This window comes from Sorghum bicolor, chromosome 6 (genome assembly GCF_000003195.3).
Source record: "Sorghum bicolor cultivar BTx623 chromosome 6, Sorghum_bicolor_NCBIv3, whole genome shotgun sequence".
Taxonomy (NCBI): Eukaryota; Viridiplantae; Streptophyta; class Magnoliopsida; order Poales; family Poaceae; genus Sorghum; species Sorghum bicolor.
The window spans coordinates 1,084,074-1,207,637 of record NC_012875.2 but is presented as its reverse complement, the minus strand read 5'-3'; the positions used below and the strand labels follow the sequence as shown (position 1 = coordinate 1,207,637).

The window sequence follows — 123,564 nt, the reverse complement described above, 5'->3', positions numbered from 1 at the left end:
ATATCCTACATCTCAAATGAATAAAAAATTAAAGAATCTTCTTTTCTGTTTTTTGATAACTTTTATGGTAGAGATCAGGAAACAAATTTGAAGCAATGTATAATACAATTTCAACTATTATATCAAATAGTGTGTGTAACCCAGATTATTTCTACATTGTTCATCACGCATGACTTTGTTAGTGTATTTTTAGGTTTTAGTTTATTTACTTGTTTTTCTTCTAACCACACTGGTTATTACCTTGTGGTATACTTCTCAAGGATCAGAAGACATACACCATGGTAGTGGTGGTGGTGGACTGGGTATGATTCGCCAAAATTGCTTGCTAAGGTTATCAGTTTTGTCATATTTTAAAGATACATATATATGGTTATATGGGTGGTTGCTCCACATAAGATTTGCGTATCTACAACAACAAGGCTAAGGAGAGAAATGGAATATATTTATATGTGGGTTTCGGCTAAGGTATGTTTTTTTTCCATTTCCATGATTAATTTATTCTTAGTTCAAAAATAATTCTAGGTAAATAAAAAAAAGAATTCCCAAAATGTGGAAAACCCCTAGAGTGGGATTAGGCCATGATGAATCCAGCTATAATATTTGAAGCTCATCACAAACTTATGTTAAGTTATGGCCAAAGGATTTTGCTGAGACGAAAATGAAAAAATGCCATAGAAAAAAATATGGAGGATCCTACAAAACCACCAATCGACATCTAAACATGCTGCTTTAAATGTTTTCACGATTCAAACATTTTATGTGAATGCTATGAATGCAAGGCTTCGAACATAAGCCTATGTCAAATTAAAATAAATCTTAGAAAATCATTTTTGTTACCAAATTGTTTTCGTACATATATACTAAACTGAGAAAAATTAGAAAATATAAATAGCATATTTTATTGATATTATATGTGCACAATCGAGAAATGTGCTTTCCTCAACTCATATCAAGTGAAATTATTATGGTCTTTCTAGAGTTGTGTGATATAGGCCATGAGGTTCTCTCCCATAGAGTATCTTCATCAAACACTTAGAATCGAGATTGAGCATATTGTTGGCATAAAAAATAGAGTCAGGAATCATCCATATTTGAAGAATGTGGTGGTGGCAGACTCCATTTCAATAGCTAGCATCCCTGACGACAGTTAACTATTCTTCAATTGTCGATTGTGTTATTTATATAAATGTAGCCCATTATGGAGAGGACACGATCACATAAAGCCCACTTTGAGATAGTTGGCATCTGCTCTTCAAGAGGTGATGCCAACTATTTGATTACATACAGCGGCAGGGGGCGCCAAGCCATGCTGTGTTATTAGGTCATGAAGGTGGCTCGGGGCGGGCTGATGTTCCGTTACGGTGGCGCGCCTGAGACTCTTCTCAGGTGCCAGTCTGGGGTGCCCACCGGTGTATGATAAGAACATGAAAGCGATGTCTAAATAATGTGTCCAATCTTTCACGGTAAAAAATTTCAAGAATAAGATATTTATCAAGCAGCCTTTTCAGACAATAAATAATGTCCTGTAACTATAATCCTCCGACTAACGTGAGCAGCAGCAAGGCAAATCTGCATCAAGCTAATAGAATATCCAAAGAAATCAAAGTTCACCTTCAGCTATGACACCAAGCTATTGGTTGAGATTAATTTAATGGACAACACCAAAAAATACAACATCAGTATCACATAATTCAATGTCTGAATAATTAGCCCAATCTTTCATACTTCAAAATTTCAGCAGTAAAATATTTATCAAGCAGCCTTTCCACACAATAAATAATGTCCAGTAACTAAAATCCTCCGACTAACGTGAGCAGCAGCAAGGCAAATCAGCATAAGCCAATAGAATATCAAAAAAAAAAAAATCAGGTGTTGACCTCCTACAACTGTGACACCAGGCTATTGGTTGAGATTCAGAGCGGCCTCTTGAATGCCCTGCGGGGGATTTTACGCTTGGTTGAGATTCAGGCTATTAGTTTAGTGCATCCGATCTTGTCCCAAGGACATACGCCATTATATAATGAAAGAACTAGTTGCATGGGTTGTTAATTAACTAACATGGTGAGTGAGCAGTCTGCACGTCGTGGCCAATTTTCTTCTTTTTTTCGTCATGAGAGGGCAATATATATATATGCATCTTGTTGATGCAAGCTAACACTTGGGTTTTAGTCTCTGCTAGTTTGGTAATCCATCGTACCCAGATCGAGGCCACTCACACAATACAATGGTACACATCAGCGAGGACAGTAGGGAGTTGCTCCAAGCCCACGTCGAGCTATGGAACCAGACCTACAGCTTTATGAAGTCGGTGGCACTCGCCGTTGCTTTGGACCTCCACATCGCTGATGCCATCCACCGCCGTGGTGGCGCCGCCACCCTCTCCCAGATACTTGGAGAGATTGGTGTCCGCCCATGTAAGCTTCCTGGCCTCCATCGCATAATGCGCGTTCTCACCGTCTCAGGAACCTTCACCATCATCCAGCCATCAGCGGAAACCATGTCATCAGAGTCAGACGGGCGTGAGCCTGTCTATAAGCTGACAACAGCGTCCAGCCTCCTCGTCAGCAGCGAGAGCTCGGCGGCAGCGAGCTTGTCTCCTATGCTAAACCATGTGCTTAGCCCCTTCCGTGACTCGCCGCTCAGCATGGGGCTCGCTGCGTGGTTCCGGCATGATGAAGATGAACAGGCGCCTGGCATGTGCCCGTTCACCCTGATGTACGGCACAACCTTGTGGGAGGTGTGCAGGCGCGACGACGCAATCAACGCGTTGTTCAACAATGCCATGGCCGCAGACAGCAACTTCTTGATGCAGATTCTCTTGAAGGAGTTCAGCGAGGTCTTCCATGGGATAGACTCGCTGGTCGACGTCGCCGGCGGGGTTGGGGGAGCCACCATGGCCATTGCGGCGGCATTTCCGTGTTTGAAGTGTACCGTGCTGGACCTCCCTCACGTTGTTGCCAAGGCTCCTTCTAGTTCTATTGGCAACGTGCAGTTTGTTGGGGGTGACATGTTTGAGAGCATTCCACCAGCAAATGTTGTCCTCCTCAAGGTATGTCTAGTCATCTAGTTATATTTATATATAGCGTTTTTTTACACGCGCGTGTAGTTACTCTCATCTATATATCTCTAGATTTAAGGTGTATATGACTAGACGAAATGTATATAGACAAAGTATATGATCATACTAGACCATCAAGAGTGATATGTATGTTAAGTATGCATGCATACATAGAGTATATGGTTATACTTATTGTATATAATATAGTAGTGACATTTTAGTAATATATTTAAAATATAATTTTTTTGAAAAATTTTCGCGTGGTAAGATCTAGAGTATCCTAATATGAGTATATAAACATACTCAAACCGATAAATAAGTATAAATACAAACATAATGTAGTTTATTGAAGATGAGAGTAACTACACGTACGTGTACAAAGGAATTTCCATATATATATATATATATATATATATATATATATATATATATATATATATATATATGGTTTTGAGTTTTGGCCGGTCTAACAGTTAATATAAGATATAAGTTCAAAGTGTTGCTAGACTTAAGGTGTCATAAATTTTTCAAAATCTAGAGACTGTTGAGACTTGAGAGTGGAAGTTGGCAATAAGGAAGGGTTGATTTCAGATCAAAATTTTCATAGGATAGACGAAATGGAGCTTCTAAATCATGTTAGAACTAATAGGCACACACTTAGCTTCTAAATATATATGTCAAAGGGCCGGGGCTTACTATTTGACTGAAATAACAACATATCGGAAGGACAAATGTTTAATTTGTTCTTGTGAAACAATCAAGACATAATGCTCAACAACTGGCTTATTATTGCTTTTTACAGTGGATTTTGCATGACTGGAGCAATGATGAGTGTATCAAGATATTGATGAATTGCAAGCAAGCTATCCCTTCTAGAGATGCAGGAGGAAAGATAATAATCATTGATGTTGTGGTTGGGTCTGATTCATCAGACACCAAGCTTCTGGAGACGCAAGTAATCTATGATCTCCATCTCATGAAAATTGGTGGGGTTGAACGAGATGAGCAAGAGTGGAAGAAAATATTCCTCGAAGCTGGATTTAATGACTACAAGATTATACCGATTTTAGGCCTCCGATCGATCATTGAGCTATATCCATGAATGCCCAGCAAATAAGTCTGCTAGAGAAATAAAAGCATATGGCACGTTGAGTGTTCTAGTGACTTCAATTTGTGTTGTTGTTGGGATTGGTGAAATTTCAGTTTGACCCTTTCTGAATGTTACAGTTTAAATTCAAGCAATTTCCCTTTATGTTTAGCCTGATAGTGAGCACATATCACACCCTGGCACCCTGCTAATAAAGAGCATGACCAATTGTTCAGTTATATACCATGAATTTGTTGCTTTGGATTCTCTGTATTTGTTTTGAGGGCTACGTAATGGGGTCTGTCCTATTTTTCATGGTGTTTGACTCAGAGTCACAGGACCGGGAGACATGATCATGAAAAATATTGTCACAACAGTATATATACTTTATTTGAATATATTCTATAAATATATTAAAGAAACTATTAGTAACTGAACTTCATTTCAAAAACTTGGCCAAAGCCAAAAAAATAGTACTTGTTTGTGATTAGAAGACTGTTCGCATCTTGTTTTTTTTTTTTCAAATTCATACTAAAAACTATAACACAATTTTACTTGCCAGAGGAGTTTAACCTTTTCATCCAGCATAACAATTCACAATCATTGTCGAAAAGATATTTACTATTTCACGGTACGATCACGTGCAGCTTCATTCTTCCTATCGAGGACTATCCTACGTATAATGTGCAGAACTTTAAAGCTAAGTCAAAGATTGGTAACATAAAAAAGTCAATGTTTTATAAAAATAGGTGCAAGTATGAAATTAATTAGCAAACTGAGATTATGAGACTTAACCCAACGGGACATCTATTTCTAGGCCCTCGAAGAGCTTGGTCACTTTGAGATTGCAAAAGATAGCCTCACTCTGCAAAATTTTTGGTAAACATATCACAGCTTCATGAATTCACATCCAGAAAAAGCCATAGATTTTTGGCCTATTTGTTAGACCTCCACCACTTAAAAAAGTGAATTTGGATATGGGATTCACCTAGATTCCTTGTTGATCTGATATTCGCTAAAGCATTTGGTATAGTTCCACATCCTTCTCTATCTAACATCCACTAGGACCCCATGTGTCAAAGCTCTCCATCTCTCTCTTCACCCTACCATGCAGCACAGCAGGGCAAAAAGCAGGCAAAGCTTGGGGACCAATGTCGCGTGATGCTCGACGTCCTCATATATAGGTGGCCTGGCATGGCCACAAAAGCCCTGGCCCTAGTCAAGGGGTGCGGCCATGGCAACCTAGCTGGGCATGGTACTGACTGGTGTCTGTGGCCCTAACTGGCGGGAGCAGCCTTGGGCAAGGTGGACACAGCCCTAGCCGGCATGCTTGTGAGCACGACAATGCTGCCTTGCGGCGGGGCGGATGGGCGGCTAGGCGTGGATGCTCTGTGGGTTCTTCACGATAGACATCGGGAGGAAAAAGCGACGGAAGGAAAAAAGAATCAAACCATTTTTTCTGTGTAGCATGCGGTATGGTGCGTAATTTTCTTTACCTCTACCAAACTTGGATTTGGTGGAGTACCCCCCTGAGCTGCTCCACCAATTTGGTGAATCTCGGGATATATCCACCATTTTAACGGAGTAGATCCATGGCAGAGCTACCGGATCCAAAATCATTTGGCTACAATGTCGGATCTAGATCTAGTTTTTGTCCAATCTGGAGCTTGTGGAGCTCTACCAAATAGCCCCTTAGTAAAAATATTTGTAGATTTCATGGAGCTCCTCAACAGGTGTTCCAAAAACACTTGCATTGTTTTGTATCATCTCATGGGATTAGAGAAAATTACCTACCACTGCCACTATACACGCAACGATTCAATTTTTATTCTTCATCTACCTCCTCCCTTTCCATGCCATTGTAACCATTGCCGCCAATGCCTCTCACTACTACACTAAGACCTTTCACAGCCACGTCGTAACCCCCATTGTAGTCCAATTTTGGCCTCGGCTATAAGCTGTTAGCAGTGATGGTCATAGCCCTCACCGTCAGCATCTAAGACTGACTGCGGTGTACACTACACCGCCATATTGGCTTATGATCCATCCATGATAAGTTCCTTACTTTCATTGTATCGGAGCACGGCCTGGCTATGTGGGTATAGACTAACACCACCGCATTAGCAAGTCTAGAAGGTAGCACCTGAAGTGGTCAGGTGGTGGGAGCATCTCACTGGTGGTGATATGGTGGTGGATATTGGACAACATGTCGAACATCTGGCCGCACTGTGACTCGGTAGGGCTCAGGCCTAGACTGCGCCGGATGTAACAGGCCAGAACCTCGAGATCTGCTCTCAAGAGTCCTGGTGGAGGCGGCGACGCCAAATGCTTGTTGCCCACCGGTGCAGTCATGTGAAGTGCAATCGGCGACATAGGCTAGGGTCTCAAAGTTGAGGACCTAGCCCAGGGTGAAGGTGCTAGTCATGACGGCGAACTAACTGTGGAAACAGACGCACGACAGAAGTTGTTACCCAAGTTTTTTCTCTCTCGAACAAGTAGATTTAATAAATGCCATTTTAATATTTATAATGGCAGATTTGGATAATATTGTAGAAAAAATGGATCTAACGGTTATGGCTAGCTAGATCTTTTAATTTGATGGCCATGTGTTCCTGATTAATGTGGTAATTTCAAGTATTTATCTTTTGTCTAGCGCATCTGGTAAGGATTAATGTGGTAGGTTCGGGCCTTCATTTTTTTATTTGAATCAGGCTGTGGGCCTCCAGTAATAAGATACATATTGTCAGGTTTTTGACAGCCAATCAACATTTGTTTTTAGGATAAGACAAGTGTCATATTCATAGAGATTGGCCTTCTCTAGCCAAGCACAATCTTAATCTGTTGCTTTGAATTATCAAGCGGCAGATTCCATTTGAACAACAACCTTGGCACTTCCATTATTCTGGTGGATCTGATTTTGTTTTTTATATAGAAGTAGATCATAGAGAGAATAAGATCTGATTAAGGCCGCTTAAAGTATTGTAAGTCAACGGCCTAAATGAATGCATGAGCTGCGCGATGCTATGTGAATTCATAAACTATTGTGTGCAAAATCCTCATGGCCTCATCCATCGGAACTGTTAACCCTCAAATTTAATTGGGTTGGTAGTACTGTCTATAATAATGTTGTTCTTTTCCATATTTGATATCCTACATCTCAAATGGATAAAACATTAAAGGATCTTCTTTTCTGTTTTTTGATAACTTTTATGGTTGAGATCGGGAAACAAATTTGAAGCAATGCATAATGCAATTTCAACTATTATATCAAATAGTGTGTGTAAGCCAGATTATTTCTACATTGTTCATCACGCATGACTTTGTTAGTATATTTTTAGTTTTTAGTTTTATTTACTTGTTTTTCTTCTAACCACACTGGTTATTACCTTGTGGTCTACTTCTCAAGGATCACAAGACATACACCATGGCAGTGGTGGTGGTGGATTGGGTATGATTCGCCAAAATTGCTTGCTAAGGTTATCAATTTTGTCATATTTTAAAGATACATATATATATGGTTATATGGGTGGTACCTCCACATAAGATTTGCGTATCTACAACACGAAGGCTAAAGAGAGAACTGGAATATATTTATATGTGGGTTTCGGCTAAGGTATGTGTTGATGCAAAACTGATCTGCAAACACAAAGGGCTAATACCCGATTCAAACGTTAAGGCGTGCCAGCCGATTTGACCTTACTATCGGCAAAGGTGATAACTCGAATACTTTAGTCCTGACAACAGCGATGCGCCCGGATGTCACGGCTAAGAGGTACTCACACGGAACTCGAGAATACGCCGAGCTTAAGTCGACGAATTCCTAAGAACTCGTAATAAAAGAGAAAAAGTATGACGAAGTCGTCGAAAAATAGATGCTGGAATATGAGTAAAAACGTGTGTTTGATTGATTGATAGATTCCTCATTACAAGGCCCTAGGGTCTATATTTATACCCTGCTCAAAGAGCTATAACCAGACACGATTAGAATTCGAATTCCAAATTACACGGAATCCGTATACAAAACGATGTAAATAGTTAAGGAAATAACAAAACTATCCCTCGTGACAAACCGAAACTCCTCCACATAACGACCGGCAGCTTCCGGACTCCCTCTTTGCATCATCGGCAGACCCTTTGCCATAGTCATCGGCAGACTTTCTTATCTAGCCATCGGCACAATATCACTGCCTGTAGACTTAGTCACGTTCAACTTCTCCCTCATCGGCAACCATCCTCATCGGCAACTCACTTTGTAAATATCGTACTGCCACCTTATCCTGCCATCTTAGACACGTGCCCAAAAACGATGTCAACACATGCCCCCCAGTTTCGGAGTATAAAACTATTAATGCTCCGAAATTCTCTGCAGTAATGATGTCTTTTCCCGCAATTAATGCTCCTAATCTGGTAACCGACAACCTCAATCTGAACAACTCTGATCCTATTCCTCCGCAGATTCCTCGAAATCCCCAACTTCCTAAACGGGCATTTTTTCTCAGCCGTACATCGGCAACAATACCGTTACAAAGATCTGCCGATATTCTGACCAGGATATTCGCACAAACGGTTACTTCCCCTCTATCCGCTCATCGGCAATATGACCGTTATAGAATATTGCCGATGGACCGACCAGGAGATCTCGCACAGTAAAATATCTTCAGATAATGACCGCTTCCCGTCAAATCACCTGCACAATCCCTGGATTACCGTGCGAACAGTTACCATATCCACCTGAGTACCCTCGGATTTCTCGGATGCGGCAAAGAGATAAGTCGGATTTGCCCTTGCCCATTTTATCCTATAAATAGTTCCTTCTTGGGTACTCCTTCCCCATCACACCATTCTACTACCCAACTTTACTTTTCCAGCGGCGGCGCCACCAAAAACTCCCAAGGTCTCCGACAAGTACTCCTCTTCATCAACTCCGGCGCCTTCAAACGCTTCCTTTGCAGCAAGATGGCTGTCGGCTTCGTCGTCCCTGAGGTCAAATCTCCACCCCGTCTTCTGTATTTTTCTTCATATCTCTGTTCACTCGCAATTCATTTTACTGAATATCTTCCTTTTCTTTCCTCTTTGTATTTCCTTTTACGCCCAAAATTACTAGGAATTGTCCAACAAAATTGTCATCCCCACCGATCAACCACACCTTCAATGCCTCGGCCCTCTACGGGACCCAGATCCAACTGACCTTGTCAACGCAGAAACCAACAGGATCCCCTTCAGAGCCGAAAATTTTTCCTTAGATCTGTGGAAAGACACCTTCCGCTCTTGGCCCAGCCCAACTGCAGGGTGGAAAGACTGGTTCTTGAGGGTCAGCAACTCTAATGAAGTTCAGTGGGGTGAAAGGAAGCTAGCCCAATGCATTAGATTGTCCATTGCCGATATTCATAGGAACGAGTCACTGCTGATAGCTGCATCCTACTTTTGGTCAGACACCCTCAATGCTTTTGCCTTTGGCCACGACCCTGCTTCTCCTACTCTTGCCGATGTAGCCATGCTTACTGGCCTAGATATATCTTCTGCCGATAGCACCCACTTTTTTGATACTGCCCCTAGTGCCAAAGTGGAGACTCGCGCTATCGGCGGTTGGTCGGGGTATATTCAGAAGTACCGTGGGAAAGGATCTGTCACCATAAAGGAACAAACCACCTTTCTGAACATGTGGTTGGACAAGTTTGTATTCTGTGGTCGATCGGCAGGACCGACTTCTGTCTACCTATCGGCAGCAGAAAGACTGGCTAACGGTGGCCGATTCCCTCTCGGCCGATACTTGCTTGGCGCTGCTTACCACCTTCTCCATCAAGTAGCCCAGAAACTTCTGCTCGGCCAATCCACTGGCAACTTGGGAGGCCCCTGGTGGTTTGTCAACATGTGGCTCAATCTGCATCTGCACAAGCGTCTCAACTTCAACCTGTTCACACAGCGTTTCCCAAGAGATATAGCTGAAAACCATGTATTGGTTGAAGAGGAATCGGCAACACACGCCCCCTTGAACTTTGGCGAAGCTGTCATAGTTCTGCCTGGTTCAGGGGGTAACCCAGATCAGATCGGCCGATTCTTCCAGACTCTGTATGAGGGTTTGGCCAGAGACGAACGACCATGGCTGGCTTATGACGACCCAGATAGCATGCTCCCTCTGACCTTCAATCCATTTGATGAAGCTCTCGACAGGGACAATGAGGTGATGATGGCAATTGTGACTCCTAGAATCATTCCAGTGAATTTCTTTGGTAGCACAAAAACCTCCCCTCAGACTTATGAATTTTACAATCCATCGGCATTAGCTCGCCAGTTAGCTTTCGGCCAGTTGCCGATTGCACTTCCTTATGCCGATGTGATAAAACCCAGAGAAACTATCAACAACCTTCTTGAGTGGACTCGAGTAGCCCAACTACCACCAAACGCCGATACAGATGTAGATCTGTCAGAATGGGTTCCGGCTGCTTTTATCACTCAGGCATACAAGTTATGGTGGGCAGAATGGAAAGAGCATCTATTCTTCAGATCGGCCCTTTCATACCGCGGCATGATCGACTCCGAATACGAAGTTCCCGATGACACTGTAAGCATCTTATACCGATGTTCTATTTTCTCAATATCACTTCCATCGGTAGCTCACCCTTATGTTCCTTTTGCAGGTTGACAACATCCCTCCATCGGTTAGCAGGAGTGGCAAGCCGATTGACTTGTTTCCATCAGGCCCGATTTCCTCAATCGGCTACAATGCTCCCACTCTGGCTTCCATCGTGCATCGGGGTGTGCGCCTCAGGAAAGTCACCACCAGGAGAACCCAGACATCACCAACGGTAGCTGCTCCCACTCTGGCGCGGGCTTTCAAGGCAATTTGTCAAATCTTTTCCTTTTGCGCTGACTATCTTTATATCGGCTTTATTTATACTTATAAACCCTTGTTCGTTATTGCAGCAAACCAGTGCATCGGCAAAGGTCACACGCCAAGGTGCCGATGCCCCCCAGTCCAGTCAGCCAAAGAGAAAGGGCACCACAGGTGCTAAGACTGGAACAAAGCGCTAGAAGGTAGCAACTCCCCCTCCTCCTCCGGTGTCTCCAACTCCGGTGGAGTCTTCTCCTTCTTCTCCAGAAGCCCAGCCACAGCAAGCACCGTCTCCCCAACCTATGCAGGAAGCACCACAGATAGAAGAACCCCAGCAGGAAGGACCTCAAACAGAAGGTACATCAGCTGATGTGGGTGAACAAATAACTGGCCCGGTGGGTCCAATTATACCATCGGCGGTTCTCCCGATTCAGACAACCATTGTTCCTCCTCCAGGTAACATACTTTAACAATACCGCTGCCGATGAACTTATTCTCATTTAGTCTCATAACTCCTCTTGTCTTCTTTCAGTTGATATCGTTCCATCGGCAATCTCAGCCGATCAACCTGTAGTTCCATCGGCATCTTTGGCCGATCAGCCTGCAGCTCCGTCAGCACTTCTCAGTCAAAGAAAAGAGATCGCCTTGAAGCAAGTAAGTCACCGTTTACCGTTAGCATTATCTGCCGATTCTCTGAATATGAGCTAACTTTGCTTTCCCTCCCAGGAACAAGATTCTCCCGACAGCCTGTTCTCCTTCGCCATCGATCTCTCTGAAGAAGAAGGTGAAGAAGCAAGCTCTTCTCAGACAGTCGGTATTACATCGGTAGAGATCAGGGTCAGACTGGAAGAATTGCCAGCTCTCCTTCACCAGGACACAGCGCAATTGGTTGATGATTCCGACCCTACCAAGACCCTGTTCAGAACTCTCAGAGGCCAAATCCCAGCCGATGTTGAAGAAATCCTGTTCCAAGCCGCTCATCTGGAGAGTCGCCAGCTGCAGTACCAAAGAGCTTCTCGGCGTCTTGCCGATAGAGCCGCTCAGACTCAACTCTCCGATGAAATGAGGAAAGAGAAGCTTTTGACCGACGAGAAGCACAAGAACATCGGTATCCTGAGATCTTCTGGAGACGCACTGAAGCAGAAGATATCCGATCTATCGGCAAGAAGAGAGTCCCTGTTGGCGGAGCTCAAGGAAGTAGAGAACGCCCTGTCCCAAGCCCAACAGGAAGAGAGCCAACTGCCAGAGACTATCAGGCTTCTTGAGCACGAGCGAAACGCTCATGGTCGCAAGGCACTTCAACTGAAGAAGAAGCTGAAGCCGATAGAAGGTTCTGCTGATGATGACATCAAGGAGATAGAAGCAGCCAACCAAATTCGTCTACGCGCTATATCGGCAATCCAGGCGCTGCTCAACACATAGAGTTTCCATCGGCATTATATCTGTGCTTTCCCGCTTCCTCAACTTTTAGTCTAGCCGATAGGACTGTTATCGGCACCTAAACTTTTGAAACACCAAGTCTTGTCCACAATCATTTGGATCCAGCCGATAGGAGTGTTATCGGCACCTAAACTTCTATGCATCAACCCATATACTGGGGTAGTACTTCTTTAAATATTTGCCGTTTAATGCTCTGGGAAATTCAACTCCTTCGAGGGTTTCTAAAATGTAGGCATTACCAGGAGCCGATCGACTTATCCGATAAGGACCTTCCCAATTAGGAGACCACTTTCCAAACTTCGAACTTTTAGTCCCAATTGGTAAAATCAATTTCCATACCAAATCCCCATCGGCAAACTCTTTAACCTTCACTTTCTTATCATACCATCTAGCAACTCTCTTCTTATTTTCTTCTATACTCATTAAAGCTTTTAACCGATGCCCTGCTAGATCATCCAATTCATCGGTCATCAGAGTGGCATAATCGTCGGCAGTTAATTGATCTTGAAAAGATAATTGCCTAGATCCAGCCTTAATTTCCCAAGGCAACACCGCATCATGTCCATACACCAATTGATAGGGTGATACCTTGGTTGATCCATGACAAGCCATCCGATAAGACCACAATGCTTCATTTAATAATGTATGCCACCGCTTAGGATTTTCTTCAATCTTTCGCTTAATAAGCTTGATAATTCCTTTGTTAGACGCTTCGGCCTGCCCATTGGCTTGAGCATAATAAGGAGAAAAATTCAACACTTTAATCCCCATACCGATTGCGAATTCATCGAACTCCCCCGATGTGAACATAGTGCCCTGATCGGTAGTAATCGTTTGGGGAATCCCAAATCGGTAAATAATATGGTCCTTCACAAAATCAATCATATTGGCCGATGTGACTTTCTTCAAAGGAATAGCTTCAACCCACTTAGTGAAATAATCAGTGGCAACTTGAATGAACTTATGCCCTTTGCTAGATGGTGGATAAATCTGGCCGATCAGATCGATGGCCCATCCCCGGAACGGCCAAGGCTTTATTATAGGATTCATAGCCGATGCGGGTGCTCTCTGGATATTACCAAATTTTTGACAACCTTGACATCCCTTGAAATATTTAAAACAATCCTCAAGTATGGTCGGCAAAAAATATCCATTCCTTCGAATCATCCACTTCATCTTAAAAGCTGACTGATGCGCTCCACACACTCCTTCATGGATTTCCCCCATCAAACTCCTAGCTTCATCATCACCCAAGCATCGGAGAAGAATTCCGTCGATAGTTCGATAATACAATTCATCTTCAAGAAGCACATACTTGGTTGCTTGAAATCGAACCCGCCTCTTAACTTTTTTGGATGGATCTTTTAGATAATCAATAATCTCTTTCCTCCAATCATCGGCACTGATTACCGATATTGCATTAATCATTGGCTGATATCCCGATGCGTGCTGAGCTAACCGATTGGCGTCTTCATTATGCAACCGGGGAACATGCTCTAATCGGAAATCCTTGAATTCCTTTAACAGTTGCATACTTCTCTCGAAATAAGTTATGAGAACTTCACTTCGGCATTCATAGCTCCCAGCCAATTGATTTATAACCAACATAGAATCCCCGAAGATTTCAACAGCATCAGCACGAACTTCTCTTAACAACTCCAACCCCTTGATCAGAGCCCGATACTCAGCCTGATTATTTGTCGATGTGGTAACAATCGGCAAGGAAAACTCATACTTCCTCCCCTTAGGGGAAATTAATACAATGCCGATTCCTGCCCCCCGGTCACAGGTAGATCCATCAAAGAAGAGCGTCCAGGGTACAATTTCCAAGATTTCCACTATACCGCAATGCTGAGTCACAAAATCGGCCATAATCTGCCCTTTGACTGCCTTAGCCAATTCGTAACGCAAATCGAACTCCGACAGCGCTAAAATCCATTTACCGATCCTACCACTCATAATCGACATAGATAGCATGTACCGGACCACGTCATCTTTGCAAACAACAGTGCATTCAGCCGATAACAGGTAATGTCTCAGCTTGATACATGAAAAATATAAGCACAGGCATAGTTTCTCAATGGCCGAATACCTGGTTTCAGCATCAATCAACCTCGTACTCAAGTAATAAATTACCCTTTCTTTCCCTTCAAATTCTTGGACTAAAGCTGAACCGATAACTGATCCATCGGCAGACAAATACAATCTGAAGGGCTTTCCTTGTTGAGGTGGAACTAGAACTGGAGGATTTACTAGATACTTCTTGATCTCATCCAAAGCCAACTGCTGCTCTTCTCCCCAAATAAACTCTTGATCGGCTTTCAATTTAAGAAGAGGGCTGAAAGCACGAATCTTACCAGACAGATTAGATATAAATCTCCTGATAAAATTTACCTTGCCGATCAAGGACTGGAGTTCGGTCTTGTTGGTAGGGGCCACTATTTTATTGATGGCATCAATGGATCTTCGACTAATTTCAATACCCCTTTGATGTACCATGAAACCAAGAAACTGCCCTGCCGATACACCAAATGCACACTTGTTGGGATTCATCTTCAATCCATGCTTCCTTGTGCACTCTAACACTTTCTGTAAATCGGCAAGATGCTTTGAGAAATCTCCAGATTTGACCACTACATCATCAATATAAATCTCTACGAGCTTGCCGATGAACTCATGAAATATAAAATTCATAGCCCTTTGATAAGTAGCGCCAGCATTCTTCAACCCAAAAGTCATGACTATCCATTCAAATAACCCAACATGACCAGGACATCTGAATGCGGTTTTTGGAATATCCTCCTTTGCCATGAATATTTGATTGTATCCTGCATTACCATCCATGAAGCTGATGACCCGATGACCAGCCACAGCATCAACCAGTAGATCAGCGACAGGCATTGGACATCCATCCATCGGCGTAGCTTTATTGAGATTCCTGAAATCAACGCACACCCGAAGCTTCCCGTTTTTCTTGTAAACCGGAACAACATTGGAAATCCATTCGGCATACCGACACTGCCGAATAAACTTAGCCTCAATGAGTTTGGTGATTTCGGCCTTAATATCAGGTAGAATGTTAGGATTACATCGTCGAGCCGGTTGCTGATGTGGCCGAAATCCAGACTTGATGGGTAACCGATGTTCAACAATTGATCGGTCTAAACCAGGCATCTCGGTGTAATCCCAAGCAAAGCAATCTTTATATTCCTTTAACAAATCAGTTAATTGTTGCTTATGGTCAGGATCTAATTTAGCACTAATAAAAGTAGGTCTAGGCTTATCACCACTACCTATATCATCGGCCGATGTGAACCCCTGGCCCAATTTTCCATCATCGGCGAATCTATCCATTAAAAACCGTCGTCAGAACCGACTGCTTGGATCGGTGGAATCTCGTAATCGGCAACTTTGAGAAAATCTTTCTCCCAAACCTCCCCTGAAATGCACCTAGTCCTTTCATAGGTATCCGCCTCTGCCGATGCAATAACATAAGAAGAATCTCCTGGGACAATCTCAATCTTGTCACCTACCCACTGAACCAAGCATTGGTGCATTGTAGATGGGATGCAACAATTGGCATGAATCCAATCTCTTCCCAACAATAAATTGTAAGCACCCTTTCCGCTGATCACGAAGAAAGTTGTCGGCAATGTTTTGCTACCGATGGTCAACTCCACACATATCGCCCCCTTGACTGGAGACACGTTTCCTTCAAAATCCTTGAGCATCATATCGGTCTTGGTCAAATCCTCATCTCCTTTCCCAAGCTTCCAATACACTGCGTACGGCATAATATTAATAGCAGCCCCACCATCAACTAGGATTTTGGTCATTGGCTGCCCATCAACCCTTCCTTTGACGAACAGAGCTTTGAGATGCTGTCTCTCGTTATCGGTAGGTTTCTCAAAGATAGCCGTCATCGGATCCAGAGCCAGCTGAGCTATCTGATCAGAAAATTCCAACTCATCATTACTGGATGGTGCAAGAAACTCCATCGGCAACATAAAGACCATGTTGACTCCTGCCGATGGACCTTCCCTCTTAGTTTCTGATGACTGCTGACTTCCAGAGTTCTCGCCCTTGCTTAGCTCCTCTTGCCTTTCACGCTGCAATCTCTTTTTCTGTGTCTTGGTTAATCCTTCAGGACACCATGGAGGAAGTAGCTTTTGCCTTGTTGCCGGGCGTCGGTTCTCCCTTGACTCCATACGATGCGTGTTAGCATCTCTGCAAAATATGAACTCATCGGGAACCCGTGCATTAGCCATCTCCTCGAGCTCTTCCTGGTTCCTGGGAAAATACTGGACACGGTCACCAAGCCTATCGTGAACGCTAAGCCTGCCCCCAGCCGATCATGAACTGACGCCCTTCCTCTGATTGGCCCATTAAATTGCCAATCATCATCATAATAACGCCGATCGGTTCTATCGTACCGATCATAACCGTTGCACTCAGGGCAGTCTCTGACAGTAGGAAGCTTGATATTTTCCTCCCAACAATGGATGAAGAACGGACAATTCCAATGATCTCTGTGCCGATTCCACTCCTGTCGGCGTCTTTCTTCTTCCCGTCGATAATCTTCCTGCTGGCGCCGATACCGATCTTCCCGTTGTTGCCAATTTTCTCGAGGCCTTCTATGAGTTATGACGATACCAGACCGAGGAGGCCTTCCTGAACTAGTTCCTTCCTGGACCAAGCCCTTACTTCTTGCATCGGCAGTAGTAACTTGATGCTGAGGATCTACCGATGCACTCTTCTCAGCTGTCTCCGATGTTAAGACCTTAGCCTTCCCCTTAGCATCCAACATGTTTGTCGGGAAAGGATGTTGGTCTATCTTCATCGGCTTCTGGGCTTTGGAACTGTCAAACTTGATTCTCCCAGACTCTATAGCCGATTGCAGCTGCTGTCTGAATACTTTGCATTCGTTGGTGTCATGGGAAGTTGCATTATGCCACTTGCAATATCTCATCCTCTTCAACTCTTCTGCCGATGGGATCACATGATTAGGTGACAGTTTGATCTGACCTTCCTGAAGTAGAAAGTCAAATATCCTATCGGCCTTAGCGGTGTCAAAAGCAAACTTCTCTGGTTCCTTCTGCCAAAAAGGACAAGACATCGGCTTCTTGTTTTTTACCCACTCTGCCAAGCCGATTACTGGTTCTTCATCAGAATCTGAGCTTGTTGCTTCATCGACAAATGACACTTTCTTATTCCATGCTCTTTTGGGCTCGAAAGGCTTGATGTCTTGATCAGAAATCCTCTGCACCAAATGACTTAAACTTTCGAACTCCTGAGAGGCATACTTATCCCTGATATGTGGCAACAAACCCTGGAAAGCCAAATCGGCTAGCTGCCGATCATCCAGCACCAAGCTATAGCATTTATTCTTGACCTCTCGTATCCTCTGCACAAAACCCTCAACCGACTCATCATTACGTTGTCTCAACTTGACCAAGTCGGTGATCTTCTTCTCGTGAACCCCCGAAAAGAAGTATTTGTGGAATTGTTTCTCCAGATCGTCCCAAGTAATTACTGAGTTGGGAGGTAATGATATGAACCAGGTAAAGGCCGATCCAGACAATGACGAAGAAAATAGACGAACCCTCAATTCGTCCCTGTTACCAGCCTCTCCACATTGAATGATGAACCTGTTGACATGCTCCATGGTTGACGTGTCGTCCTGCCCGGAAAACTTTGTAAAATCCGGTACCTTGTACCGATGTGGAAGCGGGATCAAATCATACGCAGGAGGATACGGTGTCCGATAAGAGTACGTGTTGACTTTGGGTTTTATCCCAAATTGTTCCCTCATTACTTCAGCAATCTTATCGGCCCAATATGCATCGGCATCTTGCCGATGAGGCGGCTGCGGATCTGGCACTTGGTGGCGAACCTCCACGTGTCTGTTCGGGACGTGATCTGCACGGAACATTGGATTGATCACCTGCCCTCCAATCTGCGGACCACCAAACTGCTGTCCACCGATTGGCTGTCCTCCGAGTTGCTGTCCCCCGAGTTGCTGTCCGAAATTCATTGGCTGATTGGGAATCCCCTGACCTTGGAACCCAGGATAGACCTGCCCTTGCTGGAACCCTGTAGTCTGGTAACTCTGCTGGGGTGATTGTGGAAAGACTTGCCGTCCAAGCCATCCATTATTAGCGTTCATCGGCATAGGTGCTGCCGATGATTGGTAATTGGGTACCATCATTGAATTGACATACCCTGACTGGGCCATAGACCTCTGTTGCACCAGCATTGACTCTGCCGATGCATTAGGCATCTGGAACATTGAATCTTGAGGATTTCCAGTGTGAGGCCTTGCAGTAGTAGTCGTAGTGTACCGAGGACTTTGGTTCACCGGCGCATTGGAGGGCGCCGATGTCATAGGAGTCTTGCCCCTCATGTCAGTTATTTGTGATGGTCCTGGTGTCAACTCTGGAGGCATACCGTAACCCCACCAGTTAGGAGGGAGAGTCAACCCTGACATTGCCGATGCCAACATATCCGTTGTCAGTTTATGTTGCCCAATTGAAGTCTGTGGGTTGGTTATCATCGGCATAGATAGTGCACCAGTAGCTCCCGATGTATTCGGAGGGACGACAGATTGTGCACTTGCAGCCGTCAAAGTATCTGATGGAGCCGTGACCTCTGGTGTCGTTGGCTGATGGTGAGAGGGGCCCACATAATTTGGTGGGATTTGTCCTTCCTTGAAAGTTCTTGCCACGGCATTGAAAACCGTATTAGACATTACACCAGCTTGGTTGATCAAAGCTCGGTTGATAGCATTGTCAACCATATCTTGAAGCTTGCCAGGATTGGCGTCGAAGGTAACCTGCCGTGGTGCCGGCAGTGCGTCTTTCTGGACCACTTCGCCGCTCCTGTTTATACTGAAAGACCTCAGGCATTGCTGCTTGAACTCTTCCATGGCTTGGGCAATAGCTTGCTTCTGCTCATCCTTAAGATTGGCCTCCGTCACGGGGATGACGTTCTCCTGATCGAGGTCAGAGATCGACATATTGATCTTGATCTTGAATCTGGTCCCACTGGGCGTGCCAAAAGATGTGTTGATGCAAAACTGATCTGCAAACACAAAGGGCTAATACCCGATTCAAACGTTAAGGCGTGCCAGCCGATTTGACCTTACTATCGGCAAAGGTGATAACTCGAATACTTTAGTCCTGACAACAGCGATGCGTCCGGATGTCACGGCTAAGAGGTACTCACACGGAACTCGAGAATACGCCGAGCTTAAATCGACGAATTCCTAAGAACTCGTAATAAAAGAGAAAAAGTATGACGAAGTCGTCGAAAAATAGATGCTGGAATATGAGTAAAAACGTGTGTTTGATTGATTGATAGATTCCTCATTACAAGGCCCTAGGGTCTATATTTATACCCTGCTCAAAGAGCTATAACCAGACACGATTAGAATTCGAATTCCAAATTACACGGAATCCGTATACAAAACGATGTAAATAGTTAAGGAAATAACAAAACTATCCCTCGTGACAAACCGAAACTCCTCCACATAACGACCGGCAGCTTCCGGACTCCCTCTTTGCATCATCGGCAGACCCTTTGCCATAGTCATCGGCAGACTTTCTTATCTAGCCATCGGCACAATATCACTGCCTGTAGACTTAGTCACGTTCAACTTCTCCCTCATCGGCAACCATCCTCATCGGCAACTCACTTTGTAAATATCGTACTGCCACCTTATCCTGCCATCTTAGACACGTGCCCAAAAACGATGTCAACAGTATGTTTTTTTATTTTCATGATTTATTGTTAGTTCAAAAAAATTCTAGATAAATAAAAAAATCATATTCATACTATAAAGAATTACCAAAATGTGGAAAAACCCTAGAGTGGGATTAGGCCCTGATGAATCCAGCTATAATATTTGAAGCTCATCACAAACTTATGTTAAGCTATGACCAAAGGATTTTGCTGAGACGAAAATGAAAAAAATGTCATAGAAAAAATCTAGTGGATCCTAGAAAACCACCAATCGACATCTAAACATGCTTTAAATGTTTTCACGATTCAAACACTTTATGTGATTGCTATGAATGCAAGGCTTCAAACATAAGCCTATGTCAAATTAAAATAAATCTTAGAAAATCATTTTTGGTTACCAAATTGTTTTCGTACATATATACGAAACAGAAAATTTAGAAAATATAAATAGCATACATTATTGATATTATATGTTCACAAGCGAGAAATGTGCTTTCCTCAACTCATATCAAGTGAAATTATTCTGTTCTGGTCCAAACAGATCTTTCTAGAGTTGTTTGATATAGGCCATGAGGTTCTCTCCCATAGAGTATCTTCATCAATCATTTAGAATCGAGATTGAACATATTGTTGGCATAAAAAATATTGTGAGGAATCATCCATATTTGAAGAATGAGGTGGTGACATCCCTGACAGTTAACTATTCTTCAATTGTTGATTGTGTTATTTATATAAATGTCCATTATGGAGAGGACACGATCACATAAAGGCTGCTTTGAGATAGTTGGCATCTGCTCTTCAAGAGGTGATGCCAACTATTTGATTACATACAGGGGCAGGGGGCGCCTAGCCATGCCGTGTTATTAGGTCATGAAGGCAACTCAGGGCGGGCTGATGTTCCGTTCTGTCACCTGGAACGGTGGCGCGCCTGAGACTCTTCTCAGGTGCCAGTCTGGGGTGCCCACAGGTGTACGATAAGAACATGAAAGCGATGTCCAAATAATGTGTCCAATCTTTTACAGTAAAAAATTTCAGAAATAAGATATTTATCAAGCAGCCTTTTCAGACAATAAATAATGTCCTGTAACTATAATCCTCCGACTAATGTGAGCAGCAGCAAGGCAAATCTGCATCAAGCTAATAGAATATCCAAAGATATCAAAGTTCACCACCTTCAGCTATGACACCAAGCTATTGGTTGAGATTAATTTAATGGACAACACCAAAAAGTACAACATCAGTATCACATAATTCAATGTCTGAATAATTAGCCCAATCTTTCATACTTCAAAATTTCAGCAGTAAAATATTTATCAAGCAGCCTTTCCACACAATAAATAATGTCCAGTAACTAAAATCCTCCGACTAACGTGAGCAGCAGCAAGGCAAATCAGCATAAGCCAATAGAATAACGGAAAAAAATCAGATGTTGACCTCCTACAACTGTGACACCAGGCTATTGGTTGAGATTCAGATCGGCCTCTTGAATACCCTGCGGGGGATTTTACGCTTGGTTGAGATTCAGGCTATTAGTTTAGTGCATCCGATCTTGTCGCAAGGACATACGCCATTATATAATGAAACGAGCTAGTTGCATGCGTTGTTAATTAACTAACATGGTGAGCGAGCAGTCTGCACGTCGTGGCCGATTTTCTTCTTTTTTTCGTCATGAGAGGGCAATGATATATATATATATATATATACATCTTGTTGATGCAAGCTAACACTTGGGTTTTAGTCTCTGCTAGTTTGGTAATTCATCGTACCCAGATTGAGGCCACTCACACAATACAATGGTACTCATCAGCGAGGACAGTAGGGAGTTGCTCCAAGCCCACGTCGAGCTATGGAACCAGACCTACAGCTTTATGAAGTCGGTGGCACTCGCCGTTGCTTTGGACCTCCACATCGCTGATGCCATCCACCGCCGTGGTGGCGCCGCCACCCTCTCCCAGATACTTGGAGAGATTGGTGTCCGCCCATGTAAGCTTCCTGGCCTCCATCGCATAATGCGCGTTCTCACCGTCTCAGGAACCTTCACCATCGTCCAGCCATCAGCGGAAACCATGTCATCAGAGTCAGACGGGCGTGAGCCTGTCTATAAGCTGACAACAGCGTCCAGCCTCCTCGTCAGCAGCGAGAGCTCGGCGACAGCGAGCTTGTCTCCTATGCTAAACCATGTGCTTAGCCCCTTCCGTGACTCGCCGCTCAGCATGGGGCTCACTGCGTGGTTCCGGCATGATGAAGATGAACAGGCGCCTGGCATGTGCCCGTTCACCTTGATGTACGGCACAACCTTGTGGGAGGTGTGCAGGCGCGACGACGCAATCAACGCGTTGTTCAACAATGCCATGGCCGCAGACAGCAACTTCCTCATGCAGATTCTCTTGAAGGAGTTCAGCGAGGTCTTCCTTGGGATAGACTCGCTGGTCGACGTCGCCGGCGGGGTTGGGGGAGCCACCATGGCCATTGCGGCGGCATTTCCGTGTTTGAAGTGTACCGTGCTGGACCTCCCTCACGTTGTTGCCAAGGCTCCTTCTAGTTCTATTGGCAACGTGCAGTTTGTTGGGGGTGACATGTTTGAGAGCATTCCACCAGCAAATGTTGTCCTCCTCAAGGTATGTCTAGTCGTCTAGTTATATATATATGTTCCTTTTCTACTATCTTGTACGCCTATTAAATTGGTTTTGAGTTTTGGCCGGCCTAACAGTTAATATAAGATATAAGTTTAAAGTGTTGCTAGACTTAAGGTGTCATAAATTTTTCAAAATCTAGAGACGGTTGAGACTTGAGAGTGGAAGTTGGCAATAAGGACGGGTTGATTTCAGATCAAAATTTTCATAGGATAGACGAAATGGAGCTTCTAAATCATGTTAGAACTAAGAGGCACACACTTAGCTTCTAAATATATATGTCAAAGGGCCGGGGCTTACTATTTTGACTGAAATAACAACATATCGGAAGGACAAATGTTTAATTTGTTCTTGCGAAACAATCAAGATATAATGCTCAACAACTGGCTTATTATTGCTTTTTTACAGTGGATTTTACATGACTGGAGCAATGATGAGTGTATCAAGATATTGAAGAATTGCAAGCAAGCTATCCCTTCTAGAGATGCAGGAGGAAAGATAATAATCATTGATGTTGTGGTTGGGTCTGATTCATCAGACACCAAGCTTCTGGAGACGCAAGTAATCTATGATCTCCATCTCATGAAAATTGGTGGGGTTGAACGAGATGAGCAAGAGTGGAAGAAAATATTCCTCGAAGCTGGATTTAAGGACTACAAGATTATGCCGATTTTAGGCCTCCGATCGATCATTGAGCTATATCCATGAATGCCCAGCAAATAAGTCTGCTAGAGAAATAAAAGCATATGGCACGTTGAGTGTTCTAGTGACTTCAATTTATGTTGTTGTTGGGATTGGTGAAATTTCAGTTTGACCCTTTCTGAATGTTACAGTTTAAATTCAAGCAATTTCCCTTTTATGTTTAGCCTGATAGTGAGCACATATCACACCCTGGCACCCTGCTAATAAAGAGCATGACCAATTGTTCAGTTATATACCATGAATTTGTTGCTTTGGATTCTCTGTATTTGTTTTGAGGGCTACGTAATGGGGTCTGTCCTATTTTTCATGGTGTTTGACTCAGTCACAGGATCGGGAGACATTATCATGAAAAATATTGTCACAATAGTATACTTTATTTGAAAATATTTTATAAATATATTATAGAAACTATTAGTAACTGAACTTCATTTCAAAAACTTGGCCAAAGCCAAAAATAGTACTTGTTTGTGATTAGAAGACTGTTCGCATCTTCTTCTTTTTTCAAATTCATACTAAAAACTATAACACAATTTTACTTGCCAGAGGAGTTTAACCTTTTCATCCAGCATAACAATTCAATTCACGATCATTGTCGAAAAGATATTTACTATTTCACGGTACGATCACGTGCAGCTTCATTCTTCCTATCGAGGACTATCCTACGTATAATGTGCAGAACTTTAAAGCTAAGTCAAAGATTGGTAACATAAAAAAGTCAATGTTTTATAAAAATAGGTGCAAGTATGAAATTAATTAGCAAACTGAGATTATGAGACTTAACCCAACGGGACATCTATTTCTAGGCCCTCGAAGAGCTTGGTCACTTTGAGATTACAAAAGATAGCCTCACTCTGCAAATTTTTTGGTAAACATCACAGCTTCATGAAATCCACATCCAGAAAAAAACATAGATTTAGGGTCTATTTGTTAGACCTCCACCACTTAAAAATGTGAATTTGGATATGGGATTCACCTAGATTCCTTGTTATCTGATATTCGCTAAAGCATTTGGTATAGTTCCACATCCCTCTCTATCTAACATCCACTAGGACCCCATGTGTCAAAGCTCTCCATCTCTTTCTTCACCCTACCATGCAGCACAGCAGGGCAAAAAGCAAGCAAAGCTTGGGACCGGTGTCGCGTGATGCTCGACGTCCTCAATAGGTGGCCAGGCATGGCCACAACAGCCCTAGACCGGTGTCCGTGGCCCCGACTGGCGGGAGCAGCCTTGGGCAAGGTGGACACAGCCCTAGCCGGCAGGCTTGTGAGCACGACAATGCTACCTGCGGCGGGGCGGATGGGTGGCAAGGCGTGGATGCTCGGTTGTTGAATATTATGTGGGCTTTTAGCCCATATTCTATTTGATGATTAATTCAAGAGCCCATAATAAATGCTATAATGAAACCGGTTTAATACCGGATTGATTGTTGACCATGTGTTAACTCAACTTAAAAAGGCGGCCTGTGATAGCTCCTACAGAGAAGTTGAGGAAGGGAATCACACGCGCGCGCGCCACCGCCGCCGAGCCGTGCCGAGAGGATGAGACGAGACAAGACGTGACATAACGCGCGCGTGAGTACATTTTGCCTGGTGAATAAGGAAAGGGAGGAGAATCGGGATCTGACCATTGTCTGGTTAAAGGCAATTAACCGTCGTGCGTGCGTGCGTGTCGTGTCGTGTCGAGACGAGACGTGACGTGACCCGCACATGATTACATTTTACCTGGTGAATAAGGAAAGGGAGGAGAATCGAGATCTAACCGTTGTCTGGTTAAAGACAATTAACTGTCATTGATTATAATTAAACCAGACGTTTCCTCTCTGGCCTATATATTTCTTTCCCATATCATTCTTTCCCTCTGTGAGACACAAGTCCTCTCTTCTCATCTCTTCCCTGTCGAGTTGCTCTGGTTCATCCCCGTCCCGAACCTCTGCGCGCACAGAGATCGGGGGAGCAGGCCTCCCGAACCCGATGCCTTGTATCGAGACACCTGCTTGGGTGTGCGGGCAATTAGGTTTTTGGGGAGCGTCTTCTGCGACTGCTCGGATCGACGAGATCGGCTTCTTCCTGCTACATCGGATCGGCGAGATCGGCTACTTCCTGCTACCTCAGATTGTCTTCTTCCAGGTGGACGTTCATGGAACTGCACTGCGAACATCTTCCTACATCGACTGTGGCCTGCTACTTCAAGCAACGTACTATGTTGACTAGTGCGAATGGAGCCGCCGGTGCCTTCAGCACTAGTCTCTCCTCTGGGTACAATTCTAAACGATTGTATTTTATTTTCAGTATGTCTACAGTATTTGCAATGTTTATCTCTAATCTGAGTAGCGATAAAATTGCACACGTGCACATATATGCCACCTTTTTCTTATGCGTATTTTTCTGGATTAAATCAAACATTAAAATGTCTAAATTACTAACATTGGTGGGTCCTTCACGATAGAGCTCTGGAGGAAAAAGCGACGGAAGGAAAAAAGAATCAAACCATTTTTTCTGTGTAGCATGTGGTATGGTGCGTAATTTTCTTTAACTCTACCAAACTTGGATTTGGTGGAGTACCCCCTGAGCTGCTCCACCAATTTGGTGAATCTTGGGACAGATCCACCATTTTGACAAAGTAGAGATCCATGGCAGAGCTACCAGATCCAAAATCATTTGGCTACAAATGTTGGATCTAGATATAGTTTTAGTCAATCTGGAGCTTGTGGAGCTCTACCAAATAGCCCCTTAGTAAAAAATATTTGTAGATTTCATGGAGCTCCTCAAGAGGTGTTCCAAAAACACTTGCATTGTTTGGTATCACCTCATGGGATTAGAGAAAATTACCTACCACTATCACTATACACGCACTGGTTCAATTCTTATTCTCCAATCTACCTCCTCCCTTTTCCATGCCATTGTACCCATTGCCGCCAATGCCTCTCACTACTACACTAAGACCTTTCACAGCCACGTCGTAACCCATTGTAGTCCAATTTTCGCCTCGGCTATAAGCTGTCAGCAGTGATGGTCATAGCCCTCACCATCAGCATCTAAGACTGACTGCAGTGTACACTACACCGCCATATTGGCTTATGATCTGTCCATGATAAGGTCCTTACTTTCATCGCACTGGAGCATGGCCTGGCTGTGTGGGTATAGACTAACACCACCGCATTAGCAAGTCTGGAAGGTAGCACCCGAAGTGGTTGGGTGGCGGGAGCATCTCACCAGTGGTGATATGGTGGTGGATATTGTACATGTAGAACATCTGGCAGAACTGTGACTCGGTGGGGCTCAGGCCTAGACTGCGACGGATGTAATAGGCCAGAACCTCGAGATCTGCTCTCAAGAGTCCTGGTGGAGACGGTGACGCTGGACGCTTGATGCCCATCAGTGCAGCCATGTGAAGTGCAATTGGCGACATAGGCCAGGGTCCCAAAGTTGAGGACCTGGCCCAGGGTGAAGGTGCTAGTCATGATGGTAAACTAATTGTGGAAATAGACGCTGCCGTCTGGTTGGCGCTGTTCGCTCCTGTGACAAGGCAGGTGGCTCCATCCACTGTAGAGCAAGAATCGCACCTGACGCTGCCCCTTACCTAGCGTGCTAGGTGTCGTGGAGACGAAACTGTGAAAAGCATGTTGTTCGAGTCCGTGTTAGAGGATGGATCTCTGGTGGTTTGGGTGGACTGAAGAAAACAAGAATCATGCAGAAAAGATGCAACGGTATATCCTAGTTTGGGCCAATTTGGCCCCAATGTCCAGTAGTTGATGAACCTTATTATACTCAAAAGCACCCAAAATCTTGGGCATTATAATAATGTGTAAATGAAGAAGACGTTTTGTATGGTGTTAGCTCGGTGCTAATTCTAAGGGCCTCGTTGCGGGAGCAGTCTCCCCCTTGTCGAAGAGGAAGGAGACGACAGGATGGCGGTGAATGAGCTCGCGAAGCCCCTCCAGGGTGTCTACTCCTCTTTTGGTGCCAAACAGAGAAGGATGGAAAGGAGTCTGGCGAATCATCGCCCTTGGTTCTCTCAGTTTGCTCTTGTTGTTGTTCTCCTTGGGTTCGCCCTTCTCTTTGGGTTCACCGTCTTTCCCCTCTCCTAGGTGCAACCAAACCTGTTGTATATGTATAGTGAGATAGGTAGGGTAAAATACGGTTTGAGGGTTCTAGTCTATGGTCTACGTGCGCTGGAGTCTAGGAGGGGCTTGCAGCGGTGCGCTGTGGACAGTGTGGGTAATTTTTAGAACATAGAATAGATTTTATGAATATCATCATCAATAATGATTATGGTTTACCAAAAAGATGATTGTATAGATAATTTAGAAAAATGGTCATGTGTATTATTTTATTTGACATTATTGATACACTGGTTACTAAATTAACTATGTGATGGGTACTGCCGATGATATATTTTATTAATATATTAATTTAGTGGCCTCACATGATACTTTATTAATAAACCAACTAAATGTCGCCCGGGCTAATAATGTTTTATTAACCAACCAAAAGTTGTTACCGTCCATTGATTTTGTCCGCACGGCAGAAGTTGTTACCCAAGTTTTTTCTCTCTCGAATAAGTAGATTTAATAAATGCCATTTTTAATATGTATAATGGCAGATTTGGATAATATTGTAGAAAAAACTAGATCTAACGGTTATGGCTAGCTAGATCTTTTAATTTGATGGCCATGTGTTTCTGATTAATGTGGTAATTTCAAATATTTATCTTTTGTCTAGCGCATCTGGTAAGAATTAATGTCGTGGCTTCGGGCCTCCATTTTTTTATTTGAATCAGGCTACGGGCCTCCAATAGTAAGATACATACTGTGAGGTTTTTGACAGCCAATCAACTTTTGTTTTTTAGATAAGACAAGGGTCATATTCATAAAGATTGGCCTTCTCTAGCCAAGCACAATCTTCATCCTCTGAAGTGAGCATATTTGTTGGCATATAAAAGTTGGGTCACCAATAATCTATTGCTTTGAATTATCACGTGGCAGATTCGATTTGAACAACAACCTTGGCACTTCCATTATTCTGCGTGGATCTGATTTTGTTATTTATATAGAAGTAGATCATAGAGAGAATATGATCTGATCAAGGCCGCTTAGAGTATTGTAAGTCAACGGCCTAAATGAATGCATGAGCCGCGCGATGCTATGTGAATTCGTAAACTATCGTGTGCAAAATCCTCATGGCCTCATCCATCGGAACTGTTAACCCTCAAATTTAATTGGGTTGGTAGTACTGTCTATAATAATGTTCTTCTTTTCCATATTTGATATCCTACATCTCAAATGGATAAAACATTAAAGGATCTTCTTTTCTGTTTTTTGATAACTTTTATGGTTGAGGTCAGGAAACAAATTTGAAGCAATGTATAATGCAATTTCAACTATTATATCAAATAGTGTGTGTAAGCCAGATTATTTCTACATCGTTCATCACGCATGACTTTGTTAGTATATTTTTAGTTTTTAGTTTTATTTACTTGTTTTTCTTCTAACCACACTGGTTATTACCTTGTGGTCTACTTTCAAGGATCACAAGACATACACCATGGCAGTGGTGGTGGTGGTGGATTGGGCATGATTCGCCAAAATTGCTTGCTAAGGTTATCAGTTTGGTCATATTTTAAAGATACACATATATGGTTATATGGGTGGTTGCTCCACATAATTGCGTATCTACAACAAGAAGGCTAAGGAGAGAACTGGAATATATTTATATGTGGGTTTCGGCTAAGGTATGTTTTTTATTTTCAAGATTTATTCTTAGTTCAAAAATAACTCTAGGTAAATAAAAAAAATCATATTCATACTATAAAGAATTCCCAAAATGTGGAAAAACCCTAGAATGGGATTAGGCCCTGATGAATCCAGCTATAATATTTGAAGCTCATCACAAACTTATGTTAAGTTATGACCAAAGGATTTTGCTGAGACGAAAACGAAAAAATGTCATAGAAAAAATCTGGAAGATCCTAGAAAACCACCAATCGACATCTAGACATGCTTTAAATGTTTTCACGATTCAAACACTTTATGTGATTGCTATGAATGCAAGGCTTCAAACATAAGCCTATGTCAAATTAAAATGAATCTTAGAAAATCATTTTTGTTACCAAATTGTTTTCGTACATATATACTAAACTGAGAAAAAATTAGAAAATATAAATAGCATACTTTATTGATATGATATGTTCACAAGCGAAAAAAGTTCTTTCCTCAACTCATATCAAGTGAAATTATTCTGTTCTGGTCCAAACAGATCTTTCTAGAGTTGTTTGATATAGGCCATCAGGTTCTCTCCCATAGAGTATCTTCATCAATCACTTAGAATCGAGATTGAGCATATTGTTGGCATAAAAAATAGAGTCAGGAATCATCCATATTTGAAGAATGAGGTGGTGGCAGACTCCATTTCAATAGCTAGCATCCCTGACAGTTAACTATTCTTCAATTGTTGATTGTGTTATTTATATAAATGTAGCCCATTATGGAGAGGACACGATCACATAAAGGCTGCTTTGAGATAGTTGGCATCTACTCTTCAAGAGGTGATGCCAACTATTTCAAGAGGTGTAGCCCATTTTAGTTTAGTGCATCCGATCTTGTGGCAAGGACATACACCATTATATAATGAAACAAGCGTTGTTTAACAATGCCATGGCCGCAGACAGCAACTTCCTGATGCAGATTCTCTTGAAGTAGTTCAGTGAGGTCTTCCATGGGATAGACTCGCTGGTCGACGTCGCCGGCAGGGTTGGGGGAGCCACCATGGCCAGTGCGGCGGCATTTCCGTGTTTGAGGTGTACCGTGCTGGACCTCCCTCACGTTGTTGCCAAGGCTCCTTCTAGGTCTATTGGCAACGTGCAGTTTGTTGGGGGTGACATGTTTGAGAGCATTCCACCAGCAAATGTTGTCCTTCTCAAGGTATGTCTAGTCATCTAGTTATATATATATATATATATATATATATATATATATATGTTCCTTTTCTACTATCTTGTGCGCCTATCAAATTGGTTTTGAGTTTTGGCCGGCCTAAGAGTTAATATAAGATATAAGTTTAAAGTGTTGCTAGACTTAAGGTGTCATAGATTTTTCAAAATCTAGAGACGGTTGAGACTTGAGAGTGGAAGTTGGCAATAAGGACGGGTTGATTTCAGATCAAAATTTTCATTGGATAGACGAAATGGAGCTTCTAAATCATGTTAGAACTAATAGGCACACACTTAGCTTCTAAATATATATGTCAAAGGGCCGGGGCTTACTATTTTGACTGAAATAACAACATATCGGAAGGACAAATGTTTAATTTGTTCTTGTGAATCAATCAAGACATAATGCTCAACAACTGGCTTATTATTGCTTTTTTACAGTGGATTTTACATGACTGGAGCAATGATGAGTGTATCAAGATATTGAAGAATTGCAAGCAAGCTATCCCTTCTAGAGATGCAGGAGGAAAGATAATAATCATTGATGTTGTGGTTGGGTCTGATTCATCAGACACCAAGCTTCTGGAGACGCAAGTAATCTATGATCTCCATCTCATGAAAATTGGTGGGGTTGAACGAGATGAGCAAGAGTGGAAGAAAATATTCCTCGAAGCTGGATTTAAGGACTACAAGATTATGCCGATTTTAGGCCTCCGATCGATCATTGAGCTATATCCATGAATGCCCAGCAAATAAGTCTGCTACTGATTGAAATAAAAGTATGTGGCATGTTGAAGGTTGTAGTAGTGACTACAATTTATGTTGTTGGGATTGGTGAAATTTCAGTTTGACCCTGTCTGAATGTTACTGTTTAAAATCAAGCAATTTCCTATTTATGTTTAGCCTGATAGTGAGCACATATATATCAGTATATCACACCCTGGCACCCTGCTAAAGAGCATGGCCAATTGTTCAGTTATACACCATGAATTCGATTGTTGTTTTGAGGGTTGCGTAATGGGTCGGTTCTATTTTTTTCACGGTGTTTGATTCAGAAACACACTAGTAAAGCAGGCGCGGCTTTCCGTGCGCTCCATGGAGCCCTCATGATGAATTTGGCCAGTATAGCAAGTAGATATCATTGTCAAGAGTATACCCCAGCCGCTGTGACAACCATATAACAAGATTGTGTTTTGAGCAAACATATTGTCAAAATGGGCTTGGTAAAGTATTTGCTATTTCTAGTGACGTTAGTATATTAGTATTTATGTATCAGAATGTGGTAAATGTTGTCATAAGACCGCACAATATATGAAAAGACAGTGCTGACAATTCAGTCAACAAAACAATAAACAGGTGAGCGTGATCTCATTTTGGGTTCCAGCCTTCCAGGTCAAGGAATGATTTCATTTTAACAAGCTCTTCGTCCGCCTAAGGGGCTTTGAAGCCGCAACAACGCCTCAGGAACACCGGTCACCATTTCAGTCACAAAGAACGGCGGTATGCCTTCGAGTCCAAGCTGCACACAATGCCACAAATGCTTTAAGGCCTTGTTTAGATACCTTCACTACTGGAAACAGCAACACTGCCGAGGGTTTTCCGTTTTGCCGAGGGCCAGATCTCGGGCACTCGCAAAGGCAATCTTTGCCGAGAGCCGGCCCTCGGCAACGAGGGAGCCTCGGCAAACGCTTCTTCGCCGAGGGCCGGGCCCTCGGTAAAGACGGGGCGCTCGGCGGCGTGGGCCCAGGATAACGGCGGCTCTGGGCGTTAGGCTTTGCCGAGGGTCCAGCGTTAAGCCCTCGGCAAAGCGCTGCCGGAGGCCAGCCTTTGCCGAGGGCCCACCTGCCTGCCCTCGGCAATGCCACTCTTTGCCGAGGGTCGGCCCTCGGCAAAATTTTTTTTTATTTTTTTGATCCAGTTTTTTTCTTTCTGTGGCACACCTACACTATTTTGAACTACATGCCAAAGTTTGGTTCATTTTGAAATAACTTTGGTATATTTTTTGGATTTTTTGAATTTGTTGAATTTCTCGATAAATTTCAAATTTAAACTACAGGTGCATTAAATAATATTATTTAATTATTTCAATCTTGACATTCATGATTGTTAGTGCATTTCCATGCCGTATGCAGAAAGCCACATGAAATATCGAACGTTTACCCCTCGAAACATGTCAACCAAGTTGCGAGAAAATGTTTTTTAAATATATAAAATGAAAACAAACTTAGAAAATCACGAAACTTGGCGACATAACATGCTATCACATATGGAGGCTATGATAAAAATTTCAAAAAATTCTGAGTCTGTGGTAACGTCCGGTGCACAAAACCCAAACATCTTACATGTGATCACACTTGTGGTTACGTTAGGATTAGGACGACCTATCCTCACGTATTAGACAGTAGGAATAAAGCCAGAATTGAGGCTTCCGTTGCATAGGCACACCTGAGGGAGGAGGTGGCAAACTTCACTACACAGGACTACAAGCCCAATCTTCCGAGCAATCACAACTCACTTCCACGTTACAATGTCGACGAAAATGAATCGACTCTCAGTCTTTTCCATGGACAACTCGGTAGCGCAAGTGCATCCACCGTGAAGGTGTTTGATCAAAGATGGCAAGCAGGCGGCCATGACATGACACACCCTCGGCCTACGCGAGACGCCCTTCCCTCACTGGTGAGGCAGAGTTGTCAGGGGCAGCCGGCGCAGGACACCGCAGGAGGGGGAGACCTTCGACGAGGAGTACCAGCCAGGGGCGTAGGAGGCCACGGAGTCCCACCCTAGACCCCGTGGCACCGACGCTGGAGGAGGAGTACCAGGAGGACGAGGACGAGGACGAGGGCCAGGACGAGGAGCAGGGCGCGGCGCCCGAGGACGAGGGAGGCGTGGCGTCGGGTGTCTACCAGCGAGGTCCCGCGAAGCTCCCTCCATACCCACTACCTCAGAGCCGGGCACTGCTTCACCCTATACCGCCCAAGTAAGTAAATCTAAATGATATCACAACTACCTCATATGATAGTTTTGAAATTGAAAGAGAAACTGATAATTTTATTTTTCTAACTGGTGCAGGTCTTGGGATCTGGTGTCGGGTACTCCCGTGCGCACTCCCCCGATCATCTTGGGTACCCTGTGCCGGAAGTACTTCCCCGGCCTCGTGGAGTTGGCGTCGGGGGCCCGTGAGCCGGCCACCACCTGGGACAGGTACGCTTTAGGGGTGGACGACACGTACCGCAACCCCCAGGAGCGGATACTGGCCGAGTTTTGGGTAAGTTCCTTTCGCACAACAGTAATTAATCCATTACATTAAAATCTATTTTTTTTTTAAATAATGATTGGATGTATTATCTTTTGTGCAGAGGTACTTCAGGGTGGAGGACGAAGACGTGGCCCTGGCTGAGTCTGTGGCGCACGCCTCCTGTAGGAAGTATGTCACCGACATGCACCACGAGGCGCGCGTCCAGGCAGTCATATACTTCTACGCGTCGGCGCGTAGTATGACTATCACGAAGGCTCAGGCACGGACGATGACGATGACCCAGGAGCAGTACCTGGAGGTAGATGAATAACATTCAGATTGTCTCTTTTTTGAATTTAATATATTCAATTACATCTTCATATCTGTCAAACACTCATTGTCTTGTAGGTGATTCCCTGGTGGTGTCGGGCGCATGCCGATGCCTGGGTCGCGATCGTGGCTAGGTGGTTCACGCAGGACTACCTAGACAGGCACGAGTTTCAGCGGACACTGTGTCTGCAAAGACCAGCGGCCACTCACCACCAAGGCAGCAAGAGCCTCCCCGACTTCAAAAAATCATATGTAAATGATTTGTCTTCTATTTAGTTTCGCGTTTAATGTATGCTTGATTGCTCACCCTCTGTCGTTGTTCTCGTAGGAGGCTGTGCACCCGGACGACGAGGTGTCCATGTTCACGGCTTGGGCTGCGTCTCACCAGACTGCAGGCCAACGGACCTAGGACGCAGCTGCCCCTCGCGAGGAGTACTCCAACCCCAACGTGTACGCTAAGGTCCAGGAGTACACGTCGGCGGTACGGGAGCGGCACGGGCCAGAGTACGACGTCCGCACCGAGCCACTAGATGCCGAGGCCGTCATGAGGCTTGGTGGCGGTAGGAAGCACGGTCGGGCCTAGATCGCAAACGCCGCCATCGACCCCAACACCACCCCCACTCTCAGCCACCTCAGAGCACAGAGCACGAGCTCCAGCCAGCCCATCCGCGCACGGCCGACTCCGACAGTGAGCATGTTAGCTTTGCTCCAGGTAATTCTAGGTTCACTCATAGTAAATTAATATTCTCGCAACTGAATTACATTTGCATTACTGAAACATTGGAGTGTAATCTTGCAGGCCGACAACGTCTAGAAGATGGAGCAGATCACGGCCCTCACTGCTCAGCTGGAGGCTGAGCGTCTCGCGCGAGAGGCCCAGGACCAGAGGATGGCCGAGATGATGAGGGTTCTGGCCGCTCTGGGGCAGCATACAGGTGTGGACGTCACGATGTTAGCTCCAGTGTCTCAGCTGCCGCCGCCGTTTAGTTCTCCTCTAAGTGTCAAAGTTAACTTCTTTGTAACTGTATTCCAGGAATAATTACTGCAATCTCACATAAACATCTAACTGTTTATGTAGCCTCAGTCGACAGCGGGATCCAATAACCCGCCTCATACGTCACCGGACCCTGGAGCCTTCGACACACCACCCTCGACGCAGAGGCCGCCTCATACGTCACCGGACCCTGGAGCCTTCGACACACCACCCTCGACGCAGAGGCAGGACGGTTGGGGAGGATGGTGAGTTCTCGCAGCCCTACGGTGCGTACGTGTCGGCAGTTTGGAACTTTGGTTCGATTTGGTGAACTTGTGGACTACTGGATGTACATACATAATGTTCGTGATATATATATATATATATATATATATATATATATATATATATATATATATATATATATATGATGTTCGTGAGATGTATGTGCTTGTTGTGCTCTTTGTGGACCCTGTGTGATGGTATATATATAAATCTGTTTTTTGTCTAGATGAAAATAAAGAAACAAAAAAATTAAAATTTCTCTGGTCTTTGCCGAGGGCCTTGACCATAGCCCTCGGCAAAGAAATTCAAAAAACAAACAATAAATAGGTCTTTGCCGAGGGCCTTGACCATAGCCCTCGGCAAAGAATTTCTTAAAAAAAATAGAAAATAGGTCTTTGCCGAGGGCTATGGTCAAGGCCCTCGACAAAGAATTTCTCAGAAAAAATAAAAAAAGAGACTTTGCCGAAGGCCACCCTAGGAGCCCTCGGCAAAGAAATTAGCGAAAAAAATTTTAATTTTTTTTTCCGAGGGCCTGCATGAGAGCCCTCGGCAAAGAAATTACAGAAATAAAAATTTAAAAAATTCTTTGCCGAGGGCCCAACGTTGGGCCCTCGGCAAAGACGCCGTCAGTTGCAGCCCGTGGCCTAACGGCAACTTCTTTTTGCCAAAGGCCGGCGTCAGCCCTCGGCAAAATCTTTACCGAGTGCCCAACAAATGGCCCTCGGCAAAAATCCCTTTGCCGACGGAAAATTTCCGGAGGGCTCTTTGCCTAGGGTCTTATAGCCTTTGCCGAAGGCCTGAGGCCCTCGGCAAAGATCCTGTCTGCAGTAGTGCTTCAAAATTTCAAAAGTTTACAAGATTTTCTATCACATCGAATATTGCGACACATGCATAGAACATTAAATATAAATAAAAAATAACTAATTTTATAATTTATCTGTAATTCGCGAGACGAATCTTTTGAGATTAGTTAGAACATGACTGGACAATATTTACTAAATACAAACGAAAGTGCTACAGTTCAACTCAATTGCAACAAGCACCAACGATAGGGGGGACAGGATGAGTAGAACACAACACATGAGCTCCAAATCAAAATCAATGCATTTGCTAACCAATCATCATTTCTCTAGCAGTAATTGTCGTCGGACTTGGCGAGCTCGCAGTCAACCTTCTGGAACACGACGGACGTGGCCCCCGGCGCGGCGAGCTGCAGCTTGAGTGGACAGGGTGGCCTCGATCTTGCACTTGGTCTTCGCAGCGTGTACTTGTACTTTCTCGTGACGGCCACCTCCACCTCGAACACCCCCGTGGCGTTCTCCTTCCTGAACTCGGCCTCGGCCTCGGCCTCCTTTTCTTAAAAAATCTGAGTGCTTACACAAATTTGTGATTTATGGATCTCTTTTACTCAAAAACTTTAGGGAAGGGAAGATGACAGAAATTATAAAATGGGAGAGTTGAGGAAGATGAGGCTCCCTCATCCTTATTTATCAAGGCTATTACACATTTTCAGAATACCTCTAAATATTTTAAGTCGAACCACATAACCCGAAGGGTGTTATTGTCCAATCTAAGTAATTTTCATCCGATGGCTACCGCGTCCTTTATGAGAAAGCTTCGCCTCAACGCGAACTTCTTGATGTCACCATGTGCCATCCGTTCCTCCTTGGAACTTCCACCCGAGTTTTGACACTACTACAAAAAAATTATTTACCTCGACCTTTTCAAAACCCTCTCCGTGGTGGGCACAAATATAAACCGCCTCGGTTAATGCATGGTATTAACCGAGGCGGTCGCTTTTTCTTAACCGAGGCAGTTACAAGAAACCACCTCGTAAAATCTATTAACGGAGGCGATTATTATAAAAGAGCCCGCCTTCAAAAGTAGTCCTATTAACAGAGGCGGACCACTTATAAGCCCCGTCTCGGTTAATATTCTCGAGGCCCATCTGGCCCAGGTGAAGCCCGATAACTATATATATATATATATATATATGCCAAACCCTACTTCTCACTCCATCCCACTTCCTCACCAGCCGCACTCCCTCTCTCACTCAAACCCGACACCAGCCTCCATCCCATCCCCTCCTCTCCCTCCCTCTCTGAGTGCACTCTTCCCTCACTCCTCTCCCTCCCTGCAGGTGGTCATGGTGCGGCCGTGTCCCCGCCTCATGGGCATGAAAGCACGGCGCTGCCTCACGGACACGAAGGTGTAGCGTGGTGGTGTGGATATGCGGCATGGCCTTGCGGCGACGTCCTGACCACGTGGATGTGGAGGCACGACGCAACCGCGGCCTAGGCCTCATCTTCTCTCTCGGTGGCAACGTGATGCGTCGAGCTCACAGCGAAGGTGGTGCGACCTTCAATTGCGTGGATCCACTCCGGCCATGCGGAATCACCTTCTTGGCAATGGATCCAGCTCCCGACGACCAAATCAACCTTCCTCTGCGTGGATCCGGCGAGGACGAGCCCGATCTACCCCTGCCGGTTGCGGATATGAAGGTGGAGGCCCCCCGACGACGGATTGAGGCCGAGCGTGACTGCATCTACCAGCGCGCGGAGGCGGCAGCACATGGATGGGCTTGCTGGGCCCATGGATGGGCTCGGTGGGCCTATCCATAGATTTTTGTTTTTTTATTTTGATTAACCGAGACGGCATGGAAACCGCCTCGGCTAATGCTTGGTTTACTGTGACCTTTGATTGGAGGCGTTTTTTGCCCGCCTTCTGAAATTCAAAACGCCCGCCTCTGTTAATATTTTTTGTAGTAGTGTGAGGCCCAAACCTGTGAAATCCGCCACCAATGATTTTGAGGCCCAAACCATCAAACCGGCCCAAGTAGTGTACTCTATAGTCTATACGCGTTCCTCGCCACTTGACACGTGTCACCGTCGTCCTCGACCGGCCAGCCCGCCAAGTCTTCCTGAGCCTCGCTCAACTCGCACATCCGCCGTATTGACTTAGTCAACACGGTAACTCTCATGTACATTTGCGCTCGCCGATGTCCTAGATGTCAGTCACCGCGGCTGGCCACCCGGTCTCTTGGTCTCTCGGTTCAAGCCTCATGTCCGCCCTTCATCGCTCCGGGTCTATGGTCACGACACGTCTCTACTTAGCCTTCTTCTCACCGTCGACCACCGCCTCCGAGCTCCACACCTACACACTACAAACCAAGAGACATATCGCACACCCAACTCACAACATAATTAGGTAACATACTGAACCGAGATCGTAGATTACGTTAATAATCACTCATCGTAAATTAAACCACACAAGGGCACATATCACCCTTATGTTCACACGTAAAAGCAAGCATTAGCTAGTTGTTGACAATGCATGTTTTTTGCTGGAGCCTATTTTGGTCAAACTAAAAGCCAAGCGTGGCAAGCATTTGGGACGAGCTATCTATCTAGCTAGCGGGGTCGATTCTGACGACCATTCTCATTTGCCTAATCAGTAGAGGTGATAGGTAGCACTACTCCACCTCTTAACTGTTTGACTTTGACCAGCTGCCGATGTTGACATTTCCTACGATATATTGCCCGCACGTGCCCGGCATAATTCAGTAGCCTTTGACTTGGTCAATGTTTCCAACACCAGTCGCTATAAAATGCACGACCAGCCCCGTTCTGATGCATCTACGTACGCTATCCGCCACTCGATCTTATCCATCACAAGATGCCAAGCTCTGATCGTATGACCGGTGCTATAAAGCTCAGGCTTGTCCTGCTCCTCGTCGTCGTCGGAGCAGCAGCCATCTCCGTCGCCGCCGCGGCGGCGGCGGACGTCGACTCCTTCAGCTACCCGGTCTTCGACGCCACCACGACGCAGGACCTCGTGGCGGGAAGCAACACCTCCATCCTCACGCCGGCGTCCCTCCTCTTCAACCAGGACGCCCTCTTCGCCGAGTTCAACCGCACCGAGGGCTTCCTGCTGCTCTCGCGCACCGTCGACGTCTGGCGCGTCGGCACCGGCGGTGCCCCCGCCTTCGAGGCCTCCTTCAACACCAGCTTCGCTCTCAGCGGCGGCGCACCGGTGGCGTTCGTCGTCCTCAGGGACAGCTACCCGACGCTGTACGGCACGGGCGGGCTCCGCGGCTTCGCCAACTACAGCGCGTCCGACGCCGACGATGGCGCCACCTCCCGCAACGCTTCCGGCAGCCTCGTGTCCGTCGAGGCCGGACCGGTGAGGTCGTATGGACCGGACAGCCCGGCCGTCGGCCTCAACGTCACCGTCACGCCCAACGATGCACGCGTTGCCGTGTGGATCGAGTATGACGCCGGCGTGCACCGGCTGTCCGTGTACGTCGCCGGCGCTGGCGAGGCGAGGCCGGCCACGGCGCTCCTCGACGCGCCGCTCGGCCTCGCTGGAGAGCGCACCACCGAGAAAGCGATGGTCGGATTCTTCGCTGGCGCCGTCCAAGACATTCTCGTCGGCGTACGTGACTGGAACCTGACGGTGGACAGGTTCTTCGACAGTTCCGGCGGGGGTGATGGATGGAAAAAGGGCACCTCGTCGTGGGTGATACTGCTCGCCGTGCTCGGGTCAGTGGCAGCCATGGCCTGACCGCCGTCGGCGTCATCGTCGCCGCGCCGGCCGGTGTGCGACTTTGTCGATCTTTGTCCAGTCAAGGGCTCAAGGCGGTGTCGGCACGACAACAACAACACGGAGCCCATGATAGAGCCTCTCATTTATTGCCACGTATAAGTCACAAAAAAAATATTGCCACGTATATATGCATGCCGTTTAAGTGTGAACAAGTTTGATTCTATCGAATCAAAATATCTATTCCTTGATTATCTATGCATGATTTAATAAAACTTATTGACCAGGGTTGTTTATTTATTTATTTTTTAATCATCATCCGGTAGGGATTTGGTTCACAGGAATGTAGGATGTGTTTGGTTTATGGAACGAAGTAATCCATATCCATTATCGATATCGTCTAACTCTTTAATTTTTTATTTGGCTTATTTATGGAATAGAATGAATTGATCCTTCTTTTTCTCATATAGGCTAATAATTAGAAACAATATGAGAAATGAGTCCATTCGAATAAATTTGAGGAATAGACTCAAGCATCATCCCATCTAAAGTAATCCCCCTTAAGGATATAAATTTGGACGCCATATGTATTTCCAACTGTCCTTATCCTCATTTAACTAGACGTTTGCCACTTCCTACATAGTTATTTGCAACTGATCATAGGCTATTTCAGACATTTGTCCGGTTTCTAGTTACATCCCTGTTTGCTTTGCTGAAAATTGGCTTATGTTGATTTTGTTGTTAGAGAATAACATTATTCGTTCCCTACTGCTAAAATAGTACTAAAGAATATAGCATAATAATATTAGTTTATAATATACTAGTCGATAATCGATATGGGCATGTGACCTCTTATCTTGGCTAGCTAGTTGTCTGGTTCAAAGCTACAATAGTCATAGATCACTAGCACAAAAAAGATCTTCTGAGTTCAGAGAGGTCAATATTATTTTCAGAGGTGGACTAACCCCGCATTTGTTTAAAAGTCTCTATTAATTAGGTATTTACAAAGTCAGTAAAAACATACATCTAAAATCAGTTAATTGTTTGTTTCACTATTCGGTTAGGTTGGGTGGAAGGCTAGAAGCATACATTCTTGTGATGGGTGATACTACTCAAATGGAGCCCAAGATATAGTAGCCTGGCTTCTCATTTATTGCCGCGTAGGATGCTTAGGCAGATTTAGTTCTTTTTAATTTTTTTTGTCAAATATATTTCGTATCATTCCATTAAAAAAGATAAAAAGGGTACAACAAACTGACTTCTAGGTTTAAGACAATTCAAACTTTCTAGGTTTGATCACATTATAGAAAATATTATTAAAGTTAATGTCTTTAAACAGATTTTAGTATGAAAAATGTATTCTATAATTAATTTAATGATACTTATTCCATATGATAAATATTAATATTTTTAGATTTTCTTAGATTTAAATTGTTTGGTTCCTTGTATTCTTTTTGGATGGATGGACTATGTTATTTTTGAATCCATCTCTCTATATATGCCTTGACTATAATTCAATGAAAACTTAACAAAGATATCTTTGCATTAATTTAGTCATCATGCTTAATTGGTTAGGGGTTTGGTATCCCAACTCTAGGAGCAGTGGCGGAGCGAGGCCCAATAACAAGAGGGCCAAATTGTTCATTCGAGCAGCAATACATGATGTAACATTAGTTAAGCCTAGTGGGGAACCATGGGCCATAATATTTCTGTCAGACGGAGGGAGGTCCAGTTTTGTTTCTACTGGGCTCTGCCCCTGCCTAAGAGAATGGATATGATTCTTAGAATATACTGTTCATTTGATGTTAAGACACAATACTGGAGGTTGCTAAAGTTAAAATACATACAAAATAAATGAATTATCAAGTTCATTTAATTACTTGGAGTTTTCTTCATCCCTGGGAAAGTAATGTGGTATCTGAGTTGAGTTATATGAGATAGCTAAAGACAGAGCAGAGTACCCAAAAAAATGGCCTCTCAACTCAAGAGTTAAGTAGACTTAGATGTCTCCCTATACAGTTGGTAGTTTTTGAAAAATAAATGAGCTGCAATATAGGTATGCGAGGTTTGCAATCCCAGCGATAAAGTTTTGATATAGACATTTGCTATCCCTGATTGGGATAAAAGCCTCTTTTAGTATGTTTGTGAGCTTGAAAACCCGGTATGATATCTGCAGTATATGTCATGTAGTGAGTGTCTTTTTATAATTCTGTCGAAAGAAAATTGCTTTGAAGCTGGAGCTTACCGACAGAAATATCGTTGTAGTAAGCAAAAAGTTAAGCAACGGATAATTTGGTAAGAAAGATAGAAGCAACTTTGGCTGTCCATTTGGAATAGTAGACCTGTATAAAAGAAACCACAGCTTGGTTGGTGTGAAAATTGAGACTACAAAAGAAACATTTCAGCATTTTCTTTCAGAGATTCAGTTTAATAAACTTCTACTGCTGTGAAAGATCTTAGGCTGTGTAACATAGTTATGAGAAGCCAGGAGTAACTCAAGATGGTTGTGTCATCATGATGTAATTGTTTTGTTTTCAATAAAACCTTTCTTTATAAAAAGGAGTCCCAATAAAAAAGTTGGGTCCAGCACTTACCTGAGCCAAAAGTGAAACTGAGAAATGTAACTCTCCATTGTAATTTTGCCAAGCCAACTATAAACAAGGGATTAAATATATAGATGGAGTGAGCCGAACTATATGAAGCAAATACCAAAACAAATCGGTAAAGATATGATATTTTTTAACCGACATAGAAAGGTACCAAGATATAATTTTGTTGCCTCTTGAGTCTTGAGTTTTAGTTTTGATTGCTCTTGATACCTTTGTAAGGGCCATAAGAAACATAAAAAAGATTAAATACTTACACAAAAAGACCCAAATGGGTACTCCTCAACTGCTAGGTGCAATTTCGTAGACAGACATAAACATTGTAAGAAACATATTGGTGAATTACAATGAGAAGTTTCTGCCATATGCCATACTGGTTAGGATTTTTTTTCTTTGGTGATAACAATTTGTTAAACGTACGTTATAGGAATCCACGATGTGTAGGGATGGTACTTGTTATATGTATGTTTGTCCAACTTGTAGATATATTCGTACCACAGATGGCCAATCTAGAAGAACAGTCAGAAATTGTAGTTAATTATTTTATTAAATACACTCGCCCTAGTCGGTGCATGTACACTAGCATGAGAAGATCAGGGAACTTACCATTACGGAAATTGTAACAATCGTTCCCTTGATTAATACTCTCACCTTAATCTCAGATTCTTCCAACTTCTCCATCCATCTTTCAACCTTATTGTTGTAGGATAGAAGGTTTTATGTTAGATTAACATGAGGTCAACATAAGGAGGAAACACTTAAAGTAGACATACCAAACGGAAGCTGTATAATGTAATTTTGGATACGTAATACTCGTGAATGCAATTCAAGGGAAATCTCTATTTGAAATACTTACGTTGGGGTGAAAGTAAGCATAAATCATTCCAATGATCCATATGTAACGATCAAGGCCAGAACGGAAATGCCACTCGTGTAACAGGGGTAAGTTTACTTTAGAAGGCTCTGGATTTTTGTAGCCTGAATAAAAAAATCATTTATTCCCGGTCTTCAACTCTTGATCCATGATTGAAAATGATAGTGACATATAAACAGAAATGCAGGGATACCTTACCAATCAGAAATGTAAGTGGTGCCCAAACAATTTCAAATACCCCAGGAATTTCCCATATCAAAATGACAGTCAAAAAGCAACTGGCAATCTTAACAGACATGACTGATGGTATCTCGTTGTACTTGTTGAAAACAAATAGTGATCCATATACCATAAGAGTAAATGCATTGGAGCGATATAATACAACATGTAGTCATTGTCAAGGACAATGCAACTGGATATCGCAAAGAAATTTACCCTCCACATCATCTGTATTAAGAGTAAAGTTGTTGATGTTCAGAATTTTGAAGGTGGAGTTACAAGATATCTAGATGACTCAAATTTATTATTGTATAAAGAACAAAGTTGGAGGTAGAATGGCTACCTGAGCAAATCTTGCAATACTAAAGTCTTTCTTCTTATAGTAATATGAGAAATTCCCAAATCCAGTCATCCAGACATAGCAAGCAATGAACACATACATGCATGTATATATGGAAAGGTTTTGGGCCTTGGGCCTTGGGCCAAACAATTCCAAATAAATCCCAAAAGCTCACTCATACATGCATGTATATATGGAAAGGTGGGCGACTTTAGTCCCACCTTGCTACTTCAAGTGGAGTGAGGCCAACTTAAAAAGTTGAGCTATCTCCATCTTGTTGAAGCAATTGGGGAGAGGAAAAGGAAGAACCACACGCGCGCGCGCTCGCTCGTCTTGCCTCGCCAGAAGTGACAGACTTGGTCCGTAGTGAGATGGACTCCATCACTGCAAATGAAACATGGGAAGTAGTAGATAAACCAGCGGGTTGCAGACCAATTGGCTGTAAATGGGTATTTAAGAAGAAACTCAGGCCTGATGGTACTATTGAAAAGTACAAGGCAAGGCTTGTTGCTAAAGGTTTTACACAGAAAGAAGATGAGGATTTCTTTGATACCTACTCACATGTTGCCAGATTAACTACAATCCGAGTGCTATTATCCTTGGCTACTTCCCATAAGCTTCTTGTCCATCAGATGGACGTGAAGACGGCTTTCCTAAATGGAGAGTTAGAGGAAGAAATTTATATGAATCAGCCTGATGGATTTATAGCACAAGGACAAGAGGGCAAGGTGTGCAGGTTACTCAAATCCTTGTACGGCTTAAAGCAAGCACCAAAGCAGTGGCATGAGAAGTTTGAAAAGACGTTGACCTCTGTTGGGTTTGCAATAAATGAAGCCGACACTTGTGTGTATTACCGTTATGGTGGGGGCAAAGGAGTAATCTTGTGTTTGTATGTTGACGACATACTAATTTTTGGGACGAGCATCGATGAGATCAATGATGTTAAATCATTCTTATCCCAAAATTTTGACATAAAAGATTTGGGAGAAGCCGATGTGACCCTCAATATTAAACTTAATAAGGGTGAGAATGGGATTACTCTTTTGCAGTCTCATTATGTGGAAAAGGTTTTGAACCGTTTCGGTTATATGGATTGCAAACCTTCTCCAACACCCTATGATCCTAGTCTAATACTTCGAAAGAATAAAAGGCTAGGAAAGGATCATCTAAGATACTCTCAAATTATTGGCTCATTGATGTATCTAGCTAGCGCAACACGCCCTGATATCTCATTTGCTGTAAGCAAGTTGAGTAGATTTTCCTCTAATATAGGAAGTGATCATTGGCGTGGTATTGATCGGGTAATGCGTTACCTAAAAGGTACAATGAGTTATGCAGTTCACTATTCAGGGTACCCAGGGGTACTTGAAGGATATAGTGATTCAAACTGGATTTCAGAAGCTGATGAGCTTAAGGCCACTAGTGGATACATATTCACTCTGGGTGGCGGTGCTGTCTCTTGGAGGTCTTGTAAGCAGACAATACTTACAAAGTCCACAATAGAGGCAGAGCTTACAACTCTGGATACAACCACTACTGAGGCTGAGTGGCTAAGAGATATGTTGATGGACTTGCCGTTGGTTGAGAAACCAATTCCTACTATTCTCATAAACTGTGATAATCAAATAGTCAGGATAATGGGAAGAAGTCCAGCAAACATATAAAGCGTAGACTGAAGTCTGTCGGGAAATAAAGGAGCTCCGGAGTAATAGCTGTGGACTACATCCAGACAGCTAAAAACCTGGCAGATCCCTTTACAAAGGGACTATCACACACCGTGATTGACAATGCATCGAAGGAGATGGGATTGAGACCCATGTGAGTTAACCTCAGCAGTAACCCAACCTATGTGATCGGAGATCCCGTGAATTAGGACCTGGGATGAACAAGTTGTTGGTTAATGGGAGAGTACAATCGTTTCATTTGACCCACTCCGTTGGAGATGCAGTACTCTCATTTCTGTAAGGCAGGTTGACTTTGTTTTAATGTGTTCTGAGGCTTTATAGCAAGATACTGTCCTACAGAGTATTCTTGTAAGAACACACCTATGTGAGCCCAACTATTAGTCGCAGTTTATAAGAATTGGGTATTCTTTAATAGGCTCATGAAGTGAGTTATTAGTATGACTTATACGCTCCACTCGCGGGGTTGGCTATGGCAGCCTAGTACCAATCAAGACTTCGAGTGAAGCCTATTCGCACCAAACTGCCGATTCAAGGCCTAATCCATTGTGCAGTTGCGGATGGGTCTATCTTGTTGTTATAGGTGGATGTTCAATCTTAACCGGTCTCCACTGAATAGCTGGTATATTAACAGTACTGTGGTACAGGGAGTATGACTCGCGTGCCCTTGGAATGTGGTGGGGGATTGTTAGATGTTTTGGGCCTTGGGCCAAACAATTCCAAATAAATCCCAAAGGCTCACTCATACATGCATGTATATATGGAAAGGTGGGGACTTTAGTCCCACCTTGCTACTTCAAGTGGAGTGAGGCCAACTTAAAAAATTGAGCTATCTCCATCTTGTTGAAGCAATTGGGGAGAGGAAAAGGAAGAACCACACACGCGCGCGCTCGCTCGCCTCGCCTCGCCGGGCCGGGCCGGGCGGGGCGGGGCGGGGCCAATGGGTGCGCATGCACGACATGCGCGTGAATGGTCCGGCGATTTCCCGCTTCAACCCTTGCGGGTGCGCGGCTTCCTTTTGCTACTTGGAAGTTTTGCATGCATGGAGGAGATTGCGCTGGCCTATTTGGTAAGCATGTATTTTTGTATTATGGCAAGTGCGTAAACGGCAGGTAAAGTTTCCATAATACGGTGATTGATTGCTTGCCTATTTGCTATGTGCGACGTGTGTATAAATATGGGGCGAGACGTCGTCCTTTGCACTAGAGATTCATCTCTTCCTCGCCACACTACTGCGCTGCCGCCGTCTTCCCCATCCCGTCGCCGACGTGCCATCGGTGTCGGGAGAGCAGGCTCCGAAGCCTACGTCTCCTCGCGTCCCTGCACGGGGTAGGGGCGTATCAGGTTTTTGGGAAGCGCCGTCACGACTGTTCGCTGGACGTCTTCTTCCCACTACGCCCGGTGTTCGACGATCTCCATCGACGGTCTTCTTCTTCTTCTTCCTTCGCACCGACAACCCCACTGTAAGGATGTCTATCCTTTCTGTGTTATTCGGTTTCATATCATTTCTGTTGCTAGCACTAGATTCTGTGAACTCGATTCAAATCGTAGTGCTAGTTTCGATTCATATATCTGTGATACATGTTGTTAGCCTTTTCCTTGTTGTCGGAATTAATTTATGCATCGCTAAATTGCTTTTATTTCCAACAGATTGCATTGTATATTTCTGAGGCAGCGAAATAGTGGTACATCATAAATAATACCTGGAATTGCATATGGGATATTTTAGACACTTGAGAAGCCAAATTACAACTGGAGCTATTAAAAAGCATTTGATATGTCAGCACAATCAGGAGTTTATCGACAATCCCTATATATATATATATATATATATATATATATATATATATATATATATATATATAGCTAAAAATCACACTATTAAAGAGAAGTAAAGAAATGATGTAAGATCACCAACCTGCATCCACCCTCTCCATTCATCAGTTTGGTTGCAGTTTGGAGCAGGCATCTTTGCTTTTTGCTTTAGCATATTCTAGAGTTGGTGGCTGACCACATTGCTATATAAGTGGCAGACCCCTCTCCCTCTATTGCACCCTGTAATCCCATTTACAATTCAATCCAAGTGGCCAAGGGCCAAGCTGCCTTCTGGGCTTTCCCAGATCCAAGAGTTTTATGAATTGGGCAACAATTGGTATCTAGAGCTTTAGTTTACCCAGAGAGAGCCATGTCCACCGAGAGTGCTCGCGCTCGGGCAGCCGCCGCTGCCGCAGCAGCAGCTGCAGCATCAACGGTGGAGCAGCGGGGCGCTGGAGCCTTTGGTGCAGGAGGAGATGACCGCAGGACGTGCCTGGCTGCCGCAGAGGCAGCGACGGCGGCCGCGGCCGTCACAGCCCAGCAGGCAGCAGCCGCGGCGCAGGCCACAGTTGCCGCCGCGGCCGCTCTGCGCCAGGAGCTGGAGCAGGAGGACGCAGTCTCCGCGGGATCACGATCGCGCACCCCCGAGCGCCGCCGCCAGTCACCGTCCCCTGAGCGGCGTCGTGGTCGTTCGTCGGTGCCGCAGATTGGCTACCGCGACTCCAGAGCTGGGACGCCATGGCCGATGCTCACCAAGAGCAACTACCACGAGTGTAGTCTCTTGATGAAGGTAAAGCTCCAAGCTCGACATCTTTGGGATGCAGTTCATCTCGGTGGCATCACATATGAGGACGCCTCTGTCCCACTCGACATCGCGGCCTCCATCACCAACAAGAGGACGGCGAAGCTGGCGTGGGACACCATCGCGCTGCGCAGAGTCGGTGGTGACCGAGTACGCCGCGCGACGCTGCAGCGCCTTCGCTGGGAGTGGAAAGGCCTCGCCTTTCAGCCCGGCGAACATGTCGAAGACTTCGCCGTGCGCCTCAGCAGCCTGATGGAGCAGATGAAGCTGAACGGTGACACCGACCTCACCGAAGAGCGCGCCATCGAAAAGCTCCTTTGATGCATGCGAAGAGGTATAGGCAGATCGTGAACTTGATCGAGACCCTGCTCGACTTCGACGCGCTCACCATCGAGGACGTCACCGGCCGGCTCAAGTCGGTCCATGACCAAGAGCTGGCGGATGACTCCGAATCCGCTAACACCGGCGGCAAGATTCTGTACACCGCCGAACAGTGGCGGGCCTTCGACAAGAAGAAGAAGAAGGAAGCAGCCGGGCCGTCCAAGGACAAAAGACGACGTCCCCGTGGTGGCAAGAAGAACAAGCCGCGCGGCGATCGCGACGGAGGGGGAGCCGATGGCGGAGGAGCGCAGGCGGACAAGGCAGGAGGAGCGGACGGTGAACGCAAGGCGAATCGCGATGACCTCTGCCTCAACTACCATCAAGGAGGCCACTGGGCCCGAGACTGTCCTCATCCCCGACGCAATCGGGAGCGCAGTGCCGCCGCCAACGTCGCCCAAGTGGATGAGGACGCTACTGCCTTCCTCGCGCATGGATTCCTGGAGCTCGACACAGAAGGGAGCTGTAGCAAGGCTCATGCTTCAATCTTCTGCGCCAAGACTGGCTGCCTTGACCTCGAGGAACCCCGTACGCGCGCCTACCTCGACACCGGCAATGGAGAGAAGATGGACGGGTGGTACCTGGACAGCGGTGCAACTCCCCACATGACCGGCTGACGCGAGCTCTACAAAAACTTAGACACATCAGCCAGAGGATCGGTGAGGTTCGGCGACGAGTCAAAGGTGGAGATCCATGGCGTCGGGTCCATCATATTCGAAGCAAAGAACGGGGAGCACCGGGTTCTCCACGACGCCTATTCATCCCGGTGCTCAGGAACTCGATCATGAGTCTCAGCCAACTGGATGAGGGTGGATCAAAGGTGGAGATTGAGCACGGTGTTCTGAGGATTTAGGACCGACACTGGCGGCTACTTGTCAAGGTGCGCCGTGGTGCCAACCGTCTCTATGTCCTACACCTGAACCAGGCCAAGCCGCTCTGCCTCGCCGCACGCAAGGATGATGAGGCATGGCGCTAACATGAGCGTTACAACCACCTCCACTTCGACGCGCTCCGGCAGTTGTCTAAGAATGACATGGTGTGTGGGCTACCGGCGAACACCCATGTCGGGTAGTTCTGTGACACGTGCATCCTCACCAAGCATCGTCGAGCCCCGTTCCCGGCGGAAGCTGAGTACCGCGCGCAGGAGACGCTCAAGCTCATCCACGGCGATCTCTGTGGCTCAATCTCACCGGCAACTCCGGGTGGCAGGCACTACTTCCTGCTGCTCGCTGTAGCTGAGAAGGGGAGCGGACGCAAGCTCTAGGTGTTGCGCACCGACAACGGTCATGAATTCACCGCCATGGAGTTTGCGGCCTACTGCGCCGACGAAGGAATCGAGCGCCACTACACCGCCCCCTACTCGTCGTAGCAGAACGGAGTCGTGGAGCATTGAAATCAGACGGTGGTGGCCATGGCTTGTGCTTTGCTGAAGCAGAGGAGTCTTCCAGCGATGGGTCATCTGCGCACGTTCGGGTGTGTGGCCTACACCAAGGACCTCACCCAGCTGAAGAAAATGCTTGTTGACACTTGCTAACACCACTTGAATACTAGGTTGTCATCCCTAGCATGGCACTAGAGTGTACTATGGTATTTATACGCACACAGATAAATCCGCAAGCGCACGAATACCGTTGTAGCCTTTTACCCAATTAAAGGTTTTATCGTATCCATAGGGAAACGGGAGAACCAACTACGCTCTAACTTAACCAAGATAGATAGATAAGTGTAAACAGGAAAGATGGTAGAACTGAATAAGAACAATATTAAAGGTAAGATAACAATGGGTAAATATAGAGTAGAGAGTAGAGCAATCTAGTATATGGGCGATGGTAGCAGAATAGAGAGGATAACTATGGTTTCTCTACTTCAAAGGGGTATGTCTATGTCTGGGACGAACCACGTGATAAGATTACACCACAAAGGATGCTTATCCATAGGCCGATAAACCTTACCCGTCCTGCTAACGAGAGGTGGACTACAGAGGACCAACGTAACTGTCACCTACGCGGCCTACCACACGATCCAGCTAGACAGGGGATATCCACAAGTAATCTAGGTCTAAGCACCACGCTTACACCTATACTACAACTCTAACCTATAGGGTCCTATAGATTAGAAGTACTCAAAAGAGTTGTGAACCAGAACATACATGATTAGTAATTGCATAATGAATTAGAAGTAGATTACCAGAGTCATCCCATGAGCAAGCTTGATTAGAGCTTGATCATGACGAAGTACAACCGGAGGAAGAACCGACAGGCCGGCCTCTCCTCTAATCCTCCTTCGCTCTCCATCTTGCTACTATCTAGATCTACTCTAGTTTATAGAAGAGAGGAGAGCTCTCATCTGTAAACCCTAGCTTTTGCTCTGTCTAAGAATAATGAATAATGATCAAGGGGTGCCTCCTCCAGGGGTCAGGGGGTCTGGTTTTATAGTCCCCTCAAGTGAACCTGGGCCGTTGGATCAAACCGACATTGATTGAACGGTTATCCTTGATCCTTTAGGTCGGTGGAAGATCATCCCGAAAGAGAGTCTTGATCCAACTCTGTAGCTGGGCGGGCGCCCAAGGGGGAGGGCGGGCGCCCTGCCCCCGAGCCCGCTCGGCCTCCCGTTCGTTCCCGTGGTGATAGGTTACCGATATGAATCGATACGAGGGTGGCCCGATCTTCACGACAGTAGACCAAAAGAACAAGGATAACTTGCTGCGAACAGCGGGTAACTAGCTTTATACCTGACAAAGGTTGGATGCGACCAAGCGACGGGGAGAGAGGCACCGAAACCATGAAGATTTCGACTCGATCTCCGAACGACCGCAGAACCACAATCCGGAACTAATCCACACAATACGGCGCAGCCGAACGGTAGCCGTAGAGCACGAAGTAGGGGAACCCAGAGGATTCTCTTCACAAGTCCAAGAAGAACAAGGAAGAACAAAGGTTGAGTAAGGCACTCAGCAGCACGGCTGCAATATCATGTAGTTTATCAAATGATCAAAGATTGCTGATAGCTTAGAGGTAGGGGATATTTATACTAGCAACAGCCCTGATAGATTGGTATGAAAACGAAATAGAGTTTCTGAGAGAAGGCAATGTGAAAGGTCCCTTCGAAATGGATTCCCGAAGTGGCTTCGCGTGACTGTTGGCCTCCAGAGCAGTTTCCAATAAATTGACCATAACTTTTAATTGGAAACTCCAAATGACGAACCGTTTCTCAGGTGTGAAACTAGACTCGAAGAGCTTTCCAGCAATGTATGCCATGCACCACGAAACGTTGTACATTGGTACAGTTTTGCATGGCAAGTTGTACCAACATTCTGTCACGACAAACTGTTGACCTTCTGAGCAGTCTGTACTAATTCTGGTCTGCAGGCAATATGGAGTATCCAAACTGGTTGCCACTAGATTCATTAGAAAGTAGACTCGACAAGCTTTCCAACAAGTCCTCATGGGCCTTCATAGCTTTTGTGATTAAAAAGTTATGAAGATTTCTTTGCACTGGTCCGTTTTTGACTTCAACTGGTCCGTTTTTGACGTGTCTTCTAGGACTTGCACTGGTTCGTTCTTTAGGGTCCCATTAATCCTTCTTTTCTTCTATATACCTGAGTACAATCAAGGTAGAACACTTAGGTAGAATATAATTCTCATTAACATTAAAATGAATCTCACAAAGTAGCGCGTGGACCTCTTGTTGTAGCTTCTTTGCACGACTACGTGTAACCGGTCCATCGATGATTTGGGCTGGTGTCGGTGTAGGTAAAACTTGAGTGGTTGTAGCTTGACTTGGAGCTTGTGACATATTGCTTGCTGGACTTGGAGCTTGTGACATCTTGCTTGCTGGCATGGTCATATCATTCTCCCCCTCTTGAAAAGGAGTCGTCCTCGACTCTAACTCTTCTGATCCAAATAGTTGTGCTAGGCCATCGGTTTGTAATGTTGTGATAACATCGCAATCTTCTTGTTCCATGATAGCAAGGTGTTTGAATCTATAATCATATAAACCAAGTAGTAGCCTTGTATGTGGAAACCTAAATGATTTGGAATTAAGTTTAGCTTTCACCTTGAGTGGATGCTTGAATGTAGATTGCCTTGGTATGGTCTCATCATCCTCCCTCCCTTCAAGAAAAGTCGTCCACGACTTTTGTTTACCTGAAAACAGCTTAGACAAAATAGAGGGTGGACGTACTTGATAATTCCAATAATCATTCCTTTTGTTCTGTTCATTTGTTTCATTTTGAATTATTTTTGCATTATTTCCTTTTCCATGTAAGAAACATTCTCTCAACTTTGGTGAACCTGCAAACAGTTTAGAGGATGGTAGCACAAAAATTTCTTCCAATCCAATCATTTGATTCATGTTGTCATGTTTTATCTTTAGAAGATCAAACTTTTCATCAAATGGATGTTGAGAACTAATGTTATTCCAAAAATTATTGTGGCAGCAAAATTTATTCAATGGTTTAGAAGTATAATTTTTAAACTCAATGCTCCAAGGTGTGGATGAATAACTTTTCGGTGTATAGGCTTTGCTTTGCACAAGATTTCTATCTTTAAGTGGATGGTACGAACATGCTGACAACATGAATTGATCGAAACCATAAGCACCAAGCATTTGTTGCATCTTAAAAGATTTCTCACTTTGTTTATCTCTCAACATTGTTGAGTCTAAATCAGCAAGCTTGTTATATGTTACACAAATTGCATGAACCTGGAAGGTATCTACAACATGTTCTCCAATCAAGACAAATGTAAACTGGAAGCTATTAGTATTCATTGAACTCAAAGATGTTATGTTAGAAATTTTCTCTAGCATTTGTTCGATATTGATAGGCATGTTAAGCATAGTATACCACAAACATTCAAGAGGAGATATCCTTGTAAACAAATCAGCATAACTAACCGACTCGATGAGGTGTTGTTTGTTGTTATATGAAGTTTTGCAAGGATTATTCAAAGCACAAAGACTCTCATCAAAAAGAAACTCAGCACTTGTATCAACATGAGTTCGAGTCAAATCAGCACAAATATTTTGGTCATGTTTTATTGCTGAAACAGTGATATCACAAGTACTCAGTATGCGTTGAACAATCAGATTTGATTTATTTTTCATGTATTTTAAATCCAATGATTCTATATGTACCAAGGTTTGAATCTCCGAATTTTTACCTTCATTGTTGATCTTAGATGGTTTTGATGAATTAACTAAAGGGTTGACAAATGTGCAGCCATCTCTAAGATGTATGAGTATTGAAACATAATGCATCGTATCACACATGTGAATGCAAATCATCATGTACATGAACCATATCAAACCATAGAAAAGATCATGTATGATTGAACTTTGGTTATCAACTTGCAAAATTTCAGCACACGGGTGAACATGTGAAATAATCAAATCAGTGCAAATATTTCGTGTATGGTTAATCTCATTTAAACCATGTGTATTATCATAATTACATGCCATTTTATTTTGCAAACTCAAATCTGATTTATTTTCAATAACTTTTAGACTTTTTGGTGGTGCAAGTACCAACGATTGCACCTCTGAAATATTACCGTTATCCATGTCATGGTTTAGGTTTTGGGCAACACACAATGGGTTTAGTTGAATGTCTACCTTCTGATTTCTCTCAACAAGTATGGTGTTGTCTTGAGCATCCATCTCTTCCCTATTCTCATCACCAATCTGCACATTTGGAAAGACAAAACTAGAAGTAGAGATGAGAGTGTTAGTTTCAAAGATATTCTCACTTGGCCTGCATTCTAAATATCTATTTTTCTGTGGTGTATCCCTCACACTCTCATTGTTGACACTCTCAATCTTATAGTGGGTGGAATCACTCCACTCTCCTTTGTCTTCACTCTCTCTCATTTTGGCAATGTGGCTCTCATTCTCACATAGGTTTTGATGCACAATTACTTCAACGTCTTGTGAAGCCACATATGCATGTGTATCGTTGTCATTGACAATCACTTGTTCTTCCTCATCGAAGATTGGGGGCTGATCATAATTCACAACATCATTTTCTTCATGAACCTGCATCGCAAAAGGAACAAGAATAGAAGGTATTATGATGTTAGAAGTAAATAATTTCTCACATGATTCATCTCTTTTTTCTCTCAATTTTTGTGGATCACTCTCACATAGAGTTTTGTGGCTCTCCTCAAATATTGTGGAATCTCTCATCTTCTTATTTTGAACTCTCTCACTGAATTTTGGTTGGTGCCACTCTTTCTCACGTATGGTGGAATGTCTCATCTTTTCCTTTTGATTTCTCTCACTCAATTTTGGTTGGTGGCACTCTTGCTGAATTTTTCTTTTGGGGGACACACAGTAATCTTCATCATCAATGAGCACACGGGGGCGAATGCTATGCCCATGAGCACCTCCTCCATGTTGTCCACTGTGGCCAAAGAGACCACGGCGAGAGTTGGCTGAGCTATGTTGTTTAGTGCGACCGCGCACCAAAGGAAGACGTTCATCAAACATCTTCTCCATGGCCTCCACTAGTGAGTTTTGTAGTTGGCGTAACTCAGCCCGCGAAACTGATGTTTCTTTTTCTCCATATCGACCACCACGAACGCTCGAATTGAATCCTGGCATGTTAGCACTTATGCAAGATATAGTGGAATGGGTAAATTTATGAAATCACACAATCTCACCTCTTACTTACCAATGCTCTTTCCTGTTCTCAAGGATAGTGAATTGTGCTAGTGTAGCGGCTCAACAGAAGTGATTCCGAGGTCGCAAGGATTATGAGTCGAATGTCCTGGTGTGGAGCTATAGGTGGCTAAACAAGGAATGCTACGGTACTGAAAATCAAGTGATTTGATGTGCTCAAATGATATAATGTTGCTGGTATATAAATCTCCAAGAATATGAATATGTAAACTGAATTTTTCAGCAAGCAAACCGCAATACAACTTCCTCTTCTTCTACTTTTCTGTTCTTTCTCTTTTCTTTTCTCTGAATTTTTTCTGATTTTTTTGAACTCTTTTTCTATCTTAACAGGGGTACGGATAACAAATGAAACACAACACAATATATGTAAAGATGGTGACTAGCAACTTGATGAACATAAAACACAAGATAACAGTACCGTCAAAGGGCTCTAGGATTTTTTTGTGGCTTTTCAGTGGACTGTAGGTGATGAACAAAACAGTAACAAACAATAGATAAACTAAAGGTAGATATGTGGATGATTATGAGATCTACCGTGACAACGAAAGCTTTGATACCAGTTGATAGGTTACCGATATGAATTGATACGAGGGTGGCCCGATCTTCACGACAGTAGATCAAAAGAACAAGGATAACTTGCTGCGAACAGCGGGTAACTAGCTTTATACCTGACAAAGGTTGGATGCGACCAAGCGACGGGGAGAGAGGCACCGAAACCACGAAGACTTCGACTCGATCTCCGAACGACCGCAGAACCACAATCCGGAACTAATCCACACAATACGGCGCAGCCGAACGGTAGCCGTAGAGCACGAAGTAGGGGAACCCAGAGGATTCTCTTCACAAGTCCAAGAAGAACAAAGAAGAACAAAGGTTGAGTAAGGCACTCAGCAGCACGGCTGCAATATCATGTAGTTTATCAAATGATCAAAGATTGCTGATAGCTTAGAGGTAGGGGATATTTATACTAGCAACAGCCCTGCTAGATAGGTATGAAAACAAAATAGAGTTTCTGAGAGAAGGCAATGTGAAAGGTCCCTTCGAAATGGATTCCCGAAGTGGCTTCGCGTGACTGTTGGCCTCCAGAGCAGTTTCCAATAAATTGACCATAACTTTTAATTGGAAACTCCAAATGACGAACCGTTTCTCTGGTGTGAAACTAGACTCGAAGAGCTTTACAGCAATGTATGCCATGCACCATGAAACGTTGTAGATTGGTACAGTTTTGCATAGAAAGTTGTGCCAACATTCTGTCACGACAAACTGTTGACCTTCTGAGCAGTCTGTACTAATTCTGGTCTACAGGCAATATGGAGTATCCAAACTGGTCGCCACTAGATTCATTAGAAAGTAGACTCGACAAGCTTTCCAACAAGTCCTCATGAGCCTTCATAGCTTTTGTGATTAAAAAGTTATGAAGATTTCTTTGCACTGGTCCGTTTTTGACTTCAACTGGTCCGTTTTTGATGTGTCTTCTAGGACTTGCACTGGTTCGTTCTTTAGGGTCCCATTAATCCTTCTTTTCTTCTATATACCTGAGTACAATCAAGGTAGAACACTTAGGTAGAATATAATTCTCATTAACATTAAAATGAATCTCACAAAGTAGCGCGTGGACCTCTTGTTGTAGCTTCTTTGCACGACTACGTGTAACCGGTCCATCGATGATTTGGGCTGGTGTCGGTGTAGGTAAAACTTGAGTGGTTGTAGCTTGACTCGGAGCTTGTGACATCTTGCTTGCTGGACTTGGAGCTTGTGACATATTGCTTGCTGGCATGGTCATATCACGTGGCTTCTGGAGTCTTCTAGATGATAGAAAATTGCGCGGCACGTTAATATCTCTATGTAAACCCGACGTGTGGGCCTTTCTTCCGTATTTCCTGATAACCCCCTGCAGAAATAGACAAACACCAAAACTTGTGGAATTCTGTTAGATAAAACCCTAAGTTTAGATGTTGGTTGTATTTGGATCCTTTTCTTTGTTTATTTGCTGATTAGATTTGGTACTTAAGGACCGTCAACAACTCCCCCAAACTTACCTCTTGCTCGTCCCTGAGCAAGGATGGACTCAAGAGTTTCTACAGTGGTTTTATGCCTTAAAGGTACACATGCATTTAAATAAGATCTCATCTCTTGGTTAGGGTAAATTGTTAAGATTTAAACTTACTCATATTACCTTCCACCATGGGGCTTGCAACCGTCACTTATGTCTTGAGCAGTTAAAAGATAGAACGGTCAAGTCAAGCACCATGTCTCTTGTTCTTGATCAACTATAGCTCTGGAGTTTTTGCAGATTTTCAAATAAAACTCAGAGATTCCTTGTATGACTCTCTCTAGTCTCTCTTTTGTGGTATTTCTGGATCCTTACCAAGGCAGTGATGATATATGCCTTCTCTCAAAGTATGTGGTATTTGTGGTATGAGGCATAATGATATTGCCTTCTCTCTCACCCTACTCTAACAAGGTTTTGATATCTGGAGCTCATAGGTGGGAGACAGCTAATACATACTTACAAGACATTTATTGCATAGTCAAACCATGGATCCAGAGAAACAAGTCAATAAGTCAAATCAAGATGTGCATGTGTGGCGAATGAATGGTGTATGGTGATGATGGTGATATTGGTGAAAACATTGGTGAAAGTCTAATTCTACTTTTGCTCTTTTGAGGGGATACATACCTTTCTTGCATTTTTGATACTTTTTGAGGGGAATGAGATGCTCTATATTTTCTTTTTCTTTTCTCTGAGGTGGGTATCCTGTACCCCTAATTCTACTGTCGGACACTTGTCCATTTTTACCTCTCGTCTCACTTTTTCTTTTCTTCGAGGTTCCGGGCACTTGCCCCTTTTTATTTCCTCGTATTATTATTATTTTTTCTTCTTCTTCTTCTTTTTTTCAGAGCACTCACCCTCCTAGATTAATGTAGCAAGTGGTAGTAACCAAAATATCAAGAGCATTTATTTCACAGAGAATAACAGGGATAGGATAATATTTTTGGCTATTCTCTCCCGGATAGGAGTAGAATAATTTTGGGTGAATCTAGAGATGGAAAGCAGTGGATGTATGTGGATGCGTACTTCCAGAGTAGAAGCAGCATGTATGGGTGAACATGCAAGTGAATCTTGATTTTAACCGCATGACAAGCTCCTAAGGGTCTACACAGCTTGACCACACTCAATGCTCATAAGCAGTAAAAAGTAAATGTATGGTTCATAGTCTAATAAGCATGTATATATGGCTGTGGTAGGATTTTAAACTCTCATCATACAGGAACTCATCATGCAACATTTTAAAGATTTTCAAAGATAGAATTCTCCAGAATTCTAGCATCTCTAGGAACAGATAAACAGCATCTCAACCTTCCCGTATCATATCCGTTAACGACTTAGACTTTAGATCAAGTACTCTTCCCACAAGTTCAGGTTTAGAGCAAATCTTAATTCATAACAGTAATGCCTAAATTTGAGAGAGATTTCAATTTTGAGAACTAGTCATGGCAGAGCAATTATTCATCATTTCCATGTGAGAGCTTATCATGAGGGTTCATAGCAAACTTTATTTATTTATTTATTTAGCAAACTAAGAAAAGATATATATATATATATATAAGCATAAAATCTTTATTTCGGTTTTTATGATTATGCATCTTTTTATTATTTTAATAAAGCATAAGTATAAACGTAGATAGAAATACTTAGCTGGATAAATGGGGGTGCTCTCCCCCAAGCTGGATTTTGACGTAATTTCTTCTGATGTAGCTAGCAGGTGGCGGAGGTGTATTTGAATGTCGGCAGCACCCTGACAGCAATTAGGATATCCTCCGTCTGCTAGTCTTCTTTGATCCTTGAATTCTGTGGAGCTCAAATAGACAACAAAGCTTTGTGGAACTAGTTAAGTGTTAGCATAAATATCTAGCCTTTATCATGTTGAGCTTCCTTTAATCAATATTACTCTCTTTGGTAGGATCATAAATTTATTTTTATATTTTCATTTTTATAGGACAGGAATATATTTATTTTATTTTTACGCCACCACAGTGAATGTACTTATGGGTTTTATGCCACGAGTATACTCACATGGGGCCTTAGATTTTATGATGCAGTGTAATGAACAAATATTTTTTTGTTTTCTTTTCTAGTGCCAATGTAGAAAAGTAAATATGCTAATGCAAGTGATGGAATAAAAAGGAAAAGGAATGCAGAAAAGATAAATATGGATAAATACCGATTTTACCGTCCGGCAAGGATCCAATGTTTTAAGTCTTCTAGACAAGACTTCTCACCGTGTTCATTCTTAGGTGCGTCTTTTGATTCAGGTGTGGACCTTGAGGCCTGCACCTCTTGATACGGTGTCACCCATGTTCTTTGTTTGCCCAGCAGTTCGAAGTGCGACATTGGCAGTATCTTGCTCAGTGTGTTTGTGCTCGTAGTGTACCTGCTCATAGAGACAAGGCAGAGATCAAGTGCATGGGCCCTGTTGGTGGAAAACACCAACAGAACCAAAAGTGTATTTGTTCTTCTCTAACCTTAAGCATGGTGAGCAAGACAAAGTTGATGAATGATAAGTTCATGAGTGTAGCATTTAAAACATTTGCCGGATCAGATCGCTCAACCTAATGGAAAGATAATCTCTCTATATATATGTCTTTTTCTTTATATCTTCCCAAAGATTAAATGTGCAACATTTTAGCTCATATGACTAGGAGTGTGGGGATCAAAGATTAATGGACTAAACATGCTGAATCAGTGGGGTTGGTTAATTTGGAGTTATAAATCATACATGTTTGTCTCTTTATTTATGTGAACACTAGAACCAAGGAGAAGCTTATAAAAGTGATAGTCAAGTACCTTAAAGTGTTACCTTAATTGAAGAGTGATGGTACAGTCTCACCTTGTGGAAGCTTTCCTTTCTTAGCGGTTGTGCATCGTGTTTGTAGCACCCTCCATGGATCATCTCTTATGAGCTACGTCATCCTTGTGTAAATTGTTAAACTTCATGTGTCTCTCTCTTTGTCTCTGATGTGAGTTTATCTCAGGACTTTTCAGGTCGATATTGAATGTTTTCCTGCAGGGGTTAGTCCAACAAAATATCCAATATCTACTATAGCATACTATCGGCTCAAAAATCAACCTAGACACCATGTCTAATTTGATTTAGGAGGGCATTTTAACCTAAGCACCATGCTTAATTAAGAGATAAATGAAACTACTCCAAACCTAGACATATACTAAAGCAAATAAAGGTAGCATGAGAGCATGTATAGAGATCTACTCAAGTGGAGATGAAGTAGTGTGATTAGTATTTAACAAATTGAGCATGTCTCAAAGGTAGGGACAACCAACATAGCAACATGGCAAAGGATGTTTTTTTATGTAAATTACTCCCCCAAGCTTGAATTTTGCAAAATTCAAGTTTGGATTTAATTCAATGTTGTATGATGATTGGTTGGACATACCTTGTGCTTGTCATTCATCCGATCTTCTTGCTCCAATCCTAGAAAGGTTAGTGACAAGAATACCCGAAGGAATATTTTTACAATTATCCTTATATGCTCAATATGCAATGTAATGTTACAAATAATTAAAAGCTCATGTTATGATCTGATCAGTGCTTATTTTAGGACACCAAGCTTGTCCTTGGGAAACCATCAATTTATGTCGGCGAAGTGGTTTCCCTTCCAACGCTGACCTATATCAAATCAACTCAACGAGATCTGCAATATTTATTATAGACATATGCATCGACAACCGCCCTTTTAAAGTTTTTATAAATAGAAAGGAAGAGGGGGTTGGAGATCTCAAATGTGGTGATGTTGGAGAGACCAATAGATTGGGAAGATGTTGCATATGAGCATGGAGCAAACAAAGTGGCTATGAAATAAATTCCATGCTCATTAATGTTATCTTCGTCTCCAATCTGAATGTTCAGAGTTTCTCCTGGATTGGTCTCACCTATGTCCTCTTCTGTAGTTGGATGAATCTCATCTTCAAAGGGAGTCAAGAACTCACCAGTTGAAATTGAGCCAAAGTCAGAATCCATTAAGTCTTCTTCCTTATCCATCCATTCTACACGTTCTAGCCATTTAGAACTTGTGATCAGGACAGGGGAGGTGTTAGAATTTTCTATATAGCTTAGCTCTCCTTCTATGGCATTACTTGACATGCCATCCTTATGGTCTTCATGACTCCTATGGTTTGGTCTTCTTGGTGAATTGCTAGGATCATCATGAGACTGAAAAGAAGAGGGATAAGAGGGATCTCTAAGGTCAAGGATGGATTTAGAACTTGTGAACATGGAAGGGGAGCAGATAGAATTTTCTATATGGCTTAGCTCTCCTTCACTTGATATGTCGTCCTCGACTTCTTCATAATAGGAACCAGGACATTCTCTAAGAGAAACATTATTGCAAGGATTTGAATTATCCCTGCTTGAAGGTCTCTTATGGAACCAGAAGTCTAAACCATCAGTATCTGAAAGATTTAAGGTCGGAATTACTTCTTCCCTTGGAGAATTTTGGGGTATTGATGGTTTAGGATCGATAGCTAAAGTTTGGAATTGAAGTGGTTGTGATCTGGCTATCGAAACTTCTTCTTCTTGTCTAGGAACTGGTTCTTTCTCTTTCTCAGGGATATAAAAGCTAGGAGACTTTCCGCTCATTAAATCAATCAAATTCCAAGCTTCACTAGCGGATAGGTGGTGGAAAGATCCTCCAGAGGCCGCATGAAGGGTTTGCTTATTTTCCATACTAAGGCCCTCAAAAAAGTGAATTAGAAGAACTTCTTCTGGAATAGAAAGCTTTGGGCCAGTGAGAGTAAGGTTAATAAAGCGGTCCCATGATTTGCCAAGAGATTCTTCTTCCAGTTGTCTAAAAGAAATAATCTCACGCCGAAGTTCCGCCACTTTGGAGATTGGAAAATATTTAGAAAGAAAACTACTATATAACTCCTTCCAATCTCCATGAACACTCCCTACTTTGAGTTTATACCAATGTCTAGCTTTTCCCGTTAAAGAGAACGGAAAGAGCTTCCATTTAAGGGTCTCATCGGACATTCCTTCTATGCGAAGGAGGTCACAGACTCGATAAAACTCTCTTAGGTGTGTGTATGGGTTTTCCTCACCTTCTCCTGAGAAAGGTTGTTTTTGAACAAATTCTATGTATTCGGAGTCTATCTCAAAACTAGATGCTATGATAGGCTTTGAAGATTTTGTTGGTTCGAGATGTGTGCCCGTAGGTCTATGGAATTCATAGATAGACATGTTTGAATTCATGATAGACCAGAGATCAAGGATTAGATAAGAAAAAAGAATAGCAGAGATGAGGCAAAGGATAAAAGGAAATATATATATTTATTTATTATTTTTTTTAATTTTTTTTATTGTTTTAGAAAATGATTAAGCTAGTTCGTAGTCAACTCAGCAACCGTTTCTCCGGCAACAGCGCCAAAAATGCTTGTTGACACTTGCTAACACCACTTGAATACTAGATTGTCATCCCTAGCATGGCACTAGAGTGTACTATGGTATTTATACGCACACAGATAAATCCGCAAGCGCACGGATACCGTTGTAGCCTTTTACCCAATTAAAGGTTTTATCGTATCCACAGGAAAACGGGAGAACCAACTACGCTCTAACTTAACCAAGATAGATAGATAAGTGTAAACAGGAAAGATGGTAGAACTGAATAAGAACAATATTAAAGGTAAGATAACAATGGGTAAATATAGAGTAGAGAGTAGAGCAATCTAGTATATGGGCGATGGTAGCAGAATAGAGAGGATAACTATGGTTTCTCTACTTCAAAGGGGTATGTCTATGTCTGGGACGAACCACGTGATAAGATTACACCATAAAGGATGCTTATCCATAGGCCAATAAATCCTACCCGTCCTGCTAACGAGAGGTGGACTACAGAGGACCAACGTAACTGTCACCTACGCGGCCTACCACACGATCCAGCTAGACAGGGGATATCAACAAGTAATCTAGGTCTAAGCACCACGCTTACACCTATACTACAACTCTAACCTATAGGGTCCTATAGATTAGAAGTACTCAAAAGAGTTGTGAACCAGAAAATACATGATTAGTAATTGCATAATGAATTAGAAGTAGATTACCAGAGTCATCCCATGAGCAAGCTTGATTAGAGCTTGATCATGACGAAGTACAACCGGAGGAAGAACCGACAGGCCGGCCTCTCCTCTAATCCTCCTTTGCTCTCCATCTTGCTACTATCTAGATCTACTCTAGTTTAGAGAAGAGAGGAGAGCTCTCATCTCTAAACCCTAGCTTTTGCTCTGTCTAAGAATAATGAATAATGATCAAGGGGTGCCTCCTCCAGGGGCCAGGGGGTCTGGTTTTATAGTCCCCTCAAGTGAACCTGGGCCGTTGGATCAAACCGACATTGATTGAACGGTTATCCTTGATCCTTTAGGTCGGTGGAAGATCATCCCGAAAGAGAGTCCTGATCCAACTCTGTAGCTGGGCGGGCGCCCAAGGGGGGAGGGCGGGCGCCCTGCCCCCGAGCCCGCTCGGCCTCCCGTTCGTTCCCGTGGCTTCTGGAGTCTTCTAGATGATAGAAAATTGCACGGCACGTTAATATCTCTATGTAAACCCGACGTGTGGGCCTTTCTTCCATATTTCCTAATAACCCCCTGCAGAAATAGACAAACACCAAAACTTGTTGAATTATGTCAGATAAAACCCTAAGTTTAGATGTTGGTTGTATTTGGATCCTTTTCTTTGTTTATTTGCTGATTATATTTGGTACTTAAGGACCGTCAACACCAGCCTCGCCTGAACCATCTCTGACCACGCCGACCACTTCAGCAACTCTGACTACTTCGACCATGCCATCAAGCTCACTAGCTCCGGGGGAGTACGGGAGCGGTGCTGGAGCAGCCACGACACCATCTCCGACCACTACTCCACCCACCGATCAGCCCCAAATTGAGCTTGCGACACTACTGGAGGATGACGAGGATCGCTTGGACGCCTTCTACAACAACGAGCCCCTCCGGTACCGCAAGATGACCAACATCCTAGGAGATGTGTCTCCTCTAGACTTGGCACCGCGTCTCTTCGCCCAGCTCCAGCTCACGCACGCTGGCGAACCCACCAACCATGCGGAGGCACGGGGTGATCCGGCGTGGGAGGCCGCCATGAAGCAAGAGATCGAGTCTGTGGAGAAGAACAAGACCTGGGAGCTCTTCGACCTGCCTGTTGGCCACCACCCGATCACCCTGAAATGGGTTTTCAAGCTGAAGAAGGATGAGAAGGGCTCGACTGGTGGCGCGGGGCTTCGTCCAGCAGGAGGGCGTCGACTATGACCACGCGTTCGCCCCCATCGCACGCATAGAGTCAGTGCGCGTCCTCCTCGCGCTGGTGGCTGAGGAAGGGTGGTCGGTGCATCACATGGACGTGAAGTCCGCTTTCTTGAACGACGACCTCAAGGAGGAGGTATACGTGCGCCAGCCACTGGGCTTCGCCGTCGCCGGAGAAGAAGACAAGGTGTACCGCCTGCGCAAGGCCGTATATGGCTTGCGGCAGGCACCGCATGCTTGGAATGCAAAGCTGGACGCCATCCTGAAGGCGATGGGCTTCACCCAGAGCGCGCACGAGGCGGCCGTGTATCGGCCGGGCAGCGGACGCTCTGTCCTGCTCGTCGGCGAATACGTCGACGACCTCATCATCACTGGCGCTGAAGAGGAGGGAGTCAAGAGCTTCAAGGCATAGATGAAGGAAAGATTCGACATGAGCGACCTTGGCCTACTCTGCTTCTACCTCCGCGTCGAGGTGCGTCAGGATGCCAGTGGCATCACCCTCCACCAGACTCTCTATGCCAAGTGGATCCTCGAGCTCGACGAAATGAATAGCTGCAATCCGGCGCACACGCCCATGGAAGAGAAACTTCGCCTGAGCAGGGAGAGCAAGGCTGAGGAGGTGGACTCCACGCACTACCGGCGGCTTGTCGGCAAATTCCGGTATCTCGTGCATACCCGGCCGGACTTGGCATTCGCCGTCTGGTATGTGAGCCGGTTCATGGAGCGGCCCACGGTGGAGCATCTACAGACGGTGAAGCGCATCCTCCGCTATGTTGCTGGGACTCTGGAGTATGGTCTTCACTACAAGAGAGCTCCTCGGACAGCGCGCTTCATCGGCTAATGCGACAGCGACCTCGCCGGTGACATCGATACAAGCAAGAGCACTAGTGGGACTATGTTCTTCTTGGGCGATTGTCTAGTTAGTTGGCAATCAATCAAGCAGGGAGTGGTGGTCTTGTCAAGCTGCGAGGCAGAATACATTGCTACTGCCTCTGCTGCAACTCAAGCACTGTGGTTGTCCAGACTGCTCAGGGAGCTGCTGGGCAAAGAAGTTGATGTGGTGGAGCTGAAGGTAGACAGCAAGTCTGCTTTGGCCCTGGCCAAGAACCCAGTCTTCCATGACAGGAGCAAGCACATAAAGATCAAGTATCATGGAAGATGGAAGTATCAAGGCCAGCCACATCCCTACTACTGATCAGCTTGCTGACATACTCACCAAGTTTCTGGGGAAGGCCAAATTTCAGGAGATGAGGAGGAGGATTGGTCTGGAGCAGATCAAACAGCATTAGGCTTAGGTGGAGAATGTTAAGGGTTTAGGGTTTAATGAATATCTGAAGCATAGCATAACCACAACTTAGCCAATGAAACCTTTGTTACATCTACCTCACTAGCTACTCTGCTGAGTAACAGCAGCGTCTTCAATCTTACCTTCTTGCTTTCTGCAAATATGTTTGTCCGATCACAGGTGTAAAAGTAAACCAGAATAATGCCAAATTCAGCTCTGCAAATAAGGAAGGACCATCAGCCATCACATATATAGCCAGAACCGCTAGAACAGATGTGCTATTAATTCAATGATCAATCTTTACATGGCTCTCAGTATAGGCACAGTTTTCAAGAAGAAAGGACTCGTCCAATGTTATAAACCTACACATCACAAGCCACAGCCACAGAGACATCAAGTTCCACAAACATTGTGTGCTATATAATCCTGATGGGTTATTGTATCAGTAATTTATTCACTACCTTATTAATTTGGCTTTGGCAGACATGTTCGGTGACTTTGTCCATGGTGGTTTCGATTCACCTTCTTCAAGTAGAACTGTCTTATCATTTTCTTTGATGGTCTTATTACCGACGTGAAGATCCGAGTGGCTGCAGATGACGAAACAGTCATCACAGCAAAGTTAGATCAACTGTTCTTCATCTTCTTTGTGATGCAACTACTGTAGGATCTGAACAAGAATTAACACTAATTGACAGAACTTTTGATTGAAGAGAGATACTAATTCAGTCCCAAATAAAGCTATGCAAAAAGCAGGGCTTTCTGCAGAGATATGTCTTACACTTTTTCATGAAACGATGATGCCCTGTACCCCAGGAATTCAGAGTAGAGTCATTCGCCAAGGACAGAGGAAAGACCGAGCAGAAATGGCACCTGCAAGAAATTAGCAAAACTATGAGTGCTATGAACCCAGCAATTAGTTCATCGAAAGCATCAAACAAGTTCTTTTTACCAGAAAGGCCATCCTAACTCGTCAAGCTTTGTGCTGCCTGAGTGCCTGGTATGCTCACATCACAGCTTCTATATAGTAGTAGATTGGTTCAACTTCCAAGAAATTAGTCTTCAGTATCTATCTATCACTACTAGAGAACAGACCTTTCGTCGATGTGCCAAATGAGCTTTAGTCCCGGCATTTTTGGCGCCCGGGACAAAAAAATCTTTAGTCCCGGTTGGTAAAGCCAACCGGGACTAACGATCCCTCCCCAATGGCTCTGGTGTCAGGCGCTGTCGGAGAGGGACCTTTAGTCCCGGTTGGTGTTACCAACCGGGAGTAAATACCAACCTTTAGCCCCGGTTTGTGACACTAACCGGGACTAAAGCTTTTGTCCCGGTCGTTGGCACCGACCGGGGCTAAAGGTAGGTATTTACTCCCGGTTGGTAACACCAACCGGGACTAAACCCTCCCCGCTATAAATTGAATCTCCCTCCTCCCTTCTTCCTCTCCCTGCCCGAGCTCGAGGTGCTTTGTTCTTGCTTGTTCTTCCATTGTTCTTGCTTGTTAGTGCTCTCATCTCCCACGATCGATCCATTTCAACGCTTCTACGCCGTCGTCGATTTGTTTGAAAGGTTGCTAGCTTCATCCTCCTATGTTTCTCACCGCCATATGTAACATATGTCTATTTTGATTATTTCATGTTGTCATCTCTCCAATCATCGTCTTCTCATGTTTGAATTTTTTTGAACGATGCTAAGTGTGTGCCCGCTAAAAACTAGTATACACAAATCATTACTACTATGTATACACGAATCATGTTAAGTTCTATTATAGATATTATAGGATATTTTCTGCTTTAATATGTTCATGTTCTTATTTTAAAATATTAATAATATAATTTTTGTTGTAATTGTTAAATAAATTGTTTTTCACTTTAAAAATTATTAAAATTAATTTTCTTTACTGATAAAATTATAGCTTTTAATAGAAAAATTACAATTCCATGATAATGCAGATAATGGCACGCCATTGGATGTACAATGTTGATCGCCGCTCCAACGAGTTCATTGAGGGCGTGCGAGAATTCCGCAGAGTGGCGGAGCAAAATAAGCGGGATGGTTTTATGTGCTGCCCATGTGCCGTGTGTAAGAATTTGAAGGAATTTTCAAACTCAAGAGAAATTCACTTGCACTTGTTAACGAATGGTTTCATGCCAAACTATATTTGTTGGACCAAACACGGAGAGTCTGGGGTTATGATGGAAGAAGATGAAGAAGAGCAAGCGTACCCTGACGATGTTTTTGCTCCATACTGCGACTTCGCAGTAGAGGACGAAGGTGATGAAGACGGGGATGCAGGAAACAGTATCGTTGATGATGACGATGCTCTTGGTGATGTCATTCGCGACGTACAGAGAGATTGTGAAAGTGCAAAGGAGAAGGCTAAATTTGACCAAATGCTAGAGGATCACAAGAAGCAACTCTACCTGTCGGCCGAAGAGGGACAGAAAAAGCTAGGAACGACACTGGAGTTGTTACAGTGGAAGGCAGAGAATGGTATTTCTGACAAGGCATTTGGAAAATTACTGAAGATCCAAAAAAAGATGCTTCCGAAGCCTAATGAGTTACCCACCACTACATACAAAGCAAAAAAGATCGTCTGCCCTTTGGGATTACAAATCGAGAAGATACATGCATGCCCTAATGACTGCATCCTGTACCGTGGCGAGCACGAGAAATTAGATGAATGCCCTGTTTGCCATGCGTCACGGTACAAGATCTTGCGAGATGACCCTGGCGATGTTGAGGATGAAGAACGTCCGAGAAAGAGAATCCCTGCCAAGGTTATGTGGTATGCTCCAATAATTCCACGCCTAAAACGTTTGTTCAGAAATAAGGAGCATGCAAAGTTGTTGCGATGGCACAAAGAAGACCGTAAGGTGGACAACATGTTGAGACACCCTGCAGATGGTTCTCAGTGGAGAGGAATTGATAGAGAATTCCCGGAATTTGCAGAGGACGCAAGAAACCTAAGGTTCGCATTGAGTACGGATGGATTTAATCCTTTTGGGGACCAGAGCTCTAGTCATAGCACTTGGCCCGTTACTCTATGTATCTACAACCTTCCTCCGTGGTTATGCATGAAGCGGAAGTTCATTATGATGCCGGTGCTCATCCAAGGTCCGAAGCAACCTGGCAACGACATCGATGTTTACCTGAGGCCATTGGTTGAGGAACTCCAGCTTCTATGGAGCAAACCAGGTGTGCGTATGTGGGATGAGTACAAACAGGAAGCATTCAACCTACGAGCATTGTTGTTCGTGACAATCAATGATTGGCCAGCTCTAAGCAATCTTTCAGGACAGACAAACAAGGGATATAATGCTTGCACCCATTGCTTTGGTGACCTTCAAGCTATCTATTTGAAAAAATGCCGAAAGGTCATGTACCTTGGCCATCGTCGATTTCTTGCTAAGAACCACCAGTTGAGAAAGAAAGACAAACATTTTAAAGGTACGGCAGAACACCGGTCCAAGCCAGGCAACCGAGATGGGGCAGAGGTATTCAAGATGGTCAAAGATTTGAAAGTAGTGTTTGGAAAGGGAGAAGGCAGCGAACCTGTTCCGAAAGACGCTTCAGGGCGTGCCCCAATGTGGAAGAAAAAGTCAATATTTTGGGAGCTACCATATTGGAAACACCTTGAGGTCCGCCACTCCATCGACGTGATGCACCTGACCAAGAATCTTTGTGTCAATTTCCTAGGGTTTATGGGTGTGTTTGGAAAGCCTAAGGATACCCTTGAGGCTCGAGAGGACTTAAAGCGCATGAAAGAACGAGACAACCTGCATCCAGAGCAGACAGATGATGGACGCCAGTATTTAAGACCTGCTAGCTACACTCTTAGCAATGAGGAGAAGGAAATCATGTTTGAGTGCCTAAGCAGCATCAAGGTCCCATCTAGGTTCTCCTCCAACATAAAGCGTATAATAAATGTGCCAGAGAAAAAATTTGTCAACTTAAAATCGCACGACTGCCACGTGATTATGACACAACTGCTTCCGGTTGCCTTAAGAGGAATTCTACCTCCACATGTACGTCTGGCCACCGTGAAGTTGTGTGTATTCCTCAATGCAATTTCTCAGAAGGCAATCAATCCTCTTGATCTAGCTACTCTACAGAACGATGTGGTTCAATGTCTTGTCAGCTTTGAGTTGGTGTTTCCTCCATCTTTCTTTGATATCATGACACATCTCCTAGTTCATCTGGTCAAAGAGATTCATATTCTGGGTCCTGTCTTCCTACACAACATGTTTCCCTTAGAGAGATTTATGGGTGTACTGAAAAAATATGTTCACCAGTGGGGTCGGCCAGAAGGAAGCATCATCAAGGGATACGGGACAGAGGAGGTCATTGAGTTCTGTGTGGACTTTATTCCTGATCTTTCCCCGATTGGTCTTCCTGAATCAAGGTATGAGGGGAGACTCGGTGGAAAGGGTACACTAGGAAAGAAAACATATATCAGCCAGGGTGATGATTTATTCAATAAAGCACACTACACGGTCCTTCGAAACTCTATTGTGGTGGAACCCTATATTGAGGAACACATGGATTTTGTACGATCCGAGAATCTTGGAAAGAATGAGACTTGGGTTACGCATCATCACATGGAAACATTCGGTGACTGGTTGCGAAAAAAATGCCAGGGTGATAAAGATATTGGAGATGAACTTTATTTGTTGGCTAGGCAACCAGCGTGGCACGTCCTCACATACAAAGGGTACGAGATAAATGGAAATACATTTTACACCGTATCACAAGATAAAAAGAGTACCAACCAAAACAGTGGTGTCCGTGTGGATGCCACGGACACGAATGGGGACAGGCACACATATTATGGTCGTATAGAGGAGATTTGGGAACTAGACTATGCACATAATTTTAAAGTCCCTTTATTCCGATGCCAATGGGTGAAGATGAAAGGAGGGGTATCAGTCGATAAGGAGTACGGAATGACAACAGTGGACCTCAACAATATTGGATATACAAACGATCCATTCGTCCTCGGTACTAAGGTGAATCAGGTGTTCTATGTGAAAGACATGTCTACAAAACCTAAGAGAGGGAAACAAGATGAGAAAAACACCAACGAGCCAAAGCGACACATCGTTCTTACAGGGAAAAGAAACATCGTGGGAATTGAAGACAAGTCAGACGTGTCAGAGGATTATGAAAAGGATGAACGGATCCCACCCTTCTGTGTGGCCAAAGACCCAAGCATCATGCTCGCTGTAGAGGACACTCCATGGTTACGGAATGATCATAACCAAGGGCATTATGTTAAGAAAAAGTTTACCACTGTGCTAGCTTGATAATGGTAGTGATTTGTACTTGAAATCTTGTGTAATATAATTGTAACATTATGTGTAATATAATTGTAACATCTTCATGTGGATTTTGAACAATTGGTATTCATGAAATGTATATATGAAATGTAGATCTTGATGAGTGGAGCAATATTGGTATTCATGAGTTTTCCATTTGAGGCCATCCATGGTTCTGAAAATTAGCGTTTTGCTATGAATTCCTTCAAATTCACTATTTTGACTTTGGTCAAACTTGGTCAAATGACCCACCTGAGTACTTCAAATGGAAAACTTTTGAATGCCAAGTTGTTAGGTCTCATCAAGACCTACATTTCATATATGGATCATATTTTCATCTGGATAAATTTGATCGAGTCCGAGGCACGTGTTTTCAAATTCGAAGACGGGATTTGGTCAAACGACGGAGAAAATGAATTGGAATGGAAATCTTTTGAATACCAAGTTGTTAGAGCTCATCAATATCCAAACTTTTTATATAGACCATTTTCCCATTTGGGAAAGTTTATGTAGACAATACTCACGAAATCTTGAATCTCACACAAACTTTATGAAACTATACGTGGGAAGTGTGGATTTTGAACTACACTTTGCCAACACTTTGTCAAATGCAAAAATGGTCTATATATGAAATGTAGATCTTGATGAGTGGAGCAATATTGGTATTCATGAGTTTTCCATTTGAGGCCATCCATGGTTCTGAAAATTAGCGTTTCGCTATGAATTCTTTCAAATTTCAAAATTGAGTGGTCTAAACTTTTTCAAATGAAAATGTGACCACTAGAGAAAATGTATATCTTGATGAGTGGAACAAACTTTGTATTCATGAGTTTTCTATTTGAGGCCATCGAGGGCTCGGTCAAAGTGTGTGTTTGTGAAACCCACTATTTTGACTTTGGTCAAACTTGGTCAAATGACCCACCTGAGTACTTCAAATGGAAAACTTTTGAATGCCAAGTTGTTAGGTCTCATCAAGACCTACATTTCATATATGGATCATATTTTCATCCGGATAAATTTGATCGAGTCCGAGGCACGTGTTTTCAAATTCGAAGACGGGCTTTGGTCAAACTTGGTCAAACGACAGAGAAAATGACTTGGAATGGAAATCTTTTGAATACCAAGTTGTTAGATCTCATCAATATCCAAACTTTTTATATAGACCATTTTCCCATTTGGGAAAGTTTATGTAGACAATACTCACGAAATCTTGAATCTCACACAAACGTTATGAAACTATACGTGGGAAGTGTGGATTTTGAACTACACTTTGCCAACACTTTGTCAAATGCAAAAATAGTCTATATATGAAATGTAGATCTTGATGAGTGGAGCAATATTGGTATTCATGAGTTTTCCATTTGAGGCCATCCATGGTTCTGAAAATTAGCGTTTCGCTATGAATTCTTTCAAATTTTAAAATTGAGTGGTCTAAACTTTTTCAAATGAAAATGTGACCACTAGAGAAAATGTAGGTCTTGATGAGTGGAACAAACTTTGTATTCATGAGTTTTCTATTTGAGGCCATCGAGGGCTCGGTCAAAGTGTGTGTTTGTGAAACCCACTATTTTGACTTTGGTCAAACTTGGTCAAATGACCCACCTGAGTACTTCAAATGGAAAACTTTTGAATGCCAAGTTGTTAGGTCTCATCAAGACCTACATTTCATATATGGATCATATTTTCATCCGGATAAATTTGATCGAGTCCGAGGCACGTGTTTTCAAATTCGAAGACGGGCTTTGGTCAAACTTGGTCAAACGACGGAGAAAATGACTTGGAATGGAAATCTTTTGAATACCAAGTTGTTAGAGCTCATCAATATCCAAACTTTTTATATAGACCATTTTCCCATTTGGGATGTAGACAATACTCACGAAATCTTGAATCTCACACAAACTTTATGAAACTATACGTGGGAAGTGTGGATTTTGAACTACACTTTGCCAACACTTTGTCAAATGCAAAAATGGTCTATATATGAAATGTAGATCTTGATGAGTGGAGCAATATTGGTATTCATGAGTTTTCCATTTGAGGCCATCCATGGTTCTGAAAATTAGCGTTTCGCTATGAATTCTTTCAAATTTCAAAATTGAGTGGTCTAAACTTTTTCAAATGAAAATGTGACCACCAGAGAAAATGTAGGTCTTGATGAGTGGAACAAACTTTGTATTCATGAGTTTTCTATTTGAGGCCATCGAGGGCTCGGTCAAAGTGTGTGTTTGTGAAACCCACTATTTTGACTTTGGTCAAACTTGGTCAAATGACCCACCTGAGTACTTCAAATGGAAAACTTTTGAATGCCAAGTTGTTAGGTCTCATCAAGACCTACATTTTCTCTGGTGGAGAATGGCAGCCGAATAGAGATAAAGATGAATTGACATTCGCCCTGGGGAACCCTGAGCACGGTGGACGGACGAGAGGCTATGGCACCGTGTCGTGGGAACATGCCTTCCCTGCTTATAGGAAAACTTATAGAAGCCGCCAGAGAAAGAAGGAAGAGGACAGGGAACGGATACGCAGATTGCAGGAAGGACTCATAAAGACCCAAGAAGTGGCTCAACGGGCCCTTGAGCGGGAGCAAGCGCTGAAGGCCACAATGGATGAGAAAATCCAAAAGGCCGTGGAGGAAGCTGTAACTTCCCGCCTCCAAAGCTTATCACAGCCACCGGCCGCCAACATCAGCCCTTGCTCAGCTCATCTAAAGAGCAGTTGTGCTTCTACGGAGGCGCCTGCGAGGCAAGTTGATGACGTAGGGCTACGATTCCCGGTGGATGATGTCACCGCTCCGTTGACGTCTTGTGAGCTCCATATTCCGGAGGGCGGTGGCACAGTAAAGGTGGCTACCGGTGTCGTATCTCCTATCGACCCCACCAAGACACCAACAATCCACTCTGTCCCAATACCAGCCGGATATGCTTGTGTCTCGGTGGATAGAGTGGTCAGAGGCCGTGAAAATGTGCCTCTCGATATCGAAGGCGGTGATGGAGAGAAGACACTTGGTGAAGCGGAGAAGACATTCATATGTTGGAGGAAACGGTACATTATTATTCCTGGGGTGCCGCCGCCACAACCGAACCCTAGCAGGTGCGGATTATTGTGGACGCTACTGCTTTTTCTATAATTATATACTGTATCAAATTACATTTAGTCATGTATACATATACCTTATTTGTTTTCTTCAAATCCAGGGCCTCCCCCCACCGAAGTCCGTCTGTCCATTCACCGCATGACCATAGTGTCGTGGGACACGACGACGACGACGACGTACAAGAGAAGGCCGCATCCCCACCACCGGCCGTCGCATCTCCTCCACGAAGGAATCCAACGCCGCCCGCGGTCGAATCTCCTCCACAACAGCAAGCTCCACCTGCGCCACTGCCTCCGCCAATGCCGACGACAACGGCCGCCGCCTCATCGGCACCGGCTGGTGCTGCATCGAGGAGGAAGAGGTCGTCCGCCGAGACACAAAGATCACTCCAACCACCTGCGGCAAAGAGGAAAGCTTTGAACACGAAGATCCCGAAGACGACCAAGCTTCCATATGAGAAGACCGATGAGGAAGTGCTTGCTGCAAGCAAAGCGGAAGTCAAAGCATTCTTTGAAAAATGCAAAGCTAACAGAAAAGCAGAGCAAGAGCCGCCATACCTAATGTATCCTCGTTCAAAGCTACGTCAAGTGGTGCAGAAAATGACAGACGCGAACCGTGCTGCGAGTAAACAACCAGGGTCAACAATATCAGACTACGACCGTACTGTCCTAAAGAAAATCAAGGCAGACAAAAGAAAAGTCCAGCAAAAAGTTGCACAGCTCGGCGAACAAGCGCAACAATCAGTTCAGCCACTAGTGGTTGCGAATGAGTACGGTTCAAATGCCAACTTGCTGGCAATGACTATACCTGCTAATGTGGACTTAGATGAGCTCGGGAATTGGATGGAAGAAACTGGGCTGCCCGTAGAAGCACTTCTAGGGCGTACCGATGCGCCAATCCACGCATGTGTCGATGAATATCAGAGTCGGTACATTTACGGCAGGAGTATGTGCCACCCTGAGAAGGTACGAGGACTTGGTACGCAAATATACAAGCTGCACGAGTACTACTTGAGAGTCAGCTCAGAACATATACAAGAAGAATTGATTGTCGTCCGAGTCCGCGACCGACACTACTTCCGTGGAGATGACGTCATATGGATAGATTTTAGTGAAGTACACCAACTTCTCCATATGAATGTTCTCGACAAATCTCTCATGAGCTGCTACTGTCTGTAAGTGATTTTTCCTTTCAATCATTAATCCCATTATAGCATATGTATGTATTCGTAATAACTACGCTCACGATGTGCAGACACATGATGAGAGAACAAAGATTGAAAAAAGACAATCGAATTGGTTTCATCGATCCAAATGTCGTGTACAAGGACACTAAAACTAAAGATCCATTGAATCTGAAGCCTAAGGAAATGGAGAAGAACCTCCGGAGGTTCTTTTATAACCAAAGGCATACGGAGAAGATACTCTTCCCTTACAATATGGGGTAAGTGTTGTGTTATATCATGTCTTAGTTAATCCGGCATTAAGATATACATATATAAGTTGACTCTAAACAAATGCAGAGATCATTGGATACTCATTGAGATTAAGATCACGGAACAAAGAATACATGTGTGGGACTCAATGAAAAAAGACCTGGCACTCTATCAAGACATAATAGACATGATCCAGAAGTAAGTATATATCATACTTTAAATATCGATGCGTGCTCCTTTACTTTATTATGCTAGCTATACCTAATCAACGAGCGTATTATTGGGCAGGGCTTGGGCTTGGCTACAACAAAAATATCGTACGGATCTGAATGTGTCACTTCCTCCTCCTGTTCTACTCCCTTGGGTGCCCACGCAGCCATTTGGAACGAATCTATGTGGATACTATGTTTGTGAATTTATGCGGTGCACCCTATTTAAACCTGCTCAAAGTGTTCTAAAAGTAAGTAACATTTCATATCTTATTTATTTGTTGAAACTAAATAGATTTTATGTATATTAATATCTTTTCTAACTAATGCAAATAGAAGGAGTGGAATATGAAAGATAAAGTGTTCGAGTACACATTACTCCTTGGAGTCCAGGAGACGATCGCCGGATTTATCAACGATCATGTCATTCCGGAAGACGGCGAGTTCCACTTATACCCGCAGGGCTTCAAGCCCATTCCAAACAAGGACGAACACTTGTATGAGCTTTGAGTGGGCAGGCAAACATTATGTAATCATTAACCGGTGGCAGCACACTTGATTATTACTTGTACATAATATTATTATTGTAAATGTAATGTGTATGTACGTATGTGTATATATATATATATATATATTATACGGATAATATATATGTAGTTTCATACTTTATTTGTGTGCAATAATAATGACGCTCTCGTATAGGTGCAACGTATACGGATAATTGCGGCGTATACGATTAAATTGGAGAACATATACAATTGAAAACCAAAATCAATAAAGAAATGAAAAGGAAAAAGAAAAAAAACAAAAACAAAAAAAAACCTTTAGTCCCGGTTGGTAATACCAACCGGGACTAAAAGGGGTGGCCAGGGGTGGCGCCACGTCACTGCCTGGTGCCCCCTATAGTCCCGGTTTGTGTTACCAACCGGAACTAAAAGTCCCCATTTAGTCCCGGGTCTGGGAGCCGGGACTAAAGGTGGGACTTTTAGTCCCGATTTCTTAGTCCCGGCTCGCCATCCAGGAATACAAGTGGTTTTCGACCGGGACTAAAGGCCTGTCCTGTACTTACTGTATCAATGGTGTCAATGTGTTTGATAGGTGGTATCCTTCGTACAAGGTAAAACCAGGCTGAACAAGCTATAGACGGAACTGATTTATTCAACAGGCACGCCTAAAACCAGTATTACAAGGGTGACCGAGTCAATGAACATCAGTTGACATGACTAATGAGCCATGAGCCCATGACTAATTCTCAAAGAGAGTCAGGGACACACATTGTTAATGGTTAGCGTTCCAGACTTTCAACCTCTGCCTTTTTGTTGTCCGTGGTAGTTACTGAGAACCATTCACGTAGAGCTGTTGAACCATTGGCATGGACTGAACCGATATTCACAGGCACATGGACTGGACCTGAACTGGCCTCATAGACGAATATACCTCTTCCTGCTGGGCTGTTCTTTTTTGGTGCCCTGGAAATGGGGGGCCCTGTAGGGTTGCATGGGCCGCACAACCATGGGCTCAGCCTATATACATGAGTACAAATAGCTGCATCCTGTATCAAACTGCTATGGCGACAATTGGTTACGTAACCTTGCATAGGAGCGAGTAGGATGAAAACGGATGAATATCACTGATATTATATTTGTTTTTATATTTCTAATCGAATTCGGATTCGAATACGGATAATGTCAATCATGTCGGATAAGATAGGATTGGATGTCGACATCATAAATATACGATTTAAGTATTTGAATACGGATACGGAATCGGATGTTGAATATTCAAACTCGAATACGACCCCTCTAAACGAATTCGGTCTCGAATACGGTCGGAAAATATCCGTACCGTTTTCATCCCTACATAGGAGCAGTCCAAAACATGTCATTGGGATCGATGGCTACTTTAACAGTGTGCCATACTACCATGTTGCTAGGTATGTTGGGGTTGACACACCTTTAGGCCTTGTTTAGTTTGCGAAAAGAAAAATGTTTTATATATTATAGTACATTTATAATTGTGGCAATTAATTTCCAATTAATGAATTTGTCTTACAAAATACATATAAATTATGTAATTAGTTATTTTTAATATATATTTAATGGTCCATACATGTGTTTAAATATTTGATGTGATGGGGTAAAAAGTTTTTAGTTGAAAATTAAGGCCTAACAATCTTGTTGGCTACCCTTAGCGTGAAAGTGATGTCTGTCGTTTGCCATACATATCCATTAGCAGAAAATGACGCCTCTTGATGTAATGACGTGCCACGCCGTTTCGTCGCTTGTACATTTAATGCCCATACATTTTGTCTCACGTAGAGGCAAATGACGACAAGGACCACAAAACCATGCATGATACACGCCGCACACGCGTCGCCCAACCAACGTGGTTCCGATTTCTCAATAGGATTTTTTCGATTCTAGCATATTAAAAAAACTAGATAAAATTATAGTCTAAACTATAAAATTTAGTTATTGTATAAAATAAAAACTTAGTTATTAAAACATAGAGTTCCACAATAGTATTTATATAAGACAGCTAGTGAGGACGACATGCAATATATGACAAGTTAAAGTTTAATAATAGTAAACTTGTTATTTTAGCAAACCAGATAGCACACGGATTTTAGTTTTTTCTTTAAAAATATAAAAAAACATAAATAATATGGATAGCATATGTGTTGGAGTTGTCACCGTTAGAAAACTGTCGTTGCCCGAAAAGATCCAGCGATCCAAAATCTGAGCCTTACCAATATCCAATATATATATATATATATATATATATATATATATATATATATATATATATATAGAGTCTTGATAGACACGTAGACACTACGGATTTGTAGCAATGTCCTTTTTTTAAGGCGACTTTATATTAAGCCGCCTTATAAATAGATACCGAATAATAAAAATTAGACATTAAAATTTAATTTGTTTTAAATAATCTTAGATAAAGAAATAATCAAAATAAAAGTTGAGATCTCAAAAAGTTATAAGAAATGATCAACTACAAAGCTTTGGATCTCATCCAGATCTATAACTTTGCTTTTGATCGTTTTACCATCCAAATTTTATTTAAGAAAATTTAAAAAATGAATTTTTAAATCATTAATCTATAGTTTCCAAGCCCTATGATTTCAAATGAAATGTAATGAACTATAAAGTTATAGATCTTCTCAAATACTATAACATTCATTCAGACCATTTCAGCATCCGAGATCCACTACTACATAAAAAGATAACGATGCAGGCGAAAAGCATTAACCGAGGTGGTTTTTGCATCTCCTCGGCATTAAGGTCAAGGTAAATCAATGATTTACCGAGACGGTTCACTTACTCGCCATAGTTAATACAAATAAAAATAGAAAAAATAGAGAAAAGCCTGCATAACCGGGCTTGGATCGGGCCTCGTTTTGGGCCTCGCGTTGCCGAGCCTGCACGTCGCCGCTGCATCCATCGTCGGTGGGGGGAGGAGCACCACCACAGTGGGAAGCCAATGTGCTACCGCCTCGTGCGCCCCACCGGAGCCACTTCGCCGGAGCCGGGATCGATACATGCCGCGCGCGCCTGTGTGCACGACTCCTCGACACCGGGAGCCACCAGAGAGGGCCCTCGCGCGTGGGCCACCGTTGCTGCTTGCTGCTGGAGCGAGTGAGAGGAGTGAGGGAGGGAGGGAGGGAGTGGAGAGAAACAAGGTATATATATGTGCGCTTGGAATTGGATCCCTTGGGCTAGTGGGCTGGGTCTGATTTACCGAGGCGGTTATTTTACAATACCCATCTCGGTTAATGATTTACCGAGGTGATTATGTTATAATATCCACCTCGGTTAATGACTATTAACCGAAGTGGTTATATTACATTGCCCACCTCTCTTAATCGATTTTGCGAGGCATGTTTTTTAACCGCCTCGGTTAATAAAAAATGACTGCCTCGATTAATGTCTAGCATTAACCTGGCATTAACTGAGGTGGTTGAGATTCCTGCCCGCCTCGGTATGTGATTTCAAAAGATCGCGGTAAATCTTTTTTTAGTAGTGATCATCAGAAAAAAAAAATTCAAATTATTCGTTGTGGCGCTAGGTTAAGACAAGCGCCACTATACATGCATTTTTTTTGTTCTTTTCTTCAGTTTATTGCTAGTAGAAATAGTTGTTTTCTTAGTTTACCGCTAGTAGAAATACATCACTAAACTTAAGAAAACAACCGACAAATTTTTTTTGACACTGTCGGTTAATGGTCATGGGCACATACATTATGTAGCAATGCATGTTCTAATTGCTCTCTATAAACTTTTGTTCTGTGTTTTATATTAACAAATATAAAATTACAGGGGGCGACTGCACCTCCTGTTTCCGTAATAAGACACAAATTAAAGATGAGCTGAGCTCAAAAACAGTTTCACAGGCAACACCTGCAAGTTTTTGTATTACTATTTTTACAACATAATGGACAATGAATTGATCTGGGACATACAGGAGGCACATGCATTAACGACTACATTCGACACTGCAAGACATACAAACAACACAAGCATCCCTTCTTATACACAATAGGAACTACTTACGCCGGTAAACAACTTTAACATCACGTAGAGTAGGTGGTACCAATGTAGAATCAGGACTTGGCACGAAAGACACCTCAATTGTCTGGTCGCCATCTGCACGCAGATCTTTCACCTTCTTCCCTATTCCATACCTGAGCACCGCCTTCCCAGCTACGCGTTCGGCATCCGTCACCGAGTTGACGACTCCCAAAGAGTGGAGCTTGCTGTACCTGTTGAGTGCCGCTCCATCCCTAGGTGCATTCAGCTTGACATGGATGGGCCTTATTCGAGGCACAGAAGGATCAAAGGTGAGCTCGAAGAGAAGCTCTTCCTCCTCATCGGGGCTCTTGGCGGAAACCTTAGGCCTTGGGACAGTTACACGCACCGTCTTGTCCAAGATTGCCGGCAGGCCTAGCGGCAGCGGAGCTGCGCTGCCGCCGCCGCCTGGCTCACCTTGGCTGGTACCGGTGCAGGTGCAGCCGTTCTTGAGCACGCAGTTGACGAAGCAGCTCTTCACATCGTGGTGTTCTGCTGAACTGTTGAGGATGCACTTTCCTGCACAGGCGCAATTGTTTGAGCAGATGCAGGAATTGGCAACAGGGACTTGGGCTGTTTTGCGAATGCAGTTTTCAGCCGCGGTAGCTGCTGCTATTAGCAGCATGGCTAGCTGGATGCAAACGGCGGCTATCATGTTCATCTGCGAAGCAGAAGCAATTGTCTAGCTTTGTGATGAGCTACTACTATTTCATCATGCCTGTGCTATTCCACGAGCCTAGCCTTTTCTTATAGCTAGAGACCAAATATCCAACGTTAACATCTAAAAATGTATTTCTAGAGGCGGGTCAGTTTGGAGACCACTGCAGACCTTAAAAAAAAGCACTTATTGCTGATAATCAATGTTGTAGTACTGAATCATCCGTAATTTCTGCAGCAATGCGGGGTATATGTTTTCAGTTATATAAAATTTTTCTGACAAATTTTATTTACCGCTTAGACGATGCATGCAGAGAGCATCTCCAACGGTTTTGCATTTTATCTTTGGCAAAACATAAAGTTTGTCAAGTCTCAAATCAATATGGTGAGGAGAAAAAAAAAGTTACCTCCAATGGTTTGGCAAAATTGAGTTGGTAAAACCAAAAGTGTGGACCAGCGGTTATTTTTTCACGCGAAAATTTTCTTCGCGCATACTGAAAGGATGAATCCATGGTCAAAGCGTACGTACCTCCCCCACACCCGGCTTGATGAAGATCGCCTTCCCGACAGCCGGTGTTGATATCCAGCGATATGCAAAACCGAAAGATCGCAGCCTCCATCTTTTCACGGGAAGAAAACGGCGGCGGCAGGGGAACCACGTGCGGGGAAGGAAAACACGCGGGGCCTATGCGATGCCAAACGCAATATACAGTTGGCATATATGCCAAACCTAGCCAGGAATTTGCCAAGTTAACCAAAATGGAAAGCTCATTTGCCAAACCGTTGAATAGAAGTTTTGAAGACTTTTATGCAAAAAAAGGAATACAAAGCCCATTTGCAAAACCGTTGGAGATGCTTAGAGCAACTCCAACAGCTTGGCTATTCTTGTTGTGAAGGATATTTTAGAATTTGTAAAGCAAAAAGTAGACTCCAACAGATGTGTTATCTGGTTTTGTAAAATAGAAAATTGGATATCCCTTGATTTTCAGTGGCCATATATAGCCAACCACTGACAATGGCTATCTGATTTTGTAAAAATAGCAAGGCTATTGTGAACTTTTTTTTAAAACAGTTTTCTATTTTACAAAATGGCTAAACAATGGAATTTAACTATTAAGTTTAGCCAAGCTCTTGGAGTTGCTCTTATATCGCTCAGATTTTGGATCCTGGATGCAACAGTGTTTGCTTCAACAACAAAAAAACACTACAATAAAGAGCATTTTCACTCACAATGAGAATGGATTTGTAGATGCTGTTTTCTACTGAGGGTTCTCTAGAAATCATTGTATTCTAGGATTGTTATGTAACTGCCCCGAGAAATAGACTAGATGCAGACCATATTTTTTATCGTCACAACAAATTAATTAATAAATAAATGTAGTCACTAACATGGTCTCTACTAAAATCATCTCTAGAACTTTCGCAAAAAAAAATCATCTCTAGAAAATAAGAAACACCCACAAAAAGTGGCAGTTTCTTTTAAAACCACAGATGAGCCGTATTAAAATCAGCTGCTATAAGTCTTTTTTGTGTGAAATTATATGCATGGGTGTGATTTGAGGGACTCAACCTAAGACCTTGAGTTTTAGCTTCGCTTGAACTTCCCATTTCACTGCATTATAAGTCAATTGTGACCATGTGTGTATGATGTTATCCTTTTATATTAATTTTCACCAATCTTGTACTGAATGTTTCACACCCGTGATGAGTTTAACTGAAAATAGTTTGAAACAATGGTGTCTCACCACCATTTGAGGGACTTTTGAAAAACTAAAAAAATGAATTACAAATCTGACAGCTTGGAATATTAGTTTAGGAAAACAAATTCGTTCTTTTAGCCAAAAAGTTATCAACTAAAAAGTTATAGACCTCTTTGTGCTCTATAACTTTGTGATAAAGTTTATCTTAATCTAAAATTATTTGAATAGTTTATGATTTATCATATTGCCTCTATTTTTAGAGACGGGCCACACGCCAACGGCCACTATAATTTCTAGATGCACGTGGATGGTGTTTCCCCAACTACTTCTAGAAGAAATGCCTCTATTTCTAGATACGATTAGAAATGCTAGTTATCATCTCTAGAAACAAGGCACAACTGGTGTTATATCAATTGCCTTTAAAAATTGAGGCGATCTTTTATGGGCAGCTAAAAGCAGTGGTGGATACAAGCCTAGGGCCAATATGGCCATGGCCCTAGGCGTGGGAAAAAATACTAGAGTATTTCTTTTGTTTTTTTCAGCTAAATCTATATATTAGCATTACTTTTATTCATTAGCATGTGATCGATGTTGGTAATTCATAGTATCGGTCCTAGTCATGAAAGTTCCTCAGCTCCGCCACTAGCTAAAAGGACCGACTATCTTTAGAAATTAATTTCTTGAGATATATACAAAGCCATGGCTGAAAAATACTTTTTCGCTGATTTATTATGAAAGAAAAACATTGTTGAATGACTGGTAGATTCGGCGGATAAGCCCAAGCAAATAAGCTCATATTATATCTGAAATAAATTTTAGTGGTGGATTTTCATAGCGCTGTCTCTAAGAAAAGAGATGCCTCTCTATGCATGACTTGTTTCTATGGTAATAGTTAAAAGCATTGGTAGGCAATAATGCTAAAGATTAAAAAAACATATATTATTCAGAACTACCTTAGATGGACGACAAGTGTGCAGCTTGTATCATGCCTTGCGCGGTCCTTGTCATCTGCTGTCCATTGGCAGTACTACCAAGTCCAAAGACCACGTCCGAAATAAGCATATGGTGACACATTGCATGTCGCTATTAATTAAACCTACAAAAGACCAAAAGAGAAGGACCCACAATGCATGTGACGCAATGTACTCCTATACTCGTAGGTACGTAGTGATGTTCAAGTTCCTAACAAGTGCATGCATGTAAGTATTTGTATTTGTAGGTACGTTGCTAAAGAAAATGATTGTTAGTGGTCTTATTATCGTGTCTTCAATAGTACTGGCATGTGAAGACACAAATTGTCGTGAATCACGGCATTTTGTCTGCATGCAAAGATCCAAGATAAGAGGAAAGGGATTCTGAGAGTGAGAGAGATATTTCCTGTAAATCACGGCATTTTGTGAGAGAGACAGTCTTCGAGAAAGATGCCTAGCAGTAGTTGGTCCTACTGTCGTGTATCACGCCATCCCTTGTTTTTTTAGCAAGCACGAGTATATTATGTCTCCATGTGTCTATCGAGACTCCCTACACATTTTTCCTCGATTTATTCCATACATGTATTATGTATATAACTATCGGTATATGGCTCCGAATTAATTTGGATCGTTGGATCTTTTGGGGGTTGCTAAAAAGGTTGAAAAACACATATTCAGAAATCGGAACCACGTTTGGTTGGACGACGCGTGTGCAGCGTGTATCATGGTTTTGTGGTCCTTGTCATTTGCAGGACAAATCGCATAGGCATTAAATGTACGAAGCATTCCTTATTCATTCTGGAACAACCTTATGCGCATACAAAATGGCAAACGACAAACATCACCCTCATGCTAACGGTAGCCAACAAGGTTGTAGGTGTCACTGATTAGACTTTTTTTTGCTGGGATCTAAAATATTCAGACATAAGTCTCCGACCCAGCCTGTTGGCTCGAGATTATCATTCGAATCTGCTAGCCATTCAGCAGAGTTTTTTTTCTTATAACAAATTATAAACAGTATTTTCTACTAGAACATTAGTATTGTTGCTTCTAAACCTATTTTCACTAGGTTTCTTGCATTCACCAATGTAAAAAAGGCTCGTAAAAATCATGAACTTCATTTTGCGTCTTCTAGAGAACCTCTCCACTATAAATATTTATACTGACAATTTTCTTTCTTAAGAAAACCACCATTAAAAAACATCATGAACTTCATCAGGAACTTGCACTGGTACAGGACAGGCCTTTAGTCCCGGTCGAAAACCACTTGTATTCCCAGGTGGCGAGCCGGGACTAAAGAATCGGGACTAAAAGTCCCACCTTTAGTCCCGGCTCCCAGACCCGGGACTAAATGGGGACCTTTTGTCCCGGTTGGTAACATCAACCGAGACTACAGGGGGCACCAGGCAGTGACGTGGCGCCACCCCTGGCCACCCCTTTTAGTCCCGGTTGGTATTACCAACCGGGACTAAAGGTTTTTTTTTGTTTTTCTTTTTTTTTCTTTTTCCTTTTTATTTCTTTATTGATTTTGGTTTTCAATTGTATATGTTCTCCAATTTAATCGTATATGCCGCAATTATCCGTATACGTTGCACCTATACGAGAGCGTCATTATTATTGCAAACAAATAAAGTATGAAACTACATATATATTATCCGTATAATATATATATATATATATATATATATATATATATATATATATATATATATATATATATTATATAGCTATACACATACGTACATACACATTACATTTACAATAATAATATTATGTACAAGTAATAATCAAGTGTGCTGCCACCGGTTAATGATTACATAATGTTTGCCCGCCCACTCAAAGCTCATACAAGTGTTCGTCCTTGTTTGGAATGGGCTTGAAGCCCTGCGGGTATAAGTGGAACTCGCCGTCTTCCGGAATGACATGATCGTTGATAAATCCGGCGATCGTCTCCTGGACTCCAAGGAGTAATGTGTACTCGAACACTTTATCTTTCATATTCCACTCCTTCCATTTGCATTAGTTAGAAAAGATATTAATATACATAAAATCTATTTAGTTTCAACAAATAAATAAGATATGAATTTACTGTATACACATGCATGTTACTTACTTTTAGAACACTTTGAGCAGGTTTAAATAGGGTGCATCGTATAAATTCACAAACATAGTATCCACATAGATTCGTTCCAAACGGCTGAGTGGGTACCCAAGGGAGTAGAACAGGAGGAGGAAGTGACACATTCAGATCCGTACGATATTTATGTTGTAGCCAAGCCTAAGCCCTGCCCAATAAGACGCTCGTTGATTAGGTATAGCTAGCACAATAAAGTAAAGGAGCACGCATCGATATTTAAAGTATGATATATACTTACCTCTGGATCATGTCTATTATGTCTTGATAGAGTGCCAGGTCTTTTTTCATTGAGTCCCACACATGTATTCTTTGTTCCGTGATCTTAATCTCAATGAGTATCCAATGATCTCTGCATTTGTTTAGAGTCAACTTATATATGTATATCTTAATGCCGGATTAACTAAGACATGATATAACACAACACTTACCCCATATTGTAAGGGAAGAGTATCTTCTCCGTATGCCTTTGGTTATAAAAGAACCTCCGGAGGTTCTTCTCCATTTCCTTAGGCTTCAGATTCAATGGATCTTTAGTTTTAGTGTCTTTGTACACGACATATGGATCGATGAAATCAATTCGATTGTCTTTTTTCAATCTTTGTTCTCTCATCATGTGTCTGCACATCGTGAGCGTAGTTATTACGAATACATACATATGCTATAATGGGATTAATGATTGAAAGGAAGAATCACTTACAGACAGTAGTAGCTCATGAGAGATTTGTCGAGAGCATTCATATGGAGAAGTTGGTGTACTTCACTAAAATCTATCCATATGACGTCATCTTCACGGAAGTAGTGTCGGTCGCGGACTCGGACGACAATCAATTCTTCTTGTATATGTTCTGAGATGACTCTCAAGTAGTACTCGTGCAGCTTGTATATTTGCGTACCAAGTCCATGTCGATCATCCTATATTAATTACAAAAAATGACCATGACATCTATATCATGTGAAATACTTTAAATCTTTAATCTATTAACATACAAGTTATGTACATACAGTATTTGTTTCATCACCAATTAATTCCTCTATAATGTAACCAAATATTAGTTTTTGTTCTGTTAGCTTAGAAATTTTTTACTAGATCTAATACAATAAAATATATGCAAGTCAAATTCATATGTATACAAACATAATAGACTCAATATCATATAGTAATGATATATATAATGATTTATTTTTAAGAAATTCCCGCGGCAACGCGCGGAGAATTCACCTAGTTTTTATCTATATTTAATACTCCATGCATACGTCTAAAGATTCGATGTGACGGGGAATCTAAAAAATTTTACAAAATTTTTGAGAAACTAAGGCCTTGTTTAGTTCACCCCAAAATCCAAAAAATTTTCAAGATTCTTCGTCACATCGAATCTTACGACACATGTATGAAGCATTAAATATATACGAAAGTAAAAACTAATTACACGGTTTGTTTGTAAATTGCGAGACGAAACTTTTGATCCTAGTTAGTTCATGATTAGACAATACTTTTCAAATTAAAACGAAAATGCTACAGTATTGAAATCCGAAATTTTTTCACAACTAGACAAGGCCTAAACAAGGCCCTAAACATGGCTCGGCTCGGCCGCCGGTGAGGGCCGGGCTCGGCCGCCGGTGGGCGCGTGTGGCCGCGCGGCCGACGGCGTCCTGCCTGCGCCACTGAGGGCGCAGAGGGCGCGGCCGCGCGTGGCTGCAGCGCAGGCCGGCCGGCGAGCGCTCTCTGCTAGCTGGTGGCTCGATCGCGGGGCGGCGGGCGCGCGAGAGAGAAATAGAGAGAGTGGCGGCGGGGGCGCGGCGTACGACGGAGGGGGTGAGGCGGGGGCGCGGCTTACGACGGAGGGGGCGCTCGGAGCGGCGGCGGCAACGACGGCGTCGTAGACGAAGAGAAGAACGACGGCGGTTAGGGCTCGGGCGCGGTGGGGAAGGAGAAGAAAGGGCTCTGCCCTTTATAGGGCAGGGCACCTTTAGTCCCGGGTCGTGCCACCGCCCGGGACTAAAGGTTTTTCACCAAATTATGGCGCCAGTTCAGGCGCCATAATTTGGTTTTCCCTTTTTTATTTTCACTTTACATTGTTAAATGCATGATAAATTAAATAAATCTGATATAATTTTTAAAAAATACACATTAATTTTATTCTGCTCTACTCTTGAGTTTAAAAATTTTTAACACAATTGCTTTTTAAATATTTCATATTAATCAAAATAAATGTTATTCATAATGAATATTTTGTTAATGCAAAAATATAATGACCAATTAAATTTTAAAAAATTGTTGGACTTAGACAGATACTTTGTTTTTGGGTCATTTGGACGTTAAACTTTTGTTTCTTTAGTAATAATTATACAAATGCGCGACATTGATTGTATAAATTTGAAATTTAAATTTTCAAAAGTTGTAAGATGTATTTGGGAACCCTGGATGGCCTCAAATGGAAAACTCATGAATACAAAGTTTGTTCCACTCATCAAGACCTACATTTTCTCTAGTGGTCACATTTTCATTTGAAAAAGTTTAGACCACTCAATTTTGAAATTTGAATGAATTCATAGCGAAACGCTAATTTTCAGAACCCTCGATGGCCTCAAATGGAAAACTCATGAATACCAATATTGCTCCACTCATCAAGATCTACATTTCATATATAGACCATTTTTGCATTTGACAAAGTGTTGGCAAAGTGTAGTTCAAAATCCACACTTCCCACGTATAGTTTCATAAAGTTTGTGTGAGATTCAAGATTTGCTGAGTATTGTCTACATAAACTTTCCCAAATGGAAAAATAGTCTATATAAAAAGTTTGGATATTGATGAGCTCTAACAACTTGGTATTCAAAAGATTTCCATTCCAAGTCATTTTCTCCGTCGTTTGACCAAGTTTGACCAAAGCCCGTCTTCGAATTTGAAAACACGTGCCTCGGACTCGATCAAATTTATCCGGATGAAAATATTATCCATATATGAAATGTAGGTATTGATGAGACCTAACAACTTGGCATTCAAAAGTTTTCCATTTGAAGTACTCACGTGGGTCATTTGACCAAGTTTGACCAAAGTCAAAATAGTGGGTTTCACAAACACACACTTTGACCGAGCCCTGGATGGCCTCAAATGGAAAACTCATGAATACAAATATTGCTCCACTCATCAAGATCTACATTTCATATATAGACTATTTTTGCATTTGATAAAGTGTTGGCAAAGTGTAGTTCAAAATCCACACTTCCCACGTATAGTTTCATAAAGTTTGTGTGAGATTCAAGATTTCCTGAGTATTGTCTACATAAACTTTCCCAAATGGAAAAATGGTCTATATAAAAAGTTTGGATATTGATGAGCTCTAACAACTTGGTATTCAAAAGATTTCCATTCCAAGTCATTTTCTCCGTCGTTTGACCAAGTTTGACCAAAGCCCGTCTTCGAATTTGAAAACACGTGCCTCGGACTCGATCAAATTTATCCAGATGAAAATATTATCCATATATGAAATGTAGGTCTTGATGAGACCTAACAACTTGGCATTCAAAAGTTTTCCATTTGAAGTACTCACGTGGGTCATTTGACCAAGTTTGACCAAAGTCAAAATAGTGGGTTTCACAAACACACACTTTGACCGAGCCCTGGATGGCCTCAAATGGAAAACTCATGAATACCAATATTGCTCCACTCATCAAGATCTACATTTCATATATAGACCATTTTTGCATTTGACAAAGTGTTGGCAAAGTGTAGTTCAAAATCCACACTTCCCACGTATAGTTTCATAAAGTTTGTGTGAGATTCAAGATTTGCTGAGTATTGTCTACATAAACTTTCCCAAATGGAAAAATGGTCTATATAAAAAGTTTGGATATTTGAAAAATGAATACAAAGTTTGTTCCACTCATCAAGACCTACATTTTCTCTAGTGGTCACATTTTCATTTGAAAAAGTTTAGACCACTCAATTTTGAAATTTGAATGAATTCATAGCGAAACGCTAATTTTCAGAAAATGTAGGTCTACATTTCAAGATCCACTCATCAAGATTGCTCCACTCATCAAGATCTATATTTCATATATACATTTCATGAATACCAATATTGACCAAGTTTGACCAAACTCATGAATACCAATAGTTCAAAATCCACATCAAGATGTTACAATTATATTACACAAGATTTCAAGTACAAATCACTACCATTATCAAGCTAGCACAGTGGTAAACTTTTTCTTAACATAATGCCCTTGGTTATGATCATTCCGTAACCATGGAGTGTCCTCTGCAGCGAGCATGATGCTTGGGTCTTTGGCCACACAGAAGGGTGGGATCCGTTCATCCTTTTCATAATCCTCTGACACGTCTGACTTGTCTTCAATTCCCACGATGTTTCTTTTCCCTGTAAGAACGATGTGTCGCTTTGGCTCGTTGGTGTTTTTCTCGTCTTGTTTCCCTCTCTTAGGTTTTGTAGACATGTCTTTCACATAGAACACCTGATTCACCTTAGTACCAAGGACGAATGGATCGTTTGTATATCCAATATTGTTGAGGTCCACTGTTGTCATTCCGTACTCCTTATCGACTGATACCACTCCTTTCATCTTCACCCATTGGCATCGGAATAAAGGGACTTTAAAATTATGTGCATAGTCTAGTTCCCAAATCTCCTCTATACGACCATAATATGTGTGCCTGTCCCCATTCGTGTCCGTGGCATCCACACAGACACCACTGTTTTGGTTGGTACTCTTTTTATCTTGTGATACGGTGTAAAATGTATTTCCATTTATCTCGTACCCTTTGTATGTGAGGACGTGCCACGCTGGTTGCCTAGCCAACAAATAAAGTTCATCTCCAATATCTTTATCACCCTGGCATTTTTTTCGCAACCAGTCACCGAATGTTTCCATGTGATGATGCGTAACCCAAGTCTCATTCTTTCCAGGATACTCGGATCGTACAAAATCCATGTGTTCCTCAATATAGGGTTCCACCACAATGGAGTTTCGAAGGACTGTGTAGTGCGCTTTATTGAATAAATCATCACCCTGGCTGATATATGTTTTCTTTCCTAGTGTACCCTTTCCACCGAGTCTCCCCTCATACCTTGATTCAGGAAGACCAATCGGGTCAAGATCAGGAATAAAGTCCACACAGAACTCAATGACCTCCTCTGTCCCGTATCCCTTGATGATGCTTCCTTCTGGCCGACCCCGCTGGTGAACATATTTTTTCAGTACACCCATAAATCTCTCTAAGGGAAACATGTTGTGTAGGAAGACAGGACCCAGAATATGAATCTCTTTGACCAGATGAACTAGGAGATGTGTCATGATATCAAAGAAAGATGGAGGAAACACCAACTCAAAGCTGACAAGACATTGAACCACATCGTTCTGTAGAGTAGCTAGATCAAGAGGATTGATTGCCTTCTGAGAAATTGCATTGAGGAATGCACATAACTTCACGGTGGCCAGACGTACATGTGGAGGTAGAATTCCTCTTAAGGCAACCGGAAGTAGTTGTGTCATAATCACGTGGCAGTCGTGCGATTTTAAGTTGACAAATTTTTTCTCTGGCAAATTTATTATACGCTTTATGTTGGAGGAGAACCCAGATGGGACCTTGATGCTGCTTAGGCACTCAAACATGATTTCCTTCTCCTCATTGCTAAGAGTGTAGCTAGCAGGTCTTAAATACTGGCGTCCATCATCTGTCTGCTCTGGATGCAGGTTGTCTCGTTCTTTCATGCGCTTTAAGTCCTCTCGAGCCTCAAGGGTATCCTTAGGCTTTCCAAACACACCCATAAACCCTAGGAGATTGACACAAAGATTCTTGGTCAGGTGCATCACGTCGATGGAGTGGCGGACCTCAAGGTGTTTCCAATATGGTAGCTCCCAAAATATTGACTTTTTCTTCCACATTGGGGCACGCCCCGAAGCGTCTTTCGGAACTGGTTCGCTGCCTTCTCCCTTTCCAAACACTACTTTCAAATCTTTGACCATCTCGAATACCTCTGCCCCATCTCGGTTGCCTGGCTTGGACCGGTGTTCTGCCGTACCTTTAAAATGTTTGCCTTTCTTTCTCAACTGGTGGTTCTTAGCAAGAAATCGACGTTGGCCAAGGTACACGACCTTTCGGCATTTTTTCAAATAGATAGCTTGAAGGTCACCAAAGCAATGGGTGCAAGCATTATATCCCTTGTTTGTCTGTCCTGAAAGATTGCTTAGAGCTGGCCAATCATTGATTGTCACAAACAACAATGCTCGTAGGTTGAATGCTTCCTGTTTGTACTCATCCCACATACGCACACCTGGTTTGCTCCATAGAAGCTGGAGTTCCTCAACCAATGGCCTCAGGTAAACATCGATGTCGTTGCCAGGTTGCTTCGGACCTTGGATGAGCACCGGCATCATAATGAACTTCCGCTTCATGCATAACCACGGAGGAAGGTTGTAAATACATAGAGTAACGGGCCAAGTGCTATGACTAGAGCTCTGGTCCCCAAAAAGGATTAAATCCATCCGTACTCAATGCGAACCTTAGGTTTCTTGCGTCCTCTGCAAATTCCGGGAATTCTCTATCAATTTCTCTCCACTGAGAACCATCTGCAGGGTGTCTCAACATGTTGTCCACCTTACGGTCTTCTTTGTGCCATCGCAACAACTTTGCATGCTCCTTATTTCTGAACAAACGTTTTAGGCGTGGAATTATTGGAGCATACCACATAACCTTGGTAGGGATTCTCTTTCTCGGACGTTCTTCATCCTCAACATCGCCAGGGTCATCTCGCAAGATCTTGTACCGTGACGCATGACAAACAGGGCATTCATCTAATTTCTCGTGCTCGCCACGGTAGAGGATGCAGTCATTAGGGCATGCATGTATCTTCTCGATTTGTAATCCCAAAGGGCAGACGATCTTTTTTGCTTCGTATGTAGTGGTGGGTAACTCATTAGGCTTCAGAAGCATCTTTTTTTGGATCTTCAGTAATTTTCCAAATGCCTTGTCAGAAATACCATTCTCTGCCTTCCACTGTAACAACTCCAGTGTCGTTCCTAGCTTTTTTTGTCCCTCTTCGGCCGACAGGTAGAGTAGCTTCTTGTGATCCTCTTGCATTTGGTCAAATTTAGCCTTCTCCTTTGCACTTTCGCAATCTCTCTGTACGTCGCGAATGACATCACCAAGAGTATCGTCATCATAAACGATACTGTTTCCTACATCCCCGTCTTCAACACCTTCGTCCTCTACTGCGAAGTCGCAGTATTGAGCAAAAACATCGTCAGGGTACGCTTGCTCTTCTTCACCTTCTTCCATCATAACCCCAGACTCTTCGTGTTTGGTCCAACAAATATAGTTTGGCATGAAACCATTCGTGAACAAGTGCAAGTGAATTTCTCTTGAGTTTGAAAATTCCTTCAAATTCTTACAAACGGCACATGGGCAGCACATAAAACCATCCCGCTTATTTTGCTCCGCCACTCTGCGGAATTCTCGCACGCCCTCAATGAACTCGTTGGAGCGGCGATCAACATTGTACATCCAATGGCGTGCCATTATCTGCATTATCATGGAATTGTAATTTTTCTATTAAAAGCTATAATTTTATCAGTAAAGAAAATTAATTTCAATAATTTTTAAAGTGAAAAACAATTTATTTAACAATTACAACAAAAATTATATTATTAATATTTTAAAATAAGAACATGAACATATTAAAGTAGAAAATATCCTATAATATCTATAATAGAACTTAACATGATTCGTGTATACATAGTAGTAATGATTTGTGTATACTAGTTTTTAGCGGGCACACACTTAGCATCGTTCAAAAAAATTCAAACATGAGAATACGATGATTGGAGAGATAGCAACATGAAATAATCAAAATAGACATATGTCCAATATGAAATTACATATGGCGGTGAGAAACATAGGAGGATGAAGCTAGCAACCTTTCAAACAAATCGACGACGACGTAGAAGCGTTGAAATGGATCGATCGTGGGAGATGAGAGCACTAACAAGCAAGAACATTGGAAGAACAAGCAAGAACAAAGCACCTCGAGCTCGGGCAGGGAGAGGAAGAAGGGAGGAGGGAGATTCAATTTATAGCGGGGAGGGTTTAGTCCCGGTTGGTGTTACCAACCGGGAGTAAATACCTACCTTTAGCCCCGGTTAGTGCCAACGACCGGGACAAAAGCTTTAGTCCCGGTTAGTGTCACAAACCGGGGCTAAAGGTTTGTATTTACTCCCGGTTGGTAACACCAACCGGGACTAAAGGTCCCTCTCCGATAGCGCCTGACACCAGAGCCGTTGGGGAGCGTTAGTCCCGGTTGGCTTTACCAACCGGGACTAAAGATTTCTTTTGTCCCGGGCGCCAAAAATGCCGGGACTAAAGCTCATTTGGCACATCGACGAAAGGTTCTGTTCTCTAGCAGTGTTGGTCTGCTGCCATTGGCGGACGCAGGGGGGCTGGGGTGGTTGCAGGCCCCCTCGTGGCCTCAAAAAAATTGTAACAGATTTTTCTTAATTTTTAGCAAAAGACTCTATATTGTTATTTTTATATGTTTATTCTATAAATCTTTGCTTTTATCACTTTGAATCAATATTGAATTATAAATCTTAGCTATATCTATTACTGTGCTAGATTGAGCGAGAAAAAAAATTAGCTATATTATTTAGCCCCCCTCTTGATCTGTTTCTGGGTCCGCCACTGTGTGCTGCACAGAAGACATATGGGAGGGACAGGGTCCGCCGGTCCCCCGGAGAGCTACTTGGTGTGCTGCTGTACGTACACGGCTAGGCCAACCAGAAAGAAACAGACCAGCCAGATCAAATGGCAGAGAGATTGGATGCCTCCAAAAATCGAGTGAGGGACGCCCATAAATAGACGATGGGAAACACGTACAACAATGGGTTTTTTTTGCTATGGTACACCTAAATAATTATGGACCTCCTAGAAGGAAATAGGAGAAATATATACTTTCATTTTGAGAAATAGGAATGTAAGCAACATTTTGGGTATATAATATCTATCAACTAGATCTAACATGCATGCATGGAAACACTACTACTACAAAAAAAAAATTGGAGGCGTTATGAAATGGGCATCGGAGGCGGTTGGGCTAGTGGCCCGCCTCGGTTAAATGACCTAGCAACCACCTCGGTTAATAGGTTAACGAGACGGGAAGTTTAATGCAACCACCTCAGCTAATCTATTACCGAGGCTATTGGGCAACCGCCTTGGTAAAGACCATGGTTAACCATGACTTTTGCTTGGAGGTAGTTGTCCTGCCCGCTTTGCTTGGAGGCGGTTGCCCTGCCCGCCTTCGTTAAGCCAAAATATCTACCTACTTTAAATTGTTTATAATATTGAAACATGTAACCACATGGATTTGTATGGATGTTTTCTAACACGATATGTAATGTTTTTTAATTAATTTGTCTATGAGGAGTTGAAAATTGTCACAACGTTTATTGTACCTAGACATTAGTTGTATTTCTTCTACAGCAACTACTGGACATACGCTCTTTGCCTAGTTTCACATGCTTTGCCGAGTGCAAATTATCGAGCACTCAGTAAAGAGGCCATTTGCTGAGTGTCACACTCGATAAAGAAATGCACTCGGCAAATCCTTAGTTTGGCTAGTGCCACGCACTCAACAAAGGCACACACTTGGCAAATGAGTAGTTTGGCTAGTGTCCGGCACTAGGCAAAGTGGTGCACTCGGCAAAGACTTCACCAAATCAGTCTCGTTGGACGTGATAATACTTTTGGTTGTGTACGGTACTTCTATATGCACTTGTGGTTGTAAATGATGGAGAACTTGGATTACATGTCATGTGATTGTGATATATTGTGAGACATGTCACGTTTGTGATGTGTATGCGATGTGTTTGATATATATGTGTTGTTGATGGTATATATGTGATGTCTAAAATATATATTTTCTGTTTGTTTGGATGGAATGTAAAAACAAATAAAAAGGAAGTTTTTGGTAACTTTGCCGAGTGTCTGCGCAACCACACTTGGCAAATTGACCATTCTGGGCACCTGGGAATCAAGGTTTTCCGAGTCTCCATGCCAGGACACTAGGCAAACTTGATGCTTTGCCTAGTGTCCATGCGAGGACACTAGGCAACACTTGGCAAACTTGAAAATATTTTTGCCGAATGTTGTAACTCGGACACTTGGCAAACCGCCCCACGTCCTCTGTTGAGCCGTCATGGCTACTTTTGTTTGCCGAGTGTCAAACGGCACTCGGCAAAGTCATTGCTGAGTGTCCGATAAATAACACTCGGCAAAGCTTCCTTTGTCGTTAAATTTTTTTTTGCCGTCTCGGCTTTGCCGATTGTTTCTAGTTGTTTGCCGAGTGTCGTAGACACTAAGCAAAGTGCGTGATTCAGTAGTGAAAATGACAAATATATATGTGTATTCTAATTATTTACTTAAATTATTTGAACGTGAACACGTTGGTAACGTGAAAATCAGTATCTTGAACTTATTGGTATTTAAATTATTTATTTTCATAATACCTTATGTGTCAGGTCGGGCACGGTGCTAGGCACCACCTTGCCTTATGTGCAGCATTCTACATGTATTCCTTTGTTGAGTGCATGCCATTGTTCGGTTTCTATAGCAACAAACGAGCTATTTTTGGATAGCAGGTATTTTATACATTTGTTTAGTCTGTTGCCTTTTATCTTTTCTTTTTTCTAAATATTTTAACTAGTTAATTAATAACTATTTTATTGTGGTATACATCTCAAAAATCAATGGCTAAGATTTATTTAAAATCTTACCTCATATGAGGTAATAGTTGTAGTACCTTAGGTACGATAGCAGGCTACGTATAAACTCATACAATAGTAGGCTACGAGGAGTACAGTAGACGACGGGGAAACAGAAACACGTACATATCAGGTTATATTATATGGGTAGTAGAGTAGACACATACTGACATACATACAGGCAAATTAACTAAGACGATTTACGCTGGTACTCAATCCGCACATCATTGATAGTGAGCTTATGCTTCTTATAAATGTCCGCAATGTCCTTAAGACCTTCTGCTAGTTTACGAGGTTGGAGCAACAACACCATGATGGTCTTGTCGCCGTCTGCTGCCATATACTCCAGCCTTTCTCCTATCGGGATCTTCTGCACCGACCTGCCACTGCGTGCGTCCTCATCTGATAGCATGGGCATCACCAAATCATACTGCACCCCGTTCCCGATCAGTTCATCCTCTCGTACCGCCGTCATCCAATGCGCATACACCTGGGCGACGAAAAAGCATCCTGCGTCTGATTCGCCAGGCACGAACGAGACCTCCATCACCAGCATCTCCTCCTCCTGCTGCTTGTCGATGCGGCTCCTCGACACCTTTGGCCTCGGCACTGTAACCCTCAGAGTTGTCCCGTCCATGGCAGCCGGCAAGGGCACGGGTTCAGCCACACACAAGGTACGCCCCTCACAGGAGTACCGCTCCACCTTGGTCGTCGGAGTAGCCGGCGGCGAGGGCGGGGGCGCGGGTGGCGTGACATTCGGGGGGACTCCGTCGTCGTCACCGTCGCCGTCGCCGGAGCAGACGCAGCCCTGCCGTAACACGCAGTCCACGAAGCATCGCTGAGAAGCTGCGGTCGTGAGCCAGCCTTCCTCGGGGTCGGAGCACTTGCGGTAGCACTGGCACGAGCCGTATTTGTTGGACACCTCGTCCACTCGTCGGATGCACCCGCCGTCGCCGCCGTCGCTGCCGTCGCTGCTGGCTGCCGCCGTTCCCACCGACATCAGCTGGGCTTGGGCAGCTAGCAGTAGTAATAACAACGTGCCAATCTTAGCCGCGGAAGCCATCGCTGATGCGTACTCTGGGTCTGGGAGAATAATGACTCTAAGGAGACCGATATATATATACTAGGAGTAGTTATCACATGAAATGAAGAAGCATGATGATGATGAGACACGCACGGGGCCACGGGCTGAGGTTGTGACATGCATGTTGTTGATAAGGTGTTTGTGGCCAGTGTTGGGCTATCTTTCGTGCCCCAATCAGCTGCCTCCACGATAAATAAAACCAAAAATTACATAAACATACTTAAACTGACACTAGTACACTACTAATGATTCCAGAGGCATTTCTACTAATGGTTCCTGCGGCGGCGAGGCCAGATCCGGCACGACGCGAGGGGCTTGGCCTGGTGGCGTGGCAGCACAGCGTGGGGGGCCCTTCAAGGCGGCGCGACACCGGATCCGGATCCAGGGCAGCGCGACGGCGGATCCAGGGCCGTGCTGGCGATGAAGGTAGAACCTCTTTCTCTCCATCTCCTTCACTCATCCCTCTCTTCCCCTCTTCATCTCCTTCACCCTTTCCCTTTTGCAAATCTAGTGGAGCAGAGTCAGATCCAGTGAAGCAGTGGCAGAGCGTGGGCGTGGATCTAGCAGAGCATGAGCGTGGGCAATGGGCTCAGAAACGGGCTCTCCGGTGGGCTCTGGTTTTTTTTGTTTTCATTAAATTCATTAATCATGGCGGTCTGTCTTACTTGCCTGCTGTGGTTAATGGATTAACCGTGGCGGGCACAGGCAACCGCTGCGGTTAAGCCACCATTAATGGTGACCTTTCATTCGTGGCGGTCGCACGTGCCCGCCTCGGTTAACCAAAAACGACCATCGCAGTTAAAGAATTTTGTAGCAGTGTTTCCTCCTATCAGCGCACGGGCGGGCCATGACAAGGGGCCGGATCACCACGGTGGCGAGCTCGTAGCAGCGGCACATCCACCACCCCCAGTTCCTCTAGATCTGGCAAAATGGCGGTGCCCCCTCCCCTCAAAATCCTAGAATTGTTTCCCTCTCCGTCGGCATGGCGGCGGTGGCCCTGAGGCCAGATCTGGTTTCCATGAGGGAGGATCTAGTGACCGGGAGACCGGACTCAACTGCTGTGGGGGTATAAACCCCTATACCCTTACGGCTAGACTTCGGCCAGGAGGCTTGGCCCATTACGAGACGAGTTCAAGGCTTGATCCGACAACCTGGAGTTTCGCGCAAGGAAACAAGATGTGGAGATCAAGCAAGATTCTAGTCGGTTAGAATAGGAATTGATATCGAATTATCCATGGCAATTGTAACCGACTAGGATTAGTTTCCAGATCTGTAACCCTGCCCTCCAGACTATATAAGGAGGGGCAAGGGACCCCCCTAGGACACATCATATTCTCTCAGCACAAATCAATACAACCAGACGCAGGACGTAGGTATTACGCCAACTCGGCGGCCGAACCTGGATAAAAAGCTTGTCCGTGTCTTGCGTCACCATCGAGTTCGTAGTTTGCGCACCGTCTACCGATAAACTACTACCGTGGGTATACCCCAAGGTAGACTGCCGACTAGCTTTCGTCGACAGTGGCGCGCCAGGTAGGGGGTGTGCGTGCAACTTTTCCAGCGAACAAGATGGTCACGATCCACGTGGACGACGTGCAGCGGCGGCTTCGCGACCACGGTTTCGAAAGAGACCCAGATCCAATCTGAGATCACGCTGTCTCCAACCACGCGCACGACGGCACCAAGCACCCGACTACCGATCCCACCCTACAAGGGAAAGGCGATCGACTGCTCGGACCTTCTCCGAGCACTCGATCGCGTTGACCCCAAGCTACTCGAAGTTTCCCAACTCATAGATGGGGTTCTGCGTCGGCCCGACCAAGCTGCTCCAGCGGATTTTTTCAAATCCCGCCGGCCAACTCGTGTCGCCACACACGAACGGCTGGGAACGTCTTTGACGATAACCTCAACCCCCTCAGGACGATCCGTCGAGCTCAGGAAGGAAGACTATCCTTGCGGCCTGAACAACTCGGCCTCTGTTTACTCACGGCACACCCAATCCGTTTTTAGCAAGGCGGGTTGGTCGCCGACAAGGAACAATCGTCACCACGTCAACATGGTGACAATCCGAGAAATACGGGACGGCCAGATCTCCAGCACCAACTCAAGCACCGGCTCCGTTCCCACCGAGGTTATAAACACTGAAGACGAGGACTACGACCTGGATTTCCCTTCACACCCTCCGGGTTTCGACCGATTCCCGATATTTCCCCCCCGGCGAGGGGATATTGTGTTTAATGTCAGCGCCGACGAAGCGGACGTTGATGGAGAAACAGATGACCAGAGGCAACTCCGCGAACAGCGTAACGCCGAGCGCGCCCGACGACGTGCGGACGAGCAACAACAAATGCCACCAAATAATCTCAACGATGCCTTTGACATGGTCGGGGACCAGCCAGTCTACAAAACGCCAAGCGCCAACGTAGCTGTTGCCATGGCTAACCTAGATCGGCTTCCTGATACCCCCGAATGCCAGGGAGTCCGGACCAGCATCCGAGCACACCTGATCGCCGCAATGGGACAGACAGCCACTCTGCTCAAGAGAGTCCAGGACGTCTCCTATACGGGAGCCGCCTCCGACCAGACTAATCGTAGCCGGGCCCCACCCAGCGGGCGTCACCGCAGCCGCTCCCCCGACAACCGTCGAGGGGACTCACGGCGCGACGATGGTGGTCGGGACGCCGATGGCCGCCGCCAGCAGAACCGCGCACGCGGCCAAGAAGAAGATCAACACAGGGATCTCCGCCACAACATCCCTCCCAAAGATGCCCGGGACCGCATCAACAGGCGCGCCGCAGAGAGAGCAGTCCACGAAAACCTGCGACGCATCGAGTACGATGCAACGCACGGTCCTCCGGGCCTAAGACAGTTCTCCTCACACCTCCGCCAGGTCGTGTGGCCCCGCAATTTCAAGCTCGAAAAACTTAAAAAATACGACGGCAAGGAAAATCCAGAGAACTGGATCACCCTCTATGAAATCGCCGTCCGATCAGCGGCAGGGGATGAGCACGTCATGGCCAACTACTTCCCCGTAGTCCTCGACCAGGCTGGTCATCAGTGGCTTCTCGGCTTGCCCGAGGACTCCTTCGACTCTTGGGAAGAGCTGCACCAGGCTTTCATCGACAACTTCATCGCCACATGCGAGCAGCCTGGAAACAAGTATGACCTTGAAAGGATAAGGGACAGGAGGAACGAACCTCTGCGCGATTACATCCGACAATTCTCGGATATGCGCCTCAAAATCCCGAAGATTTCTCATGACGAGGCCATCTCAGCCTTCATCAAGGGCCTGCGATTCCACGAAGCGCTGAGGAACAAGCTGTTGCGTAAACGTCCAACAACGGTAGCAGAGCTCCTCGCCACGGCTAAAAATTACGCCGATGCCGACGACGCAGAAAAACTAATCCGAGACGATGCGAGAGGTCCCGACCAGCCTCCCCGGCGAGATGACGGTCGTGGTCGCTACGACAGCAGAAATCACCGCCGCTCCGACAACCACGATCACCGAGAGGGTTGGGATCGGCAGCGCGACGACTTCAGAGGAAAACGCCCCCGCGACTACGACCACGAAGTAAATACGGTCAAACGTCCCAATGGACGACGGGACTACCAAGAAGACTACAACAAAACGTTGAAGGGACCATGCCAACTACACCCAAAGTCCAATCATACCATGGAAGAGTGCCGCGTCCTCAAAAGTATCTATACACGGCGGGCCGCCCAAGACGACTCCGCCAAGAAAAATAACAAGCGCGACGGGCACGACCACGAAGATGAGGATGAGGACCAAGATAGGGACCCCCGACACCAATACGTCAGCCCCACTGACGTGGTCCACTCCATTTTCGGAGGCAAGGTCTCCACTGAGTCCAAGCGAGAAAGAAAGCTGTTAAAGAGAGCCTGCCTCAACATAGACAGCACGGACGGGCTGATCGCAGATCCGAAATTTCCCACGTGGTCCCACAGGGAGATCTCGTTCAGCAGGAAGGACCAGTGGGCTGCTATCCCAGAGCCGGGTCGTTTCCCACTGATTCTTGACCCCTGCATCAACAGCATCAGATTCGAGCGCGTGCTCGTGGACGGGGGAAGCTCCATCGACATCCTCTTCCGCAACAGCCTGCCCGCCCTCAAGATATCACCGGCACAACTAAAACCTTACGACGCCCAATTCTGGGGGGTTTTGCCAGGTCAAAGTTCGGTGCCCCTCGGACAGATAACATTGCCTGTCCAATTCGGCACACCCGATCACTTCCGGACGGAGTTCATCAACTTCGTAGTCGCGGATTTCGACGGGACCTATCACGCCATACTGGGCCGCCCATCGCTGACAAAGTTCATGGCAGTCCCGCACTACTCATACCTAGTCCTTAAGATGCCCACGGAGAAGGGTGTCCTAACCGTCAGAGGCAACGTCTACACTGCGTACACCTGCGAAGAAGAAAGCTTCAAGATCACCGAGGCAATTGACCTCTCAATCCGCATGGCGGAAACAGCAAACCAAGCCGCACAGCTGCCTCCCGACCAGCTCCGATTACCTGAGCAGGAGACAGCCAGAAAGAACTCGAAATCCAAGGTGTACAAAGAAGTGCAGCTGGTCGAAGGCAACCCCGAGAAGACAGCCCTCATCGGGGCTAACCTGGATCCAAAATAGGAAGACGCGCTCGTCAGGTTTCTAAGGGACAACGTGAGCGTTTTCGCATGGAAACCCGCAGACATGCCCGGTGTCCCACGAAACCTGATCGAGCACTCCTTAAATGTCTCGAAGACCGCAAGACCAATCAAGCAAAAACTGCGACGGTTCGCTCGTGACAAAAAGGAGGCTATTAGGACAGAAATAACACGGCTTCTAGCAGCCGGATTCATAAAAGAAGTGTATCACCCCGATTGGCTCGCCAATCCGGTTCTTGTACGCAAAAAGAATAATGAATGGAGAATGTGCGTTGATTACACCGATCTCAACAAACACTGTCCTAAAGATCCTTTTGGTCTTCCTCGCATCGACGAGGTGGTCGACTCAACGGCCGGATGCGAACTCCTCTCCTTTCTAGATTGCTACTCTGGTTATCACCAGATCTCGCTAAAGGAAGAAGATCAGATCAAAACATCCTTCATCACACCCTTCGGTGCATACTGCTACACTACCATGTCTTTCGGACTTAAAAACGCCGGGGCCACTTATCAAAGGGCCATCCAGCAATGCCTCCACGACGAGATTCGCGATGACCTCGTCGAGGCCTATGTGGACGACGTGGTCGTAAAAACAAGGGACGCGAGCACCCTAATCGACAACTTAGACCGAACCTTCAAGGCACTCAATAGGTACAAGTGGAAGCTCAACCCCAAGAAATACATTTTCGGCGTTCCTTCCGGTCTACTGCTCGGCAACGTCGTCAGTCGCGACGGCATACGACCAAACCCTTCAAAAGTCAAAGCCGTACTCGACATGCGACCACCGAAGAACGTCAAGGATATTCAGAAGCTAACCGGATGCATGGCCGCCCTCAGTCGTTTCATCTCAAGGCTGGGAGAGAAAGGCCTCCCTTTCTTCAAACTATTGAAAGCGTCAGAAAAATTTTCTTGGACAGAGGAAGCCGACGCTGCGTTCACTCAGCTTAAGACCTTCCTCACTTCACCACCTGTCCTCACAGCGCCTCAGCCCAATGAAGACCTACTCCTTTACATTGCTGCAACCGACAGGGTTGTTTCCACGGCAATAGTGGTCGAGCGAGATGAACCAGGTCACGTCTTCAAGGTCCAGAGACCCGTTTACTTCATAAGCGAAGTCTTAAACGAGTCCAAGGCCAGGTACCCACAAATACAGAAGCTTATATACGCCATCCTGATAACGTCAAGAAAGCTGAAGCACTACTTCGACGGCCATCGAGTCCTGGTGACAACCAGCTTTCCTCTCGGGGACATCCTGCGCAATAAAGACGCCAATGGCAGAATCGTGAAATGGGCAATGGAATTATGTCCATTTTCCCTGGAGTTCCAGAGTCGCACCACTGTCAAGTCTCAAGCCCTGGTCGATTTCATTGCCGAATGGACGGATCTCAACGAGCCTTCCGTTCCCGATGTCTCAGACCACTGGTCAATGTTCTTTGACGGGTCCTTGAACATCAACGGTGCAGGCGCTGGGATATTGTTCGTATCACCCAACAAGGACAAACTCCGTTACGTCCTTCGGATCCTTTTTCCGGCGTCAAACAACGTCGCCGAATACGAAGCATGCTTGCATGGCATACGACTAGCCGTTGAACTGGGGGTCAAGCGCCTCTATGTCTACGGCGACTCCGCTTTGGTCATCAACCAGCTCAACAAGGAGTGGGACACAACCCACGAGAAGATGGATCTCTACTGCAAAGAAATTCGCAAATGGGAAACTAACTTCTATGGCATAGAGTACATCCACGTGGTCCGGGATAAGAACCAAGCAGCAGATGCGTTGTCAAAGTTAGGCTCATCTCGGGCCCAAATCCCGCGGGGTATTTTCGTCCAGGACATCCATGAGCCGAGCGTAAGCTCCCCCCTGGTCGACAAGCAACCCACCGAGGCAATGCTCATAGATGACGCCACTCCGACAACCGGTGGGCGTGACTGGCGTACCCCGTTCATCAAATACATATCAGACGGGACAGGCTTTCAGGACAAAACAGAGAACGAGCGCCTCATCCGACGATCAAAGAACTACATCCTGGTCGACGGAAAACTCATGCGGAAAAACGCAAGCTCCGAAGTACTGCTCAAGTGCATACCCCAAGATGATGGTATCAAGCTCTTGGAGGACATACACGCTGGATCCTGCGGCAATCACGCCGCATCTAGAACGCTGGTCGGAAAGGCTTTCCGAGCAGGTTTTTATTGGCCAACCGCGGTCGGCGACGCAGAAAAACTGGTTCGGCATTGCGAAGGATGTCAGTTTTTCGCTAAGAGGACCCACGTACCTGCCCATGAAATTCAAACCATCCCGTCGTCTTGGCCCTTTGCTTGCTGGGGGCTTGACATGATCGGACCATTTAAACCAGCCCCGGGCAATTTCAAGTTTGTCTTCGTGTTAATCGACAAGTTCTCCAAGTGGATTGAATACATGCCCCTGGTCAAGGCAACCTCCGAGAAGGCTGTGGAGTTCCTCAATCAAATCATACACAGATTCGGCATCCCGAACAGCATAATCACCGACCTGGGCACTCAGTTTACTGGCACCACTTTTTGGGATTTCTGCGATGACAGAGGCATAGACATAAAATATGTGTCAGTGGCACATCCACGTGCCAACGGTCAAGTCGAACGTGCTAACGGAATGATCGTTGACGCCCTAAAGAAAAGGCTGTACACCGAAAACGACAGAGCACCCGGTCGATGGATGAAAGAATTGCCGGCAGTGGTCTGGGGCCTCCGAACCCAGACCAGTCGAAACACAGGGGTGTCTCCCTACTTCATGGTGTACGGTGCAGAGGCGGTCCTGCCGTCTGACATACACTTCGGATCTCCTAGAATCGAGCACTTCGACCAGGCGACCGCCGACAACGCCAGAGAACTCGAAATCAATTGCATGGAGGAAAATCATTTAGTTTCATGTCTCCGAACAGCAAAATATCTCGCGGCAGTCAGGCGATACTACAACAGGAACGTCAAGGACCGTTCCTTCGTGGTCGGCGATCTGGTGCTTCGATGGAAAACAAGCCAGGAGGGAATGCACAAGCTATCCACTCCCTGGGAAGGACCCTTCGTGGTGACCGAGGTCACACGACCTACGTCCTACAGATTGGCATACCCAGACGGAACACGAGTGCCTAACTCTTGGCACATCGACAAACTGCGACCACTCGGCAAAACTCCTGCAATGGATGCTCTTAGCGACAACCAAGACAAATACGGTGACACGTCACTCAGATATTCTTACAGCGCTCAAAACAACAGTCATGACAAAAAGTAAACTTTATTACAAACTTTACATACAAAGTTTACAATAAATACCCTGACGGGCAGACACTAGTCTATTCCTACAGACTACTTTATTGGCCTAGCTACTCGGGCTGATCACCCGCCTGGCCCTGCTGCTCGGACGAAGGGGTCGGGGCCACCGGCGCCTGGCTGGTCGAGACCGCAGGCGTCGACCGCCCATCTCCCGCAACGGACGCGCCCGACAACTCCCTGGCCGACCTATCTGAACTCGGCTGGTCTGGAGGAGTGGCCGTTCCGCACAGATTGATGTCGCCGATCACTGTCGACGACAAGTCCAGCAGACTACCCCGAAGCTCGTCCGCGTCCTGCGGGCCGACTTCCTTCGGGTACCCCTTCTCCAGCCTGCTCAAGTCGACCAGGGGGTAGTGGGCGCGCACCATGCTGAGGACGTGCGCGCCGGCAAACTCCCCTGCGTCCTTCACAAACTGCTGGAGCCAGTCCCACGCCCGTTGCGCCTTCTCGACCGGGGTCAACTGCGGCGCGCGGGGCTGGCTCTCCGGGAGCTCGGGACTGATCAGGTCTAGGACCGGGGACACTCCTTTCCAGATCCTGCAACAGTTGACCTTCCAGGAGTCCCGGTCCTTGATCAGATCATCCAGGTGCTTTTTGGCGTTCACCTTGAGCACTGCAAACAAAACGAAGCGTTATTTTCGGCATAACAAAGGGGCAGGCAGCAACCAACAAGGCGGCACCCGTTACCAGATAGCTCCCGGTCTTTTCGACCCAATTCCTCTCCTGCTCGCCGCCCGGACTCCAGCGCACCGGCGAGCTGTTGGCTGAGCTGCTCCTTCTCTTGTCGGAGGCTCGCCACTTCCTCCTCCAAGTCTGCGTGAATCCTAAACTGGTCAGCAAAGCAAACTATACAAGTACGCGAAGCTGCTCGGAGCGTGTGACTAACCTTCTTGCAGCCGGTACTGGTCGGCCAAACGACGAGCGAGGTCGAGACGACGCTCCTTTTCGGCACTCATCTCGACCACCTTCTCCCCGACCTCCGACCGCAACCGGTCTACCTCCGCGGCAAGGGCCTTGTTCTCGGCCATGACGCCTTCTATCTGGTCAAAGCACCGTTTCCGGTACTTCGCCGTTTTCATTGCGCCCTACAAAGCAAGCATATAACGACCATGCAAGACAAGGCAAAAGAATGTACAGCAGTACAAAAAGCCGCTTACCTTGACTTCGTCGACGAGGCGCTTGGCCGCGCGCTCCACCCTGGCGGCCTCTTCGGTCTCGACGAGCTCCTCATGCCCGATAAAGTGATCCCCGCGTTGGCGCCACACATACACGTGTTGGCGGCCATCACGGGGACGACCCTCAATCTCTTCCACCTCATCATCGGAGGCCGCTCGGGTTTCCTCCTCCTGTGTTGCGTCACCCCCGGTGGTGGTCCCAGGTATTACTGTCCCTTGGACCAGACCTGGGGAGCCCGCAGCCGAAGAGGCTCCTGCTCGGGGCGGCGTGGGGACTTCACTCCCCCCGGCAGGAGGAGCGGTCGGAGATCTTCCCTTCTCTGAGGAGTCAGTTGGGGGAGCCTCTCCAGCCCTGGTCGGGCTGCTTGTCGTAGTCGGTGCCGCGCTCGGGAGCCCCTCGGTGCTCCCAGGCGCGACTGCAGCTGTTGGCTGCTCTGTGGTCTGGGGGGCCGCATCCCCAGAACCGCGGGCAGGCTCGCCCGTTCCCTGGCTGGCAGTTTGGCCGGGGTCGACATCCGATGCCGCACTACAGGAACAAAAGTTAAATTTCAAAAAAAAAAAGTCAAAGAGGAGTCCAAAATACGTAAGTCGAACACTTACAGGTCTGACCGAAGGTGGGTCGCGGTGAACCTCCTCCTCGCCCGGCCGGTCGGCACCTGTGCCCCCATCTCGACAGCTTGCGGGGCAGCGGCGCCGCTGGCCACTCGATCAGTGGCGACCGGCGCATTGTCTGGGCGGCTCCGAGGCCGTCGGACCAACGACGGCGCAGCCTCCTCGTCGTCGTCGTCGTCGACGATCCGCACGAGCCGACGACGCTTCGGTGCTTGGCTGCTCTCCGCCGGTAGATCTGCCGGCAGCTCCGGTGTCGGCAAGGGATCTGCCGGCAATGGCCTTTTCCCCGCTACCCTCTCCTCGGAGGTCGGGACGAGGCGGGCTTGGTCTTCCTCACTGCTGGTGTAATGAGTACACCGAGCAGCGTCCTCCTCTGGCGGGACCTCTCCCGCAGGATTTTCCATCCCCGGTGCCAGTGATACATACACTGTGCACCGGTCGACATCGCCGATCTGCAAAAGCAACAGAGATGAGTCAACTGCAGACGATATACGAATGCTAAAACAGAATCTGCTACATACCTTTGGTGCTGGTCGTCCTAACTTGAAGGCTTGCACCCGATCACTGCCACGGATGAAGCCCCCATCCGCGAAGTTAAACAGCTCGTTCAACAGCTGTTGTACCTCCACTTTCTCCAAGATCTCCGACCGCATCCTGGTCGGGTCTGTGCTTCCGGCATACTCGTACGCCGAGTGCACCCTCTTCTGGCAGGGCATCACCCGGCGGCAAATGAAGTTGCCGACCACGCCAAGCCCGTCCAGGCGCGACCAGTCGATCAGCTTCATGAGATCCGCCACTGGACCGTCGAACTCCGGGCGGTCGGTCCAGCTCGTCCTCTTCTCAGGAATGTATCCCACGTCGCAGAACGTGGAGCTGCCCGGTTCCTCCCTGATGTAGAACCACTTCCTGTACCATTCGGTCAAGGAAGTGTTCCATGGGCAGTGCAGGTAGCGATTCTTCATTCCATCACGAAGGTTGAGGTATACTCCACCTGCAACCTTGGAGCCTCCAACTGCTCCCTTCTTCCTCAAGCAGAAAAGATACCGAAAAAGATCGAAGTGCGGCTCTATGCCAACATAGGCCTCGCACAGGTGGATAAAGGTGGAAATGAGGAGAATTGAGTTCGGGTGCAGATTGCAAATCCCGATCTTATAATACAAAAGAAGACCTTGAAGAAAAGGATGAACAGGAACACCAAAACCCCTCTTAATGAAATCTTCAAATACGACGATCTCACCGGCGCGAGGGTCGGGGTAGCTCTCCCCCTCCGGTGCCCTCCAGCCGCCGAGCTCCGGGCCGTGCAGAAGCCCCATGTCGACGAGGTCACCAAGAGATTTTGTGGTGCTGCGAGACTTCTTCCACTCCTTGGCCATCAGTTCGGCCCTCTTCCTGGAGTCGCTCTTCGCCATTAGAGGTGCGAATGTGGGCTTGAGTTAGGAAGATGCAGGAGATTGGAGAAGATGAGAGCGGAAGGTTTGAAGGCAATGGCAGGGTAAGCGGTACAGGCGGACCTATTAGGCTCTTATAAGCCCGCAACTCCACCTCTCCCACTTCCTGTATTCTCGGGAAGTGGGCAGGCCATGCGGCGGACGCGGCGTTTCGGTTTACAATGATTATAGACAATTAATGCGGCGGAGTTTTCGTACCAATTGATGGTTTCCTTTTCTCAAACCATGCAAAGGGCGGCTGTACAGTTGTCAGGTGCAACTTTTCATGCATCCGTCTGACACCCCGTCAGGAGGCCTCGTCACGTCAACTTTAACTGGAAAGATCTTTTCAAAAATAAGAAGACACATACGCCAGTGAGTCAACAATCCGGGGACTGCACCGACCACTGAGCACTCGACGCTCGGGGACTGGTCGCCCAGTCTATCAGCTCGGAACTTCAAGGACTGCACAGACCACCGAGCACTCGACGCTTGGGGACTGGTCCCCCAGTCTATCAGCTCAAAGCTTTAAAGCATGCACCGACCACCGAGCACTCGACGCTCGGGGACTGGTCGTACGGTATAGCAACATATAATTCCAAGGAGCACACTTAGTGCTTGGGGACTGGTCGATTGGTCTTTTCATTTGCAGACGAGCATGACATGCTCGGGGACTGGTAAATTCACTTTTGACCTTGCTACAAGGCTCATACTTCGCCTTCCAGCAAGCTCGGGGACTACATCGGTACGATGCATCTAGCGATGCATCTCAGTCTCAAAACTACTTTGGGGAATTTTCTTTTGACCCTGGCACCACGTGCCTACGTCACCTACTACCAGGCTCGGGGACTAAGTGGGCACACTTCACCTAGCGGTGAATTTGCTTGCTTTTTTGATGTTTATACCTTTCAAAAAGGTAAAGTGGGCACACTTCATCAGGAAAGAAATTTTTTTTAAGAGCACCATGCATTCTTCGAACAACCTGCTTCTTCGATGTCAATGTTGATCAACTGTCTTTTGAGTTGGTCAAAATACCGTTGCAACTGTTCGGACGACTTTCCTGCTTATTGAAGACGTCAAGCCACACTGATCGAAGAAGCTCAAGACGGCGTGTTACATCACAATACATGGTGCTCGGGGACTAGCTGTGGGGGTATAAACCCCTATACCCTTACGGCTAGACTTCGGCCAGGAGGCTTGGCCCATTACGAGACGAGTTCAAGGCTTGATCCGACAACCTGGAGTTTCGCGCAAGGAAACAAGATGTGGAGATCAAGCAGGATTCTAGTCGGTTAGAATAGGAATTGATATCGAATTATCCATGGCAATTGTAACTGACTAGGATTAGTTTCCAGATCTGTAACCCTGCCCTCCAGACTATATAAGGAGGGGCAAGGGACCCCCCTAGGACACATCATATTCTCTCAGCACAAATCAATACAACCAGACGCAGGACGTAGGTATTACGCCAACTCGGCGGCCGAACCTGGATAAAAAGCTTGTCCGTGTCTTGCGTCACCATCGAGTTCGTAGTTTGCGCACCGTCTACCGATAAACTACTACCGTGGGTATACCCCAAGGTAGACTGCCGACTAGCTTTCGTCGACAACTGCGAGCGACAGCAATGTCGGCAACCCATGATGGGCTTGGTGGGCCCATGGATGGGCTCACCGGGCCAATTCATGGATTTTGTTTTCTTTTTTTATTTGATTAACCGTGGTGGGCATGACAACTACCTCGGTAAAGATCATGATTTATCAAGACCTTTGATCCAAGGCGGTTGTAAAAACGCTTTGGTTAATCACTTATGCCCTCCATGGTTGCTTTTTTCTATAGTAGTGTTGGGCAAGGAGAGTGTGATGATGAGTGCCAGGCGCATCTGGGTGGGCTGTCGTTGGAAGGCGGCCAAGTGAGATAGGCCTCGAGCCAGCCAGCAAGTGGTATGGAGCCAGGGCACGAGGATGGAGAGATTGCCACCATGGGGAGCTAACCGAAAGAGGGAAGGTGTGGGGCTGGGCAGAGTCGGCCGGCGAGGGAGTCATGGAGCTAGGACGCAGGGCCAAGGCTACCACTGTGGGGGTGTACGGTTGGGGTACACCTACCAGGGCGCTAGGTCAAGGCGCGGCGACCGACACAGGACCATGGCACATCTATTGGCATGGGGCCATGGTGCAGCCACCGACGTGGGGATGAGGTGCGGCTTCATGGGACGTAGTCACCGGGGCATCCCCCTGCATGTAGTCTCTCGGGCACAATGAGAAAGAAGACAGCGAAAGAAAACAAAATGAATAATAAAAAAGAAAATGATATGGGAATAGGGTATTTTTTATCCCTTATTATTTTAATAATTCACTAGTACAACAAAGCTTTGTACTGGCGGTTCTAAACACATTTCTACAAGCATTTTCTGTAACCACCGGTGCTAAGGGCTAGTAGAAATAAATTTTTGCACTTCGGTTAACTGAGAACCGCCTGTGTGGAAATCTATTTTCACAGGCGGTTTGCTAAGACAATTGTTGACGGTCCTTAAGTATCAAATTTAATTATCAAATAAACAAAGAAAAGGATCCAAATGAAATCATCTAGACTTAGGGTTTTATCTGACAGAATTCCACGAGTTTTGGTGTTTGTCTATTTCTGCAGGGGGTTATCAGGAAATACGGAAGAAAGGCCCACACGTCGGGATTACATAGAGATATCAACGTGCCGCGCAATTATCTTACATCTAGAAGACTCCAGAAGACACGGGAAGGAAGCGGAGGCCGAACGGGGACAGGCACTCGGCGCCCGCCCTCCTACCGAGCCCAATCAGGACTCTCTCTCGGGGAAGATCTCCACCAACCTAAAGGATCAAGGATAACCGTTCTATCTAGGTCGGTTTGATCCAGCGGCCCATATTCATTTGAAGGGACTATAAAACCAGACCCCCTGGCCCCTAGAGGAGAGAGTCTCTCAACCCTAATTCATTGTTCCTCAAGGGAGAAGAAGCCTCTGATAAAGATTAGAGCCACCACATCAATTAGATATCTAGATTAGCATAGCTACATAGGATTAGAACTAGAAGGAGTCAATCTTCGATTGGTTTCCGGATCTGTCAAGAGGATTCTTGGTAATTCTCTAATTGTGCTTCTAATTGTTCTTCTAATTATCTTTGTTCTTCAATATTATGAATATGACATTGTTCTACTTCAATATATTGCTTATGACTTTGCTCTACTTGTTTATATTCAAGATTATATTGTTCTTAGTTTATCATAGTTATGTACTTGGCTTAGTTAGATTGGATCTATATACATGCTTGGGATCGTATAGCGTTTATCCATCAGATCCATGGGTAAATGATAGATATTGTGTAGGCGTGGTGCTTATACCGTATTTATCTGCGATTGTTCCCAATATGCCAGATCGTGGGGTAGTTTGTGATAGTGACAGCTTCATTGATTCTTATATAGTCCCCCTCTCGTGTATTGGGCTGGCAGAGCAATATTATTACAGGGGAGTGATTGCTATGTTTCTCATTTACCTTGCTAATATCACTATGCATGGGCGTAGTCTTGTCTCGCAATGATTGCTAAGTATGCTTGCACTAATTATGATAATGCTAGACTATATAGTTGAGAATAACTTAGGAAATATTCTTGTAGTTCGTTCTAATTCCATGCTAATGACTTTCTAGAGTATCTAATTGAGGTGCTTATCATATTTATTATGTGGCTAAGTTATGATTATCTTTGTCACTATTCATTACTTCATATATCTTTTATGTGACACTTATCCCTGTATGAAAGAGTTAGATAAATGTTCTCAATTATACATGCAATGATAGATACTCAATCTCATATTCTATTCTGTAATCAATATTGATGATTGTTAATCCCTTCTCAGTGGTAAAAATATAAATAACGATACCTGGAATACTTCCCGGTTAAAATGCTACATCGGTATTAATCTGTGCGCTTGCAGATTCCATTCATTATTTATTTAGAAGAGCAATTGCATATTTCAATACCGCGTCTCTCATGTCATGCTGGGGATGACAACTTGGCTTAAGTGGTGTGAGGGATAGGTTTGGCATTTTTGGCACCGTTATCAGATTTAGAAAACTGTCTACTTTTGGTAATGATGTTAAGAATACCCAACAAGCATTTTTGGCGCCGTTGCCGGGGAAGGTTGATTACTAATCAGGAATGAATATAGGATTTTGAGTTATCATTCGCATCACTAATGTGATTGAGCTTATCTATACTCTCATACAGTTTTACCTCGATATTTTCTATTTTTATCTTATGCAGGGGAATGTATGAATAGAAGACATCTTCCAGGAAATTTTGTTGACAATCCCGAAGCGTTATTTAGAAAAAACAAGAGCTAAGCTCAAGAGGAGATCATCAACACTTCAGCAAGAAGCTTCATCCAATCAAGAAGATCACCGGAACTTGTCTTCAGAGTTCGATGCCATGGCGAACAAATCAATCCGCGAGTTCTCAGCTCCCACTACGGACAACATCCGCACTGGACCTGCTGCAGAGATCGATGGCAACTTTGAGCTCAAGCCTGGACTTATCAACATGGTGCAATCCAACCAGTTCTGTGGGAAGGCACACGAAGATGCTAGTGCTTATCTCCAACACTTCCTGGAGATTTGCAACACATTTACCATTTCAGGAGTTCCCAGAGATGCTATACTACTTCGCCTCTTCCCATTCTCACTGTTAGGAAGAGCGAAGCAGTGGTTTTACGCTACAAAGGAGAAGAATACTACGTGGGCACTCTGCTCAACAAACTTCCTGGCTAAGTTCTTTCCCATGGGCAAGACCAATGCTCTCTGTGGGAAGATTACAAGTTTTCAGCAACAAAATGACGAATCTGTTCCAGAAGCATGGGAGCGCTTCCAAGACTACATCCTAGAATGTCCCCATCATGGAATGGAGAGTTGGCTACTGATGCAGACATTTTATCATGGGCTCGGCAACAGTGCCCGAGAAACCATGGATGCTGCAGCTGGAGGAGCATTCCTATCACTTACCATATCACAAGCCACAGCTCTTGTGGAGAAGATGGCGTCCAACCAAAGCTGGAATGAAGAGAGGACCCAGACACGCAAGAGAGGTGGAGGTATGCATCAGCTCAAGGAGGTAGACATGTTGTCTGCAAAGCTAGACCTGCTCATAAAGAAGCTCGATGATAGAGCTGGAGATAAGAAAGAAGTTATGCACATCTACGACTCTCACATGACTTGTGAGGAGTGTGGAGATACTGGACACTCAGACAATCACTGCCCTGAGATGCTTGAGGATGTAAACTACAACAACAACTAGGTTGGAATCAACAGAGGCCTAACTACTCAGGTAATTATCATGGTAACAATTCTTACAACAATAATAATAATTTTCCACCTTTGAGAGAGTTAGTGTCTAATCAAGGAAAGCTAATGGATAACCTATCTAAGAAATTGGCATCTAATGATAAAATGTTAGAAAATATAAATAATAGAATGGATAATTTCTCTACTGCCATCAAGAATCAAATTAGCTTTAATAAAATGATTGAATCTCAGTTAAATCAAATAGCTGCTGCTGTTCCTACTACTAACCCCGGTATACCATCACAACCGGAAGGATTAGAATCTGCAAATCTTGTAGACATGTTTGATGCAGGTAATAACTGGAGTAACCCCGTCACTGAAGTTACTACTGGCCTTCTGCCGGTCAAGAGAGGCGATCCAGGACGCCCTGTCATCCCGATCTCCATCGGCATGGTGGACGTTCCAGAAGCACTCTGCGACTTTGGCTCCAGCGTCAACATTATACCCAGGGTACTTTATGAAAAATTCTTTACATATCCTTTATTACAGACAACCATGTGTTTGCAGTTTGCAGATCAGGCATTAAGTTTTCCAAAAGGAATATTGAAGAACCTTTGTGTCCGAGTTGGTACCTTATATGCCCAAGCAGACTTCGTAGTGGTAGAGACCGGTAATGATGAGAGGGCACCCATCATCTTAGGGAGGCCATTCTTAAACACCGCAGGAGCTGTCATCTACGCTAGTGCTGCCAAGATCAGTTTCTACATCAAAGGGAGAAAGGAGACATTTTTCTTCAAGAACAAGACTACACAAATCCCAGATCAATCCAGACGTGAATCAAGGAAGAGGACCAACAGGAGGAACAGGAACAAGCAAGTGTGGACCGAGTCAGCTAAGATGATCACTACAGTTCATGGAGGTCAAGATCATCAACTTAAGTCACAGTTTCTGACCAAGAAGGATGACCCAGGAATGCCAAGCATCTATTGCTCTATAAATGGATACAACTTCTACAAGATGACTTGCGACACCAGATTGGACGTCAACATAATGGCCGCAGTCACCTATCGGCTCTTGTTCGGAACCATGCCCTTAAAACCAACATACATTCAGCTCCAGATGACAGATCAGACATTTCGAGAAGTTAAAGGAACAGTAACTGATGTCCCTGTCAAAATAGACGATCATTTTGTCTACACAGACTTTCAAGTTATTGACATGGGAGAAGATGATTACGATCCACCCATCATCCTTGGAAGACCGTTCCTCAGCACCGTTAAAGCAATTATCTACATTGGAACTGGAGAAGTCCATATGCACTTCCCCTCAGAGAAGGTACGCCGCTATTTTAGTGACCCTAACTATATCTTTGAAGAATCTAAGCAGGTCAGAAAACGACGCAACTGCAACCACAGGAGGGAAATTATCAAGGACGGATAGGCAGACTACGAAGGAGAAGTGGTAAGGTCAGAAGACATACAGTTTAAACAGAACTATCCTGAGGAGACCGTAGTACCGAGTCAGGTATGGAAAGAGAAGATAACTATACATGAAGAGGAGGCGCCGCCGGAAGTACCGACTCCGCCACCCAACGAATCCAAGGACAATTGAAGAAAACGAAGAGTCCCGTTCGGAGGACTTAAAAACACCGAACGCCTTGCCAAGAGGTAAACTTGGTAGTTATCCTTTCCCTTTCAATTATATTAAAATAGTTTACTTAGTTAATTATGTTCTACTATCCTAAAAAGAAAATAAAAATATGAAAAATAGTAAGCCCCATGTGAGTATACGAGTGGTATGAAACCCATAAGTACATTCACTGTGGTGGCATAAAAATAAAATAAAAATTTCTTTTCTGCTTTATAAAAATGAAATTATAAAAATAGGGAGTAATAATTATTAAGGAGTCTCAACATGATAAAGGCTAGATATTTATGCTAACACTTAATCAGTTTCACAAGCTTTGTTGTCTATTTAAGCTCCACAAAATTTAAGAATCAAGAAGACTAGCAGACGGAGGACATTCTAATCGCTGTCAGAATGCTGCTAACTTTCAAATACACCTCTGCCACCTGCTAGCTACATCAAGAGAAATTACGTCAAAATTCAGCCTGGGGGAGAGCACCCCCATTTATCCCGATAAGTATTTCTATCTATCTCTATACTTATACTATATTAAAATATAGATATACATAACTATGAAAAACCAAATAAAGATTTTATGCTTATATATATTTGTCTTTTTCTTAGTGTGTTTAATAAATAAATAAATTGGCTATGCTAATCTGAATCTTAATAATAAAACTCTAGCATGGATATGATGAATAGTTGCTCTGCCTAATTTTCAAAATTGAAGTTCTCTCTCAAGTTTTGACATAACTGTTATAATATAAAGTTTGCTCTAGACCTAAACTTGTGGGATGAAAACTTGATCTGAAGTCTAAGTTGTTAACGGATATGAGATGGGAAGGTTGAGCTGCTGTTTATCTGTTCCTAGATATGCTAGAATTTTGGAGAATTTTATCTTTGAAAATCTTTAAAATATTACATGATGAGTTCCTGTATGATGAGAGTTTAAATTCCTACCACAACCATATATACATGCTTGCTAGACTTTGAGCCACACATTTACTATTTACTGCTTATGAGCATTGAGTGTGGTCAAGCTGTGTAGACCCTTAGGAGCTTGTCATGTGGTTAAATCAAGATTCACTTGCACGTTCATTCACATATGCTACTTCTACTCCGGAAGTACCATCCACATATATCCATCCATTTCCATCTCCAGAACCACCCAAAAATATTCTACTCCTAATCCAGGAGAGAATAGCCAAAAATATTTCTGTTTTTCCCTTGTGAAATAAATGCTCAAATTATCTTGTTACTACCACTTGCTATATTATCTCAATAGATGAGTGCTCTGAAAAAAAAGATACGAGGAAATAAAAAGGGGCAAGTGCCCGAAACCTCGAAAGAAAAGAAAGAAAAAGTAAGACGAGAGGTAAAAATGGACAAGTGTCCGACAGTAGAATTAGGGGTACAAGATACCCACCTGAGAGGAAAGAAAAAGAAAATACAGAGCATCTCATTCTCCTCAAAAAGATTCAAAAAACAAGAAAGGTATGTATCCCCTCAAAAGAGCAAAAGTAGAATTAGACTTTCACCATTGTTATCACCATCATCACCATACACCATTCATTCGCCACACATGCACATCTTGATTTGGCTTATTGACTTGTTTCTTTGGATCCATGGTTTGACTATGCAATAAATGTCTTGTAAGTATGTATATTTTATCTCCCACCTATGAGCTCCAGATATCAAGCCTTATTAGAATAGGGTGAGAGAGAAGGCAATGTCCCTATGCTTCATACCACAAATACCACATACTTTTTGAGAGAAGGCATATACCATCACTGCCTTGGTAAGGATCCAGAAATACCACAAAAGAAAGATATGAGAGAGTCATATAAGGAATCTCTGAGTTTTATTTGAAAATCTGCAAAAACTCCAGAGCTATAGCTGATCAAGAATAAGAGACATGGCACTTGACTAGACCGTTCTATCTTTTAACCACTCAAGACAGAAGTGACGGTTACAAGTCCCATGGTGAAAGGTAAAGTAAGTAAGTTTTAAGTCTTGACAGTTTACTCTAACTCAGAGATGAGACTTTGTTTAAAAGCATATATACCGTCAATTTTTAAAGGTATTGCAACAACTTATGATCCATAGCTGAGTCTATCCTTGCTCAGGGACGAGCAAGAGGTAAGCTTGGGAGAGTTTGTTGACGGTCCTTAAGTATCAAATTTAATTATCAAATAAACAAAGAAAAGGATCCAAATGAAATCAACATCTAGACTTAGGGTTTTATCTGACAGAATTCCACGAGTTTTGGTGTTTGTCTATTTCTGCAGGGGGTTGTCAGGAAATACGGAAGAAAGGCCCACACATCGGGATTACATAGAGATATCAACATGCCGCGCAATTATCTTACATCTAGAAGACTCCAGAAGACACAGGAAGGAAGCGGAGGCCGAACGGGGCCAGGCACTGGGCGCCCGCCCAGTTGGCCGGGGCGCCCGCCCTCCTGCCGAGCCCAATCAGGACTCTCTCTCGGGGAAGATCTCCACCGACCTAAAGGATCAAGGATAACTGTTCAATCTAAGTCGGTTTGATCCAACGGCTCATATTCACTTGAAGGGACTATAAAACCAGACCCCCTGGCCCCTGGAGGAGAGAGCCTCTCAACCCTAATTCATTGTTCCTCAAGGGAGAAGAAGCCTCTGATCAAGATTAGAGCCACCACATCAATTAGATATCTAGATTAGCATAGCTACATAGGATTAGAACTAGAAGGAGTCAATCTTCGATTTGTTTCCGGATCTGTCAAGAGGATTCTTGGTAATTCTCTAATTGTGCTTCTAATTGTTCTTCTAATTATCTTTGTTCTTCAATATTATGAATATGACTTTGTTCTACTTCAATATATTGCTTATGACTTTGCTCTACTTGTTTATATTCAAGATTATATTGTTTTTAGTTTATCATAGTTATGTACTTGGCTTAGTTAGATTGGATCTATATACATGCTTAGGATCGTATAGCGTTTACCCATCGGATCCATGGGTAAATGATAGATATTGTGTAGGCGTGGTGCTTATACCGTATTTATCTGCGATTGTACCCAATATGCCAGATCGTGGGGTAGTTCGTGATAGTGACAGCTTCATTGATTCTTATATAGTCCCCCTCTTGTGTATTGGGCTGTTAGAGCAATATTATTAGAGGGAAGTGATTGCTATGTTTCTCATTTACCTTGCTAATATCACTATGCATGGACGTAGTCTTGTCTCGCAATGATTGCTAAGTATGCTTGCACTAATTATGATAATGCTAGACTATATAGTTGAGAATAACTTAGAAAATATTCTTGTAGTTCGTTCTAATTCCATGCTAATGACTTTCTAGAGTATCTAATTGAGGTGCTTATCATATTTATTATGTGGCTAAGTTATGATCAGATTAATTATCTTTGTACTATTCATTACTTCATATATCTTTTATGTGACACTTATCCTGTATGAAAGAGTTAGATAAATGTTCTCAATTATACATGCAATGATAGATACTCAATCTCATATTCTATTCTGTAATCAATATTGATGATTGTTAATCCCTTCTCAGTGGTAAAAATATAAATAACGATACCTGGAATACTTCCCGGTTAAAATGCTACATCGGTATTAATCTGTGCGCTTGCAGATCCCATTCATTATTTATTTAGAAGAGCAATTGCATATTTCAATACCGCGTCTCTCATGTCTTGCTGGGGATGACAACTTGGCTTAAGTGGTGTGAGGGATAGGTTTTGCAATTTTGGCACCGTTATCAGATTTAGAAAATTGTCTACTTTTGGTAATGATGTTAAGAATACCCAACAACAACCGCCATTAGAAAATTAATTTCCACAGGCGGTTCTCTTACACAACCACCGGTGAAAATATTTTTCTAGAAAATATGAAATCAGTTTTTAAAAATATAAAAAAGATTTTAATTATAGCGAAGGCCTAGTCGCAAGTCACACATCTTTTTGCATGCTTTGCGGCCAGTGGGATTCAAACCCAAAACCTCACCCTCGCACATATTCTCCTCTACCACTCTACTCATCACTCACTTGTGTCTATATTAGAGTTTAGTTGCCACATATTATCCTAAACCGAGCATACATTGATTATTTAAGGCCCTAAATGGATTCAAATAGAAAAGTTGTCAACTATAAAGTTTCATAACTTTTCAAGATCTACAACTTTTATATTGGTAGTTTCTCCATCCGAGCTCATTTACAAACTTTGAATTTTAAATTTAAGAAATTCAAACGTAGTTTTCGACGACAAGATGATTTCAAATGAAAAAAATTATCAACTACAAAGTTTCATAACTTTTTGAGATCTACAACTTTCATTTTGGCAGTTTTTTCAAACGAGGTTATTTGAAAAGCTCAAAAAATTCAATTTCAAATTATTTCTACAAGTGGTTTTCTTAATAAACCACCTGTAGAAATATAATTATTGGTGGTGGTTTTTTAGTTGAACCACCTGTGAAAATACATAATTTCTACAGGCGGTTTCCTTAACAGAACCGCCTGTGAAAATCTACTAACAAATTCCTTATGAAAACCCTCAGTGAAAGTTTTCACAGGCGGTTTTTGAGTCAGGCAAGCCGATCAATTTCTTTCCACAGGTGTTCTTTAATTGAAACCGCCTGTAAAAATTATGTTCCACCACCAGCGTAGAGCTTTTTTTGTAAAAATAGAAGTTAGTTTACGATCATTTTAAAATAAAAAAACATAGAGAGGCATACCCACAATAATCTATAGATTTGAATTAGTCAGCGAAGTTTGCTAACAAAATCTAATAAACGTCTCATCCAACATATTTATTGATTTAGATAAATAATCAAAAACTCTAATTTACATATCCTGTATGAGCGATAATAAATTTGACACACTTAATAACTATATATCACATGAAAGACGGATAGTACAATGATTTTGTTTATTTCATAATGTATTTACGTGGTCCAATTTTCTATCAAAAACTAAGGAATAAGTGAGTACTCCTTTGCATGCATGCTATATATATATGCTATATAGATGAATCGACAAATAAACCTTGTCACCTTTTGCGACTATAAAAAAAACAAAAGACGGCGTGATACACGACCGTTGGACCACGTAACCTCACCACGAGGTGGACATCTAAATCTTGTATAGACGGTGATGTACGTGTGTCGACACTGTCATGATCATCGCGTGATTCACAACTCATGCTGTCTTTATGCATACGTGCAAAAGTAGACAAGAATTTAATGCAAAAGTAGACAAGAATTTATCGAACCTCAATTCTATCTAAGGCCCTGTTTAGGCCTTGTTTAGTTCACCCCAAAAACCAAAATCTTTTCAAGATTCCTCGTCACATCGAATCTTACGCCACATGCATGGAGTATTAAATATAGACAAAAATAAAAACTAATTACACAGTTTAACTGTAAATCACGAGATAAATCTTTTAAGCCTAGTTAATTATGATTGGATAATGTTTGTCAAATAAAAACGAAAGTGCTACAGTTCCGAAAACTTTTCAGTTTTCGGAACTAAACAAGGCCTTAGTTCCTCACCCAAAAATTTTTCATCCATCCCATCGAATCTTTGGACACATGCATGAAACATTAAATATAGATAAAAAAATAAACTAATTACACAGTTTAGTTGAAAATCGCGAGACGAATCATTTAAGTCTAGTTACTCCATGATTAGCCTTAAGTGCTACAGGAACCCACATGTGCTAATGACATATTAATTATGCTTAATAGATTTGTCTTGCAGTTTCCTGACGAGCTATGTAATTTGTTTTTTTATTAGTTTCTAAAAACCCCTCCCGATATCCTTCCGACATATCCGATGTGACACCTAAAAAATTTTCATCTACAATCTAAACAGAGCCTAAATACGCAGAGCACTGCCGTGCCAATAATAACTTTAAGTCTGTAAAAATAATAAATTAGTAGTCCTGTGCTCTTGTATGGGCTATAATTTTAGAATAAATAAGTAATCTTAGATAATGTTTAATACACTCTTATTGTAATCTTAACGACGGAGATAGGCAAAATAGATTACGAAGGCAGGTAATTCAACCACCTCCATCCAACTTTAATGGGGTCGACCAACCGCCTTAGTTAATGTATTAACCGAGGCGCTCAGTATAAGATAATTGTCTCGATTAATATCTATTAATGGAGGTGGTCATCATAAACAATCTGTCTTGATTAATAGATTAAAAAAATAAAAAAGCCATTGATGAGCCTGGGCGAGCTCATCCATGGAACCCATCAAGGCCATCGACGCCCCACTCCGCCGCTCGCTCGATCTATCGGCACCGAGAAGTGCCGCTAGGGGCCACGTCCTCGCCCATTGACGCTCTATGCCTATTGCTCGCCGGATCTGCTGACACTAAAAAGAGCCATTGGGCCACGCCCTCGTGACTGCTGCTGGGGCTGGCCCCCCTCTCACCACACCATCATGAGCCACGGCTGGGGCCAAGCCGCCACCACCGGGGCCGAGCCCCTACTCGCCACGCCCTCGATCGTGAGATGCCATTGGGGCCGGTACTCTGCTCACCGCGTCGTCGTGATCCATCGCTAGGTCTAGGACTCTGCTTGCTGTGCCCTCGCTAGCCATCGCTTTGGCCAAGATGCTAGCTGAGGCGCGCGCGTGCCCTGTCGATGCAAGGATGGTAGGGCCACAACCTAAACGGAACACCTCGTAGAAGGAAGCGTGAAGATCCTGGGAGGCTTGCGTCTCATTACACGTTGAGGAGGTAGTAACTACACTGTATATGTTCTTTGTAAAGGGATGGTGGATTATATTAAAACTTCGCACACTACATCCCCAAATTACACATAAAAAATCATAAATAAAAAAATACATGATATTCTATCAGGATTCTCCCATCATGTTCTGCCCCAATGGCTTCCCTCAAATGTCAGAGCCAAAGTATAGTCTTTAGACCAAATCCAACAATAAACCTCAAAACATTAGAAATGCTGCAATATCCAATGCTTCGGAACCTGTCCAAAATAAAACTGAATGGATGAAAGAATATCGATAATTGCTCATATGATGCAGATTTATCACTTTCAAACCATGATGCCTCCAGGATCATCAACAATTAGATTGATAACCTAGAGTAGCTATCCTCGTTGGGAGTGCCTAGAAGCACCTCTTCCTCGCAGATAAAGGCCACCAATTAGCTATATGCTGATTAAATCGGTGCCTGCAGCGATCTCATTGTGGGAATTACCGAAGTCTCATTGCAAGAATCATGATCCTGACAAAAAAAAATCATTTTATTCTACCACAAGATTTATTTGGACTAAACCCCCTAAGCAACTCGAAATAAAAATGCGAAAAATGGATGGGTCCCTTGCCCCCTTCATGCGAGGAGTCCTGGTTGGAGCGACCCTATGGCGAGGAGAAAAGGAGATACACGGCAGGCAGCATGGTGGCGGCGGCCAGTTGTTGCATTGCCTTTTCCACTTTAATTTGTACCTACTTTTAAAAGGTATATAGAAATTGTTCAATCTATATTTCGTCATACTTTGAAATATGTGGCGAACTCCTACGAATTACCACAATTATATGTCTTTCGGATCCTGTTGTTTGAACAAAGGAATTTCATGAGATAGTAAATTTTGACAGACTAAGGACAATATTATATAACAATGAGCTTTGCTGCTCTGAATTTTTTTGAAACACACA

General features: G+C 44.0%; 5 protein-coding genes and 1 pseudogene across 5 annotated transcripts; 4 read left to right on the top strand and 2 right to left on the bottom strand.

The window, feature by feature from the left end:
- On the top strand, window positions 2,140-4,414 carry LOC110436225 (5-pentadecatrienyl resorcinol O-methyltransferase-like). Its single transcript, XM_021462696.1, has 2 exons — window positions 2,140-3,049; window positions 3,861-4,414. The coding sequence occupies exons 1-2, from the start codon at window positions 2,225-2,227 to the stop codon at window positions 4,158-4,160; spliced, it is 1,125 nt and encodes a 374-aa protein (XP_021318371.1). The 5' UTR covers window positions 2,140-2,224; the 3' UTR covers window positions 4,161-4,414.
- On the top strand, window positions 21,863-23,753 carry LOC8080259 (5-pentadecatrienyl resorcinol O-methyltransferase). Its single transcript, XM_002447380.2, has 2 exons — window positions 21,863-22,775; window positions 23,199-23,753. The coding sequence occupies exons 1-2, from the start codon at window positions 21,951-21,953 to the stop codon at window positions 23,496-23,498; spliced, it is 1,125 nt and encodes a 374-aa protein (XP_002447425.1). The 5' UTR covers window positions 21,863-21,950; the 3' UTR covers window positions 23,499-23,753.
- On the top strand, window positions 30,163-31,184 carry LOC8065961 (5-pentadecatrienyl resorcinol O-methyltransferase-like). Its single transcript, XM_021463983.1, has 2 exons — window positions 30,163-30,412; window positions 30,862-31,184. The coding sequence occupies exons 1-2, from the start codon at window positions 30,257-30,259 to the stop codon at window positions 31,159-31,161; spliced, it is 456 nt and encodes a 151-aa protein (XP_021319658.1). The 5' UTR covers window positions 30,163-30,256; the 3' UTR covers window positions 31,162-31,184.
- On the top strand, window positions 38,870-40,088 carry LOC8065960. Its single transcript, XM_002447378.2, has one exon. The coding sequence runs from the start codon at window positions 38,922-38,924 to the stop codon at window positions 39,807-39,809; it is 888 nt and encodes a 295-aa protein (XP_002447423.1). The 5' UTR covers window positions 38,870-38,921; the 3' UTR covers window positions 39,810-40,088.
- LOC8080257 lies at window positions 41,800-74,657 on the bottom strand (annotated as a pseudogene).
- Window positions 80,221-81,791, bottom strand: LOC110436217. The gene is made up of 2 exons (XM_021462656.1): window positions 81,617-81,791; window positions 80,221-80,949 (listed from the first exon to the last, which is right to left on the bottom strand). The coding sequence occupies exons 1-2, from the start codon at window positions 81,705-81,707 to the stop codon at window positions 80,408-80,410; spliced, it is 633 nt and encodes a 210-aa protein (XP_021318331.1). The 5' UTR covers window positions 81,708-81,791; the 3' UTR covers window positions 80,221-80,407.

What these genes read in the sequence shown, in the direction of transcription:
- LOC110436225 (XM_021462696.1), top strand. Translation starts at nt 2,225, where the DNA reads ATGGTACACATCAGCGAGGACAGTAGGGAGTTGCTCCAAGCCCACGTC. An exon ending in CAAATGTTGTCCTCCTCAAG is followed by an intron (nt 3,050 to 3,860) that starts GTATGTCTAGTC and finishes TGCTTTTTACAG; the next exon opens with TGGATTTTGCATGACTGGAG.
- LOC8080259 (XM_002447380.2), top strand. Translation starts at nt 21,951, where the DNA reads ATGGTACTCATCAGCGAGGACAGTAGGGAGTTGCTCCAAGCCCACGTC. An exon ending in CAAATGTTGTCCTCCTCAAG is followed by an intron (nt 22,776 to 23,198) that starts GTATGTCTAGTC and finishes GCTTTTTTACAG; the next exon opens with TGGATTTTACATGACTGGAG.
- LOC8065961 (XM_021463983.1), top strand. Translation starts at nt 30,257, where the DNA reads ATGGCCAGTGCGGCGGCATTTCCGTGTTTGAGGTGTACCGTGCTGGAC. An exon ending in CAAATGTTGTCCTTCTCAAG is followed by an intron (nt 30,413 to 30,861) that starts GTATGTCTAGTC and finishes GCTTTTTTACAG; the next exon opens with TGGATTTTACATGACTGGAG.
- LOC8065960 (XM_002447378.2), top strand. Translation starts at nt 38,922, where the DNA reads ATGCCAAGCTCTGATCGTATGACCGGTGCTATAAAGCTCAGGCTTGTC.
- LOC110436217 (XM_021462656.1), bottom strand. Translation starts at nt 81,707, where the DNA reads ATGGAGGCTGCGATCTTTCGGTTTTGCATATCGCTGGATATCAACACC. An exon ending in TCAAGCCGGGTGTGGGGGAG is followed by an intron (nt 80,950 to 81,616) that starts GTACGTACGCTT and finishes GCGCCTGTGCAG; the next exon opens with GAAAGTGCATCCTCAACAGT.